The sequence below is a fragment of the Podarcis pityusensis genome (genome assembly GCF_964106645.2).
Source record: "Podarcis pityusensis genome assembly, chromosome: 1".
Classification (NCBI taxonomy): domain Eukaryota; kingdom Metazoa; phylum Chordata; class Lepidosauria; order Squamata; family Lacertidae; genus Podarcis; species Podarcis pityusensis.
Window position 1 is genome coordinate 105,841,213 of NC_138028.1, and position 121,896 is coordinate 105,963,108.

General features: G+C 40.9%; 1 protein-coding gene and 1 long non-coding RNA gene across 5 annotated transcripts; one reads left to right on the forward strand and one right to left on the reverse strand.

Annotated features, from left to right (window-relative positions):
* Positions 1-6,914: 6,914 nt before the first annotated feature.
* KCNJ3 (potassium inwardly rectifying channel subfamily J member 3) lies at positions 6,915-121,676 on the forward strand. 4 transcript variants are annotated; one of them, XM_081007783.1, is made up of 4 exons: positions 6,915-7,014; positions 9,772-10,464; positions 16,641-16,857; positions 120,894-121,676. In XM_081007783.1, the coding sequence occupies exons 2-4, from the start codon at positions 9,784-9,786 to the stop codon at positions 121,484-121,486; spliced, it is 1,491 nt and encodes a 496-aa protein (XP_080863909.1). In that variant the 5' UTR covers positions 6,915-7,014; positions 9,772-9,783; the 3' UTR covers positions 121,487-121,676. The 4 variants fall into 4 exon arrangements, with proteins under 4 accessions (XP_080863909.1, XP_080863908.1, XP_080863910.1 ...); XM_081007782.1 differs by lacking the exon at positions 6,915-7,014 and adding an exon at positions 7,420-9,418; XM_081007784.1 differs by lacking the exons at positions 6,915-7,014; positions 120,894-121,676 and adding an exon at positions 13,485-13,580 and having other exon boundaries at positions 9,425-10,464; positions 16,641-16,752.
* On the reverse strand, positions 88,240-92,500 carry LOC308479564. Its single transcript, XR_013987727.1, has 3 exons — positions 92,374-92,500; positions 89,065-89,109; positions 88,240-88,935 (listed from the first exon to the last, which is right to left on the reverse strand). It is a non-coding gene; the product is annotated as an uncharacterized lncRNA (long non-coding RNA).
* Positions 121,677-121,896: the final 220 nt, after the last annotated feature.

Here is a 121,896-nt window from a genome sequence, read left to right on the forward strand (position 1 = left end):
CTAGTAAGTGATAATGATGAAAACTATAAATAGTAAAGGCTGCATGTTGTTGGTTTTCATTTTCCACTTCAGTTCTGCAGTATTAGTTTGGAAAACGTTGCTCCTTAAAAATCCGGGGCCTGTGTAAAGTAAAAATCCTATTTTTATTACTTATTAATTTTCTATACTGCCCTTCATCTGAGGATCTCAGGGAAGTTGGTAAAAAAGACTTAACATAGTAACTAACAAAAACAATTATGCACGCGTGCACCCAGTTTAAAGGGTCATAGTTTTTTTAATAAGCCAAAGGTGTGGGAGAAGATGGAAGTTTTTGCCTTGTGCATAAAGATACGCAACGAAGGCTCCAGGTGAGCCTCCCTGGGGAGAGCATTTCCAAAGCAGGGAGCCACTGCAGAAAAGGCCCGTTTTTGTGTTGCCACCCTTCAGACCTCTCATTCCAAATTCATTTGGATCCCCCCCCCCCATTACAAATATTTTATATCAACAATGTTTCTCTATATTCTGGCCTTGCACTTTAGCATTAACTTACTGTTATTCAGGCTATAAAATCAAAGCCTTCCCTCAGCGCTCCTACTCCTAGATTGTCTGACAGTAGAATGACTCATCCGTAGTCATAGAATCATAGAATTGTAGAGTTAGAAGGGACCATGAGGGTCATCTAATCTGACTGCCTGCAATGCAGGGATCTTTTGTCCAATATGGGGCTTGAACCCATGACTGAGATTAAGGGTCTCATGCTCCTGGACTGCTCCCCTGCCCTAAAGATTTTTGATATTTCTGCAAACCAAGGGTTGCCCTGAGGTTGTTAAGACCGCTCCCTTTTCATGTGGATGGTGATTAACTCATGATGAGGAATAACTTGTGCTCTTTCAAGGTTCAAGTCTTGACACTAATTCTATGCCTTTTCTGCTAAGTCCTTCCAAAATTCTGTCTTACCTAGATCTTTCTTATTGGCTGTTTCGGGGTCTTAGATGAAAGAGGCAACCTAGTTTCCAAGTATACTGAATTCTCTTCAGGATGGTGGAACCTAAGCCTGGTAGAACACCTAGAAGGTCACATGGGTGGCATCTAGGAGGTCACATGGGAGACGCCTTGGTCTCCATCCTCCTCCTATTGATTTCTGTTCGATGTTATTATGCTCATATCTTTCATAAGCTGAAGTGGATTCACTGGTCTTGTGTTTCCAAACACATTTTAGCATCTTAAACCGTAACGGTTTACCACCCACTTGCCCATTAGGGCAAATTAAAAACTCATTTTCACAAAGAGGGAGGCAGGTCAGCTAAGTATGACAAATGCTATATATCTTTTTTCTGTTTTGGCACAGTATTCCAGAATACCTTTTAAAATGACCAATACCAGAATCTACTACTGCTCAAAATACTTCTGGTAGCGAGAAATGCTGGAAAAACAGAGGGCCTATCTTTAGATGTTTGGTGACATACTAGAGGCTACAAAGCATGCTTCCTGCTGAGAATCAAGGCAATTACTGCTGCCTGGATGGTTTGTACCAAATTATGGATCACATTGACCCCAATGGCCATAGCAGAAGCCCTTGGACATGCTCAGAGGCTTCCATTATGTCACCAAGAATGTGGAAATTTAAGATGGGTCTTCTTCTGCCATTGATCTTTCCTCCCACCTGTTCTTCTCACAACTGCAAGGTAAATTTGGAAAAGGAAGGAAACTTTAAGCAAGAAAGACCAGGCAGGGGTGGTTGTAACCAAGGTAAGCTGATAACAAGTTACCCTGATATTGAGACTTGAACTTGGCATTTGCTTGTTGTTGATGTAGTTCTTCTAAACTGTGAACCCATCAGTTTCAAGGTTTGGTATCTATGCTACTTCAGAACATATATTGCATTATTATATATTTTGTAGAATCCTTCCCCTTTGGGATATGTGCATGTGTTTAGGAGGGCGGCAAACTGGTATTCATACTGGAAATGCAGAATTGTGTCCTGAAGCCATTGGCCAAATTTTATTCCAATATCTCAATGTTTAAGAGAGATTATGTGCTGTAAACAAACTTACCAACCAGAGAATACTAACTGGATGAATTAATAGCTCTTCTCTCAATGAACACTCTAAGCATGCAATAACCCTATGATTCATACTGAATGCTAACTCTATGCACAGCTTACGTTCTTTGAAAGGCAATTTTAATTTTGTATTCCTGGCTTTGAGCTTTTATATTGATAACTGTTGCCTTTGCTAGCAAATATCCATGGTGTGGCATTTTTCTTTATCTCTGTTTAGGTGGATTTGACTTATGTGACCTCATAGAAATAGAAAATGGATATTGATTATTAGAACAGTGGTTCTCAAAAGTCAGATCTACATGCATCCATGGAAATGAAATCAATTCTTATGGGCCAGAGCAGTCTAGCTCTCACTAACCAAGTGATTTCTGGTAGTTCAGTACAGGGTTACTATAGCAGAATTGAAATGAGAAACAGCAGCAGTAAAATTAGATGTGCTCATGGCTGTTATATTAGCAAACTTGATGAGTTGCATCCAATCCCTCTCTTTTTCTCTGGATTGTATTTGATTTGTACTCGCTTTTCTACTTACACTGGGGTTTCTAATATGTCTCTCTGCTGATCTTTGTTCTAGCAATTCATTTATGTTGCTTTGCCATTGGCTCCTCCGTTCCAAGCATGCCAATGTTGGAATACATTGAGGAAAGTTACAGATCCTCATTACTTCATTTAATCCTATAGGGGCAGGGAATAGAGCACATATATTTACCGTGAGAAGAAAAAAAATGAAGTGTGGGCATTTATCAGATTTTGTAAGGCTATATCTTTTACCAACACTTTTATTTCTTCATACCCTGCTATAGTTGTTTTGTCTGCAATGATGTCTTCTTTGCAAGAATCTGAGCCTTAGGGCAGATTTCCCATGTGAAGATGTCTTCAAAATTTAATCTACGTAAGAACCTGCCTCACAGGGATAATTCCCAGCTGCCTGCAGATCTGATTATTTCCAAAGATGCATATAATGTTGCTAAGTCACTAGGTGCAGGGATGTAATTAAACTATATGTAATGGAAAATTAAAGTGATGAACAATTAATGGATTGAAACCCAAAAGAATTCAGCTGACATACATTTGCATAAAAGGTCAATATTTCACCATGTAATGAGGATCAGAATCTTAAAATGATGATGATGATGATGATGATGATTTTATTCATTAAATTCTATACCACCCTTCATCTGAGGATCACAGGGTGGTTTAAAACATAAAAACACAAAAATACAGGAAAACACATTTCAGCAAGTTCCATCAAGAATATGCAGTCCCTTCATGAATAATAGGAAGCAATGTTATACAGCAGTTTTACAATGTTATACAGCAGTTTAGTTTGTTTCCAAGCACAATGCAAAGTGCTGGTTATAAAGTCCTAGCTTTGGAAGAGGTTACCTGTGAGTCTGCCCAAGTCCAGATTTTCCAGAGAGGCCTTCTATTGACCCCAATAACATCTGAGCCTAAATAGAACAGGCACCCTAAGGGACTTTGCTCATGGATTCCATATAACCTTTTCTGAACTAAGGAAAATGTTCTATGTTGATAATGCATTGTAAACAAGTCCTCTTTCATAAGCGCTGCATCACTTTTGCTCTGGTGCGTAGCTATGCTTACCTTTTGACAGTATAGCTTATTACTTTCATATTGGCATTTGGATCTCTTAGGAGTCACTCTTAGATACAATTGGAAATACTGACATCTTCAAGCCAATAAGGCGTTTGTTTGTTTTTTCTGTTGTGAAAAATTATCCTCTCTTCCAAGTTTAATTTCACTGAAATGAGTTTATACTACGATAATGTCATTGTTATTGGTGATTATGAGCTTGTTAATTTGCTCAAAGCATATCAACAAAAGAAACTCAGAAACAGAGCTGAAAATTGGAGCAAGCCAGAGTCTTAGCAAGGTCTGCTCAAAAGATCTTTCCAAAACAGCAGTGCTGCTGCAGTCATTACGACAACAATGCAGGGTTACTGATGCATTTCTCAGAATCCTTCTTACAAAAACCAGTTTACCAGCTTTGATCAAGAACAAAACCATCTTGAATAACAATGTGATTTATTGGGCCCTTTTCCATTTTCTGAAGTAAACCTTTATCTCTCCACAAATCATTCTAATCACAAAGCTATTTTACCACTTTTGTAATCCCTAGCCACTGCCTGAACACAAAGGGAATTATCATTTCATGTAATTTAGGAAAAGAAATATACATGTTCACGATCCATGGGCTAAATACTACATCATATTTTGGATATGTGAAGCCCTCACAGGTGCAATTCCATCTTGAAATCCATCTTTTCTGGTTCAGCTATATGTCAAGAAAAATATTTCTGCCTTAAAAGATTTTGTCCTGTCTTCTGGCAGTACAATGCTGTAGAATAAAGTTATTGCTGATAATTCACTTCAGTTGCACATGCTAGAAGTGATTCCATATGTACGCCCTGCTTGTAGGGACACTGCAACACAGATTTAGTCTTAAGGCTATAGAAGCAGTTCGCCGTTCTTAAGCATGCATATTGCAGCCCAAGCTGCATTATACTAGGTGAGATATTGGCTGTTCTCAGGAATGCATGTAAATAGAATATTTGTTGCCTGGCCCTACTTAAGTTAAAGTACATTTCCTCAATGAAACATTGAGAGTAATGTAGATTCCAGTAAGTCTGCTTGCAGATTCATAAATCCAGTGCTTTTTTTCTGGGGGGAAGCAGGGGTACGCATACCCCTAAACATTTTGTGAATCTTTGTACTTTTCTCCATTTACTGTATTTATTTTCCTCAATTTGAACTATAAAATGGTGGTTTTATTGAGTCAAAATGAGAGAACCCTAAACAGTTTTTTTGGGGGGGAGAAGCCCTGCATAAACTTTAAAAAACCCAAATTTCAAATAAAAATATTCTCCAATATTATATAACATATGAAAATAGGTACAGTTGTCTTATAAGTGAGAGTGCTTCATCATAGTGTGGTGGTGGCCCAAAGGGCCACAATAAATGTGATAATGTGTACCCCTGGAAATCCTTGAGTGCGCTTCTGTTAGAGAAGTTATGGTAACCTGTAGCTTTAAGAAACTGATGATTTTGCAAGTTGCTGCCCCCCCACCCCATTGGAGCAGAAATACAGCTAATATGTGCATCACAAATATACAGCTGAAAGCTAGAACATCAATTGCTACATGGTGCAAATGGCTACACGTAACACAAGTTCCCAACATGCATATTAATACAATGTAACAGATCACGGTGAGAATCAACGCTGAATCAGCAAAATTGCCAATGCTTATTGTGCATACGTGACTGGTGAAAATTGAAATGCTTTGTTTGAAACTTTATAAATACCACTGCCTGAACCATTGGGCGGGGTTGCAGTTTTGCAGAACGATCCGACTGTAACCTATTGCTTTGCAATAAACGTTGGACTCCTAACCCCTCAAGCTTCTGCGTTTTATTGGCGTAAGCTCAGGAGATAAGGGCTGCTGCAACAAACAGCTGTGCAAGCCTTGGGGAGGCAGAGACCCAAGTGTTGCTCACTGCACCCCTGACCAGCATTCAAGATGCCCCAGGGTGCCACAGCACACTGGTTGAAAACCATTGCCCCAAACCCCTATTGGGGTTTTGGCAGGGAGCATGGGGAGAGGAAGGGGGAGGAGAGTCCTGTTGCACAAGCCGAAATCTTTGCGCTGACAGAATGAGTTGGATGGATACAATGGGTCTGCTCCGAGTAGGATTAACATTGGACACTACCAATTGACTGCAGTGGCTGACACAACCCAAGAAAAATGTTTGGAGGGTAACTTTAAGCCTACTATTAAAAAACAAACAAACAAAACAAAACAAAACCCCTACCATTTTACAGTTTGATAGTACAACCCTATGCATTATTTCCATGTGTGAAAATACAGCAAATCCACAAAAAAGCAATAAGTTTTTTGACTGGTAGAAGTTGCACACAAATTACTGATGAAACCAAGTGCCAAGCTCACACAGAATGGACACAGATCTGTCTTCATGCAGTGACCTGGGATTTAAACACGGCAGTCATGCCCTCTATTGGTAGAGCCTAATTGTCTGAATTGTGTTGTTAAAGCACCATTAGCTATGCTCTTTGTTTTTGTAGACACTGCATATAAACATTTTATCAGTGAAACATCTGCTTGTTTCATTTTTAGGTGCTAAATGAGCATTCAGCTCTTGTTCTGCACAACATGTAAGAACTGAATTTAAATCAGTGATTTGGATACTAAAGCTCTTTATCATGACTTTCCATTTTTAATCTCAAAGAAATGTTATGCAGAACAGTGTGCTGGATGTTGCTTTTTGAAAGAGTACTGTACAGTAGCGATGGGACTTGTTGCTGGTGGTTGCACATGTACATTACTTATTTCTACGCTTCATTTGGTATATTCCACAAATACTCTTCCAAGAAATCTTCCGTTATTATCTCTTCTTACATATAAGTTGTGTCACATGTTTAACAATGGAAGGCAGGGCTTTTAGATTGTATGTGGGCAGAAATATGAGAAATGTAATAAGCGCAAGGAATAGATGACAAAGACTGCACAACTTGAGTACACTTATTTGGGAGGAAATTCCCTTGAGTTTCCAGGTAAGCACGCGTAAATAACATTGCAACAAAAAAGACTCCCATTTGGCAGATATCAGAATCATGTAAAGAACCCTCAAAAAGCAGAAGAATTAATAACTGTATGGGATATAAAGACATACATTTAGGTAAAATATGAAATGTGAACTGAGTTTAGTGATCAATAATTTGTTTTATAATACCATATATGAATATTTTGGCAATGGACTCATTGAATGATCAGAGATTGTCGAATGTGACCAATGGCTGTTGTTTCATACCTATACTGTGTTGTATGTTTGTTTAAAACAGACATGTAACCCAAAGGCAAACTGAAGATAAAAAGGGAGAGGCAAAAGTCATCATCTGTTCACTTTTGGGACATTTGAACAGCTTGTGAATTAAGGTAAGTGGAATGAAACAAGCTGGCCTTCTCCTCCTGCTGTGGTATAGTGTTAATTTGAAGTGTAGCAGCTTTATCATGGCAGCCTCCATAGTCACACCCCCATGTTCATGGTCCTGCTCTCAAGGAGTGTCCAGGAAGGCAGAAAACAGTGTTGATCTATTCATTTTCTCTCTCTCTCTCTCAACAGCATGTAATAGGGTCAGTATGTCTACAGCAGGCATGGCCAAACTTGGCCCTCCAGCTGTTTTGGGACTTCAACTCCCATCATCCCTAGCTAACAGGACCAGTGGTCAGGGATGATGGGAATTTTAGTCCCAAAACATCTGGAGGGCCGAGTTTAGCCATGCCTGGTCTACAGCCTCATGCAAAGGAACTCCACCTGTTGAAACCCAACCTTTATTTAGAAAGGCAAACTATCTTGCAAAAAAAAAGTGTAATTATACAAAGTACTAGTGTGAAGTAGAATTCAGCCTCTGCTTGGTATTTTCCTCATACAAATCTGTACCAAACAAACTTGAAAGGCTCATTATTCCTTCATTCAGTTGCCAGAGCAAGGAAAGTCCATTCATTATCCTAGTGCCGCACCAGATGATGTTGTCACTCCTGCTCTGGGGAGAAAAAACACACATGCAGTGACACCCTTGAGTCTCATGTGCTCTTTCTACCCACAGAGGTTTCCCTGTACTAAATAGTTTGTGCCTCACAGGGGAAAAAGGGTCTCATCTGTGCTGGCCCCTATTTTCTACCCAAAATTCCCCTTTCTCTGCCTTTCTGGCTGCTGCTTTCACTCTGCCTTCTCTGTTTGGGCCCACAGCAGTCTTTAGGGCTAGCATCACCCTTCCTCCATTTGTGCCTTGGTCCCACAGCGTGATAATTATAACCCACATTACTATGCGCTTTGTGTCAAGAAAGTCTATTCTAGTTGAGAAGGCGACCATATACGGAACCACTTATCCATGCCCGGGTCTGATGGAGCAGTGCTGCTGCTGCTGCAGTGCTGGAATTTTGCAGCATTTCTTTCTTTCTTTGATGAAATTAAGGAAGTGGGTAGCTTCTGCTGCAATGTTTGCAACAGGCAGAGTGACCAAAAAATAATATGGGGGGGGGGGGGAGAGCAGCTACCCAGAAACTGGCAAGATCTCTCAATATTATTAGGCAGGATTGGACTTCCACCGGCGGCACCCCCTCAGATCCCTCCATTGGGTGACTCTGCTCTGCATTGGCGAGCGTCTAAATCCTTTTCCACTTCAAGCTTTCCCTGTGCACACATTTCGATCTAAGCTATTTTTTCCCCTGTAAGTGCCACTGCTCCGCCGTACAAGCTGGCACACACCGGCCTCCTGGGCGAGCGCCGTGGCTTCTCTCTCTCTTTCCCCGGGAGCGAGGTCTGTCCCGGGGGGCGAAGTGGGCGTGTGTCCGCGGGGCAGCGGAGACGGCGCCTCGGGGCCAAAGCCAGGTGGTGGGCGAGGCGAGGGCGCCCAGGGTAGGCTAGGGAGGGGTAGCCTTTGGCACTCTCGACGCCGCCGCCGCCTCCTTCGGCCCCTCGGCGCGAAATGAAGGGTCGGAGCGGTGCGGGCGGCGGGAAAAGAAGGCAAGGGGCAGGCGGGGCTAAAGCAGAAGGTCTGCAGATGACCGCAGGCAGTAACTCACGCGCGCAGCCAGAGACGTCTTCTGCCGCCGCCGCCGCCGCGCCAATTCCCGCCTCCCACCTCCCACGAGCATGGGGAGGGGGAAGAAACCCACGCGAGTCGCAGCCTGAAGGGCGGCTGAGCAAGAGAGCAACGTGGATTGATCCATTCGCTTAGTACTGAGCGGGTGGAAGGGAGGGGGAAGGCGAAAAAGCAGTCTCGAGAGGGGAAGGACTCCTCTCTCTCTCTCTCTCTCTCTCTCCGCCCCCCCCTCTTTTTTAATGTTATTTTTACACGCAGCTCCTTCGGCGGCGAAGAAGCCGTAGGAATGGGTGGTAGCAGAGCCGCGGCTGCTGCGCCCCAGTTGGTGGCAAGGCGCCGCTGAGGGACTCTTCTTCTTCTCCTTCTCTCTCCCTCGGGGACGCACGCCATACGCGGCGCGCACCCACAGAGCAACTCCTCAGGCGCGACGAGGCAGCTCGCTCTCGGGGTGTTTTTTGTCCGCCCCCCCCCGCCGCTTCTGAGGTAAGGAAGGACGGCAAGAGGAGGAGGAGGAGGCTGGTGGGGAAGAAGAGGACCTGCCCAGCGATGCCTTTGTGCCCGCGAGAGGCGAGGAAAGGGCGCCAAAAAGCGGCCGCCCGCCTGGCGGACTGCGGCTAGTTTGCGCCGAATCCGCCGCCTCTCTTCGCGCCTCCCCCCCCCCCCACCCGCGCAACTTCCAGGAGCGGATTAGGAAGAGGAGGACGATGCCCGATTGAGCTGCCTGCTGCTGGAAGGTAAAAAGATAAGGTGATGGTGATACCCCTGCTCCTCCTGTACGTGGCGGGGTCCTGCTGGGTTTGAGTTGGGGAAGAAAGAGTTGATTTCTCCCCCCCCCCAAAAAAAAGGGAGACGGGGTGGCTGGGGTGGGGAGGGGGAAGAAAGAAGGTGGTCCAAAAGAGCAAATGTGTTTGTGTGTATTGGAAACAAGGGGAGGGAAACAAAAGTAAGAGCGGAGAGGAGAAGAGGAAGGCTGGAGAAGAGAATAGAGGGAAGGGTGCAGCAGTCCTACCAAGTCCTTCCACCTTCTTTCTTTCTCTCCTCCCTTCCCTCCCAACCCTACAAACTGTGGATTGGCGACACTGGCCAGCCTGGGTGTATTATGTCTGCACTGCGAAGGAAATTTGGGGACGACTACCAGGTAGTGACCACCTCGTCCAGTGGCTCCGGCTTCCACCAGCAGCAGGCGCCGGCGCACAAGAAGAAGCGCCAGCGGTTTGTGGACAAGAATGGCCGGTGCAACGTTCAGCATGGCAACCTGGGCAGCGAGACGAGCCGCTACCTGTCGGACCTGTTCACCACCTTGGTGGACCTCAAGTGGCGCTGGAACCTCTTCATCTTCATCCTCACCTACACGGTGGCCTGGCTTTTCATGGCCTCCATGTGGTGGGTCATTGCCTACATGCGAGGTGACTTGAACAAAGCCCATGACGAGAAGTACACTCCTTGCGTGGCCAACGTCTACAACTTCCCCTCCGCCTTCCTCTTCTTCATAGAGACAGAGGCCACCATTGGTTATGGCTACCGATACATTACGGACAAATGTCCGGAGGGCATCATCCTTTTCCTGTTCCAGTCCATCCTGGGTTCCATTGTGGATGCATTTCTCATTGGCTGCATGTTCATCAAGATGTCCCAACCTAAGAAAAGGGCAGAGACGCTGATGTTCAGCGAACATGCTGCCATCTCCATGAGAGATGGCAAGCTCACCCTCATGTTCAGGGTGGGCAACCTCCGCAACAGTCACATGGTCTCTGCACAGATCCGCTGCAAACTCCTCAAAGTAAGTTTAAGGCTCTCTTTCTTGCCATCTGTTCTAACCACACATGCATGTTCCTCTCTATGTTTCACCTTTTTTCCAAGTTTGCACTCTACACCTTTCTTCATTAAACAAGATTTCATTGAAGCATTCATGCCTCCACTTTTGCCTTTTGCTCACCCCTTATGGTGTCTCCTTTGCCTCCATGCAGTCTTCTGTACTTTTAAGTTTGCTGGATCTGCTTTGCTTTTTCATCAGAACCTCAAGGTCTACCAGCCAGGTGCTGAGACATATAGTTTAAAGGAAAGAACAGGGTGCCTCTGCTCATATCGCTTTGAGCCTTGGAATTTGTTTTCAGTACTAGAGCTCCTAGTCATTTCAGACAGAAGCCCACTCCTCAATAGCTTTCTTCATTTAAGCTGCTTAATTTTGGTGGGGAAAGTCATTTTGTTGCTGCTGTTAAGCAATGAGAGTAAGAAACTTTTGCAATCAGATTTCAAATCTACTAGCAGATCCCGATCAATCTACTTTCTGCCCACCCTATGGAGATCTCTCGGCACTTCCCTTCCTTGGTTTTCCAGCTCTAGTGCAGTTGCATTGTCACTTCTCATCAGTTCTCTTCCGCGAATATCCCCTGCCTGTCTGTGGTTCCTTCCACCATGTAGTCCCTATAGCACTGTCTCTCATTCCCCTTTAAAAAAGCATGAATTCCTTCATATCTTCCCCATATCTTCTCAGGGTGTACCCCCTTTCCACAGTCAAATTCCAAAAAACTGGAATTAACAATAAACTCTCTGAGACATCCAGCCTTTAAATCAATACTTTCTCCTACCCTCTTCTTTTTGTAGTACTGTGTGAAACAGTCCACTAGCATGTTACATTTTTAAAATCCTTTAAATTCATTAAACCACCTGTTCTTACAAGTAAAATGGAAAGATGGTTGCTCTCTGGAGCTTAATAGAACAATATGTTTTTCAGAGTTCAGTCCTTCAATTGAAAATATTGATCACCCCCACGTCATAAAGGTCAACTGAGTTCAGTGGAGGTTTCACTTTAGGAGTATGAGTGACAGATAGTGATGTCATATATACCTTCGAAGGACTCGGGTTTTTTACATCCAGAATATTGCTTTTCCTCTGTCTTAAGATTGATCAGATAAACAGAATCCACAATCTAGAGTCGCTCCAATAGCCTCAGGTCAAAATAATATTCTCCACCGGCCACATCTATGTACACAGTTAGTTTGCTTAAATGTATATCATGTGATTTGAATATTCTAAAGCACCATATAGATGCATTATCATCACTGTCCTTGGGGGCCTGTGTACAGGAGTATAGCTACAGCCTTTTAAATACCCAGTTAAAATACTGTCTGTACTGTAGATGGTTATATAATATCAAATAAGGGCAGTTCATGCCACCGAGGCTTTGTGAGATGCAGTGCTGCCTATCTCCTAATTGATGGGACTGCTCTATAAGCTCTCATGCTCCTCCCTTCCCTTTGTGCATGGGGGATAATAGTTCTTCCTTTCCATTTTGGGAATTAACTACAGTTGGTGTTACACCTGTTGTGGCATTTTTACTATCCTGAATTAGTGCCAAACCGCATTTTGCAGTCGTGATTAGAGGCAGGTTTGCAAACTGTTTGGGCTAACTATGGCTAGAGTGAATACTGGTGGAGAAATGAATGCAAAGCTTAGTGTGAAGGAGATAAAAAATAGATTAATGATGAAAGACTATTGTGACAATAAAACAGAGAGCTCTTTGCTGAGAGGGACATGCTCTTCTCTGGGTTTTGTAATTTTTGAAGGCTGCTGTAACAACAAAAAAATATTCCCGTTCTGCTAGGTTTTTTCCCAAACACTCTTTCAAGACTTTGTGGTAGAGGCTTAATGGGTCTGACAGTCTTATTGCATTTTAAGTTTATGGAGATAACACTGACTTCACTGGGACTCTCATTGTGGGTACTAGTGTCACTCATGAATGGAGATTGTGAAGAGAAAGTCCCATATAGGTTTGAGTAGGTTGCCCACATTGCTTTTTAGCACTGTAGGCTAGATGGGACTTTTATTAATAGTAATTAAATCCAGACCCCTGGACATCAATACAACATCTCAAGAGTGAAGAAATTCAAAACATTAAGAAAGAGGTCAACAATAGTTAAACATTTGTGCGCTCAAGGACTCACTGGTTCGATGAAACTTTTAGTGACACGCCTAGTTCTTAATTGATTGAATAATGAAAAGTAAATTATAATAAATTTAGGAAATTGGACCATGACATAGCATACCCCAAGCTATTATTTATTAAAAGATGACGCGAAGCTACCCTTAGCTGCATTAGGATAAAATTCATAACTGATAAAAAAATGCATGAAGAACTATTGCAGCTTTTCCTACCAAGACATACTTAAAAAAACCAAAAAACCAGTCTGGAAATTTCCACTAATAAGCATTGTAGTCACAACTTTCCAGCTTCCATGTAGAGAAGTAGCTTTTTATCAGTAATGTAAATCAGTAAACTAAATTACAGGTTCAGTATCCTCATTAGTATTTGTCTAGAGGGCACCGACATATACCACAGAATGGACTTTCATTATTAGGCTGTAATAACCAATTATGAAGTACAGATGATGGAATTTAGCACAACCCTAAATTTAAATTAATTATTTCCCCGAGTTCTGATTTGCGCCGCACACCAATTACCATGCTGATTGATACATTATGAAGTTGCTCCTTTCTATAACATTGAGATGTCTCTGCATATGATTTACTAGACAGCTGAAGCAGCTTTTTAGAGTTAGACAGTTGCTCAGAAAATGCCATCAACTTTATAGGAGGGAATCATACTTCGCAGCTACATAGCTGTGTAGTGTACGCTTGTCCAGTGAGTAGATTTGTTTTAGAATATCTTTAAGAATATAGTCATTTTAACTCTTCTGCTATCGTGTGTGGGTGGGGGAAAAAGGGATTTAGACCAAAAGCATTAAGAATTTAATGTTGTATTTTAAATGTGTACAATATCTATCTATCTATCTTTCATAGTATATGCTGTGCCCGTTAACACAGAACGATAGTTGCACAGATGTCATGCTTGTGTGTGAAAGCTGAATTGCTGAACAGCCCCAAGAAAAGAAAATGGTAAATTGTGGATGACATGCTTTAGGGTGGAATAAAGAATTTGCTTAAGAAGCATCACAGTAAATTCAATAAAGTGAAATCTAGATCCAGTGTCAAAGTGGCAGATATCTTTCTCCCCATCTCTTGACTACAGAGAGCAAAGTGATATATGTTTGTTGAAAATAATTTGATGTTGAACAAATTAGGATTTGAAGGACATCATATTTGGAAAAGTTAGCATAGAATATACATCTATTTTACAAGTATGAGATCTCAAAGGAACCCAGTCAATCATCTTAATGTTCAGTTCATACTCTTTCTCTCTCTTTTAATAAAGAAAACACTGCCATGTTGGTGAAGCAAGGTTCAGAAAACACGAATCACAGTGAATGGCACCTTAATTTGGGTGGTATAGTTTGTGAAGCTAGGTATTAACAGTAGATGAAGAGAGAGATTCACCTTAAAGGGCCTGAGTTAGAAAGTAAATTGCATCATAGCTGTCAACTTTTCCCTTTTCTTGCAAGGAATCCTATTCGGAATAAGGGAATGTCCCTTAAAAAAAGGAAAACATTGACAGCTATGAATTGCATACAGGGAGATGGAGCATTGCAGTGGGGTTAGTTCTATTTTATTCTAAAACATATTTATGTGTTCTAAAATTTATACCCAATCAGCAATTCAGGAATGGCTTTAATTGGTGGGTTCTCTTATTCACACCCTTGTGAAATAAATAGGGCCAGGCAAGGATACGGCAATGTTCACACCCTGTTGTCGTTCAGTTTGGTGGGGTTTCCCTTGAAGTTAAGGAAACAATGTGGAAAGAAAGAAACTAAGTTCCCCAGGAATGATATTAATGAAAATAGTTGGGTTGTATCCAAATATGTCATATTCAGAGCATGACAGAGCAGTCCTAAGTTCCCCATTTCTGCTTCCTCGTAGATAGGTTGCTGGGAGCAGGTGGATTGGGCCAGATCCCTGTGCCAGCTCTAGTCTGGCATAATGATCAGGCTCACATTGGCTGTGAGAGCCATTCAGGATCCAGTGGTAGGGACTTCTGCGCTCCATCTAAACCCCTTTGCAGCCTGGCATATGGATGGTGGTGGTTCAATTGCAGCCTTTTCCATGCACCATTGATTTTAGTGGAACAACTCTGAGTGTGACTTAGCCCAATACAACCCCATGATCAGCTGATATGAACTACAGGCAACTCCTCATTTATGCAGAGGTTGTGTTCCAAGGCACTGTACACATTACTCGGATGTGCTAAAGCCCCCGCCCTGCCGCCTTGCAGTTTCGAAAATGGTGCATGCCCCAGTGGTCATGCGTGTTCCAATTCACACATGGGGAGTTGTCTGTAGTTTTAGAGCTGCTGTTTTAAAATATTTCAAGCATAGCAGTATGTTTGGCCAAAAGCATGGGTCAGCAAACTTTTTCAGTCCACTGTCCCTCAGACCTTGTGGGGGGCCAGACTATATTTTTTTGGGGGGGGGGGAATGAACGAATTCCTATGCCCCACAAATAACCCAGAGGTGCATTTTAAATAAAAGGACACATTCTACTCATGTAAAAACACGCTGATTCCCAGACTGTCCGTGGGCCGCATTTAGAAGGCGATTGGGCTGCATCTGGCCCCCGGGCCTTAGTTTGCCTACCCATGGCCAAAAGCATCTGCCTAATTAACAATGTCTGCTTATACTGCTGCATGTTAAGTGTAGTTTACGTCCAAGAAAGGGTAGCAAATGTTTCTGAATACAGTTGCTGCCTGATAGCACTAGATGCCGGAAGAAATAGAAGCAATATTGGAATGAATAGAAACATTCACCAAGGATAGAAAGTGTGGCATGTGGTGGATAGAGTATTTCCTCAGGGTTCAACTTCTCACTGTATCATAGTCACTGAATATTCTTAGGCATTTCAACAACTTTCAGCCTAACTTATTCACAACATTATAGTGAGAATAACATGGTGTAGCACCATGTAAAGCGTGTCATGTCCCTTTTTAAAAAAGACAAATTAATATACCGGTAATAATTGAATATAAATAGAACTGAAAGAAAACGGACAACAAATTCTTAGTCTGAATAACTTCAGAAATTGGTCAAGGATCATAAGAAGTCCTTCAGCACACACCTCAAGTAATAATAGTAAAAATAAACAAAGGTAGATGCATCCAGCTATACCCATTCTAGACTGTTAGTGTTCACCTTCCAAGTCTCTCTTGTGGTCTTCTCTTGGCTCTTTCCTGCCCAGCACTACTATCTAACCCTTTTTAAGGGTTTCAGGCCTTTCTCTCTCTTGCAGCTCTTCAATTTTCTGATTCCATGACTAATTTTCCCTATTTCCTTATCTTCTAGTTTGACAGTATTTTTATTTTTCCTGCCAACATTTTAGGGATGTTGCCAATCAGAAAGGGAATAGTTTCTATTTCCCATTAACTGCAAGGTTCCTATGTTGTGAAGCCTTGTCCCTTCTTTGCAAAGCATCCACCAGGAAACTTTTGACCTTCCTGTGCTCTACTTCCCCTCTGAACTTTTAACTCTCCTGTGGTAGAGAGCACCTGAAGCAAGAAGGAACCATTTCATAGCAACCAAATAGAACACGAAATGGTGGAACAGTTTCATTCAGTCACACACTGACACAAATGTTCAAGATCCAGAACCATTCAAGGAATCCTCCCCAATAATGCAGATACTGGGCTGCTTCATACAGAAATGCAGAAAAAATTGCTATTGACTCTTGTCCTACAGTGACACAACTAAAAAGGATGTACACACTTTTCTTTCGCTTGTTTTAGCAACCACATTATGACACCCAACAATTCTCCAAAGCTCATGAGCTGCTGAACGTTTAATTATAGTAAGATGTATTTATAAATAATTCATGCATGTTCTGTAATGTTTGGCTCCTTCCCTCCTCCCTTTAAAAACAGCATTTCTGCATGATCTTTTTGTTTGGATTTTCTCTCGGATGATTGATAGCGGGAATTGTTGGCAAGGATGTGACTTGCTGTCACTCTCTTTAAACTCACTGTATTAGCTTGTGATTTCTCTCTCTCTCTTTCTTTCTTCTTGTTTTATATAGTCTCGGCAAACACCTGAGGGTGAATTTCTCCCCCTCGATCAACTTGAACTGGATGTAGGTTTTAGCACAGGGGCAGACCAACTTTTTCTTGTTTCGCCACTTACAATCTGCCATGTGATAGATTCCAAAAGCCCCTTCTATGACCTTTCTCAACGAAGCATGCAGACGGAACAATTTGAGATTGTTGTCATCCTAGAGGGCATCGTGGAAACAACTGGTGAGTACAGTGATCTCAAAGTCGCTCAAACCACATGTTTGTGTTTAGTTTCAAATATTATTCCTCCCTACCTTGGCACTAAAGACAAATAAAACAAAAGGTTATTTCTTAATGTTCATATTGCATTAACACACAGTAGGTTGTACATGAGTAACTGAGTTGATGCTTTGGATTTGCTTTGCCTGCCTCCCCAAATCCTAGACATAGTATGATAATAGGTTCCTGATAGATCTGCCCTGGGCAGGTGGGGGGAATTCATAGGAATTCTAATTCCAGTATTTTCGTGTGCAGTCCTCCATATTCCAGAAACACTCCTATGGAGACTTCAGATCAGAATACAGATTACAAAACCACAAATATAGATCAGAGCTGATTTGTAGTTGTGCAGAGGTTGTAGAATCGAGCCCCACCTCTTTATTAATTAGGGATTTTGTTGCTGCTACAAGTGAGGAGTCCCAGGTTGTGGTCCTCTGAGTGTTTAAAATGTTGTATTGTATTTTAAATCTGTTTTTAAAAACTTGTGTTCAGATGGTTTTATTGTACTGTAACCTGCTCTGGTGTCATATGATGAAAGGTGGACTAGGATTTTTCTTGCAAGTAATTAGCCTCACTTTGTGAAATTTGGCTGGAGGATGTAAGAAATACATCCTCTGCATTCACTGTAGCAGATATGGATTAATTTTGGGTACGCGTACAACCTTCAAATTATCTGCAGTGGTTAGCTCTGGATCTCCTTACACCAACCTTGCAGGGAGCAAAGGAGTGGGTTCCAGTGCTAGAGAAAGTTGCCTGCCTGGTTTACGCAAAGCATATTACTACAGATACGTGCTTATCCCTCCAAGCTATATCCTGCTCTGATAAAGGGGAACAGTTTAGAGCCTGTTAGTGCTTCTTACCCTCTGTTTGGTCTATTCCCACTTGCTTCCTAGTGTGTCAAGTATGTTTATGCTAGTACAGCGAATGAGCTCCTCCAGTTATTCTGTGTGTTTTGTTTCAGTCGAAATCCAGAGTTGTGAGGGCCGCACCAGTTCCGCTTACTTTGGTGGGTTAGGATGTTGCTTGTTTTGTATCCCTGTTCACCTTTTGATAGTAGGATAAAACAATTCAGACCGTAGTGGAAATGAAAGGTGAAACTGCTGGGGCTCAGAAAACTCATTGGTATGGTTATTAGCAATTGTAGCTGGAGAATTGAAGTTGTGTAGAATCAAAGGCAGCTAATAATAAATCTAATGGAGAAAGGGATGGCACTGTAAGTTGACAGAGATGAAAACGGAAACTGATTGCATGCAGAAGATGTATACATCGGGTTTCTGTGCTACAGATTGATTTTATTGAATATGTTTCAGAGAAGAGAAATGGCAAGTGATATATACGTAAGGAATCTAAATCCAAATTACAATGTGGGTTCATTCAGTGTACATTCATTAAACCAAGAAGGTTTGGAAAGTTAATTTTAGCAGTAAATATAGTAGGCATTCTGATACCTTGATGAACTGCTTGCCCCAGAATAGTCGTGAGCTTTGCCATTTCCTTCCTTTGAGCGTGGAGACCAAGCATCCTTTAAATGTCTTCACAATGATAGCGTTTAACAGTTGCAGTTGTCACCAAGGAAATCCTGATTTATAGTCATGAATATTGTTGGGCAGTTCCAAGGTGGAAGTGGCTGTCATCCCATTGAGCCATTTCTCAGAGTGGACCTGGTATGGATATGAAAACATCATAAAACAGTGTCTGTAAGCCTATACAGGTACATACTTTCCTGGTAATAAGCCCCTATGAAATGTGGGCTTTTTCTGATTGTACACATATAGGATTTCACTCTTTAGTTTGCATAGCAAAGCAACCTAAACCAGATTGTAAAAAACAAGTTAGCAGAAGACAATGTTGGAGAAGAGTAGTAAATTTCAGTCTCCCAGTAGTTCTGTTTTCTAGCAAATGCTGTAAGTAGCAGAAATGAGTCAGTTTGAATAGTTTATTCACATTTGTACATATGACTTAAAACTGTAAGTCAGTTTGAAGTGCATCACAGTCCTAACATTAATTACAGTATATTAAATAAATCTGATTTTTAGGTTCTAAAAGGCTTTGTAACAAATGCATCATTGGGTGGCTGTTTCCAAAATAGGGGTTATAGAGAGTTGATAATTAATTTAAAACTTAAGGAATCTGTATTTAAGCAACCTTTAAATCAGCCGTGGGAATCCTTTCCTATGAGGCTGTTTTCCCCAAACCATGACCACCTGCTCAACACCTGATGTCATATGTGACCTCAGGCAGGTAAGGACATGATTGGGATCAGCTGCACTAAATAGCTGCTTCTTAGGGAATGACCAGTGGTCTGAGATTATGGGACTCCTATTCCAGCAACATTTAGAAGGCCAGGGGTTGTCCACCACTGTATTAAAAGGTATGAAGCAGTTTTCATTATTTCAGATTTGTGATTCTAGTTTTGTTTTGTTTTATTGAGTTTTATAAACAAGAATAATGCTATACAAATAAGTAAACCAAGTTTTCTCATGTCATTTGTATATCACAAAGTTAGCGTAATAAATGTGGAAAAATATCTACAACATATGTTTCATTATTAGTGGTCAATGTAGAAGTTCTTGGTTCATGAATTGGTTTAAACAATTAGGAAGAAGAAAAAAGAAGAGGGGGAGGGGGAATGGTGAGTGGGGTGGGGTGGGGTTGGGTGGTTATGCTTCTATCATTCTACTTGGGGTGGGGGTTGTGTCAGCGTAACTTGTATGGCTTCTCTTGCTATTCACTTGTTGTATTTCCTTGGTGGTGAGAGAGGTTGTCGGTGGCTTAGGGTGTGGTTGGTTGGCTGTAGGGAGAATTGTTTTTGTGTGTGAGCAGGGTATGAGTGTGTATTTTTGAATCAGGCTAGCCAGATTGATTCGTATTCTAGTTTTGATGTGCTATGTGTATTTCAATAGCATGTCTACTCAGTAATAAGTCAATGGGGCTTACTCCAAGCTTTAGGTTGTAGCCTAACGAAGCGTAAGTCACCATGCCAGTGTGGTGTAGTGGTTAGAGTGTTGGACTAGGATCTGGGAGTCTCAGGTTCAGAAACCCACTCAGCCATGAAATTCACTGAGTAAAGGTAAAGGGTAAAGGACAGTGTTCGAAATATTGATGTAATATAGATGTATTCTTACATTGACCAGGTCAGTGCCTTTAAACCCTGATCCAGATATTTGGGGTTGCAATTGCACCTCCTGAGCACTTTTTGTTGCAGAATTTGCACAGAAGTAGATGTACATTGTAGTCATTGTAGGACATCGTCACCTGCATAGTAATAAACAATACTTCCAGATTTCAGGCACTTAACATTTACAGTTATCTTTCTGTACATAAAAAAACAGCCTTGGCAGAGACCTATCCCAAGAAAGGAAACTAATTTTTACATGTAGGGTGGTTTTTTTGCACCCATTTCTCTGGTGCTAAAATTAAGAGCTAGGCCTGAACCATGTGATGAACAATGGATTATCACACAAAGGTATTTGGAGCAAAGTGGGCAGGACTTCCATCGCCCCTTATGTCACATCCTAAATTTGCAAATTAATCCTAAAATAGCCTGACTTATTTAGTATGTCAGTATTGGGAACATAGCATTGAATTCAAAGCACTACTACCTCAATACTGCAGAGCATAGGAATGGACTATGGCGTGTAATTCCAAGACTTCCTGAAACATACAAAAAATAATAATTCAGTGTAGTTACTGGTTAGCATTATTGGTTATTTAGCTGATAGTAAAGCATAGTACCTTAAAGCAAAATATAAAATGCATGGAACAATGATCTACAAAGTAGCTCTTAAGGTTTTTGGGAATGGGATAATTTTCTTTCTCATTCATTCCTAAAATATCACTGGATTATAATTCAGAAGTCTTTTAAAACCTTAGCAAGTTTATGTTACATTTCAATTGTTTGCTCTGAGCATGGGATTATTCAGTGAACAAAATAAGTTTTCAAATTAAGTCCATAAGAGTTACTCATTCACAAACATTTTTACTAGCCAGGCTGCCCACTTATTCAATGCATGCAACACTGATAATTGAAAAGGGGGGATAGAAAAAGAGAAGCAACTGTTGCAAAAAAATAAAAATAAAATCTCTGCTTCGTCACTGGTCACCTGGAGGCAATTCATAATCACCAGAGGTAAAGATTTAAGTTGCTGGGTTTCAACTATAATAATAATGCACAGTAACTGAGAAAAATCTTACCCCAGATCCAATCCACATTTGTTGCCATGCATTGTCTGCATCTCATTCTGTTTGTCCACCCTTCCCTTCATGTTCCTGTACTGAATGTACAATTAGCATACAGGTCACGATAAAACGTTATGGCAAAAATGATAAAACATTAATAGCTGAAACCTAGGGTTCTGGCAGGTCTCCCAGCAGCCGTAGGATTTTGAGGACAGAGGGGCCGGAATCCATGGGCACAGCAGTAGGTCAGTACTGTATCTAGGGACTGCCTCATTGCAGCTGTAAAAACCCTCAACAACTGTTGGTGCTTCAATGGAAGAGGGGTCGAAAAGGCAGCATTCTGGGGTGTGTCATGGGATCTGCTGGGTCCAAAGGCACCCTGATTCCCTGACACATCCCTAGAATACATCTTGGGACTATTGGGAGGGAAAATAAGAAAACGGTGACAAGCTGCACCCTCTCATTTAGCTTCTTTCCTACCAGCGACCAGTGCCATATTTATGTATAAGCTAAACAAGCTATAGCTGAGGGCCCTGCTCTCTTGGGGCCCCAAAATTTTTTTTAAAGGAAAAAAACAAACACCTGGATGTACATTTCCAAAGTATAAGATAAAAAACAAATAAAATAAAACCTACATACAGCAGCAGTGTTTTGTGTTGTGTAGGCTCCTATCTGTTATGTGGAAATGGCTTTAGGTCCATAAATTACCATATAGCATATATTCAACACAAAAAACAGTGACAATTTGTTGTTGGTAAAGGACAGCTGGACATATAAAGGGCCCCATTACCTTCAGTAGCTTAGGGCCTCATCAGACCTAAATCTGGCCCTGCCAGCGACCCAGCTCAGTAGGATTGCTTTGTAAGGTAGTCATGATGCAATGTTATTTTAAGTACAGTGCTGTGAAGTTGCCCTCTGTTTATATAAAATTGACTTGCACATAGAGTCAGCCTCAGGAGCGATTGATCAATACAGAGGTAATAAAAGTGCCACATCCAAGAGTTGTGTTTTTCTTCCTTTCATTTGTGAAGAGCTCCCCAAAGGTACCACTTGATCCATGCTGCCCCTTCCTGGTTCTCATTAAGATCTTAATCCTGAGCATTCACTAGGGCTAATGTGTCAAAATAAACAGAAGAGGTCTTCATGCTTTACCATTTATAAAGCTTATTGAATTTAAATGGAAATCCAATACCTGCCTGCTTGTACTAAGCTTTTAGGATAAAATTTGCTTGGGTAAGCTACTTGCAAAATTGTATAATGAGCATGAGGCTTAAATATTCCGTTTTCCCCACTTCAGAAGTACACACACACAGATTCTTTTATGATCAAGTCAACAGGCAAGGCTTCTCTTGTTAAACACTCCCTGTTTTTCCCAAGACATCGGAGCATTGCAGAGAAAAACAAAATCCCTAAAATAGAAATTGTGTGTGGTGCTCAGGAATGAGAACTAAGAGCTTTGGGTGGCATCCTAGCTCTGATTTTTCCCCCCATCCCCTATTCACTTTCTAAGCCCACTTCTACCATGTTTTGTTTGTATATGTGTTTAGTAGGATGTGCATGTCTATACTATCTTGAATGTGTTGCAAATGCATACAGTTCCAATAAACACCTATTGCATATGCAGCTTAGATGCAAAAAGCTCAGTTCAGGGACAGTCCTGGCTTTCTGCCACAAGTAACTTTGTGTTGTATGGATTTCCCTAACCATGGATAGTGAAAGCCAGCTTTCCCTCAAACATGGTTTCAATCTCTGGTTGTGAGGGAGACACAGTTTGCACTAACCATGGTTTTTGTCAGTATACATATACTGAGAAATTATGATTTGATGAGGGTAAGGAAGAGGAAAAAATGCTCCAGAAAGGATAGGTGGGCAGGGGAAAAGATAGTTCGTGGTTTGCAAACTATGATTTGCAGAGAGCCATGTGCACAGGCCAAAGTGTTTAGTTTTGTTCATTAATTCTGGTGATTCCTTAGTACTAGGAAAGCTTTTTATTGTAGGCAAAATAATGTTCTGTTTCTCTGACCCTTTTCCCCATTGTGCTTTCTGGAAAGGCAAATATATTGTCATTAATATAGCATGTTGTTGATGGTGATATTTAGTCCAGTAAAAAAAAAAAGTTGATTAAAACTCTTGAAAACGCAGAAGTTGTCTCTTTTAAATTTGTTTCTTAATTTTATGAGTTTTTCAGCTGTTCTGAAAACATTGTTAATATATATGCTAATATTTGACAAAAGTTTATATCTACAAAGGGCACTAAAAATACAAAGCAGCAGTATTTCGGGATTATTTAAAGAAAGCTGCAAGTAAATTTCATGTTGTGTTGTAAATTTCCTCAGCTGCCTCAGAAGGGAATCATGTAAGTACTTTGTGCTTATTTTATTAATTCTTTCCATGGAGAGGGAGTATGCAGATGTTATTCATCTATTATTGGTATGCTTTTAAAATTGCAATACCTATCCTAAAACAAAAAGTAATAAGTTTCAGGAAAGCATTTTAAATAACAACAATCTTGTTGCCTAAGCTTTGAAGCAGAGGCAAAAAAAAATAAAAAATCCTTAGCTTTTTAAAAATAATACATTTAATCTGGGTGCGACAAAATGATCAAATGCTATTATAGGCAGAAGTGATACGTTGGAAGCCCTTTGCCTGCTTATCTGTTGTTGGTAGCCTAATAAAACTGCAGCGTTACCCTGCAACACAGTGATAAGCTACAGAATGTATTACATGTTCCTAGCTAATGAGAATTTGAAATATAGAGAAACCTCAAAGGAAACTGGTTCATGGATTCATTCTTAATGCTCTCTGAAAGTGTTCTTAATGTTATTTCAATAACACCTTTAGCCTTGTTTTCTGCAAACAGAACTTAGACCATACTAGTCACATCGGAAAAAGAATAGTTCATCACAGATCTGTATTAAAATGGTTTCACTAGGGTGAGTGGGAGAGACTGAGAGTGCCATAGGCAATATACTGGCAAGCCTGGTAGCTTGCCTCTGCATTTGCCATGTCACATTTGTGTGTTCAAGGACAGTTACCAGGCTCTGCTGGAAAGGTCAGGGAGTGAGCAGGGATTGGCATATTTCATGCCGGGGGCACTAGGGGCAATGTAAACCTCCAGAAAAAGACTGTAGCATACACTGGCCCCATAAGACTCCTGCTTTTATAGTTCACCAACTTCCGAGACTGTTGAATTGCTGATATCATTAAACTTTTTTTTAAATTAAAAAGAATCACCTGCACCTGTCCTTGTTTGCTAAATAAGTACTTGCTCAAACTGAAAAGCCTTACTATGCATTTGATAGAGGATGATCATGTCCTTTTTTTTTTTTTTTTTACCACAACTCAATCAGTTAAACAGAATAGTCACTAACTCGTAGGGAATAAGCAATGAAATAAAGGTGTTATGACAATTACTCATCCAAAAGACCCACGTCCTCTTTTCCATTAGAATACATTGGCTCAAAATAGTACAGAATCTCTAGATTTAAAATGGTTGGGTAGCCTTCAAAGCTCCAACAAGGGACCCATTTTCACTCTTCACTCTTGAGGACAAGGCTATATGCTTTTGCTGGTACACAAAGCACAGAATGGGTGGGATAGACGCTGTAGACTTGCTGGTACAGACAACTGTTCGGCTTTCTAATTCCTGGCTTTCTGTTCCATTAGGCTTCAAGATCAAGGGTACCCTCTCCCTCCCTTTCTCACTTTACTTTCACTGTGGGCACTGTGGAAAAGATGCCATATACATTGTGTCTCTGGGGTTTTTTTCAGGGTGGGGGGATAGATAGGGATCCTATTTATTCTTTTAGATCAAGTGTGTAAGCTGTAAGATTTGCTGCCTCTGTTCATTATAATTACGCTCTCTGAAGCAGCATCCGTATACTCTGTCACTATTTTTTTAATTGATATAATTTTAATTTAATGTTTAATAAACCAATCTTTCTTTATTCCTCTTGTGTGATAGCTTCCTTTTTAACCAGGCCTTTGGTTGATCCGATTTACATCCTATTCCCTTTAAAAATGGGGGGGGGGGCTATAGGGTGGCTGTTTTTGTTTTTATTAGGCATTTTTTGTTTTTATATCTTGATTTTATTCTGTGAACAGCCCTGAGACTTCTGGGTAAAGGGGGTGTATATATTTATTTAATTAATAATAATAATAATAATAATAATAAAGGTAAAGGTACCCTTGACCGTAAGGTCCAGTCGTGGACGACTCTGGGGTTGCAGCGCTCATCTCGCTCTATAGGCCGAGGGAGCAGGCATTTGTCTGCAGACAGCTTCCGGGTCATGTGGCCAGCATGACTAAGCCACTTCTGGCGAACCAGAGCAGCTCATGGAAACGCCATTTACCTTCCCGACGGAGCGGTACCTATTTAACTACTTGTCCTTGACGTGCTTTCTAACTGCTAGGTTGGCAGGAGCTGGGACCAAACAACGGGAGCTCACCCCATCGGTCACGGGGATTCAAACCACCAAGCTTCTGATCAGCAAGTCCTAAGCTCTGTGGTTTAGACCACAGCGCCACCCGTGTCCCAATAATAATAATAGTTAGGGCATAAATTTAAGAGTAAATACATATTCACAATGGATGCATATTATAACTTCAGCAAAAACCTCTTGGGAGTGCATGCAGGAATACATGTGAGGGCTGAACCATTCATGTAAGTCCCAATGTGCACTTTGTAACACTTATAACCTTTTCCTTCAAATTCAGACCTAGAATTACCACTCACACCCCGATAACTTTAAGATTAGACTACCCTTATATATACACCGATATAAAATGTACTTCTGAAAGAGATGATCCATCACAGGAACACATTGTATGGGTTATTCTGGCATATTCTCTAGTCCCTCTTGTATTTCCAGAATATTCTCCGCATCTCTTAGTGGTGTTCCTGCCTGCTTTAGTATACCTGGTGGCAACCTGAGAGAGGGCATTCTCAAGGGTAGTACTTCTATTATAGAACAGGCTTCCTCCAGAGTTCTGGTGAGCATTCTTGGCAGTATACTGTCCCTGGCAATTCAAAATATTTTTGTCTGCCCAAACATTAACTTGATCCTGATTTGCTTTTCTGCTCAGTGATTCCCTGTGTGCTGTGTTTTCTTCTGTTTCTTAAATAATTTGACATCTTACATTGTACACTACTTTGATACCTGTGTGAAAAGTGGTGTATATGTTTTTAAATAAATAAATTCTGCTTTTGCAGAATTGGCTTAGCTTCTGTATCCCTTAGGGAATGTAGAAACCTGTGGCCTCCAAATACTTCAGATGACAACTGTCGTTATCCTTGACCATTGAGCATGTCAGCTGGGGCTATCATTAAGCAACATCTAGAGGGCTACATGTTCCCCACCCCACCCCTGCCTTAGAGATTACCTTCTTTATGTTCTCACCATGGCCACTATCTTAGATACAGTAAGCAGGGAGAAGTTTAATAAGCATACTATTCATCTGCATGCAGAGTAGTTTCTCCTGATCTCTAATGCCTCTTTCCTCTAGTTACCTCTTCTGTGGCACAAATTTTCGCTTGCTTTTGTGGGTTGTTGTGAGGTTGCTGTTTTTTGTAATCTTCCAAAGTGCTAAAGGATTTAGTTTATTTTTCATTGAATTATGCATCAGCATTCAGTGAAGGAATTTGAATTGGTCTCTTTTCCTAAATTAAAAAGTTATGAATTCAATTGGCAATTGTCTTTTTGACAGATAATTAAGAGCTGCCTTAGTATATACAGTAAGCCAACAAGTTACATACATTTAACTTGTGTGCATTCAGCTTTATGCATGTAGCAAATTTTTCTTTCTTTTTATTAAAAAGTATTGGAAAAGTGCAAGATTCTAGGGAAAATGGCAATCCCACTTGCCATTGAACCCAATGGGTTTTGACTGCGTAAATTGCAGGCTTACTGAATTGCCATATTGGTTATGTTCTAAAAAAGCTAAGAAGCATGCAAATATAAATAATAAAACATCATTCAAAACAGAAAAAAAGATGTTTAAAGAATGAAAGAAGTATTGGTTTCTGCTTACATAAGAAGGGAGAAGAGAACAAACTACAAATTATTCAGGGTCGAATTCACCCTTGAATTAAGTTGTGCTGAAGTGGAAAGCTGGACATTAACGACTTTGGTCATGAAAGCAGGCTAGTAGTCATGAAATTCTTATGAGCTAAGCTTGCTTTGATGATGCTTTAAATTGCTGTTCTGGCCACTCTTCATAATTAACTTGCAGTTTGGGGATATCCAGCACCTAAACTTCTGGCAAGACCAACTCATGATTATTAAAATGCACACACCAGACACGTGTACAAATCCTAAGAGGTCAAGCCATGAAGAGTGTTGTTTGAAGTGCAGTCCAGACCTTTTGACACCAGTAGGTGATTTGCCATTAATTTGACTAGAGTATGGATTGCACCTCCTCAAGTAAATCCACATACTGGTAACTGCTACACAGTGTGCAAGTTGATTTGTTTTTGTTTTTATAAGATTTTACTAAGGCTTTTCATAATACATTACAATAAAAAACCACTAATCCAAACAAAAGCAACAACAAAAAGAAAGAATGAAAGAGAAGAATACAAAGTTCTCTTTAGCAGTCTTAACTCCTGTCTCACACAAAGAGACTTCCTTTTCCTCTCCCAGCCTCCCACCCTAAGGGAGATCTTCCCTTCCATACCTCTCACACAGGGTCCTTAATCTGTGTGTAATCCCCTCCTTAACCCAGAGGACAATAATAACAACAAAAACAAAGTGGAGCAAAATAAAAAATAAATAAGAAGAAAAAATAACAAAAAGATAAAAAGAATGAAAGAATGAGAAAGAAAGAAAGAAAGAAAGAAAGAAAGGGGACTTCCAATTCTCCATCTCAGTTGTATATATAAAAGTTATTCAAAGTATTCAAAATGTTTACTCCAGGGTTGTATCCAACTGTTCTTGCTCCTACTAGGCAATGGTTACTCAGGCTTCAAGTCCAAGCATCCAGAATTCATTCCCCCGCCCTCCACACAAAAAGTCTAAAAGAGGTTGAATTACTATTACTTTCTCCTTTTTTAAGATGGTGTGTGTTTGTCTGCTAGTGGCATTCCACTTAATGTTGCAAGAGATGTGCAGCCCCAAACAGCAATTTCCCAGGATTCTAATGTTGGTCTTCGTATGAAGTGTTTTAATTTAATACCTGGTTAGTAAGAGGTGATGATGCTTAAAAGGTGTTTAAGCAGCCATGTGGTGTGATTGGAGCACCTAGCAGTCCCATGATAGACAATGCTAATGTTAATTGAAAACAGTGTTTTGAGAGTTTAAGTGAATGATCATTGTTGACAATTATACAAAAGTGAGTAGGTAGTCATTAAGTACATAAGCTAGAAGATGAGTTTGAATCAGGAATAGACTGCTTTTGTAGATGACCAGTGTCTTCCTATTGGTCCAAGCAGTTGAGCATGCTGTTTCCAACATTTCGGACTGACGCATTAGTTCAGGGCAATGGAACTTCTTTGGCACAAGGCACTTCAGTTAATATGGAATCTTGGAAAAGGCTTAAAGAGGAATGAGGAATATTATTAGTTGTAATAACGTTCTGAAATAGTTTTATTATCAGTAATCAGCTGTGGAGCTTTTGAGTCAAAGGCAGACAGAAAGAGGGGGCAACTGGTGCTGCTAAAAAACGGGAAAAATGCAAAAACGAACCTTTTTATTTCCAGGCTGTGCTGCTTTTAGAATTCCAGTAAGCCAGTTTGTGCTTTCCATTACTTAAGTGAGTATGTTGCACTGGTGCTCAACCAACCAGAGCAATGGGGGAAGGACAGGCAGAGTGAGTTACCAAATTTATGTATGTACATTTACACTATACCTTCATCTGTTGATTGTGAGGGATGCATGAAATTGGCTGTGCATGCTGTAGCTTCACTTCTCTTTCAGTGTTTTCATGAGCAAGTGCTAGAGCAATAAGCAAGAGGGACTGGCTTGTGCTGTGATCCAGAAAACTGTGGTCTCAGTGGAATCCATAAATCTGAGAAGTGCTTGAAGCAAGATGTTAATTCCCAGTTTACTAAGCACTTGTGATCTATATTCCCTATGCAACAAGGATATTTGTATTTTCTTTAGGAACGGTTGTATAGTAAATGATGCCCAGGATGCAAGTTAACCTTTAGGTAATGGTAATAAAATGAGAGTGCAAGCACGGATGCATTGCATTGAATCATAGATGATCCTTGAACACTGGCTAGGTATGATGGTGATGAAGGGAAGGGAAATGAAGATCAGGCTTCAGTAGTTCCCAGAAAGGAGCCTAGCAATTCTTGTTATGTGTCTTGCGTTACAGCATTTGGTTTAGGACTCATTCTATTAGAAAAAACCCAAAACAATCTTCCTACCTTGAATATTTTCAAATGCATGAATGGGAGAACTATACACGAGAAACCTGGGACTTCCCCCTGGGAAATAAATAGCACCCCAAAGATAGTTCTCTCCCCTGTCTGAGAAGTGTAATAAAAGTTGCATACCTTCTGTCTTGATACCACCATGTTGTGTGCTTTCTTGACAACAGTACCCGGCTATGTTGCACGTTCCCCTGTTCACACATGGAGTGTGGGCAGAGAAGAGACACAGCGCAATAGCGCCAGAGGATGAGTAAGTTGTACCACACACATAATGTGCCATTTCATTCTTGCCCTAAATCACTTGTCCCACAATGAAGTTTGTGATGAAAAAGAAAATATCTTCAGTCCATATTTCAGCAGTCTTCTTATTTCTTTGATTGTGAATAGGTGTTTACTTTTCAGGTTGTATACAGTTTCTTGGTGGGTGAGCTCTTGACAGAAATTTTGGGTCATATAGCTAGCATCATCCCACCTGCCTTTTATACTGCATTCAGATCTTTACATTTTGCTTCCCTAAAATGCTAGGTATCAAACTTATATTTTATGTGCCCAATGCTACTGAATCCTTAACTGATTTCAAGTGCAAATTAGAATCTGTAGGTGGTTCTGTGTGGATTTTTTTTTTTAAATGGAGCAATATTATTTCAGAAAAGAATATGAACAGATGTACCTACTAAACTAACAAAGACAAGCAACATAAGACATTAAATTTGCTTTTATTAATAAAATGTTGTTGTGTCCCCAGTCAGGATCACCCCACCCCCTGCTCCAGCATTTTAGTCCAAATCCCCTCAAGACGATTGGTCTGCAACCCTGTACAAACTTTGAATACTTAAATCCAGCTGAAGCTAATAAAATCTATGCAACTTAATTGTGTATAGAATTGCAACCTTCATATGAAGAAACATGTAGGCTTCCCTGATTGCCAAGCCAGTATCACCCCAATAAGTTTTACTGTCCTTTCCTACCCCAATTTTTCTTATGTGTCAATCCCACCCTTGCTTTCAGTTTGGGAGATAACGATGACTAGCACTACGTTTGCACAAATCAGCATTAGCACAGATTAGGTACAATTCCACATCTGTTCATGGTTTTAACTGTGCTTTGATGAACAACAGCATCATAATTTGTATACTGCATGGTTGCAGACAAGTGCCTAGCAGTTATCCAAAGACTTTCATAGCAATCAAAAGAATCGTGTATACATTCTGTACATATAACCTCTGTCAGTATTTTTCTTTCATTTTGCTGAGTTAACTAAAAGCTTGCTTTAAAAAGTACATATTAAATAAGCCACAGAATGTATACGCAATGTGCTACATTATTTTCTCAGTGCCGCAATGATAGAGACGTGTGACTGTCCATATTTAAATTCTGACCTCTACATTATTGCTTAAAGCCAATCACGTACAAAACATGTTGCAATTCAAAATTGCTATTAGAATGTCAACAGTGTAATGTATGTCTCCAAATAAAACCACTAGCACAACAACAACACTTTTACAATATTGAGATGGAGAACTTGCAGACAGGAGGAAAGAATGCTACAATCCCTGACACAAAACCGAATTGGTTATTTTCCCTCTCTTTCTAACGTGGATGACAAATAGTATCTACAGTATGCAATACGCTATTCTACCCTATAGTTTGAATTGCTGTTCTTATTGTGCATGTTGTTATACTTGACAGTTACATCATTAATAAACCTGAGTTATGTGACAGCAAGCAACAGGAAATCAAATGCTATACCACTATTCTTATTCTTCCCAAGAAGCTGGCAATGTTATGCTCATCCATCAGACTTTTTCAAACAGAGACTTCGAAACCAAACTCTGAGGGCCACCAGTAAAATGGTAGTTTTATTTTAAAGCTACAGGATATGATGGCAGGAAAGCATGTATTTGTGGTTCTTTATACTCTTTCTTATCTACTTTGATAAAACATTGCGACCAAACAGCCAAAGAATAGTCTGATTGTCTTGAATGAGTTTTGCACTCACATATTCTCCCTGTCATCTTGGTTTGGGCAAACCAAGGTTTGCTTTGATGTCCAAGATGAACAAATTATGGTTTATGCAAATCATAGGTTGTCACCAGATTGTAGTTTGAACTAGGTTTTAACTTCTGATGTGTAGATAATGTCTGACTCATAAACTATGGGAAATTTTGGCTTGCTGAAATCAGGAAGAGGAAGGAAGTGAAGCAACACATGTAAGGGACTGGTAAGGAGAGAGCATTCATGATTGCCTAAACCATAATTTGGTTGTTATTGCTATTGGACCAATATGTTAACAATATGTAGCTGGTGAATTGGCTTGCCTTGTCGTGTTTTGATGTGTTCTAGACTAGATCTGGGGAATATCTGGTTTTCAATATCATAATATATTGCCAGCTAAACATTGTGATATATCACAATGTCTGGAATAAGGCTGGAGCTGAAATAAGGCTGGGACAATATTGAAAAATAAATATCTAAATTTGATGTGTGTAATTAAATGAAAATTTACTCAGTAATAGTATGCTTAACTAAACCATTTCTGGAGAATGTACAGTGGTACCTCGGGTTAAGTACTTAATTCGTTCCGGAGGTCCGTTCTTAACCTGAAGCACCACTTTAGCTAATGGGGACCTCCCGCTGCTGCCGTGCCGCTGGAGCATGATTTCTGTTCTCATCCTGAAGCAAAGTTCTTAACCTGAGGCACTATTTCTGGGTTAGCGGAGTCTGTAACCCGAAGCTTATGTAACCTGAAGCGTATGTAACCCGAGGTACCACTGTATTACTGTTCTGTTAAGGGCTTTGGCCCTGTAACAAATTAATTAATTTAGTATTGCAGGCTGCAATAGGTAATAAGATGGGAATATTAGTTGTTAATTTCATAGAAATTTCATAGAAATTGTAGAGTTGGAATGCACCACAAGGGTCTTCTAGTCCACCCCCCTGCAATGCAGGAATCTTTTGCCCAACATGGGGCTGGAACCCACAACCCTGAGAGTCTGGTGTTCTACTGACTGAGCTAGAAGTCATAACTACAGAGATCTAGACTCAGAGTTTCCTTGATTTGAAAGTCACATCAGAAACTTTCCCTGGCCAATTCTGTTAACTAACCAAATGCATATTAAATAGATTTCCTTCCTGCTACTAATGTAAATGCCTGAGGCTATCTTATGTGGTGCCGAGAAGCAGCTTTAGGAATATTATCCAGCATAATTATTACCCTCGCTGACTCTTTATTTCCGCCTTATCTAAATTGATTCACGAACTGTGCAGCTCAAGTCAATATATACAATTAGTTCTATGGCCTGATTAATACTTTTCATTGGGACTAAATATTGCTAAATGCAATTACTCTGACTTAAATCTTGCGTAACTCTTCACCTTTACTCAGGCATACTGTGTTCATGTGCATTAAAACGGGACCCACACACTGCGCAAAAGGCACCCCCCTTGTTGTCATTGTCTTGCACTGAGGATGGTGCTCAAGGAAATCAGTTTTGGTAGTTTGATATGAATGTAAGGAAGAGAAAGGGGGGAGTAATAGAAAGTGTATCATCACATTAGTGATTTTATACTAGTTGCTGTTCTGCTACAATAGATTATTGTGATATTATACTTAATATGGTATTGTCCCTTTCTCAGTCACACATAGTTCCCAACATCCTATATTTTTCATGCTCAGACAGTGTCAAAGCAATTAGCAGCAGACCAAAGATGACACCTGCTCTTGAAGCCTGGTCCTGTGGTAGGATGAAAAGTCTTGGAAACAATTTCCACTTCCCAGGGATGGGAAAGGTCATGCCTTTAAGTGGGAGAACGGGGTAGGGTTGAAACGAAGGAACAAGACAGAAATTTTTGTGAGGACTCCAGTTCATGCCCTGTGACTCCCCAAGGCATTTAACAAATAATGGCGATTATTGTTGCAGCCTTTCCAAATCCGGAAGTCTATACTGTACAGTTATGCACAGAATTTGACTGTGACTTGTAGCTGTTTTGTGAACACACACACACACACACACCACACTCTTTCTTTTATGTTTATTTAGACTGCTGTGAAGCGACAGTGCTGACTGTTCAAAGCATAAGGGGCCACTTTCTGTAAGATACTTTGTGAAATTCAAGTTTCTGAACTTAAAGAAGTCTTTGCTTACCTGAGTTGTTCTGGCATTTTTCAAGGCATTTGCTCAATTGCTGTTGACAGACACAATAATGGCAATTTGATTTGAACATTACAAAGGGAAACGGTGAAACCCTCAAGGAATTCCAAATCTGTTATTAGTGTGGTGGCTTTTTCTTTCCTTACCAGGAGTGGGGAAACCCATACACATAGGGTTCTGGAATTAAATATTCACAAATATATCATTTTAATAAATCTTCTAAATATTTGGCATTCTGGACGTTGCTGTCCTGTAACCATTGTTGTTATATCATTCTTATTATATATCCTGTTACGTTTATACAGTGGTACCTTGGTTTACGAACTTAATCCATTCCAGAAGTCCGTTCTTAAACCAAAGCGTTCTTAAACCAAGGTGTGCTTTCCCATAGCAGCAGGGCACTCAATTTACAAATGGAACACACTCAACATGTTCTGCTTCCAAGGCAAAGTTCACAAACCAAAACACCTACTTCCGGCTTTGCAGTGTTCTTAATCCAAGTTGTTCATAAACTAAGCTGTTCTTAAACCAAGGGAACACTGTAATTTGAAACATCCAAGATCATTTCCTCTGTTCTGAGTATGGGACAGTGCAAGACATAAATGGTTAAGCAAGCAAGTAAAGTCATGAGGACAGGCTTCTGTAGAGCAGTGCTTGCAGTCCATGTGTGGACATTATCAATACATTGTGTGTTCCAAGCTTGGCAGGATTAGGTATTATAACTTGAAATCTGCTGTTGGATGCTCAGCTTTAGAGTTGTTTCCAATACAGAAAGACAGACAGACAGAATAAAAATAGGTAAAAAGCATTTTAATGAACAGACTTGAGATTTTCAAACGCTTTCTTACTGCATCCACTTGTATCCCTTGGAAACTAAAAACACTTCTGAAGGTTGATTAATGTACTGCAAAGCCGTTTGCAAATTGGCACAGAGGGGTGTGTGTGTGTGTACGTGTGTACGTACATATATACTACTTAGAATATGGGTATGGAAGTATCTGGAAATGGCTAAAGATATTGGTATTGTTGGGCTCTGTTCTGATACTGTTGTTGTTGTTTATTAATCTAGTGACTTTCTTCACAAAAGTGACCCAAAGTAACTGACAAACACAACCTCTGCAAGTGACTTACAATTACGTTTTTAGTGACATCTAGACTATCTCTATCTATATCAGAAATAATTTGAGGAATCTGGATTATGTTGCTGAATATCCTTCATCCCCATCTGGCCTCCAACGTGAGTCCAAAATGGATGGGACCTTCTCATGGCTCCTTTTGTAAGCCTTGTTCATAATTCCCTTTCCAAACTTGAGGGCATCAGAACTTCTCCAGCCTACACAGAAGCATTAAGTAATGATAGCAACCATGAGAAATGCATGTCCTGTGGTTTTGCTATAATCGTCCAAGTCCCAGTGAAGGTCCTGGAATATAGCACAGGGATGGTGACCTTTCGGCCTTCCAGATGTTGCTGGACTACAGCACCCACCATCCCTGCCCTCCCCATCTCTTATGGGGTACAAATGGCCTGCAAATGTTGAGGTGGGGAATATTTGTCCTTGGTGCCGGGGAACCAGAATTCAGAATCAACAAGTCCTGCTGTCTCCAGTAAACATGAATTTAAATTCAGCCTGGCTACCTCTTGTAGAGATGCTAACTGATGAAACCAGGCTCAGAGTACAACTGGCAGTTTCCCACTGCTTCAAATGAAAAGATTGCTTCCTATTCCAGACAGGTTGCAGCCTTCAGCGGCAATAGGGAGGTGGTTGCTGTTTGAAAGAAAGCTTGCTGAAGAAGGTTTACTATTACAAGTAAAAGGAAACATGATTGTTATAGAAGAAAAATAAGGAAGAAAAGGTCTGGATGAGACAGAGTAGCAGTTTGAGAACATCACTATCTCATTCTCTCCATTTTCCTTTGTTGATAACCAGACTGACTGAACAGCTTATAATTCAGGTTTATAGATGGACCACATATAATTCAGTAGATAGAAGATACATTGCCAGTCTATTTGTGTTTTGAATAACCTTAGTTTCTGTTTCCCTTTCTTCACAGTTCAGAGGAGCAAATGCTCATAACATTTAGACTATTGATAAAGCATGTTCTCCTTAATAGAGAGCACGTGTTGTGGTGAGGTCTAGCAGGCCACCCCACTGTTGCTGGGCAGATCTGTTTGGATGGCCACAGGCTGTGATTGGGTACTTGTGTTTCTGGGGGGATTTTGATGTTACCAATTTGTGGGTTGGACTCAAAGGTTTTAAATATTGGGCACGCAGCTTTGGGCTTTCTCTTTTGCTGCGTGCACTGGATCATCCACCCACCCTCCCTGAACTGGGGATTTTGCGCTTGACCTTGCTATGCCTGTCATGGGGTTGCCTGCTTTTGGGGCAGGGCCTGGTAGGAATTTTGTCCATTTGGCTGATTGGCTGGAGCCATTTGGTTTTTGCCTAAAGGTAAAGGGACCCCTGACCATTAGGTCCAGTCATGACCGACTCTGGGGTTGCGGCGCTCATCTCGCTTTATTGGCCGAGGGAGCCGGCGTACAGCTTCCGGGTCATGTGGCCAGCATGACTAAGCCGCTTCTGGCGAACCAGAGCAGCGACGGAAACACTGTTTATCTTCCTGCCGGAGCAGTACCTATTTATCTACTTGCACGTTGACGTGCTTTCGAACTGCTAGGTTGGTAGGAGCAGGGACCGAGCAATGGGAGCTCACCCCATCGCAGGGATTCGAACTGCCAACCTTCTAATCAGCAAGTCCTAGGCTCAGTGGTTTAACCCACCGTGCCACCCGCGTCCCTTGGTTTTTGCCTACTCTGTAGCAAATCGTCACAACTTGTAAGGTTTGTGGTTAGGCATTGGTTAAAAAATTGGTTGGTGGAGGGGTAAGTGCCTACCCTTCCAATGCTGGTGTTGCAAGGGAATTCCGTTAAAGGAATCCAGGGGCTTGCCATGCTTTCGTCCAAGTCCCTGGCATCGGGCTTGGGCTACGCAAGCCTCTGGGAGCGGGGAGAGGTGAGGGTCTGGTGCCCAGCTTCATTTCTCCCCAATATTGTTTTCCCTGTTTTCCCTGACTGGCTTCCGCTGGAATCCGGAAGTCAGTTCTGTCCCTGGACGGGGGGGACAGATAGTCAGAACCAATGCCTAAGCAACCACTCACAGTTATGTATTTAAATAAAGTTGTGGCCAAAATTAAACCTTAAACAAAAATTATGTGTGATGTGTGAGTTATTGGGGTGGCTTGGGGACCTCAACATGCAATACTGGTGAGGTGTAATGACTGGGCAGGGATTGAAAAAATGTGGGTTCAAAATCCATTCCCCCGTGAAGCTTTCTAGATAACCTTAGACCACTCACTTTATTTTAGTGTAACTTAACTCTCAGGGTTGTAGTGAGGATAGCATGAAGGCAGGAGAATGCAATGAATGCTGCCTTGAGCTTCTTGCAGTAATGGCAATATATATAAATGTAATAAAGGAATATATATTGAAGCATGGCCAGCGAAGAAGGCAAGTGCCTTCCCTGAGGATCATGCCATCATGATTCCTGAGGAAATGGAGAAACGCCATGGCCTCTATGAACTATCAACTATCAAATCCCACTGTGGCCAAATCATGGGTTTAAATTCCAATATGTCCTTTCTGATGGTGGGTTAGTACTGTGTCTTTCAGCCCTATGCTTATTTCTGCTACCTGAACATAATAATGGCATTCCTGTTGTAAGGCTGAAAACAATAAGAACATGAGATAAGTGTAAGAGTATCACTTTAAATTTCCTAACTAACACATACTCACACTGGGGCAAACCACATGCCACTTGGTTGTATTAAGTGAGAATCGAGTGTTGCTGGGCAAGCCCCAAAGCTGGTTAGGTAGTTGACTCTGTAATTGATCCATCAGCTTCAGTGCATTCCTGTAGCAACTTGCTTCAAGGAAAAGGGAGCATAGACAATGGGGGGGTGGGAAGGGAGGACAGGGACTTTTTTATTAAATCAGCTTCAGTACCAACAACATCTTGATGATCACAGGTCTTGCCCCCCATCCCCCAATTTTAGAGAACCTATTCTGTGTGTGAGAGGATAATGTGTGCATGCACCATTTATGTGCATCTTAGCAGATAATTTAAAGCTTATAACAGAGCCCACAAATCCCAAAAGGTTCTCCCTCTCCATCAACAAAGGGAGTTAGCTATTTTGTTTTCTGTGACCTCACTTCCCAAGAAGGATTATTGGTTTTGTAAATTCATTCCTGAATATTTTTAGATGATTAGCTTTAAGTTGTACAACTTATTCTATGGCAGTGCCACATTGCTGAAGAGAACTGCCTTAACAGAAGAAGAAAAAGACAAACACTCTGCACAAATCTCTAAGTGACATAAATTGGTTTTCAGCGAACAGGTAGTTTTAGACGGCAAGGACACCTTACATACTGAAGTACTGTAGTTCCATTAGGGCAAGGACTTTTGACTGCTTGTTGGAACTTCCCTTCCTTCTTCTTCCCTCTGGGGGGAGACGCCGGAATCTGTTCTAGGGGTTCCTCCAAGCCTCTGGAGCAGAACTGGAGAGGGTGAAGGGCACATGAAATCCTTGTGCTAATGGATACCTCTTTAAATACAGTGGTACCTTGGTTCTCAAACTTAATCCATTCTGGAAGTCCGTTCCAAAACCAAAGCGTTCCAAAACCAAGATGTGCTTTTCTAGAGAAAGTAATGTAAAACAGATGAATCCAGACTTAAACAACCCCTAAAACAGCAATTTAACATGAATTTTATTATGAATTAAAAAAAAATCTTACCTGCACTGATGATAGCCATTGTTTGGATGGGTTCTTTTTATCCATTTCCGCAGTTGCACAATCAATCAATCAATCAGTAGCTGAACTGGGTTCCACATAGTTACAAAAACAAATTAACCAAATAAGCCTCAAAAACAAAAACGCAAAATAAATAGCAAAAACAAAAACACCAGACTTAATCTGTTCCAGAAGTCCGTTTGACTTCTGAAATGTTCAAAAACCAAGGTGCAGCTTCTGATTGGTGCAGGCGCCCTGGAAACAATAGCCGACATCTGCATCGGACATTCGGCTTCCGAAAAACGTTCGAAAACTGGAACACTTACTTCCAGGTTTTTGGTGTTTGAGAACCAAGGCATTTGAGAACCAAGGTACCACTTTATGATGTAGTGATTCTTGTTGATCTTAGTGATGGAGTTGTTGTTGTGAGGTTTACGAATGAGAGATTTGTTATTTAGGGTTTTGGCATAATTATTGATGTATTTGTTCCAGATAAGTAAGATTTATGGTTTATGGCTGTTTCTTGAGATGTTTGTGAACAAAGGAGAGGCTTCCCCCCATCCGTGCATATCTGCATGTGGGGTTCTTCTCTGCCTCAAAATTTTGTAGTGCTTGGAATAGCACCTTTATTGATACGGTATCCTGTCTATTACACAGACTTCCTAAAAAATATTTCTAAGCCACATGATGTTTTCTGCTGGATGATCAAACTTTGCTCAATGGAAAAGGCATCTATGTTCGCTTTGAGGCTGCTTGTCTTAACATAATTTATAATTGCTATTATTTTACTTGGCTTGCATTTAAGCTGTCATGATTTAACAGTTTTTGTGTATTTCTTTGAGCGATCTTGGATGAGCAACTGATATACTTTATAAATATATAGGAAGGAAGTTAAAGTGTTAGTTCTGAGATTTCACACTTGGCAGTTGTCGTACCCTTCAGCATATGTTAGAAATATTGTTATTTTTATTTATGAATGTATCAAAATAACTAGATCCTTGCACTGTCTTAAACTTTTTTAATTAATGGAAGACTTTCCCCTAATTCAAAAGAAACAAGGGCATATTACATAATGCAGAATTAGATATTTCATGATCATTCAGGAATTGCGAAAAAACAAATTTCATGGCTTTGGGCTCAACATGCATATATCTTCTCTCTAATTTACAACCACACGCTTTGAAAAACATCCACATTAATGTTTATCATCGGAGGCTGATCAGCTTTTGTGGTTATTCAGTAAGCTAATACTTTTTTCTTTTATTATTGTATGGCTCATCCCATAGGAACAAATTGTATAGCAAAGTACCTTTTTAAACTATGCATGCCTTCAGGTGATAGTATGATGCTGTGAAAGCATTTTGTTCAGCTTCATGTTTAGCTTAAAAAAAAAGAAATCATCTGCCTTCACAGTGAATACTGTTTTCGGTAGTAAATACTAGTTAGAGCTTTTTGTATGTTTGAGAGTAGTCCATTATATAGATACTTGAATGAAGCATGCATGCAGAAACATGCATTATAATGTTCAGAGTTGTTGTTATGTAAAATATTCAGTTTCATGACTCAGTGTACAGCCACTTTAATGCAGTGGGAGGCCTTTGTTTCTCTACCTACCCATGTGTATCATGGGACATACTTGTATGCACCAGCAAGATATTGCTTTCAAAGTTGCCTCTGTAACCATGACTAATATACAAGTCCCATGTTGATACAAAGTATAAAAATGGCTGAAAATTTGATTTTTTAAAAATATATGAAACTGTAGGAAACAACAGCACCATTCACAATCTTGAATTCAAGATAGAGAGATTTAAATACACTTTAGATCATGGGTAGGCAAACTGAGGCCCAGGGGCCGGATCCGGCCCAGTCGCTTTCTAAATCGGGCCTGCGGACCGTCTGGGAATCAGCATGTTTTTACATGAGTAGAATGTGTGCTTTTATTTAAAATGCATCTCTGGGTTATTTGTGGGGCATAGGAATTCATTCATTTCTCCCCCCCCCCCAAAAAATAGTCTGGTCCCCCACAAGGTCTGAGGGACAGTGGACCAGCCCCCTGCTGAAAAAGTTTGCTGATCCCTGCTTTATACCCTTAACATACTCCTTTGTCCCTTAATGCTAGTAGTAGTAGTAGTAGTTGTAGTAGTAGTAATAATAATAATAATAATAATAAATTATTATTTCTACCCCACCCATCTGGCTGGTTTCCCCAGCCACTCTGGGCGGCTTCCAACAGAAGATTAAAAATGCATTAAAACACCAGTCATTAAAAACCTCTCTAAACAGGGCTGCCTTCAGATGTCTTCTAAATGTCATATAGTTGTTTATTTCTTTGACATCTGATGGGAGGGTGTGTTGGAATTCTGCCTGGGTCAGAGGAATGTGCCACAACGTAGGCACCGGCAGATATTCCTGTCGACCTCCCGTCGTCTCCACTCTGCTGATAAGCAGGCGAGGTCCGGCGATTCTTCTCAGATGTATGAGAGGAACACACCGTTCTTCCTCTCTCCCCTTTGGTGTCCCCAGGGAGGGGAAAGAAGCAGACAGAAAACTATTTACATCATTTATTTCTGCCTCTTACATCAGTACAGAGAATCATGTCTGCACTCAACAACAGCAAGAAAGAAACTCCTCCCAAGTACATCCAGTACGGGTCATATGACACACACACACTGAGCTAACATCCGGTGCTCAGTACAGAATGGACTGCCCCTTTGTTCCCATGGCAACAGTCACAAACATCCTGTCTGGCTTTCCAGCCACAAGCAGCTGGCTGAGCTGCTAGAGCCTTTGCTTGCTGCAGCATTGGTGCTTTATGGTAACATACTCCCCCTAAAGTATCAATGTGTGCTGCGAGCAAAGCGTCATCCAGAGAAGAAAACAAACAGTTGTTATATTTACAACATTCCCCTGTTGTTTCAGTTCCACCCTTGGAACTACCCGCCACTGGTTTAACCAATGTACCTCTCTGGTTGTGTGACTTCGTATTACCTCGGTTAACAACTCTCTGTTGTGCCTTTGTCTCTGACTCAGACACAGCTTCAATCTGTCCTTGGTCGTTTACAATAGCAACATATGCAAGGTTAGCAAACTCTTTTGAGTACCTCTTTGGTGGTACACCCTTTGTAACTCTCTCAGACCTACGTAAGAGGTTCTGAGCCTCTGTGCTCACTGGTTCAACCTTTGGACTCTGTTGAGAACCAGTAGCAATCAGTGGTTCTTCCTTCACCTGTGAAGGTCTATCCATTGTGTGAGATTTCCTCTCAATGACTGTTACAACTGAGCTGTCTGAGCTATCAGTGTCATCATCAGTACTACTGAACTCAATAAGATCAAACTCATCATCATCATTATCATCAGAATCCTCTGTGGGAAATGTTTGTACTACAACCCGCTCTTGCTCTGGAGCACTCTCTAGGAACTTTGTGAGAATCACCTGACCAGATTCAGACAAAATTACTCTGTAGAGACCCTTTTCATAACCCACAAAAATGCCTCTGGCATTCTTTACTCCACCTGGAGCTTCTGTTCTCACATGAGACCCGAAAACCTTAAAATAGGCAACAGAAGGTTTTCTATTGAACAGCTTCTCAAAAGGAGAAATTCCCAACTCTGTTGAGACCTTTCTCAACCACACATGAAGATAGGACGCTAGCGATTCGGCCCAATATTCATGTGGCAAATGTGAACTCAGCAATTGCGCATTCATCCCCTTTTGCAATTCTTTGTTCACTTTCACACAGACCCCCCTGTTCCACGCTTCTTGTGAAACTGCAACTTTATGGTCTATCCCTTTTCCATCCAGGAACTTCTGAAACTTCTGTAACAGAAAAACTTGTTTGTCATCTGTGAAAAGACAATCAATGTTAGCATCATGCATAATTTTAACCTTGTTGCAAAACTCCTGAAACTTTTCTAAAGTTTCTTGCGGTTTCTCCATCATATAAACCCAAGAATAATTAGTGAAACAATCCACACACACAAGGTAAAATCGTGCACCGCCTCTAGATGGTTCTAGAGGACCAATCACATCAGCATACACCCGCTGAAATGCTCTGTCGACCTTCTTGGTCTTAGTCACCTTCCTGGTGCTCACACTGGTCATACCTGCGAGAGAGATTTCGTTAGAAACATCAGAATTACATTTCATGTAATCACTTTGATCAAAAGTCAACAAATACAGTCCATCTTTCTCTTTGGCAGTAAGAAACAGTTCTCCATCTTTGTAGATCTTGCAGCTTTTAGCATCATAGGACAGTTTCAGTCCTTTCTTTGCAATCTGCGACACGCTCAGCAGATTAAATCTCAGTTCTGGAACCAGGTAAACATCGCTTATAGTCAAGTTCAGACTTTCAAGATACACAGTCCCAATTCCAGTTGCTTCCAGCTCTTGACCGTTGGCCTGTTTCACAGTGAAGCTTTGCTTCTTCAACGTCGAAAACAGTCCTCTGTGCGGGCACATATGAACCGTGGCGCCCGTGTCAATTATGAACGAGTTCCCAACATCTGGCGTGGTTCCTTTCGCCATCATAGCCTTTGCAGGTTTCACCTGGCACTTGGTACGGCTTTTGCCTGACGCCTGAGGCTTCGTAGAGCTGCTCTTTGCTCCTCTTGACTGGCGCGGCTTCTTACAGTTTCGCTGTAGATGCCCAGTCTGTCCACAATTGTAGCATCGGACAGCACTCAATGCTACACCATGCTCCCCAGTAGCATCAGCAGTGGGGGAATTAGAACTCTGTTCTTCCCTCCCCCTGTCTTTTTCTTCCAGTGCAGCAAGTCTGTCGTGTTCATTCAGGACCACAGCACAAACTCTCTCCGCGGTCAGCTGCGCGGCCGGTAGGGAACCAAGCTGACTGGCAACAACCTTGTAGGTGCGGCTAAGGCTGTTTATCATCATGAAGCAAAACACTTCCTCCTGAAGACGGAAATTGCGTTCCACCATCTGTTGACGCAGAAACTTCATTTCTGTCAGGTGCGCTTGAACATCTCCATCAGGCGCAAGTCTCAGATTGGTCAATTTCTCAAAATACAGCAACGCTGAAGAACCAGCATCTCTCTGATGCGTTGTACGCAGCGTGTCCCATACCTCTTTCGCATTTTCTAAATGCTGAACATGCACCAACTGATCATCTGAGACACACAGAATTATAGCAGTCCTGGCCCTTACATTCTGTGACTCCCAACCTCTGGTTGGTGCTGCAGGGATGGGGTTTTCAATTACATCAAAAAGCCTCTGATTCTGCAGCAGGGCCTTCATCTTTACAGACCAAGATGAATAATTGTCATTGGTCAAGGGAGGTGGGCAAGGCAAACCTCCCCCTTTCTTGGCATCCATCTTGAAGCCAAGCCTCTCTCACCTCCAAACAAGCTGCAAAATCCAACAGCTGTTTTTTTCTTTCTCACGCAGCAAACTGCAAATTGTTTACGCTCTTTGCACCTGGCAGCTAAACTCAGGCTGCTATTGAAAAGTCCCTTCCAAGAGCTCGTAAACCTTGTAGCCAAAACATTCTCTGGTTTTGTTTCGCTTTCCCAGGCTTACACTCAGAGTCCAGCCCCTTTGCCAGTAACTTTCCAGGACCGTTACCTAGCAACAATGCATTTCAATAAGACATCTTATCTACCACAAAAATTTGTGGAATGCAGGCTTCAGCCTTCAAGCTGCAGGCCTCTTCTCCCGGAGCTCTTGTTTTCTTTGAAACGCAGCTCCGTGAACCAGGGAATTAATCTTCCTGCGTTCACACTTTTAGCCCGAAATGCAGCATACCTTGAACTTTGTTGCTCTGGAAAACACCTCTTCTTTCCATCAGCTGTCTGTGGAGCCTCTAGCTTTTTTCAGACGCTTCTCTTCCTCCTTGGAGCAGAGGAGGACAATCCACCAGCCTCTCATGCAGATGTCCGATGAATCGCAACCATCCGAAGGCTGCCACTGTTGGAATTCTGCCTGGGTCAGAGGAATGTGCCACAACGTAGGCACCGGCAGATATTCCTGTCGACCTCCCGTCGTCTCCACTCTGCTGATAAGCAGGCGAGGTCCGGCGATTCTTCTCAGATGTATGAGAGGAACACACCGTTCTTCCTCTCTCCCCTTTGGTGTCCCCAGGGAGGGGAAAGAAGCAGACAGAAAACTATTTACATCATTTATTTCTGCCTCTTACATCAGTACAGAGAATCATGTCTGCACTCAACAACAGCAAGAAAGAAACTCCTCCCAAGTACATCCAGTACGGGTCATATGACACACACACACTGAGCTAACATCCGGTGCTCAGTACAGAATGGACTGCCCCTTTGTTCCCATGGCAACAGTCACAAACATCCTGTCTGGCTTTCCAGCCACAAGCAGCTGGCTGAGCTGCTAGAGCCTTTGCTTGCTGCAGCATTGGTGCTTTATGGTAACAGGGTGTTCCACAGGGCTAGTTAGATTTATTTGTGTTGATTAAGGTTTTTTTCGCGTGATGTTTGTGCGAATTTGTGTTTGGGTGGCTTGTGGCCCTTTCTACCCAGAGGAGGAACCCCCAAATGCACCAGCAGGAAGGGGAATTATATCAACAGCCAGTGGACCAATCACTCTAATCTTCCATCTCACCAATTGCATCTTTGGGTATTGTGACATCAGCATCCAATTCACCAATCTGCCTACCTGCCCCCCCCCCCATGGGTTGAAACCTAGAGATCATAATGGCAAGCTGGGCCATTCTGCAATTTTCTAATGTTCCCATCACTTGGTAGGCATATTTCTAATGATAAGGAAAACTCCAGGATAATTGTTCAGAATGTGCAGAATTTTAATGCAACAGTGCATATTTTGTAAAGACCAGGTTAAAACTGTCTGTAAGCACTCAGCCAGATCAGCCTATTGAATTTTGGTGTTGACACTTTACATTAGCCAGCTCTGTTGCTTTAACAGCAAGAACTGAAGAAGGCTGGAAAGCCAGAGTTCCCCCCAAAGCAATCTATTTTAATAACATTTTGTTCCAGTGTTTAGAATGATTGCATAATTGTCTTGTCCTCTGCTTGCTTGTCTGATCTGGGAAATGTCGGTGTGAAGGGAGTTCTTCCAACATTTAATGAAACTTATTGTTACTGAATATCAATGACAGAATGATGACCCAGCATGATTCTAATAAAATATTAATGCAAGTCTGCTGTCAGGATGACATGATGAAGGAATGGCCTATTAACATTTAGAGTGGCTTCTTATTTACAATAGAGAATATCGGTATCTTGAAAAGGATAGTCTTTTTTTCTTTTTCTTTTGAAAAACTGGGATTGCAAACGGTAACAAAACAATGAATAGTCTAGACAAGAATCCCTTGCACTGCAGTAATAATGACTTGCTGTGGTGTAGGGAGACGTACAATACATGATTATTGTGCTTTGGATCCCTAGAAATTGTAATCATTATATTCATTTTTGTTGCAATCCTAGGATGCCTAGGAGTAAGTCCCATTGAACTTAATGGATTTACTTCAAAGTAGATATAGGATTGTGAAATAAGCAGTGTAAAGCTAATGGACAGCAGAGCAGTCCATACAAATGTGCAATATGTCAAAGCATACAAAGCATTTATATAATTAACAATGCAACCCCGTGCATACTTACTTGTAAGAAAGTACCTTAGAGTTCAGTGGAGCTTACTCCTAGATAAATGGAGTTTGGATTGCAGTCTAGGTCTGAAATGGACCAAAGGGTATTGTTTATTTTGTGGTAAACTGATACAGGGAAAAATGGAAGGCAGGGGTTACAGAGGTCTCCCCTTCCCCCCGGTTTTACCTTTTAGTAAACATATTTGGCTAGCAAATTCACTACAAGTAGTTGTCTTGAGAAGAGAGTGGAGACTGAACCAGAACCGCAGGATAAGAAATCTAGCACATGCAGACCTTCAGGAGTATACTTTGGAATGCTCTAATGCACAGACTCATTTTATATTGTTCTTTGCACTCAGGCCTGCAATAATTTTGTTGTTGTTGTTGTTGTTGTTTTATTAAGTCAGATGTTTTATTTTTCCCAGGGCAACCCGAAGCGACTTACAAACAAATGAGCAGACAACAAACCCCACATAGATACATTAAAACTAAAAGAGAAACGCATTAAAAACACCCCACCCACTTCTAAAAGGCTACAAAGGCCTGGTCACAGTCGTACCTTGGATCCTGAATGCCCTGGAACTCGGACGTTTCGGCTCCCGAACGCTGCAAACCCAGAAGCGATTGTTCTGGTTTGCAAACGTTCCTTTGGAACCCCAACGTCCGAAGGGGCTTCTGATTGGCTGCAGGACCTTCCTGCAGCAAATCAGAATCCACGATTTGGTTTTCGAACGTTTTGAAAGTCGAACGGACTTCCGGAACGGATTCCATTCGACTTCCAAAGTACGACTGTCGAGGGAAGTTTTTGCCTGGCCACTAAATATATATAATGATGGCACCAAATGAGCCTCCTAGGGGAGAGCAATTCAGTAAACAGGGAGCCACCACAGAAAAGGCTTATTTTTGTGTTGCCACCCTCCAGACCTCTTGTGGAAGGGTCATGTGAAGAATTCTGCTAACTCGTCCCCCTTCTCCCTCTCTGCTCCTGCTGAGCAGAAATAATCTGCATGTGAACAGCAGCCTGGGAGCAGGTACCTGGATTCCTTACCTGAAGGCATGAAAGAGTTTTCTGTTTCTGTGTCATAGCCTGTGGCAGGCAGAGGAATCGACATGGTACCACTATGGTGCAGTAGGGGGAAAGGGAGATTATTGCTGATACCCCTGGGATAACTACAGCTGCTGTGATACCATGATCATCTCCAAATCGCCCTTAGATGGGGGGAGATTTCTGCACCTTTGCTTCCCATTTTCTAAAACGAAGTGAGGTTTATTACCGTTGGCTGGGGGGGGGGGGGGAGAAGCGTTTTAAAATGTTAAAAATGCATTTTCAAAAGCAAACAGCTCAAACAGTTATTAGTTACCAATAATGACTAATAATGCTAGTTTCAGGGAAGTAAAATAGACACTAATTAAATAACGTCAACAATCTAGAGGGTTTTTTTATCAACATGTATTGGCCCTTTTAAGAGAAATCTTAGTAATACCCTGTTATTTTCTAGCAGAAAGATACATTAAGTTATGTAAATCCTTATAGAACACATTTAGACAGCTAATTCAAGCTGTTCTTCTCAGAAAGATGCCCCAAACCCACTATTATAAAGAAAGAGAGAAAAATCTATTGCAGTTTCTTAGCGTTTTCCTGTTAAGTTTTCATTTCTCCATTAGTTTGTCAAATTATTATAGAGCATAATAAGTGAACAAATCCATCACTTGAGTGCATTTTTGAAGCTTAGTTTCAATCCCTGCAACTCTGATTAGATCAGTGTAAGATGTCATGCACAACGCTACAGAAGTGTTATGCTCCACATACTCATTAATGCAGCTCAAGTCTGAAAATAATCTGTGGTTTTCTTATTTCAAAGAGGTAAGCAGGAAAATTCTCAGCATGGAGGAGTTATTTCACCCCATAGTACAAGCAGAAGGCCAAGTGCTGTTAAGTACTGCGGCATTCAATATGTCTATGTTTTCTCATTTTTATGACAAGGAATGGCTTCGGCATTAAAAATGGATTTATTGGTTTGCATTTTAAGTTCCCACGAACGTATAAAAGCTGGCAGCTCATTTTCTGCCCATGTAATATTTCAGCGTTGCTGTCATTCTGGTTCGTATTACAGATACACGAGACATGGGAGTCTGCCACTTGTTTCCGTGCTTAATCATGATATGACTGCTTGGTGGAAAAGGAAATGCTTCTTTGTCTCCACTGTGGCTTCTGCAATATATTATGAAGCTGACCTATTCCAAGCACTCTGCAGTCCCATGGATCTCAGCTGCCTTCAGTTTGTTGCTGATGTTGAAAATGGTCATTTTTCTCAATAAGGTCACTGAGTATGGGAGGAAATTTGTTTTCTAGGGGAGAAGCAAGAGCTTGAGGGTATGAAACTTAGTTCTCTTTTTTAAGTTAAAGCCTGTGTTGTTCAGACATCGGGAGTTCTTGTCTTGGCTCTCAGTAAGTTTCCAAACACAATTCAAAGTGTTGGTGCTGATCTTTAAAGCCCTAAACAACCTCGGCCCAGGATACCTGAAGGAGCGTCTCCACCCCCATCATTCAGCCCGGACACTGAGGTCCAGCTCTGAGAGCCTTCTGGCGGTTCCTTCATTGGAAGAAGTGAGGTTACAGGGAACCAGGCAGAGGGCCTTCTTGGTAGTGGAGCCCACCCTGTGGAATGCCCTCCCATCAAGGAAATAACTACCTGACTTTTAGAAGACATCTGAAGGCAGCCCCGTTTAGGGAAGTTTTTAATGTTTGATGTTTTATCGTGTTTTTAATATTCTGTTGGGAGCCACCCTAGAGTGGCTGGGGAAACCCTGCCAGATGGGCGCGGTATAAATAATAAATTATTATTATTATTATTATTATTATTATTATTATTACAGTGGTACCTCTGGATGCGAATGGGATCCGTTCCGGAGCCCTGTTCGCATCATGAACAGAACGCAACTCACGTCTGTGCGTGTCACGATTAGCCGCTTATGCGCATGACGTTCTGAGCGTCTGCGCATGTGCGAGCGGCGAAACCCAGAAGTAACCTGTTCCGTTACTTCCGGGTCGCCACAGGATGCAACCTGAAAAGATTCAACCTGAAGCAAACTTAACGAGGTATGACTGTATTGTTATTGTTATTATTATTGTCTGTTGTGACTGGTGGATGGGAATATGAGGTGTAGTGTAGAACTATTCAAGGGTTTCTCTACCTCTCCCTATTAGTACTCAAATCACAGGGATAGATGGCTTTCTAAATATATTGAACAATACATAAAATATTTTTCCATGGCTGGAGGAAGAAGAAAACCCTCATTCTTTGTATTCCTCCCTTCGCACCTATTGCAGATACCCAAAGCTATTAATGACCTTGCCAGTGAACAACCTGACCTGCCTCTTCCTTTGTCATCCCAGATGAGGATTGATCTTTTGCACACACATAGCAGTTTCAAGGGCTTGAGACCCAGCTGCCACCTTCCCTGTCTCCTGCTTCTCCTTCCCCTCCTTTCTCTCCTCACCAAGGACCCAAAACTTGCAAGGAAAGGGCAAGAGAACAAAATCAGAAGATGAATTTTGAGCAGTGACAAAGCTGGCAGTGAAGAGCTCCTGCTGCTTGGTGGATTGTCATGTTCCTGCCAAAGGAGGGCATGGGTACTACACGTTTCAGCATGTCTTTCAGGAAATAAGTTGGTTAATTTCTGACCAATCAGAATTCACTAAAGCTCTGCAGATGCAGCACTTCAGAGCCATCCATATGCAAACACATATAAATAACTGCTGTTAAGTGGTTCCTGGTTTGGGGAGCTTTTGCCCCAAGCCTCAGTTTTCTCAGAGTCAGCTCTTCAAAGCAGTACTACCCCTGGGAAAGCTTGGGATTGAGGCAAAATCCCTTGGAGCAGAAAGGAGATGATGATGACGATGATTTGTCTACAATCCCAGTTTTCTTGGGGGGTAACTCTTCAAAGCAGCTGAAAGCTGGGAATTCTTCTCCAGCTGAGTTTTTGACCTGAACCCAAGCAGAATTCAGGTGGTTATAATGCCTGCTTTTCCAAACTCCCAGTGTTTGCTCTGGATTTAAGCTTTGTAAGCTAATACGAGCATCTTCACACAGAAGAACTGTGGCTATTCCGCAGTGAGAATTAACACCATCCCATTTTATTCTGCTCTCTGTTTGAACTTTCTTTATATCAAGCAGAGGGCCTCGAGTGTTTATTAATACAGTGGTACCTCGGGATGCGAACAGGATCCGTTCCGGAGCACCATTCGCATCCTGAATAGAATGTAAGACGTGACTGTGCATCTGCACGGGTCACATTTTGTCGCTTCCGTGCATGCGCGTGACGTCATTTTGAGTGTCTGCACGCGCGCGAGGGGCGAAACCCGGAAGTAACGCGCTCCTTTACTTCTGGGTTGCCACGGAGCGTAACTTGAAAATGCTCAACCTGAAGCACATTCAACCCGAGGTATGACTGCCCCACAACCCATCTTTCAGAGCCTTAAACTACACTTGCATAGACTTTTGTTTTTTATGTGCATTTTTAACCTTCCGGGGTTACTATTCTGACTTTGTTCATCTGTTTGTTAGAAACAGCTGTGGCGTGTTGGGAGAGAGTGGGTAGAGACACTGTGGCACTCTCTTGGCAATGGTGCCGACACTTACCTCTTGTAACCCAGCCAGATGGGCAAGGTATAAATAAATAAATAAATAAATAATATTATTATTATTATTAATAATAATTTTTATTACTACCAGGAAGGAGATGAGGCAGGGTGACAGCTGGAGGCCCTGGTTTGGTGATGACAGTGTCACAAATCCATATGTATTTGCTGAGCTGCATTCCTATGTTGGCAACTGGCTGAGCTGGGAATGGTGGCACTCTACCCTTCTCGCACACAGCTGCTGCTGTTCAATTTTTGTGGTTAGTTTTAGTACTTTTTTTATTATTATTATGAAAACTGCCCTGAGCATTTTTAATGGAAAAGCAGACCAAAAATATTTGAAATATATACATAATATGGTGTATTGAAGTGTCAGATAATCTGCTAAGGTGAGCCCTAGAAAGGCCTGCGATCAGCACCCTGTACCCAAATAAGCCAATTAAAGCCTTGCATTTTGGTCTCCCAATTCCTTATTTTTTTTAGTTGGATTTTTTTTTAAGCATAGCCATCACCACAAAGCAATCCCAGAGCAGGGCAACTAGAAACTCAACAGAGGCCAATAAGACCTCAGGGGCAGCAATTAACAAAATAAACACCCAGTGCAATGACTGCAGGGTGATGAAAACCAACAAGAGTCAATGCTAGCCGCAACCCATTCCAAGAAGGGAGGGCATTCCTTAGCTGTGTTGTCAGCACAGAGAAGAACTTTCCCCAGGTTGCTGCACAACTGACCTTAGCTGGCTGCAGCACAGCCAGTGCATTACCTTAACATACTGGCAAGTTGGTATGGTCCATGACACCCATTCTCGGTCCCCCCCCCCCCCCCAGTCCAAGGAATACAACAAAAACCAGAAGCTCCCAGGACTGCCACATATGGCTAGCTGGCGGCCCTTGGGTTGGTGCAGAACAGAATTAAGTTTCATAGCTTTGTCTGTTATGGAACCTTTCCTGATGAGGCTGGTTGTGAGCTATCTTATTAATGCTGCCCCTTTCTGACATGTTTTGTATAACATTCAGGAGACGAGTTTCCTTCTTTATTAAAACAGGTTGTAGAGTCAAACTGTGTCTGAGGTATTCCGTGCAGTTAATTCCTAAGCTGTTTAGCTGCTCATTAATTGTCCTTTTATCTAAGTCATGGTACTTTATATAAAACTTGAGGCATGGTGGTTGCATTAGAATGTAACAATAAAGTATTGTTTATTATTTTATGAATGAGCATAGGTGAGCCTTGGGCTTATGTGGCCACAAGCAGCAAATTTGAAGCACTCACTTCTGTTTTTGATTAATCACAGTTTAGCATTATGTTTGAACCCAATGATTAGGGTTAAGTGGTTAATCTTAACTATGACTTGTTGAAACAAGCAGCTTCATGAGTCACAGTTTGAAAGTGGCTTGTTTTGGTAAACCATAGTTTGTCAAAGTTTGGACATAATGCTAAAGCAGGGGGCCACCAAACCATTTGAAAACAATGGTTTGGATTTTAGATGAAGTACCATGAACATCATTCTCTGTGATCACTCCTCTCCCCTTGTAATTTGCATGGGGAAAACTCTTTCCTTGAAGCCTCCCTCAACATAAATGGTCCCACTGAAGCCTCCATGGACAGGGAATTCCAGAGATGAAGTATCATAGCTGAAAGCAATCTTTCTCCCTTTCCTACCTACCTCACCTCAGATGGCTGAGCCACTTGGAGAAAATGAATGATTGTAGTATATAGGCAGCACAATTATATAATCACTAAACAGTGGTACCTTGGGTTAAGAACTTAATTCGTTCTGGAGATCTGTTCTTAACCTGAAACTGTTCTTAACCTGAAGCACCACTTTAGCTAATGGGGCCTCCCGCCGCCACACGATTTCTGTTCTCATCCTGAAGCAAAGTTCTTAACCCAAGGTACTATTTCTGGGTTAGCGGAGTCTGTAACCTGAAGCGTCTGTAACCTGAAACATCTGTAACCTGAGGTACCACTGTATTAGCACCAGAACTGATCCAGTATATGTAGCAAAAACAAGAAAACTCTCTCTCCATAAGGTGGATAGTCATGTTGCAGGCACAATATCCATGCTAGGATGGGAAACGCTGAATTATTTTTTTCCAGGAACAGGATTTACTCTTTGGCACAGAAGACCAGAACTATGCAAACAGGGACTACATTTTAAGTAGATTGTGGGGCGGGGAGCGGGGGGAGAATAAGGGATCAAGAAAGGGTGCTGAAGAAGATAGTGCAATTTTCATGTGCTTGTGAAGGTCATATTTTCTATTCTAAATGCTTGTGGTAGTGCTACAGCAAAGAGTCCTCAGCTAATGCGATTATAAAGATAAAGAAAGCCTGCCTCTTGTTTCTAATTAAAAACTGTTTTGAAGTGCTTCTTATCTTGGATGTAAGACAAAGGGTGCTATTTGATTAATCGTGTTGTTGCTTATGAAACACATCAACTTGCGTTTAACGCTACATATGTATCAACACTTACGTTTTTATTTGGATGTTGTAGTTAAAGTAACAGATCACAGGGTTTTTACAGATATTATAGATCAGGTATCTTCAACCTTTTTCAGGCCCAGAACCTACTTTTAACCCAAACATGTATTTGGTGACCTGCTTCTTAACCTTTTGCCATATAACTGTGTGGTGGTTGTGCTCCTGTCCTGTCGTGACCTACCTTGAGTCAGGCTGTGACCCACTAGTAGTACCCAACCCACCAGTTGAAGACCAGTGCTCTAGATTATGTGAATATAATGTGCTATACAGTGACATCTCTTCAGTTAGGCCTTTTTTGCTACCTTTTTTTTTTTTTTTTGCATAGTGCTTGTTTCGTACATTGTTTTAGTGCTATACAGTCAGGATTGATGTTTTTTTCTCCCGTTTTTAAGAGGCTTAGATTTAACACCTGGGATTTCTGCTATGCCAATAGGTAAAGGTAAAGAGACCCCGACCATTAGGTCCAGTCGTGGCCGACTCTGGGGTTGTGGCGCTCATCTCACTTTATTGGCCAAGGGAGCCGGTGTACAGCTTCTGGGTCATGTGGCCAGCATGACTAAGCCGCTTCTGGTGAACCAGAGCAGCGCATGGAAACACTGTTTAGCTTCCCGCCGGAGCGATACCTATTTATCTACTTGCACTTTGACATGCTTTCGAACTGCTAGGTTGGCAGGAGCAAGGACCAAGCAATGGGAGCTCACCCCGTCACGGGGATTCGAACCGCTGACCTTCTGATCGACAAGTCCTAGGCTCTGTGGTTTAACCCACAGCGCCACCTGTAGTTACCATTTATTAATGAACTAACATATACCTTTCAAAGTGTCATGAGCAAATCAGCTGTATGCAAGAAACTAACCTAGGCACCAACGCCATGACTGGGCTTGAGCAACAGCACAAGCCTGTTGTATAAGGCCTTGGAGCCTGCACTGACTCTTTCAACACAAGCAACATGCATAGGAGGCATTGTCAGAAAGATGGAGGAGCACGTGACTCCAAGTCAGAGTACTATTCCTTTGCAGGTAGACAGTACACAGCAAGGTGGGACATCACCTTGTAGCAAGGAGAAAACTGCTTGAACCCGTGCCCAGAAAGTGTGCCCTGGAAAAGACTTAATATTTGATTTCTTAAATAAAGGGTCAGAATCCATTTCTTTATTCTTTAGTATTCTTTTATTTCTCTCTGAAACATTTTATTGTTTTCTTTTACTGTGCCGGTATTTCAGTTTTTTATATGTTCTTAGATTTAGATCTTTCTGAAATAAAAAAGCACTCACATATATTTAAATGTCTAAAAGTAAGAGTGAGTAAAAATATGCAATGTGAATTGCCAGATTCACTGCTTAAGGCATGTTCAGTCCTTGATGTAGAATTGGCATTTGGCTAAGATTTTTGTATACGGAGTATCAAGATTTCCTAAATTTCACTATCGCCACAATTGTGAAACACAAACACACGCATCCTTTTCACCTCCCCTTTGTGGTTTAGCATTTTATGTGAATTGTCTTGCTAGAGCAGCATTAAACAAATATATTCACTTTTCTACTCAGTGTTCTTTAATTTTTTTTTAATCATAGCTGTCATTCACGTTGCCATAAACCATATGTCCACTGTATTAGGGCCAAATTCTGTGCATAGATGCCAACAGAAAGTTCCAGTTAGCATCAGTTGAGTACAAAAAGATTTGTTTATATCCAAAGGAATTATTTATTTATTTTTCTGTTACTCTTTTTAAATACATTTTTTAAAAATTATCTGTAGTGAATGCTTTCTGTTACGAAATTACTTATTTAGAATGGAAAGCAGTGAGGGTGATACGTTGGTACAGCATTTAATATATACTATTTTTTCGTGCATATTATAATTCTAGTGTGTGAGTGCACATAATGATTTTATGTATTATTATTATTATTATTAAAAAGAAACATTTTATATGGTTTATCTCTTTTATGTTGTAGTTACAAATTACCCCATGCCATTCTAAAGCAATTCCCTGAAAGAAAAAAGGACCAGGACTTTCAGCTTTGCATAATTCTGCCCTTTCAAAGTCATTGTTATTTATTATTATTATTTTAAGTATCAGGTTCTGAAACTCTTTGCTGATGTTCTTAGCTTAGTTACTCGCTTCTGTCATGAGTCTGCTTGGTGGTTTCATCACTGTTGTAGTCTTCCTTTTCTCTTCTGTAGCATGAGACAGCCTTATATAATAATAATATAATTTATTATTTATACCCCGCCCATCTGGCTGGGCTTCACCAGCCACTCTGGGCGGCTTCCAAAAAAATATTAAAATACTGTAATACATCAAACATTAAAAGCTTCCCTAAACAGGGCTGCCTTCAGATGTCTTCTAAAAGTCTGGTAGTTGTTGTTCTCTTTGACATCTGGTGGGAGGGCGTTCCACAGGGAGGGCGCCACTACCGAGAAGGCCCTTTGCCTGGTTCCCTGTAACGTGGCTTCTTGCAGTGAGGGAACTGCCAGAAGGCCCTCGGTGCTGGACCTCAGTGTCCAGGTAGAACGATGGGGGTGGAGATGCTCCTTCAGATATACTGGACCAAGGCCGTTTAGGGCTTTAAAGGTCAGCACCAACACTTTGAATTGTGCTTGGAAACGTACTGGGAGCCAATGTAGGTCTTTCAAGACCGGAGTTATATGGTCTCGGCGGCCGCTCCCAGTCACCAGTCTGGCTGCCGTGTTCTGGATTAGTTGTAGTTTCCAGGTCACCTTCAAAGGTAGCCCCACGTAGAGCGCATTGCAGTAGTCCAAGTCCTTGGACAGATTAGTATGTGATGGGTTTTGTTTTGTTGTAAAAAAAAACCTCTTAAGGCACAATATTCAAATGTTCTTTATCCTTGTTATACTAAAACTCACATCTCATTTATGGTGTCTTCCAGTTTCTTGCTGATGAATTATGTTACGTGTCTGAAACAGCAGAGACTTTAATTAGGTTTTAATCTTAAATTACTAGTGCTCATAGATTTTATGACTTCTCCTAGACTACTAAATGTATGTGTATCGATTTGGTAGTTTGCAAGAAGGAGGGAGCAGAGGAGAAAATGAGAACATGTTTCATCAGTAGGTGTTTGAACACCCACAGCTGCTTCTTAATTTTCCTCTGGTGATAATTCTGTTTACATTCTTCTTCTGATTTGTCTTTTCCCATTTAACAGTGCAGCATTAAAACAAGCCTTTCCCCCCGTGTTAACCTTTTCTGATTATATAAGTTTTCTAGATTTAGAGAACTATTTTGCTTATGTGAGCCTTCTCGCTTTTTTCTTTCCTCTTTTAACTGCGAGCTGTACTAATTAAGTGACCTCTAATTTCACCCTTCATTTGATCTTGTTTGAGGTTGACATGAATGCTTCAAGTTCAAAAGTACTTTAGGATATGCACTTCATGGTCTGAAAGCCGAAACAAGTCATTAGGACAGGGGAGTTGTGAATCAAATATGTTTATGAAGGTATATTAAAAATGACTGGATGTGTAAAAAAAATATATCTATATAGTCTTGTTCTCCCGTTGCCTTCCTTCCTTCCTTCCTTCCTTCCTTCCTTCCTTCCTTCCTTTCCCCAAACTTGGTAGCAAACTGAGGGTCTGAAAATATGAAACATAAGTCTCCCTCTAACCTCTACCATATGGGACGCGGGTGGCGCTGTGGGTTAAACCACAGAGCCTAGGACTTGCCCATCAGAAGGTCGGCAGTTCGAATCCCCGCGACGGGGTGAGCTCCTGTTGCTCAGTCCCTGCTCCTGCCAACCTAGCAGTTCGAAAGCACGTCAAAGTGCAAGTAGATAAATAGGTACCGCTCCGGCGGGAAGGTAAACGGCGTTTCCGTGCACTGCCCTGGTTCACCAGAAGCGGCTTAGTCATGCTGGCCACATGACCCGGAAGCTGTACGCCGGCTCCCTCGGCCCATAAAGCGAGATGAGCGCCGCGACCCCAGAGTCGGTCACGACTGGACCTAATGGCCAGGGGTCCCTTTACCTTTACCTTTAACCTCTACCATGGATTCTTTTTTAAAAAAACAGTTAAAATTAGCTTCTTTTTGCTCCTATTTTGCACACTTAATATGTGCTTAATTCATACACACACCCATTGAAAGCATCTGTGTCAGTCTAAGTCTGCAAATCAAGTGGTAACATGTGGCTAATGCACTTTGTTCTTCAAATAATTGCACACATTTTGGTAAAAGATCCATTCTCCTTGACGTGTGACAAATGTGGAGAGCTTTGGGGAGAGGCAAACTTGGTGATGAAATTTGTGGGTATAAACACTGGAAACACAGCAAAATATTTTAAATCATTAGTAAGGTGAATTGAAGAGCCTTAAACTGGAGTTAAGCAAAATAATTTTTAATTTTGTAGTTTTTAATGTGTTTGGGGGACTACTTTGGAGATTGTGGTCCACAGCAGATCAAATAATCCATGGCAAGAGCCAGTGGAAAATGTCTCTCTTTTGAAGAACAGAGTTAGCTGAAAAGGGGTCTACTGTTACTCTACAAATATATATATATATATGAGGGAGTAACACAGGACTAATACTATTTTGTTGAAAGATAATTGTGGGAATGAGAACTGGTACTTACAACAAGTTTAATGTGTAAGGCAGAAATAAATATTTTAAACCAATAAGATGTACAGTTTTGAAATAAAATCTGCATAGAAAAGCCTTCCTGGAGCAGTTGTAGAATATAAAACACAGAAATATACTTGCAATAGATATCTTACAAAATTTGTTCTAGTGCATCAGAGGCTACCACACTGTGGCATGAAGAGCTTTCATCCCACTTATAAAATAGTGGGTGTATTTATGGAATCTCACTTTATGTATGCCCTAGCCAAAGAGAAACATTGAAGCGTTTTCTTCCATATTGTCCCACAAGATAGATGGGGTAGAAGTCCTGTTTTTGCATCATTTTGTTTTGTGCTGGAGAACAGTACAACTCACTTGTTTCTCTTATTTGAAGTGAATTTCTGTTCAAGAACCATAATGCTGCTTTCTTCTTGTCTTTAATGAGCTGGTTTGTGGCTGGTATGTGGAACCATAACATGAATGTTCTTGTTCTCTTGAACTCTTGCCCATCTATATGTTACTAAATGTAACTTAGTTACTACTCAGTGAACTTCAACCAAACAACCAGGGTGCAATAAGAATAACATTAATTCCCTCCCATTCTGTTAAAGTGGAGATTCTAATTTGTTTGTCATCATCATACTGAACCACAATTATATACTGTATACAAAGTGCATAGATGTACTTCGTGGCATGTACATCTACATGCCTACACATGTAGGATGTGGCAAATGAATCTAACAAGGTTGCATTCTTATACTGTGAACTTGTACCATTAGTTTGTACATTTTATGCATATTAAACTCTACTACAAAATAAGACTCCCAAGTGTTGGAATTATTTATGAAACAGAGTCTGGTGCTGAAGTTGCTTTGTTCATCTATAGGAGATGAAGCCTCTTCATACCTGCAAAAGAAAGGAAAAGTGTAGACAGGTCTACAGTCGTACCTTGGAAGTTGAACGGAATCCATTCCGGAAGTCTGTTTGGCTTCCAAAACGTTCGGGAACAAAGGTGTGGCTTCCGATTGGCTGCAGGAAGCTCCTGCGGCCAATTGGAAGCTGCGGCAGAGGTTTGGGTTCCAAAAAACGTTCGCAAACCGGAACAATCAGTTCCAGGTTTGCAGCATTCGGGAGCCAAAACATTTGTCTTGCAAGGTGTTCGACTTCCGAGGTACGACTGTACAGTACTAAATCTTTACCATGGTTTTACTTTATTGAAAATGATACAACCATGTGACTTATCCTTTCAGGATTTCAGTACTGCAAGTTCTCATCAATCCCTTCAAAGGGAAATAAATTATTAAGGTTGAAAATACTGAATGGAATAACTTTATTATAAATGCTTAGACTTTTCATCACATATTATCTTTGCACAGCAATGCTGCATTTCCCCCTCCCCTTTTAAACTGTCTTCTAATATTGAAAATCCTTACTTGTTCAAAGACTTTTTTAAAAGGTGCAAGAGTTGTTTATTTATCTGTTGTTCCAATCCAATTCTATGGTACTGATCTTCTAAATAATTTAAAAACATTCATTTTTATATAGTATGTTTATAATTTTTATGCAAGCTGCAATAAACCTCTGGATACTATGCAAAATTTCTTTACTAATAATTATATATGATGATTATGTAATATATTATACTCTCTGATTCCTGATCTAGACAAGACTTAAATTTACATAAGCGGCAAAGGGGCTTGTTCATGTTAGCACGTTTTGAGTGCCCCCCCCCATAGTATCTAGCATTTACAGTGGTACCTTGTGTTACATACGCTTCAGGTTACATACGCTTCAGGTTACACACTCCGCTAACTCAGAAATAGTACCTCGGGTTAAGAACTTTGCTTCAGGATGAGAACAGAAATCGTGCTCTGGCGGCGCGGCAGCAACAGGAGGCTCCATTAGCTAAAGTGGTACCTCATGTTAAGAACAGTTTCAGGTTAAGAACGGACCTCCGGAACGAATTAAGTACTTAACCCGAGGTACCACTGTACTTTTTATTTCAGTATTCAAGGGGGAGGGGAAATGGTGCAGTCTGTAATGCACTCTGTTATTCCATTCTTAAGGTAAAGTCAAATCTTTCTCAGCAGGTGATTCAATGCTTGCAAAGTAAAGAATGCATTAACAAATTTGTTGTTTTTTTTAAAAAAAGTTACTGCTTGAAGGGTTGAGCTTTTTACATAGGGAGCTTCATACTGTGAACACTCTCTGTGTTGATTATATCTATCTTTAATGTTTGTCTGAACTGTCACACAGTATTAGCTATATCAGCCACATCCCCTAGAGTGAACAAGCATCTGTGCTTCACTAGAAGTTAAGGCACATATAGCTGTTCCATGTGCCTTGTGTGTTCCTTTCCAGTATGCCTAGTTTCTGGGCCGGCCAACCTATGAGGGAAAGTGAGGCAATCGCCTTGGGCAGCAATATCCACAGGGGCAGCAGATCCTGATGTAGATCTTTATTCCAACCCTTGTTCTTGATGTAGATCTTCACTTCCTCCTTCTTCCATGACAGGGTGGGGGCACCATTTTGTGGTTTGCTTCAGTTGCCGGCATCCTGCCTAGTTTTGTGCAGCATATGACTTTAAATCATTGCACTATGCACATCCCTTCCTCTCTTGTTTTCTTCCCTTGCCTTCCAGTGATCTGGGTGAGAGGTAGATCAATGCCCAGTGCAAATGGTATATTATGCATTGGACAGTATTGAACTAAATCACTGCATGGGCAGAAAGACTTTTTTCTTGTGCAGCAGAACTCCCCCTACCTACCCCTGCATGTGCTTCACAGCACCTCCAAATCTGTTCTTGATGGGGGGGGGGATTTGGAAGGCGGAAGCTAGAATACATATAGAGGGCAAATGGGAGAGGAGAGGAAGAAAGTCCCATTGTGCAAATATCAAGTTACGCTTTCTGTTTCTTTGCCCAGTACAAAGTCATAAGCGACTGTGTTGCTCTAACACCTGGATCTAATCAAGGAACTAATGCTTGTACAGTAGGATTTGGTGATTCTGCTTTACTAGTGGTTTTCCCGTATACCGGGACAGTTTACAGTAAGTGTGGGGCTGTGGTAATGGTGGCCATGTTAAATGAATGTCACCTGCTGCCATTACTGACTACTTTGGTTGGACTTTTGTGACTTCAACAGCTCCGTATGTTTTAGCCCCACCTTATTTGTTGACCGGTGAGAGCCTGATTGGCTGCTGGGATGCCTTGCGAACCTTCAGGGAATTAAACGCAGAATTTGCACAAGAAGTTCAAACATTTTGATACTGAGGCTGCTGGTTTAATTCTTCAAGTGTCATCTCTTATTAGTCTAGCTCTCCAATGCTTACCAGCATTTTTGTTTTAGTGTCTATTTAGTCTAATCTGTTTCTCGGATTGCTGCCCTTGGACTTTTGTATCTGGTGTCAACAGACTGCTTGCCTAACATTCTTGCCGATTTGCCTGAAATTCCAAGTTGGCTTTGTTTGCCGAGGGTTGTGGCTGCAGACTGGGGCACTCTGCAAAGACTGTCAAAATTTTTTGAGAATTCCAGTTTATTTTAGTTTGCCTGGAGCTGTGTCCCTGGGTGTAACCTGGACCTAAGGTTTTGGGGTTGACACCTACAGGTTTTTCCTGTAGGCTTACCTTGGCACAAGCATGCACTAACCTCAAGTGAATGAAAATGATTAGAGCTAATATTTGTTTGGCAATGGAAAGAGGCAGATGGCTCTACTTCCCTTCTCAAAGTTGGGACGCTATAGCAGGAACGACCCAAGTCACTTTTTCTGCAGATACCACTTGTGCTGCTCTGTGAGATGAGGGTATAAGGTTAAAACTGCACTTGTGTGGTAGTTCATAAATTAAATACCACACCATAATTTTCTTGTATGAAAAGGCTATCTCTAAAAGGACCTTTTTTCAGTCAAATAGTTGAGCAAGCTCGAAACCTGAACTTTTAAAAAAATCCATTTTATTGCAGATTGGATTTTAAAGTGTAGTGAGTGCCTGAAATGTCATCGTCTATCAAAGCTGTTTAAAAGCTAAAGCTCTGTTCCCAGAAGCATTTGACCTGTATCATATCTAATATGGTAATTTAAAAATTACTATATAGCAATGCATAAGTATCTGCATAGCTAAGAATTAATGCACTTATTTGATCTCTCTTCTGAGGAGAATTATTTTTAGCAAGTTTATTTTTACATGAATGAAATAGAAATTTCACGGTTCTCCTCAATGTTTTATTTATATGATACATATTTATCTGAGCCATTCAACAAAGTCAAGTACAGTCTTACTGGATGGAGATATAATTCACAATTCAAAACTTCCCGGAAAAATGTTATCAGAGGTAGCAGTGGGATAAAATTAGCAATAAAACTATGCACTTAAAAGTATGTATATACTTTATACTGATATGACAGAGCTGGCATTGAAACAAGGATCCAGTATCAGGCTAAAGTTTAAGCCCAAGATTTGAACAGCTACTAAGACTCCTAGATCCTTTTCACATGTACTACTAGCAGTGAGAGCCAGTGTGGTGTAGTGGTTAAGAGCAGTGGACTCGTAATCTGGTGAACCGGGTTCGCGTCTCCGCTCCTCCACATGCAGCTGCTGGGTGACCTTGGGCCAGTCACACTTCTCTGAAGTCTCTCAACCCCACTCACCTCACAGAGTGTTTGTTGTGGGGGAGGAAGGGAAAGGAGAATGTTAGCCTCTTTGAGACTCCTTAGGGTAGTGATAAAGCGGGATATCAAATCCAAACTCTTCAGTGCAGGTGTCCCCCATCTTAGATTTCTTCTGCTGGTTCTTCCCGCCTAAGTGCAGAACCTTACATTTGTTCAACAACAGAACCCAGGACAGAACCCTATGGCATTCCACTTGTCATTCTTTTATATAACATTTATATACCGGTAACTCTCTTATATGGCTTGGGTCTAGGCTACCTGAAAGATTTCATCTCCCTATGTGAACCTGCCTGAGTACTGAGATCCTTGAGTGAGCACCTCCTCTCAGTTCCATTACCACCAGAAGTATGGTTGGTTGTTACCCAATAGAGCTTTTTCTGCGGCTGCTCCCATGTTATGGAATTGCCTCCCAAGAGATGTAAGATTGGCATTACCTTTTCGCCAACCAACTAAAACCTTCCTGTTCAGACAGGCCTTTGAAAACTAAGCTTCAGACCCAATCACTGGGTTGCTGTCAGGGCAAACTGTATTTTACTTGCTGGCTTTGGCTAGGTTATAAGGTTTTTTAATAATTATTTTTAACTGGCTTGTTTTTATTATTCTGTATTCCATAACTGATTGTTTTTTAATGTCGTAAGCCACCTTGAATTCCAATTTAGGAGAAAGGCAGGATATAAATATGTTGGATAATAAGTTAAGGAACCAACATTATATTTTTATGGGAACAGTAGCATTTCACAATAAACGTTTGCTCCATTCCAAAAGACCAACCTTTTGTAATTCCTTAGCAACAATAAATTTTGCAGGAGCAGCTAGAGTTAGATCTTGTTAGCAAATAGCATCTTTACTTGCTTGGAACACATATCACATTTCTTTCTGTCCCTATTGAGCAGACCATTTCACTATGAAAACCAAGAATGTTTAGTTTTTGGTCAGGCTCAGGTTATTCATGTCAGTTTGGATCACAGGCATTTAATATCAAGTATGAATTTGGCAAATTGTTATTAATCCAGATCCACATACTGAAGTAAATACCAGCTGTCACAGTGCGTGGGCATATGCACAAGAATTATTCACCAAGTAAAACTGACAAGGTACAATAATCTCATGTTGACTTTTCCATATCAAAAAAGTAACATGAATCGGTCCTTGGCGGCCAGTCGAGAGCAAACTGTGTGTGATCAGTCAGGAACATGGCTTCTGTTCCATGAGTGGGTGAGGTAACTGAACACAGTGGGAGCCATATGCAGTATCTGGATTATCAAATAGTATTGGGTACTCTGGGGACATAGCTTAAAATTCCACTTTGCCTGTACGTTATTGCATTTTTACAGTCAGGCTGCTCACAATCACTTGGTCTGAATTAGTGCTATTTCAAAACCTTATCCTCTGTTGTTTTTTTGTTGGTAAGTTTTTTACCATTCTCCATTAATTAGTGAGAAAAGAAATAGCATTTGAAAATGACCAAAGGGGGGGTAAATTTGTGGTGAAATGCTTACCTTACTTTTTAGGCGGCTGAGGGGTGCCTTTTTCATTCATCCTACAAATTGTCTTGCTGGTGTTCTGCTCTCTGCAGCCTTCCCAGGTGCCTGCACATCTATTAAATCCTAAGGGAAGACACCACAAGGCAACGCCTTCCATGGACTTTTTCAGATCAGGAAGTCAGGGAGGTTGTTGAGTGCCAGAGAAATGTTTACTGGAAATAAAATAGATATACTACCTTTGACTATTAGTTAGAATAACAACTGTCTTGGAACCAAAATGAGCAATCACACAACAATGCAACATTAAGCAAAGCAGATTTAAACATTTCTACAAAGGACTGTAGAAGCTACTGACTTCAGCTACACAAACTGTACTTTAGACTGGATAGTCACCTAAAATCAGTTTAGAAGATGAATTGTAGGAGAACTAAGAAAACTAAACCAAGAGAAAGTGTGATTAAGTTAAATTCAAATTTCAGTGGTTCTGGGAACCAAATAATTATTTATATTGATTTTATCTTATACAAATGGAATTTAAAGAAAAAATAACAATTTCAAAGCATTACAAGGGAATCTATCCAATAGTGTGGAAGTAACAGCATTTTTTGTCCTCTATTGTGTCCTGTGTTATACTATAGTAAGCATTACAGGGGCCTAACACTACTGCTGACATTTTGTAGACTAGTCATTTGCCCCACAGTTCTCTATCTGGTGAGGAAAAGGGCTAAGAGTTCATGGTGGTTTATGGCTGTCCATTATGGGCCTCCTTGCCATGATTCTTCATCCATGTTGACATGAAATCACACACAAAACAATTTGTGGGCCATTGCATAGACTTGTTGGCAAGATGGACATGATGTATCGACTGTAAAATGTGTTGGCTGAGCTGCCAAAGATGATCAATTATTTATCCAATGGCCAATGTAAAATAATGAAATCCTAAAGTCAGTTCACACGCTCAATCCTGTGGGCCACAGCTGTTAAAAATAGCTGCAGAAAATCCTCCTGCACTATTGTTGAAGAAACTGTAGAAAAATCCTCTTGCAGTACTGTGAAGTTGTCCCACGAAGTATTTGTAGAATCCGTGTGGGAGAGAGACATATCTAACAAATCTTTAAAAATAAAGCACTCTCAGTTGATGCAAGGAGAGATTATCAGAGATTTGCAATTTATCCAGATTGCACAGAAATTAGCCTCAGGCAAAGGAATCATTACCATTAAAGATTTATACACTAATGCTTGCAACTTTGGCAAACTTGTAAACAAAGTGCTGTATAGAAAAGTTTTTGGGGAACACAGAGCTCACCCTGTCAAAATGTGCTAATAGGATTCGCTTGGTGTACTGGATCCTTTTATTTAACTTCAAGAGGTTTAGATCTTAATTCTATTAGATATGCTGTGTGATCCTCTATGTTTATGCTGAAGGAATATAAATAACTGAGATACTTGGGGCTTGAAGAAATCGAGCTGAACAGCAATATCCTCTAGTCCATTTCATTAACTGACCAAATGAAAGTCACTATGTTGATTTTGAGACAGGAGCATACCACTCTCTGAATCTGTAAAAAAAGGTTTACTATTTGTGAACACTTACTTAGCTGAATGTACTTCATGGGGTGGGGGCGGGATACTGGTTCGATATGACATCCATTAATTATAATAGGTATTTTATCTGTTGTGTTGCATCTTGAATAGATAATTCAAACATTCAAAATGCTTCTTGGTGTTGCTGTTGTCAAGTGATAAACATACATGTGTGAACTAGCTGGAAAGTATGGCAAATTTAATCATTATTCAGGATTTCACAACATAATATCCATGCTTCCCTGAGATATTCATGTTGAAAGGTTGGTAAAAAGCACATTGGCTCTCAAAAACTCTCACAGAATTGGTTAAGAAATAATTTGTGATCCTTAGGCAAAATTTAGCCCCTTATTACTTTTTAAAATATGAAAGTCAATTCAGGCTAACAGTGCTATTACATAAGAAACACAATGGAGGTTCCACAAGAAAATTGCCTCAGACTGAATTATTCTAAAATGAAAAAGCATGCTTCTCCATTCTGAAAAGCCTTAGGGCTTCTCAAATGGGCCATGATGAGTTTTTACAGGCTCTTCCTTGTAGCTAAGATTTTCTCAGCCACTTTACAGGTAACAGGAACAATAAAAGGGCTTAAGAGACCCAATATTTTGTGGGTCTCTCCTCCTTTCTAGTTTCTCTTGAGAGAGAATGAAACTGTTAATGTTACCTTGTAAACCTAGGCTAATCTGTGTTTTGAGATAATTACATTCTACAAAGGAAATTCTAGCCACACACCTTATTGAATAACAGTAGAACTTTGCCATTCTTCATTCAAGCTGTAGTAGTGCTCTCTCTCCCTGCCCCCTCCTGAAAACCTAATAGTTTAAGATATAAATGTGTAGTGGTGATGAAAGGCAGCAGGGTCTGTGATTCCCCACCCCCCACCCCACGCTTTATTGGATCATAGGGTAGGGGATAGGTTGGACTGGTAGGATGGTTCTGTTTTAAGACAGAATATATTTCTCTTTGTTAGAGCCCAAAAAGTTTGGCTTTTTCCTCATTTAGGCTGGGGGCCTGTCGCTAAAGTTAGATGTCATGTGGTAGACATATAATCAGGTTTCCTATACAGTGGTACCTCGGGTTACATACGCTTCAGGTTACATACACTTCAGGTTACAGACTCCGCTAACCCAGAAATAGTGCTTCAGGTTAAGAACTTTGCTTCAGGATGAGAACAGAAATCGTGCTCTGGCAGCGCGGCAGCAGCAGGAGGCCCCATTAGCTAAAGTGGTGCTTCAGATTAAGAACAGTTTCAGGTTAAGTACGGACCTCCGGAATGAATTAAGTACTTAACCCGAGGTACCACTGTATGGTGGTTCTTCACTTCAAAGCAACTGCATTGGGCTCATATTTTGATCAAGGAGATTACCAGCTGTGCCTGGTCAAAAGGCACTTTGTGCCAGGGAGGATACTACAGAGATAATGTACTCCAGTCAGGAATTGGTAGAGCATCTTGGTCGAGCTGAGAAATTACCTAACAGTTTCTCTGCCTTATCTGAGTTGGGTTTCAGATTTTTGGCTCTTAAGTAGTTTGTTACAGCACTGTAAAAAAGCACATGCAAGAATTGCCTCTTTAAAAATCCAAATAAAAAGAAAGGGGGGGGGGAGAAAAAATGGTTTAAAGACATTGTTAGCTGACAATAATAAGACTATTCCATCAATTCTAACTTAAATGTATGGATTAATATAAGCAGTCTATGGGTAGAATTCAACATAGCACAAGGGAGGTCTTTCTGTCAGCATGAACATTTCTGTTAGCCCAAAGGAATAATTTTTATTTATTTATTTATACCCCATCCATCTGTTTGGGTTCTCCCAGTTATCTCCCCTCCCCTTCCCCATCCACTGTTCAGGGGGTGGTTCTCCCTGTTGGTTTGCAAGCCCCCTCCATAGAGGCTGGCCCCTCTCACTGTCCTCGGAGCTTGCTTACCGGTAACCTCCTCTGGCTGATATCCAGACAGACCAGGGAGATTTTGATAGGCGACATTTTCCCAAGCGTGGGTAAAATGCACAACCCCTCCCTCCTGCTTCCGCAGGGGAAAAAAAATAAGTCAGAAATCTATTTACATGATGTTTATTTCTGACATTACAGCACTAGAGAAAAACATGTCCTTTCAGTTCAGTTCTTCTAGCAAGTCAGACAAACTTCCTGAACATGCGCACACAGAAGGTTTCAAGTTACACTCTTCACAAAGACTTATCCAGTCTGTGAAAGTCCTGGGAAACTCTTCTTTCCCACAGATAGCCGCATCATGTGATGTCAACAATCTGGCTGTCTGCAGCAGTGATGTTTCCATATACTGACATCCTCCCCCATATGAATCATCGTTAGCTGCGGACAAAGCTTGATCCAGAGAAGAAAACAAACAGTTGTTATACATGTAACAATCCCCTGTTGTTTCAGTTCCACCCTTGGAACTACCCGCCACTGGTTTCACCAATGTAACTCTCTGGTTGTCTGTTTTCCAAGGAACGAGTGCATCTGTGTTACCTTGGTTAGGGAACGTAGTGTTACGTTTAGCAACTCCCTGTTCTGTCTTTGTCTCCGACTCAGACATACCCTTAACCTGGCTTGAGTTGTCAACAATAGTAATACATGCAACAGCTGAACTAGCAAACTCTTGAGAATACCTCTTGGGTGGTACGCCCTTTGTTATTCTCTCAGACCTGCGTATGAGGTGCTGATCCTCTTTGCTGACTGGTTCAGTCTCAGGACTTTTCAGAGAACCAGTTCCAATAGTAAACAGTGGTTCATCCTTAACCTGTGAAGATCTAGCTTTTGTGTGTGAACCTTTCTCAATAACTGTGTCAACAGAACTCTCTGAGCTTTCTGTGTCACTTTCAGTATCACTATAATCAGAATAATCAAATTCATCATCTGAATCATCAGCAGTGGGAAATGTGTGAAAAATTACTCTCTCCTGTCCAGGAGCACTCTCTAGAGATTTTGTGAGAATCACCTGACCAGATTCAGACAAAATTACTCTGTAGAGACCCTTTTCATAACCCACAAAAATGCCTCTGGCATTCTTCACCCCATCTGGAGTTTCAGTCCTGATCTGAGACCCAAAAACCTTAAAATGCGAGACAGAAGGTTTTCTTTGGAATAGCCTCTCAAAAGGAGAACATTCCATACCTTTTGAAACCTTTCTCACCCAAGTGTAACAAAAACAAGATAAAGATTCAGCCCAATACTTATGTGGCAAGTGTGAACTCAGCAATTGTGCCTTCATGCCATTTTGCAAATCTTTGTTCACTTTTACACAGACAGTTTTTTTCCATGCAGCCTCTGAAACAGCAACCTTGTGGTCTATCCCTTGCTTCTCCAGGAAATCCTGAAAATCCTGTGAAAGAAAAATTGGCTTCTCATCTGTGAAAAGAAAATCAGTATTAGCATCATGAATATTGTTAACCTTATCGCAAAACTCCTTAAACCTTTCTAAGGTTTCTCTGGGACTCTGCAACATGTAAATCCATACATATTGAGAAAAATGATCAACAAATACAAGATAGTATTTTGCATTGCCTCTAGATGATGCTAAAGGACCAATTACATCAGCATACACTCGCTGAAAAACACTGTTAATCTTTGTTGCCTTTCCTCTCGTGTCTTCTTTCGAGATACCTGCAAGAGAAAGCATTTTAGATTCACATGCTGTGCACATGTTATAGTCCGATCCCTCAAATGTCAACAGATACAGTCCATCTTTCTCTCTGGCAGAAAGATACAGCTCTCCATCTTTGTAGATTTTGCAGCTTTCCTCATCATATGATAATACCAGTTTCTTCTTAGTGATTTGAGATACACTCAACAGATTGTACTTTAAACCTGGAACAAAATGAACATTGTTTATAGTCAAGTTCAGGCTTTCTAGATACACAGTTCCGATCCCGGTTGCTTCCGTTTCCTGACCATTGGCCAGTTTCACAGTGAAGCGTTGCTTCTCAAACGTAGAAAACAGTTCCCGGCGTGATGCCATGTGTTGCGTCGCTCCTGTGTCTACAATAAATGAGTTCTCCACGGATGATGTGGCCTTTAGTGACATCAAAGCCATATCTGGTTTTGCCTGGGACTGGGTACGACCTTTGTTTGAAGCCTCAGGCTTTACAGAGCTCCCTCTAGCTCCTTTCTCCTGATGTGGTGTCTCCTGACGAACAGCGTTCTGAGCTACAGCTTTCTCCTCTGTAGCAATAGTAGTGGGGGTGCTTGATTTCCGAGCTTCACTCCCCCCATCAGCAACAGCCATTGCAGCAGTGCTAGGATCCTCAACAGCAACAGCAGCAACAGTCTCTCCACTTCCCTGTTGTGGCTCAAAGCTCCTCCCAGCTTTCGATGAGCTCTCAAGAATTTGGCTAGCTTCATCTTGGCTCTCCCCCTTTGGCGCAACCAACTCTCAGTCCTTGCTTCCCACCCTAGCTTCACAAGCTTTGCGGAGTGACTCCCAAGCGACCCTTGGTTCATGTGATGTCAACAATCTGGCTGTCTGCAGCGGTGTTGTTTCCATATACTGACACTCCCAACCCCCCAGAGAAGGTTTGGAGGAGGTGCTACAAGGAGTTATTGTGCTTGCTTCCACTAGTGGAATGGCCTGGTTGAATCAGGCCCCATATGTCCAAATAGGTATAGATACTGTAGCATGAGCTTCAGGAGTCGACCTCCATCTCATAAAGCAAGCTCTTGTTTATCAGAGCTCATGCCGCAATACATTTCTTACTCTTTAATGAGAAATTTTGCTGCAGCAAAATCAACATGGAATCTCTGGGCACCTTGGAGGAATAACAAATTTATTGTGGGATAAGCTTTTGTGGACCAAAGTTCTCTTGGGTCACCTAAGGGCATGCAGATATGATGGGAAGTTGTTTGTTTGTTTACAAAGTGAGGCCAGAAGGCCAAGCAATGGGAAAGTATTAGTACTTGGGTCATAGTACATTTCAGAGCACAAATGAGTACAGAATACAAATTTCTGACTAGCAGCCATTGGTGACAAATAGACATAGCGAAATTAATGAAACCAGTTCTTCAGCAACCTAACAGCTCTCAGGATTTGTTAAGACCAGCCTCCACCAAGTCAAATTTGCTAGTAGAAACCCAAACTGAACTCATGAGAGTCTCCTCCTGAGAATTTTGTTGCTGCTGTTGTTTTTAGTTGTTTTCAATGTTTAAGGCCTATTACGAAATGTCCTGGGAGACTGACATTTTTGCCCACTGGTTTCTGAGAAGTTCCCTTTTTTATGTCTATCCATAAAAAAAATGGTAATACTCAGAAATTAGTGAGTGAACATTTCAGTCTCCCAAGACATTCTATAACAGACCTTAAGGTCGCTATACTGTAAAAAAGTGTGAAAGGCTGTTTCCAGTGTGAAGCTGCCAAACGGAAATTAATCAGCAGAATGCAGACAATTAAAAATTGCAATTCTCAAAAAGTTGGGGAGCAGATTATTGGATTTGGCTAGTTTGCCTTATCCATATATTCCTCATCATGCCTAGGCCATTGAAGTTGTCCAAAGAGTGTCTCTTGTGGGTGACCTAGCCATCTGAAGAGCCGAAGGTCACTAAAAGACCAAGAGCCTGTTTAGTGGTGGCACCATAGCTGGGTGATGTATGATGTAATTGTAGGAGTATTGGAGTTGCTCTAAATATGTACTAATTTTTAAAATGTTGAATGCAGCTTCACAGAAGGCGTTGGTTCATACTATGTGTAGGCATGATATAACAGCTGTCAAATAGGTTTTTCAGGGTTTGTAAGCCACACAGAAATATTTCAAAGTGTGTTAATCGGATATGAAAGACAGGAAAAGTGTAAGCACCACGAGCACCTTTTTCTCGGTCTCTAGCCAAGATTAGTGCCCGAAGACAAAGGTATCTGCTCACAGAAGAAAACTTCTGTCTTGTCATCCTTTTTGGGATTGGGAACTAGACGTGATTATCTTTCCTTTTGGTCCATCCCTTCCAGCATTACCAAGGTAAACCTTACTGCTTTGGGATAAAATCCACAATGACGAACAGGTGGTCAGTAGTGTCATTTCTGACAGAGGAGAATACTGAGATTGAGTCTGGTCTTTCTTCCTCTTGTCCCTCAGCTAGTGATTGGCACTGATAAAGTTGCTTCCCCTGTCTATTCCATCTCATTGCCTCTCATTATTTTAATACTATCTTTAAAGGGGGGAGGGAGAGAGAGAGATCTACATTCAAAATGTAAAAAAGCTATCCCCCTTTGCTTGGCATCACTATTAGGACAGGAAGAATTCAATAAGCATTACTAAATTTTGTTTATTTCAGGACTATCTGTATATATTATTCACGGTTGTACAACTTGTTTGCTTTTATGGGGATTTGCATTTGATTTCGAAAAAATAAACAAGAAATTAAATGAAGTATGATACAACAACAGCTTGTCTCCTAGCAACACCATAGATACATCTACATTGTGTTAATATAAGTGAACAGTCTCTCCCGGCATGGCACCATTTGCCCAAACTTTAATTGCGTTTTTAACAGGATGATCATGACTGGTCTTCTCAGCTGTATTTCTGTAATTAGCTGCTAAAATATTGTTACAGTTAGCTAGCCAGTTGCTGTCCTGCTTGAAATGTTGTTGTACACTGTATAATGAACACTGTAGGAGGGAGTTGAAAAGGGAAAAAATGAAATGGTTATTTGCAGACATCTCTGCAAGTAAGTAAACAAGTCTCCCATTTTAAGGTTCCTAACTTAAATAGCATCAGTTAATGTGCCCCATAAAATACAGTAATGAATTTCAACCTGAGTACATTGTACAGTGCTCAGACATGGAGGCCATGAAGTCTCGAGCTGACCCGACAGCAACCTCTGTGCGGATATTGAAGTGACCCAGGGTTATCATTTATGGTCCTACAACAGGCTTCCTCAGCCCTGGCCCTCCAGATGTTTTGAGACTACAATTCCCATCATCCCTGACCACTGGTCTTGCTAGTAAAGGATCCTGGGAGTTGTAGGCCAAAAAACATATTGAGGGTCGAGGTTGAGGAAGCCTGTCCTACAACAATACCCTACAGACTGACAGGCGGATACAAAAGGCTGATGTGAGCAGGTGTTTAGGGCCTCATAGATCAACACCAGGACCTTGAGAACAGAATGAAAACCAGTGGAGCTCTCTGCACTGGTGAGATGTATTCCTGACAAGTAGTTGAAGATCTGTAGGGTTCAGGAAGGGTGAGCATTGGGACATGGATGTATATCGAGGTGCATCTGCATTTGCAATATGTTTGGAATGCTGCTTGCGTGTGTGGCTCTTTCTTTCTGATGCAGAACATCCTGCGTTCATTTAAAATATGCCAATAGTTCTGTGTTCTGTCAAATTTCAGTCTGGAACGGTGCGTTTTGAATATGCATGTCGCAGAATGGAAAATCTAGTGTATCAAGAAACCTAGAATTTTTGCAGCAGTGCCTGCAAAAATGAACCAACTGTGGCATTTGTTTCAGTGATAGTCATCCTATGAAGATGTTAAGACTACGGTAATAAAATGTGTTTGAGTGCACTTGGGATATTATCATGAGTAGGAAATTGTATTATAAATGTATTTAATAATTAATACTGCTTTCATAAAGGTGTACAATATGACAGAAGGACATTCAATCTGCAGTGCAGCAGTCCTTGTAGAATAGCTTCTAAAAATATCCCTTGGCTCTCAGGAGAGCAGTATCGTTATTTCATTACCCATGAGAGCATGCACAGATGCTACCATATAAAACTTTCAGCATAAAAGCATATATCTTCCATAATGGTGAAATATTGTGGCTTCTGCTTTTTTTCATTTATACATCAAATATTGAAATTAAGAAGTGCTTGTATTTGCATGATGAGACAATTCTGGGCAGTCTTGATAACATTTCTCACATGGGGACTGCTGGTTCCCCCTCCCCCTTTTATTAAGGGTGGTATTCAGCTAACCTTTACTCAAGAGTAGACCCATTGAAATTAATGGCCCTAAGTCAGGTTTATCAGTGGGTCTGCTCTGAGTAAAATATAGCTGGATACCAACCTTAATGCTTTTTCTCATGCAGTTACTGTATTGACTTGGAAAAGATCCAGAAGATATTGTAATCCTCATGCCCTGAATGACAAATCTACTCCCACCATTCTCTCAGAGTGTGTGGCATATGTCGTCAGGCTGAAGGTGGCACTGCCAATTTATTTTTGGCCCCTTCTCTCCCTCCCACCCCCACCCCTTCCCCCACAATATGAAAGTGCTTATTGAATTAATGGCTGATGCCAAGGGCCAATGATTATTATTATGTTTTTATATAGGTTGGAAGGTGCCCAGAGTGGCTGGGGCAACCCAGTCAGATGGGGGGGGGGGTAGAGTACAAATAATAAATTATTGTTAATTATTCATGAAACAACCACTTACACTGGCTTTCCTCAACACCCCTCTAGAATTTAGAGAATGCCTTCTCCTCTTTAATCTACTTTGCCTGGACAACAAGTAGTGCTTTTCTACCAGCCAAAGTGGTTCTAGTTATTTTTGTGAAGACCTGAACTTTTTTTACATCAGCTCATTTTGGACTAATTTGAAAGTTGCTCTAGTATATACCAAGCCCCCTTAAAGGATTGGGTCATATTATCCAGTTTATAACACAAGCAGAGCACAGAAGTGGGTCAACTGCTGTGACCCAGAAGAGCCTGTGAAATAAGGGATCTGCTTTAACAGGGGGCATAGGAGCCCCCTTTAGGGGCCAAGGTCCCTACGCCTTCCCATAAAATATTTTTTTGGGAGGCCCACCCACCCACCCACCCATTTTTTGGGCAGTGCTATTCAAATGGTGTGTGTGCACTGCATCTTGTGATCGATTATGTGGGGCACATTTTATTCAGGTATGCACCCCTGCTGGGGGACTGTTGTTGTTTAGTGACATAATTTTTAAGCCTCACACATGATGTTTAACAGACCAAGTATGAGTAATGGTTGAAACTGTTTTCAGCATATCCACATCCTGAAGATGCTTTTTGTAGATCTACTGAGGAACATGGAGCCAACAACAGTGACTGTAAAACTTGCTGCAGCACCGGAAAGAACAGTGCATTAAAAATCTTGTCTATATTTCTGGAAGAGATTCTGCATATTTCTGATAATATCCCTCTCTGCACTGCCCATATACAGTTGTATAATTGCGACTTGATCCAATACTGTTACGAGTGAACTTGTAATTGATTGCACAGATGTCTCCCAAACCAGGCCCACCAACCACTTCACATAGAAACCAACGACAATGCTTGTACACATGCCACACAAATGAAAATATTGAGGATCCATTCTGGATCTTCCTCAAAGGTCACTTTTTTGCAGTAAAAGAAAAACTGGGGTTGTTGTTGTTGTTAGAATATTGTTCAAGATTAATAGCTAAATAATGATGGTGTCGTGTAGCACTGTAACAAAAAATAAAAATTTAAAAAGCCAACAACTATACCACTATAAATGGTAAGTACGGAAAGGCTCTAAGTGTTGATAATTATATAGACTAGGCTATTGCTGAGTAGTATAGCTTGTACTTTGCAAGCACAAGGTCCCACATTCAGTCCCCAGCACCTCCAATTAAAGGATCTCAGACTGCAGTTATGGAAAAGAAAAAAAAGACTGCTTGTGATTTTGGAGAACCATTGTCAAGCTTGGAGCAAACAACAATGGAGTAACTAGTCCAACGGTCTGATTATGTACAAGCCCAAACTAAATGAGATACCATTCATGCAGTTGGTGGTTGCACTTTTTAAAAGGAAAGGGCATGTGTGGAGCCTCCTGATCCATATTGGAACCCGGGTGCAGATAGTATGGGGGCTTCCGTTCTTTGCCACCTACCTAAGTTCGAATCCACCTGCATTGAGGGAAGGGAGCTCCCATTTGTGAATAGTTGTGCATCTTCTCTGGCCCTATGGCAGCTTCATATGCTCATATGGTCCATGTGGTGGTGTTTGCATTAACTCTGCTTGCAGGGAGTTGTACAGGTAATGGCTCCCTGTTGCTGATACAAAGCCTACTTCGAATTGCTACACACCACATAACTCCTCAAAGTGAATGTGTACTCCCATTATCATGGATGATAGCGATGCATATATATTGCAAAGAGACAATTGAAAAGAAATCAGTAGATATCTTGCTTGCCTCTGTTTCTTCTATCAAAGGCAATAGCTTCTTGATTAGAAGGCCACTGTATTCCTTAGCTCTGCACATTTTCTCATACATTAAAAGCTTTTAAAAATAATGTATTAATGAAGTTGTCAGTGTGGTTTTCCTCTGGTGTTTTGTTTAGGAGAAGTTGATTCAGTGTGATAGTTTTATGTACATTTGGGGGGGGGGAGAGAATAGTACTGTCTACAGCTAGTATTTCATTCCACTTCCAACGCATAAATTATTCTTTTCATCACTCAAATTTACTTTTTGTTGTTACCTTGTTAATTGTTTGAAATGGTCCTCCTCTGTTGGCAATATCAATTCATAGAGTCGTAGGATTGTAGAGTTGGAGGGGACACCAAGAGTTGGACCCCTTGCAATGCAGCGCTCAAACCCATGACCCTGAGATTAAGACTCTCGTGGTCTACCCAACTGAGCTGTTTGAGAACTAAAGAAATACTGGTGTGCTATTTTTAAATGTGAACATAGTTACCACTCTAAAACAGTCTTGTGCACTAAAGTCAGCTGCTTTCAAAAAAAGTGACTGGTAGGTTACCTGTCCATAGTAATGTCAGCGTTTCTACATATATGAACTTCTTACACCAGATGATTTTGAACAAATGTATTAGGCATTGTTTAAAAACAGTACCCACTACTCAAACATGTTGGCAGAGAAGATGGGGTGTTGTCAAGTCTGGGTAAGAAATGCTCTTTTATTTTCAACCAACATGTCTATCAATCAAGAGAATGTGGAGGGAGATTTGCAGAGGAGGGAGATAGTCCCTTAATTCTGTTTAGCTCACTTGCTGTGCAGACTTTACTGTCCCATCTTCTCCACCGATACCTCTTGTCAGGGAAGACGGCAAGAGAAGCTCTTGCAATGTAAAGCTCCTTTATCCCTGGTAAATGATGTGCCGCCACCCAAAAAATTGAATTATTGAATTTGACAAACAAGAACTGCAGGCGTCCAGTCTTGATTCATTGGTAAAAGGGTGTCCCAATAAGGCTCACTGGACTTGAATGTGTGATACAATGGTTACAAGATCTTAAACCTCTTCATTTAGTACAGTTCAGAAGACAAAATGTCCTGAAATCCTGTATCAAAGCAGACCTCCCAGTTATCCCTTTGCACAGCCATTCAGATATGCTATTCCAGGTGAGGTGTGGTAGCTTCTGAGTGACTGTATTTGGTACTTCTTTGCTTAATAGGCTTGGAAGTAACAAAAAAGAAGAAGAATTTGGGGGCTTGGAGGTGACAGAAAAGATGAGGAATTGGGGGCCCAGACTGCAGGGCACTGCATGCTCCAAAACAGCTTCTGTTTGAGAATTGAATTTGATATAATATAAATTCACTTTATGTAGCATTGTTATATAAGCATAATAATCTTTAAAATGCCCTGTCGCTGTACCAGAGCCAAGTACCAACTGGGTAAATTGGCAGCCCAGTTATCCTGCAGTCCTGTGCAAGGATAGGTATTTTTAGATACAGAATATAACATCTTTGCATTTGTAAGTGCATCTCTCATGCATTCTTAAAGCCTTGAAGTACAGCTTAGCACTCTAACAACGTGCAAGAGAGAGAAACAAGGCATTAAGAGTGCTCCTCGTGGAGCTAATCATCATGTTCTTCCTCATTCTCCTGTTCATATTGTTTTTTGGCCTTAGCTATTTTACAAAGAAACTATCAAAACGTTTTGGCTTTTTGCATCCATTGCAGAGTATTGGAGATGCCCCACCCCCGGCCAATGCACACACATACTTGCTTCCATTCTTCTCTTAACCCTACATGCATATTTTCAGTTTTCTTGGCTAGATAGGTCATTGCCACTGCATTCTTTTCAGTGTCGTATGAGGGAGCAATCACTCAGCCAGGGACTATTCCAAAATGAACATAATATTTCTCCATCTGTTATTATCTAAGGCCAGTTTCAGACTATGATGATGAACAATCTCCTGTTTGCTTCATTTTGCTGTTCTTTAATGCTTATATAACAGCTTCATAGCCCTGAATGAAATTCTGTCCCTTACTAATAGGTGGGGGGGGGATGTTTTTTCTCTCTCAGCAACTGTCTGGGCTGTCAGTCATCACTTGACAAATGCAGACAACTCTGTTGTGAATGAGTTCAAAATGTGCTCCAATGAATGACTTCTCATGCATCAAGCACCCCTTATTATTGTTTTTTAGGTTTGCGGGGTTTATGAGGATATTGCAATGGTTTGTCTTATAGGTCTATTCTTAAGTGCAATAAAGGGGCTGCACACAATCTCTGCTACTAAATAAGTGGCCCAGAAACCTTGTGGTCACAAATTTGTTGTGAGAATTGGCCCTCAGTTCTATAACTATAGGATTCAATCTGCCACAAGTGAGCATTGGATTTGTATGCACATAAGCACTGAAATCCTCAAGGAAAGCTAATTCATCCTGAAACATTTAGTGCAATAGGTTTACATTTAGTGCAATAGGTTAGTGTCAGTAAATGGATTTGCGGCTCAGTAGATCCCAATATATATATCATTTAGGGTTGTATATAGTCTTGATAGCATATGGATTTTTTAAATTACAATTTGGGGTGATTATAGTAAGGTTATGTCACGCCTCACTATATGTTGTTTAAGAGCCAAACTTGGAGTGGATTTAGACCAAGATAGTTGGAGACTGGACAACCATCTCTTGCTTCTCTTGCAGATGTTCTCCCTCTGGAGTTTGAGCAAGGGGTTAAACCAAATGGCTTACAGGGTTTCCTCCAATTCTATGCCTGTATGGAATATTCCTCATTACATTGCATAGAACAGATACAGTGACTTACTGCTCATGGTCTTTCAGAAGAGACAGCTCTCACTATAAATGATTGTTTATTTCCACTTGGCACATTCAAAATAGGCTTTAGTGGGTTTGTCAACTGAATACAATTTAGAGCATTCTAAAGTCTGTGTTTCACTGATGACGCTGTCCGGGAAGAGCACTAAAGGATCAAAGTGGTGCATCATTAGGTGTATAAAATCTCTTGTGCATCATTAGCTGTATAAAACAATTTTATGTTTTGGGTTCTGTCATAATAGCATGACCTGTTAAAATTTAAAGCAAAACATCCTTAATCCTCCCTGCTGCTTGTTCCTCTTTAAAGAAAAGCAATTGCATTTTTTGTGTTAAACTGTGTAAAAAGGGCTCCTTAATATTTAAAACATTCATTTTTAGCTGTTCCGTGAGCATGTGGCATCCTCTTGCTTGAGAGTTCTAAGATGCATCCCAAACCTGTGCACTGACTTCAGTGAAATTATTTATGGGAAATAGACAGCAATTCAGGACATCCATCTCCTGACAGTTTTTAATTTCAGAATAAAATATTTGAGGGAATATGTAAGGCTACAAGTATGGAATGTTGTGTAGCAAGTAATCCAATATAGCTTTTGCTCCTTGTTTTAGTTTTATGCCTACCCTGTGTGCCAAGATAAGACCTGAGCTGTGCACTTTATGCTGAGCATCTAAAAACAGTGTGCTTTACTTGTTTTGATACGCTGAAAGCACAATGGCAGCTCTGTGTGGTTCCCCAGCAAAAAGGCAGCCGTTGCTTATTGCTGAGCAAAGGGAAATGGAAGATGCTGTCTTCCTGAGCAGAGAGAGCATCGCAAGGTACCTGCAGAGGGCGCTGTAGAAGTGTGTGGCTACTAATTAGCTAGCACGACCTCACACAGGCATGGGCCTGTACATCAACAGTCTGTGCCAGGCACCGCTATCTGCTCAGCGGCAAAGTGTTTCTATATCTCTGTAAAGGTTGCTGAAACCATCCAGAGCAGATTTTGGGGGCACATGGGGGTGGGCGCTGGAGGGGGAAAGGAGAGGTCGGGTAAATCCCATTGTGCAAGTAGAATGCCACAATTCAATATGGTAGACTTTTTAGTGCAAGGTGCTTTTACTAAAGTATCTCTGAAATAGGAACATTTCTAAAATACCTAAGTCCATTTCAGAAAATCATTTGCTCCATTGCCCAAACGAAGGAGGCACTTCTTCGTAGCAGAGACAGTTCTGAATACCACACATTCCCCCTTGATTCGTACTGGTTTAGATACCACCACAGTAAATGTGGAAATGAATGGTTTGATTAAGATTGTAGGAAGCTGAATAGATGGATGGGAAAAACGCTTAGGTCCTGTTGTAATAGGTTGCAAATGGGATTTCCATACTTTTTGAAGTACAGTTTATTTAATCTGCAATTACACTGCTTGCTGCTGGTTTATTAGGTTTGCCTTAGAATGCTTTGCAGTTCTTTGCTTTATATAACATAAATGCAAGTTGAATATGCCCTGGAAATCCAGTGCTTCATGGTCTGTTGAATCATTACATAAGCTTTTCCTTACCTTGTTAATTATTTTTAAAACACAGCTTTCTATTGCACTTACCAAAAATGTGTTCCAGGAGATGTGATTTATTGCTTAAGCCACAAAATTTGTTCTTCATCCAAGATAAAACAAAAGCATTGATATGGAGCGCAATAAGGGTTGTGGTTATCAGTGTGAGGTCTGTGCTCAGAAACATTGTCAACACATTCCAAGAAAAGTGCCTGAATGTAGGCACTAATTAATTCATCTGTGAAACTCTCTGGAATTAAAGCTACATTCTGAAGGAGCTTTCTAATTGAGAGTAAATGCCTCATTAGTGCTGAGCATTTCAACCTGAGAACATCAGAAAAGTCAAACAGAATAATTAATAGCATTTGGGTAATGGAATAAACTAGTTACAGATGTGCATCCAGCAGTTGAGGCGATTAGATTTTAGAGTTAACCGGTCCTAAAGCAGTGGGGGTAAGTAGTCATGAATTTTTACAAAAATATATATGAAAATATGCTATACTGAGAAAGGACAGCAGTAATTAATCAGTTACAGCTGCAGTTGTCTGTCTGCTTACTTTAGATTAAATCTGTGATTTTTGTTTTATTTTCTTTGAGTAGACATGTATAGGATTGTATTGTAAATGTGATAAAAGGAATTGCAAAGGCTTTTTGATGTGGCATCTCTAAAATACATGGGTTGGGGGGAAAATATAGGCCCAAACAATCACCCTGTTCTCTTTGTTGTAACAGTAACACTTGGTCATTATGATGTTGCCAATATTACAAAACAATTACAAAATGGTGGCTAAAATTCTGATCAGTAGGTGAATTACTTTTCACTTAGCAAACGTGGGAAAAATTAAATATAATGTTGAATGGAAATGTCCAAGCCCTTATTAAATATATCTATTTGTGTATATCTCTGTGCCAGAATCTAGGAGGGCTATGCAGATGAGAAGATAAAAACAGACTTGTTTTTAAATCACTACTATTTGATGATATGAGGCAAAGTAAACAGGGAACAGTCTGTGATACAACTGGGACAGAGGGAAACCTGATATTTAGCTCCGAGTTCAGTGGTGTCCCTGAGTGTAACAAGTCAAAATTAGGAGTTCCCAACAGTAAGCTGATGTGTAGCAAAAAACAAAGCGGGTACACTCAGAAGTCCTATTGAGTTCAATGGTAAATACATCTCAGTAGCTGGGTTTAGGATTGTACACTTAGTCTCACTGTCAAAGTTTGGCCCATGATTTTTTAAAAAAATTGCACTACAACAATTATCTGATGATGAAATACTAAAAATACAGGACAACCCTTATGGGTATCATTTGCAGAGGGCCATAGCTTAGTGATAGAGCATCTACTCACATACAGAAGCTCCCAGGTTCAATCGATGACATCTTCAGGTAGGGCCAGGTGTGTCCCCTACCTGAAACCCTGAAAAGCCACCATCAGTCATCTAGACAGTGCTGAACTAGATGGGCAAATGGTCCAGGATTACACAGCTTCCTGTGCTCCTAACCCTAGTGGTTATACGTGTGTCATACATGTGAAGAGGGCTCCAAATGGAAGAAAAACAGGGCCATGTTACTGGCATCCATAGGCCTAATGCATCTGAGAGTGGAAGTACAACATAGCCATCATGGCAAAGAGCCATTGATGGCCTTATCCTCCCTGAACCTGTCTAACCATCTTTTAAAGTCAACCAAACCGGTGACCAAATTCAGCAGCTGAACTGTGTGGCGTATGCAGAAGTCCTTCCTTTTGTCTGTCTTCCACCACTCGGTTTCATTGCATGACCTTGAGTACTGGTAGTCACTGAAGACTGATTAATGTGCTTCCTTTGGGGGGGGGGTGATAAAAGCCAATTTGGCATAGTAGATTGCGAAATTTCTCTTCATCCAAGTTATTTTGATGCTATAGTTACTTAACTAATAGCTATTTAAAACCCAGCCATATTAACACCCACATTACTGTTTTGTTCTTTGTTCACAGTACTGGCAATGTGACTGTTACATAAAATCTCTGTGGAGGCTTTGCAGTTGTAGCATGTTAATGAATTAATTCAACATGGAACAGATAAGAATTTATTGTGTGCCATATCAAGTGGTGTTTCCAGCTGTCAGAGTTTTTAAGTTCATTTGGGATTTCATTTGATATTTTTAATTTGTCATGTTGCCAGTCTCAAGGTGTTTTTTTTGTAAAGTAAGAAATTATTGTTAATTGTCAGTGGTTCAAGAGTCTGAGAGATCATAGTGCCTTAATTTGCACTTTTACTGTAAATATTCTGACTTCTTGCACATACTTGTTTAAAAATTGTTGCATTGTGTGATTCATTTCTGACTTCATAAGTTGTGTCATGTTACATCACCTATATCAGGGGTAGCAAACGTTGTCACCTCCAGATCTTAATGGATTATCAACCCCAAGCTTTTTGAAAGTACAGTGGTACCTCGGGTTAAGCACTTAATTTGTTCCGGAGTTCCGTACTTAACCTGAAACTGTCCTTAACCTGAAGCACCACTTTAGCTAATGGGGCCTCCTGCTGCCGCCACGCCGCCGGAGCACGATTTCTGTTCTCATCCTGAAGCAAAGTTCTTAACCTGAAGCACTATTTCTGGGCTAGCGGAGTCTGTAACCTGAAGCATAGGTAACCTGAAGCGTATGTAACCCGAGGTACCACTGTACACAGTGTCAACTGAATCACTGCTATCTATATGCTTGTTGACACTCTCAAAGAATAAGATAGTGAGATAGGACTTATTCTTAAAAAAGCCATGTTGGGTCAGCCTCAGCAAGACTTGTTCCTCTATATGTTTGCTAATTTGTCAATGCATTCCACCAGCTTTCCCAGAACAAGCATCAAGCTAACAAGGCTGTAGTTTCCAGGATCCCCCCAGAATCCCTTTGTAAAAATTGATGCTGTCTTGGCCACTTTCCAGTTCTCAGGTACCAAGGCTGATCTTAGGAAGAAGTTGTATATTTTTGTTAGCAGAGACGAACTCTTAGCTAAATGCCATCTGGACCTGTTACTCCTACCACAGCAGTAGGAAGTTATGATACATTCTTATCTAAATGTGTTAATTCAGCTGAGGAAATAAGGTATCATTAAAGAGCTAAGAGCCATTCAAACCAGGGGTCAGCAAACTTTTTCAGCAGGGGCTGGTCCACTGTCCCTCACACCTTGTGGGGGGCCAGACTATATTTTTTGGGGAAAATGAACAAATTCCTATGCCCCACAAATAACCCAGAGATGCATTTTAAATAAAAGCACACATTCTGCTCATGTAAAAACACCAGGCAGTCCCCTCAAATAACCCAGAGATGCATTTTAAATAAAAGGACATATTCTACTCATGTAAAAACATGCTGGTTCCTGGACCAACCACGGGCCAGATTTAGAAGGTGATTGGGCCGCATCCGGCCCCCGGGCCTTAGTTTGCCTACCCATGATTCAAACCATCGCCGGGATGGTTTTCATTTTGTGTATGTGCATGTAAGAGAGAAATGCTTAAGTCATTTGGAATGGGAGACTCAATTAAGAGTATTTATTTTTAGATATACCCCTTTCATTATCAAATTCCAAGGTTGTTTACAATATACAGTCGTACCTTGGAAGTCGAACGGAATCCGTTCCGGAAGTCCTTTCGACATCCAAAACATTTGAAAATCAAAGTGTGGCTTCTGGTTGGCTGCAAGAAGCTTCTGCAGCCAATCAGAAGCCCCGTCAGATGTTCGGCTTCCAAAAATAGTTCGCAAACCAGAACTGTCACTTCTGGGGTTGCGACGTTTGGGAGTCCAACCGTTCAAGAACTAAGCTGTTCAAAAACCAAGGTACGACTGTAAATTAAAACAAAATATATTTAAAGGTAGATGTGTTAAACAGTATATATTAAAACACAGTAATGTGAAAATATCAGTACAGTAAAACACAACAGAATACACACACACTCCCTAAAGGTTAGATTTTAAAGTCTGTGCATACTTGACAAAAAAGGTATTCAACTGACCCCAAAACTCAATTAAGATTGGTGCCTTATAACATTGAAACTTATAACAAGAAGTCTGCTAATGTTGGCATGCATGTTAAATATGTGCAACATCTACATCTCCTTGTAAAAATAATGCAGCCTGTGAAAATACAAGGAGTATTTTCAATGTAGGAATTCAGTGTTCAGAATGCATGTGATACCATTGCTTATTTTTAAAGAAAACAGTAGGCTTTTGTTTGAATTAAACCATTGAAATAAATTATGTCCTTAGGGAACTAAAGTGTTCCTTTGTTTTATCTGTATCATATGATTAGGTGTGTATGATAGTATGCTCTTTAATATTAAGCAGATGCTTGGTTTACAAAATAACTAAAGGAATATATATATATATATACTCCTTTCATTTTTCTTCTTGTCTCCTGCTTGAATTTCCTTTTCTGTCACTTGATTTAATCATGGTGATAGTTATGCCCGCCTCACCACTGACTAAAGAAAACCCTGGCTTTCCTCATAACTAATGTTTGATTATCCATTTAAACACTGGTTTCAAAATCTAGTTACAGAGCATTCTTACTTAGCACTTAGCATAGCTTGGGCCATGAAGATTTAACTTGTCTGAGAAGTTAGGGAGCATGCAAATTCATGTCATATTGCCGGTCTAATCAAGGTTAGCACGTTGGGAACATTACACCTACGCGAACCTACTGATGATGTTTTCCATAAAATCTTACATTTCACAAAGTAAAAGTTTGTTGGGAAAGCTCATAGTCTCATTAACACTATAGAATTCATACCATAGAAGTGAAACGGTACATAGGTAGATACTTTGCTGGCCACTGGAATTTCTTGGTGTCACCTCTCCATTCTATCATAAAGACCTTCTGCCACCCTTCATTGTCTGTTAATATACAATGGTACCTCTGTTTAAGAACAGCCCTGTTTACGAACGATTCAGTTTACGAACTTCTCAAAACCGGAAGTAGCGTCCCAGTTTGTGAACTTACCTCGGTCTACGAACAGAAGCCGAATGGTGGAAGGGCACCGGTGGCGGGAGGCCTCATTAGGGAAAGCACGCCTCGGTTTAAGAACGGTTTCGGTTTAAGAACAGACTTCCGGAACGGATTAAGTTCGTAAACCGAGGTACCACTGTAAAAGTAGAAGGCTGATGGGTACTAGGGTACCCATGTAAGCTACACCTGATGAAATTCTCTCTTCTGTACAGCTCTTAAAGATGCAAGAGCTTAGTCCTCTTTGTATCTATCCATCTTAATAAATACCTTGCGCATGTATGTGCATATATGTATGTGTGCATATGTGTATATATCTGTATCTATCTATCTATCATCTATCTATCTATATCTATATCTATATACATACAGCACTTTTTCTGAGGGGACGCAGGGGTACGCATACCCCTAAATATTTTGTGAATCTTTGTACTTTTGTCCATTTACTGTATTTCCGCTGATTTGAACTATAAAATGGTGATTTTCTTGAGTCAAAATGAGAGTACCCCTAAACATATTTTTTTAGAAAAAAGCTTTCTGTGTGTGTGTGTGTGTGTGTGTGTGTGTGTGTGTGTGTGAATTCCTAGCTTTTCTTGAAAATGGTACCTTTCCATTCACTTTATTTCCTTGCATTCTCCTGCTGCCTTCCCTTAAAGCCCACTGCAGTGTACAGTAATAAGCAATAACCCTATAATGACTTTGGAAATATTTTCTTAGGGCACCGTTGAACACTTAATTCTGATTCATCTTCTTGTTGTTTCAAACTGACAACATAAGAGTAATGGTAAATATTACTCTGCTTTGTATGGTTATAGTCCACTAAAGGTAGCAAAAATTGTACTAATTACATCCCGAAAGGTTTCTCTGCCTTGTTTTATGGCTCTTACAAACATTAAAGCTATTGATGTTTGCTTAATTAATACTGAAGGGTGCCCTTAAATCCTTTGTCATTTTGCTTTTACATTTCAGTTCGATTTATCCCAAGGCTTCTCAGTAAGGTTGATATTAAGCTTAAAATGTGTCCTTATATTGCATATTCACACAACAATTTATAATAAATAGGAAAGAGCTTTATTATGTATATGCACCACATTTTTGCCCTATTTAACGGAGGCCTTCAAAGCAACTAAAATAATTTAACAATAAAACAAAATAAAAATCAAAGTGCAACGATCAGTATGAAAAGCAATACACAAAACAGTAAATTTGTCTATACCAGTGGTATCTCAAGTTACAAATGCCTCAGGTTACAAATGCTTCAGGTTACAAACTCCGCTAACCTGGAAGAGTTACCTCGAGTTGAGAACTTTGCCCCAGGATGAGAACGGAAATCGTGAGAGGCCCCATTAGTGAAAGCATGCCTCTAGTTAAGAACAATTTCAGGTTAAGAACGGACCTCCGGAACAAATTAAGCTCATAACTAGAGGTACCACTGTATAAGACAGGCTTAAAAAGCACAATTCTTAGCTAATGCTGTAAAACAAGGTTTCCTGGGCTGAATTTCACAATCTAGGTGCCACCTCGAAGAAGTCCACCAGGAACAAATGAGATCTTAGGTGGGCTTTTTTTTTTTTTTTTTAAAGTACCATTTTTAGGAGACTTGAAGAAGAGGGAAACTGAAGGTAAAGAAATTCAAGGCTGCAAAGGCCACCAGTATGCTTGGTGGAAACATGACATTAATTGTGTCCAGTTACACCTACGAGAGTTCTCAGTGTACACAAAAATACTGCTTATTTGTGAATTTCAGCCAGTGTAGTTTACAGAGTGAAGAGAATATTGCATTTGGGTTGGAGACTGAGGTTCAAATGCTTACTTGGCTATTAATGATTCTGGGCATCTTGGGCAAAAAAAATATATCAGAAACCTTGCATGATTTCCTCCTAGGAGGACCAACTCTTGTAAAGACATATGGTAATCTTTAATCAATGAAGCCCCGGTATAAGGCAGGAACGTAATCGAAACAAATACGTTTTGAGCCAGTGATTTCTGTTGTGTGCTTCATTTACAACTAAATGCATCTACCATATGCTCAGATGCTCTTTTTTTTTGCATTCCAGCTGCATTTTAATTGCTAGTTCAATCACAAAACAGATCTCACACTGGGAATTATTTGAGGTGAATGTTGACTTTGCACACCAGTTTTCAGTATTCTTATTTTTCAGCAGGAAAAAAAAACCAAAAAGATATTGACAGGCACATCATTCTGCCTTCAAAATCACAGCTTGCAATGTAGACTAAGAATAATATCCAGTGTCACACCAACGTAGACAGTGGGACTTCTTCCTCTGCTCCCTCTTGCAGCCTTTCATGCCCCCAATCTACTCTGAAAGGACCCCCAACAGCAGGGGTGCCAACTTGAATGAAATATTGTGGGGGCCCAGGTAAGCCTCACCCCACATGATGCAGTGCACACACACCATTTGAATAGGAATTCCAATCAACTTTGTGGAAGCCCAGCCTCCTCAAATATTTTATTGTGAGGACTGAAGCCCCCATGATCCCTATGTAGAGTAGTTTTGGGGCTGTGGAAGGGACTGCATAGAGGAGGAGATGAGAGGAAAGTCCCATTGCATGAGGGAAAAGTTACTGTGCAAATGGGCTTTTTTGCAGACTTCTCAGAAGCTGTAGTAGTTATAATTTATTAATAAATGATTAGGAGCTAGTGAAGATTTAGGCGCATTGAGCCAGCACTTCAACCAATATAACTTAAAAAAATCAATAAATGGAAAAATCCATTGGAAGAATGAAGAAAGTTGACATTAAAATTGGGGTCATTGTGAGCATACTTATCTTTTAACTTTTAGTGCTATGATCTCTGCAATAATAGCCAAGTAAGTTCACTCTTAGTGTATACTTGCATGCATAAATGGCCTTCAATCGTGGTTGAATTTGGTTCAGTGAATTACCAAAGGGGAATGTTCAGTCACCCATATAATCCCATGAAGAAGTATCTATAGGGTAAGCAACTGAAGAAAGAAATTTGTCAACATACTATCAGGTATAGAATCAGAGTTGGAAGGAACCTTGAGATCATCTAGTCCAACCCCTTGCAGGGCAGGAACATTTTCCCTTTCTCCAAATTAAAATATGTGGGTAGGTAGGTGAATTTTGTTTATAACCAACTGGTTTTATTCGATTCTTCATTCAACATATATCCAGATTCAAGTTCTACCACAGAAAATACCAAAAAAGTATTTTTATCCTTTGAATAATAAGCAGGGCTTGGTTCAAAAAGCAATACTCATAATTGTAGGTTTCATTTCCTAATAGTTCTGTCATAGTGTTACTGATTCATCAAATTATTCATCTAATTATTTACTCCATTATGTGAATTCAACTTATTTCCTTGTAAACTTGACTCACTTGAAGGCAAATCATATTCAAATATTATGTCAGTCACAACAGTAATTACAGTAATAAGAACCTGCTGTATGTAAAGGAGAAGATTCTCATATTTAAGGTGGTATACTTTATTAAATATCAGTAATATATTAAGACATACTTGTATTCTTTCGAACAATTCATGCAAGAAGACATATTCATGGGGGGAAACTCTAAGTTTCTGCCCAATTAGCAATTGTTTAAAAAATAGCAGTTTGGGGCCCTTTTATATCTTCTTTATGTATACAGGATACCTCTTAGTTGTGTTTCCGTTTATATTCTCTAGGCTAGTAAAGTACAAGCACCAGTGACTATGTGGAACAATTACAGCATCATTCTACCCATGACAGTTTACAACAGGGATAGTCAATGTGGTGTCCTCCCCCCCAGGTATTGTGGACTCCAGTCAGCCTCAGAGGTGTGGCCAGTTGCCAGGAATGATGGAAGTTCTAGGTCACAACACCTGGCATGCACCACATTGATTCCTGCAGGTTTGCAGAACACAAATGTGCTTAACAGAAAAGTATTAGATCTATCTGATGCATAGCTTTTTCAGTCACCTCAAAAGCACATTTGTAGCCTCATATTAAGACTAATGTGAATCATGAGCAAATGGTTGATGTGCTTGGAGAGAGGGGATTTCTTCTAAATGTCAGGATCCAGTGCGCTGTCAATAGTTGCCAAGTTAATATCTATAGAAGAAGACAAAAAGAGTCATTGTTCTAGCTATTATAGTTTTCATTAAGAAGTAGTTTAAAGCTAACTGAAAACTGAAACCGTGGGAAGATTGATCAGGTATTCAGCCGTGGCAGATTGCTCACCTTATGAAGGGTCTGGCAGGATTTTATCAGGCTGCAAATCAGTAGCTGGGGAAGGTAAACAGTAATGTCATAATCTTCTCAGGCAGTGGAAGGTGTTTGCAGTCTCTGCTATTGCCAGGCAAACTTTAAAGTACATTTTCTTAAAGATGGTAACTACAGTAACTATCATTGGTCTCTGCTTATCAAGTATGTAAGTGAACACACATGGAAGCCTGATACTGAAATCTGAGTGTAGGAAGAATCCTCACTATTACAAGTTCTCCTGGTAACACAGAAAAAACAGGTTCCATTTTACTCTTAAGACATCTATTTTTGTTCATTTTAATGTTGCCAAAATGCAAATACAAACTTCTCAGATGTCCAAACATTCGGAGGGGACTGTTTTGCAAAAATACAAAAATATATTTATGTAGAGGGTTATCCATGTAACTTTGACAGGACACAGTCAAAGTATCAGTGGAAAAGTTACATTTCCATACAACACAGGTTTACTTCTAAAAGAGACTCACTGGATTACTTCAAAACTGCCAAGAACTTTATTTGTTGGTGTTGATGAGGATTGTTATCACTAGAATTAAAATGTTCTGTTTTCAGTGCACGGTATTTTTAACTTCTAATTTCTCCCTTCTGACAGAGTGATTGCTAGTTTCCACTATGCCTGGACATAATGTTCCACTAAGTATTGTGTGGACTGAAACAGTATTTTTTTGTTAAACCAAAAACTCTTCAAGTTGTAAAATCCAGTTGTTTTGCACCAAAAGTTAGTGCAAATTTGGCTTTTGTGTAGTAGAAGGTGACTGGACACTATTCCAAGCTAAATCAGCAAAGTGTTCCCAATCTGCAATAGACCTTGATCTGAAAAGTATGCTTAATGCAATGATAGCCACAAAGGCTATTTGTTTTTTAATGCTTTGTAAACTTCCTTGCATGATGGAGAGCTAAGTTTGAAATTGTCTGTTTATACATTTGCTGTGAATTTGGAGCGGATCAAATACATAGTTGTGCAAGCACACAACATATAAGGCTTCTGAGCAAATGTTATTTTGAATTGTCCATGGGATTTGCAGCCTTATATATTCAGAGAGGCACTGGAAGACAGAAGTGCCTGGCGTGGTCTGGTCCATGGGGTCATGAGGAGTTGGACATGACTAAACGACTAAACAACAAAAATATTCAGAGAGCAAGGGCTTTGGTGCCCTCTTCCCTCATATGCTACCTTTCCTTTGCAATCTCCAATCTGATTTACTCTGAGAAATGGTAGTTGCCAGATTTTTAATTCAGCCCTAAGTAACACAGCTGACCAAAGCAATAACAGGCTTATGAGGGCTGCGCATTGTGGCTCACAAGGAGACCCTCCCCAGAACCCAAAGAGGATGTCAGTGAGGGTGGAGGAGCAGCAGGGCTTTGTTTAAGCAGTTCTGCCTCCCCGCCTAACAGCTGATACGTGGAGTAGCGCAGCAGCAGTAGCCACTTTCCCACGAGTCCTCCAGGTGGCCCCAGAGCTGAGATCTTCAACTAGAGAGAGTTGTGTGGCGATAGAGTAGGAGAGCTAGAGAGCGGGGGGGGGGGATGGGCATTGTGCCCATGTGTTCTTCTTTGCCCTTCTAGGGAAATCCACTGTGAAAAGTAGCTTTTAAGCTCTCTGCCTCTGAGCAAGGCCATTTCCTAGTGTGGGCTTTTATTTAACTTGTGGGATTTCAACCAGCCAGCCTTCAACCATGTATATAGGCATCACCCCACTTATGTGGGGGTTACGTTCCCTCCACGTGCATGAGTGAAATCACATGGAGAGCACCTTCTGAGAAGCATCTAAATGTCCATTTGCCTACCTATCACTGCCCAACAGAAACCCGATGCGATTGGAGGCAAGCATATCATATTAGTACCCTAGCTTTTAGATCTGAGAGTCCCTCTTCCCACCCCTTCAGTAGTATGGTACCCACTAGGCAAAATCTGCCTCTGAAAACTTTTGTTCCTGCTTTTAGCATTGTCTGATAGAAGCGACTGAACTCTGGTGGAAATAAGCTGATGTTGAACTATTAATGGTGGGCTTAACCTTCAGTTTTATGACAAATAAAACTGGCAGTCAAATTGAGGTGCAGTTCAGTACTGACTTCAAACTTTTTGTACAAATCATCAGACTGCCCCTCATTTCAAAACACTATTTTATTTCATTTTTAAAAAGAAAACTTTTTATTTCATTTTTTAAAAAGAAGACATTTTCCTTGAATAGCATCTTTCCATTTCAGAAAAAAAATTATTTGAAGATGTACACTCGTTTTCAGAAATAGCATGCTAGGTTAAAAAAAGAAAAGAAAATACTGCTGAGGCTGTGATTCAGTGGAATCTACAGAGAAATCCTTTCTTACAAGAACCCAAAGCCTAAAGCTTTCACAGTTCTGACAATGACGCAAGACTGGAAATAGAATAGCATTTCTTTTAATTTCCCCCCTCTCTTTTTAACAGAACAACCGCTAAAAACCAAAATCTCTTAGCTAGGGGGAAATGTGGGACTAACGTATTTAAAAGGCAGAAGTTGGTTGCATCATAAAGGTTTTGGATGACAGAGGCAAAAGGATTGTGCTATCCTTATGAAGTCCTATTTCTATTGTGACCAATGTGCACTTCATTTGATAATACATTCCATATATATTTCAGCATCTTAACTTCTCCCCATTTGAGTAGTAAGCTTATGCATCAGTAAAAGCAAGCTGTATCATGTGCAGATCTTAACAAAATAAACTCTAGGTTGTATCCAAGTAAGTCAAATTCGCTTTCGACATAGATACACTCTCTGCATTAAATCACTCCACCATTGCTTCATATATGACCCTCTGTTAGCCACCAAAATGACCATCGCAGACTGGAAGGAAGGGTGCACACTAGCACATTGTACATATGTGCTCTCTCTCTCTCTCTCTCTCTCTCTGTGTGTGTGTGTGTGTGTGTGTGAGAGAGAGAGAGAGAGAGAGAGAGAGAGAGAGAGAATAGGAGCTCGCTTTGTGGATTTCTGCAGGTGTTGGATTTATGGTCATTTCAAGGGATAATTGGCTTTGCATTATGCCTTTAGAAAGAAGCTGTGGGTTGCTGGACGTCTGCAGTTCTTCTCTTGCATTTTAATATTAACTTGCCACTGCACATGTTCTAAACACCCTTTTCCAGTGACTATCATTTGTCCACTCAAGTGTTCTTGGGAAAGCAGGAGACTTTGTATTTTCCCCAGCTTGACATTTTAATTGTTCTCGTACTCATATTTATTTCAGTTATTTCTATCATAATAAACACACAGTTCTCCAGATCATGTTATACCTTAAAATTCCTTACTCCCTGGTTGTAGTATATGGGTGTGTGTGTTTTTACAATATCTGTTACTAGGTAACAAAGCTGCTTAATAGAATGTTCTGTTCAGTTGTTCTATTCAAAGCTACACAAAATGGAATCTTGGGTTTTCTTAAGTGTGTCACATTCTTTTGTTTGAGCCTTTATTTCATGAATTGTAGGATTGACACCTAGTGCAACTAGTCAAGATTTTTCTGGCACTGGAAGATCGAGACTTGTTGTGTGTTCATTCTGATGAAAAAACTAAATTCATTTCACCGTGTTTATACCGTGGCTTATTTTATACAGTTCATGAGGCTGCCCGTGTTCTGTGCTATTCTTAGCATTCTCCTCACTTACCTATATCAACACACAAGCACATACAATGCCAATAATAAAAATTGACAGCCACATCAGTCAGCTTCAAATACAAGTTTCTGGCTCTAGTTGCAATTCAGGTTTTTACTCTGCAAATTTGTAAACGTGATGGATTTCGTTTTGATATTAACTCCAGCCCTTCTCCCATCATAACCGGAGGAATTTTCAAAATGCTGCTCACCAGGACTTATTATAAATTCTAAGTAACTTCAATTTCAAAGCTGAGTACAAGTACATGAAAGCAACGCCAACTGATTTCAAATATATTTTATAGGGAAATGTGCTTGAAAGTGCATCCTTACACTGCAGTGATATATCTATTGGTGCTGCTTGGAATGAAGTAGCTACAGTGAATATATGAGCAGCTCTTCCTTACTTCTCCGGTCAAATCTCATACTCCTTACTCAATATACTTACAAGGCAGCTTCTTAGAAGAGTCAGAATAATTTCTATGGCAAATCTGGATGTGATATATAAAGCACATATCATTGTCATAAAGGTAAAGGGTAAAGGGACCCCTGACTGTTAGGTCCAGTCGTGGAAGACTCTGGGGTTGCGGCGCTCATCTTGCTTTACTGGCTGAGGGAGCCAGTGTACAGCTTCCGGGTCATGTGGCCAGCATGACTAAGCCGCTTTTGGTGAACTAGAGCAGCGCACAGAAACACTGTTTACCTTCCCACCGGAGCGGTACCTATTTATCTACTTGCACTTGATGTGTTTTTGAACTGCTAGGTTGGCAGGAGCAGGGACCGAGCAACGGGAGCTCACCCCATCGCGGGGATTCGAACCGCTGACCTTCTGATCGGCAAGCCCTAGGCTCTGTGGTTTAGACAACAGCACCACCCGCATCCCATCATTGTCATACTACAGCATATATAATAATTTCCACTTTCGGTGTACAGAATACATACTGTATTTTATTAGTGTGCCTTCAGGGCTAGAAACATACTACCCTTGTAGGCATTGCTGGCATAGATAGAGGGATAATGATGGACCGTTATTGAAGTTTCTTCCCAGTAAACCACCAGTATGGCTCTGCATTGCTTGGGATCTCTGCTTTGTCCCCACTGACCTCATTCATTCATTCATTCATTTAAAGGCAGATATTTCCAAAATACAAAACACCAAACAATTGTAATTCATTTCATATATCCCCCCCCCCCTTGTTGAGTGAGCATAAATGTAAAGATCCTGCTTACCATTTATGTGGCATTTCACAGATCTCCATTTTGGCATTGCTGCATACAATAAAAAGTCTTACTAACTATAGTATCCCAGATTAGGATAATGAGTCAAAGTTAATGACTGAAGAAAATACACCCCCCCCCCCAAAAAAGGAGGGACTATATTTTCACAAAATGAAATGGTTCCAGGAAGAACAACACAATCTAAATGCGCAGTAAAAGTATTTATAGTAATGGTGCAGAAACAAAGCATCTAAACTGAGGAACAAAACAAAAGCTCCAGTTTTCTCTGCAGCATTCAAAAACAGCCAAGTAAAGAATGAGAACTCTGCATGGTTAGATTTTAAATGTGCTTATTGTGGATGCATGCATTTTTTTGGCATCTAGATATATTTAAGGAAAGCAAAGGAATCCCGATCTTTTGTCTGTTTTTGTGTTGAGGATATATTCAATTTGTTACATTTGTTTATTATTAGTATATATTCCAGTAAGGTTGGAGATACTGCTAAATAGGCTCCTCTGTAGGAATTCAAATTAGGACTGGACTGAACAGAAATAGAGACCATATTTTTGCAAGCAACTTTTGCAAGCAAGTTTGCAATTCAGAGAGCTTCAGCTCAGCTACCTGTGTGGTTTTGTAGCGTGCGTGTCAGACTAGAACAGTGGCAGCCCAGGTTCAAATCCCTACCCAACAATGAAACTCATTCAGGTGATCTGGGTCCAGTCACTATCTTTCAGTTTTAGTCTTTAGGTTTGTTGGGCAGATAAACTGGATGAGCTTCTTGGAAGAAAGAATGTTCAAATTCAGCTTTTTAAGTCTTGTCACTTATGTAGCCAAAATGGCAACAGTCACATGAACAGGGGGAGGTAATCCGTGTGACGGGGTGAGCTCCCATTTCTTTGTCCTGGCTCCTGCCAACCTAGCCGTTCGAAAGCACACTAGTGTAAATAGATAAATAGGTACCACTTCGGTGAGAAGGTAAACCGCATTTCCGTGTGTTCTGTTTTCTGTCACGGTGTTCCCTTGTGCCAGAAGCAGTTTAGTCATGCTGGTCATGACCCGGAAAGCTGTCTGTGGACAAATACTGGCTCCCTCGACCTGAAAGCGAGATGAGCGCTGCACCTCATAACCACCTTTGACTGGACTTAACCGTCCAGGGGTCCTTTACCTTTTTTATAGGACATAGTAGCTTGATTTTCAGTGGCTTCCATTGAGTTCTGTGTGACAAAGGAAACAACCCAAAATCTGGGACACTGTTGAGGGAGAACTCATCTGGTACACTCCATCCCTCTCACTTCCATTCAAACTTTTTAAAAGCTCACCTCGGCCATCTTAAGCCATTTGCTAAATTCTTGTTGGCTCCTATTCAGAATGAAGTATGTGGTGTGGGGGCCCAGGAAAGGGACTTCTTTTGGTGGCTCCTTGCATGCAGAACTCCTCCCCTACTGAGGTGCATTTGGCCCCATCTTTTCATAGTTTCGAATGGCTTGTTTAAGATATACCTGTTGGGAGCAGGAGAGACTTGAATAGATAAATTGATTTAGCCGCTGTTGCTATAAATTGCTACTTATGAGTTGTTCTGATCCATTGCTTTGTGTATTTATATATTGTTTCTATCTTGTTTTTGTTGTAAACCACCATGTGGTGTGCAACGGGTGGCATATAAATCTATAAAATAAATAAATAATAAAATTCAGATGTTTTCATGTGTTTGTACTGCAAAGAGCCAAGGAAACAGAAGAACATTCATTTTTTTTAGCAGGCATCCCACACTTTGCCACATAACAACAATGATGTGTGCTGCCATGCCCTAAACATTTAAATATAAAAATAATAGAACAAAGCCTTTTGTGTTTCCTCTCAGTGTGATGCACTATTTCCGTAAAGAAAGAAAGGAAGCAAAATATGCCTGACATTTTCTGTGCTTGTTGCCATAATATTTAGGGAAAGTTCACACATTCAGGCAGCTAAATCATCACATTCTGGGGTCATCAGGGATCTCTGTCCCTTATTACCTCCTCTCTTTGCTCCAATTCTGGTGCCTTGGCTTCAGGTGATAAGAAGCAATGATCCATAGTGATTTGTTTCATAATGATTTATGCTATAGCCGTTCCACGCCTCCAAGTTATGAAGTGACAAGTGCAAATCACCCTTCATAGCCCCTTTCCTTTCTCCATATTTCTCAAAGCCATTAGAAGACCCTCTGATGCATTTTCACATTTTCAGGATACTCTTACAGAAGCAATAAGAACTCTTCTGTCTCTTGCCTTATGAAATTCATACAAGGTTCGCAGCTGCATCTAAACAGAATAAACCCATTTATCTATATTCCACAGTCAGTCATCCACTGTACCCAGAAAAGATGCATGTGGAATGGGTGATTTTCACTCAACCTATGCGAAAATTATATTGGTTCTAATCCATTAAGGCCATGCATTCTCCCTTTGCTCATCACTCTGATGTCATGGGAAGCAGTAGGAACTGTTACACTATCTCTGACACAGTGGAGACAAGGTGGTGTAGACAACTCGCAGAAGATGTCGCTCCAAAAGACATGGCAGATTTCAGAAGTGTGCATATGTCTTCGAATAATTTAGTTTCCCACCCAGATCTTTTGAAGTAGTCTATATACATAGCCTGTGTACAGTTGGCCTACAGACTGTACATGTAGGCAAACTCCCTCCCTGGCCTTCCTTTCTGTTTTTTGGCCGACTAATCAGACCACATTCCATGCCCCCTGAGGATGCCCATTCCTTATTGGGCTGTTCTGGGGAAGGTTTTTGTGGGGGTTAGGAGTTGAGTGGACACACTAGTGCCCAGTTTCAACTCCCTTCAAATCTTGGGATTTCTCTATTGATTTCTATAGACAGCTCTAATTCCTGTCACTGGGGAAATAGCTTGTAAATATGAACCAAGAAATAGCCCATGGAAATAATCATATATGGTTCTCTCCAGACTTTTCACATGTGTCTCTTCTTCCATCCCTCTTTTCCAGCCACTCTATTCCATTCCCACTTCTATCAAGTTTTCAGGTACCCCTTTTCCCCCCCATTCAACAGCCAGCATCTTGTGGGCACTGAGCACACTTCTAATAGAATCATAGAATTGTAAAGTTGGAAGGGATCATAAGGATCATCTAGTCCAACTCTCTGTAATGCTGGAATCTTTTGCTTAACTCTCAACAACCATGAGCTTAAAAGTGTCATGCTCTGAGTTGGACTGCTTCCCCCATATATATATTTTTATACCTCTGCAAACCAGAGGTTGCCCTGCTGGGCTTTGTGTCATGGTGGTTTCGGAGCGCACAGAATGTTGGGAGTGGAACACAAATACACCAATCTTGATTAAGTTAGTTGTGCTCATTGCATTGTTTCACCGAGAGTGGAGGAGTGTAGGTTGGCTGAAGAGGAACTTTGGAAGGCTCCATGTCAGCAGTGTGAAGGATCTGAAGCCTGGACCTGGGGTGGTTTACTAATCTAGGGCAGGCTTAGAGACAGCCAAGAGGCAAGCAAGAATGATCCTGGGAAAGCCTGCTGGGTGAGACACAGCAGTTGGCTCATCTGAGCTTGCTTCCAGATAACAACACTTTCTCTCCAGTTTTGTTGGTATATTAGTGATTAGATCAGGTGTGGGAACTTTGTCAACCAAAGGCCCAGTGGTATATTTATAGCATCTGCCACCCCAGGGCAAAAAAGTTTTGCCCTCCCCAAATAATAATAATAATAATAATAATAATTATAATTATAATAATAGTAGTAGTACATATGAGTACAGGGCACTGCAATCATATAACTTACATACCTGGAAGCAGTAAGCCCCTTTTAGCTTTGTGGGGTTTTACTCCTGAGTAAATGCATATAGGATTATGCAGGATGCTCTGCGCCAAATGTATGAATTATAATCCCACCATGCCAGCTAATGGGGAAAGGGTGAAACACACACGCAATGGTGCAGTGGACAAAAAAGCTCTTTTTAGCAAGCAGTACTCTTGCGGCAGGGATGCGGGTGGCACTGTGGGTTAAACCACAGAGCCTAGGACTTGCTGATCAGAAGTTCGGCGGTTCGAATCCTCATGATGGGGTGAGCTCCTGTTGCTCGGTCCCTGCTCCTGCCAACCTAGTGTTAGGATATTTCCACCTTAAAAGGGAGCAGGCTTTGTGAGTCACAGAGTCTGCGTATTTCCTGTTCACAGGAAGTTTATGTTTTCTATTGCTTTCGTTTTCTCTCTGTGTGTCAGAGACACTGAAGCAGGCAGTCATGTTTTCTTTGTTCTGACCAACGCTGAATAAACTTGTAAATAATGCTCTCCTGAGTGCATCTTTCGCTGTGCATTATCTGCTGATAGAGCGTGCACCAGTTCTGGAATGTGGCAGGCTATTTCTGGAGCTCGTGTCGCTAATTGCTGATACTGTATCTACGGGAGATCGATGGACGTCCGGAGGCGGCTTGGGGGCCATGATGGACTTTGTCTCCCTGGCAGTATCCCAACAACAGGTTATGGGCCCAGCACGCTTCCTCTGGACGTCCATCGATCTCCCGTAGATACAGCATCAGCAATATACTGTCTGCAATCCTACTGTTCAGGATTGGAAAGCTCTGAAGCGCATAGCCCGCTATTTGAAAGGGACTTTGCACTACAGGCTGAGGTTCACCAGTCAGAAGACTGGAGGTCTTGAAATCTTTGCAGATGCTAGTTTTGGAAGTGCCACCACGGATGGTACAAGCACTTCTGGAGTATGCTACATGTACAACCACTGTCTGTTTGACTGGCTGTGCAAGAAGCAGACGACAGTAAGCCTAAGTGCCTGTGAAGCAGAACTCAATGCTCTGTCATTTTCTTCTTCTTTTTTTAAATAATTTTTATTAACTGGCCAATCACATCAAATTAAATCATATCACATAAATTCCGAATTACAAAGCCGAATTTTAAATTTTGTTGGGGGGACCCATATTTCAAGATCCGAAGGGGAATTCTGATCATCTTCTTGCTGCTGCATTAATGTCCCAATCAGTCCAAATCAGTCCAAACAGAGTTCATAATTCTATCCCATCTTATCTTGCTGTTTCCACATCACATCTTGTTCATATATTTTCTCTTTTTTCTTTATGATCTCTTCTGATAGTCTCCTTAAGCCGATAAACACCAATAGTAATAATAGTCCTGTGTGAATTTTCCGTTCTTCCAATCCTCAAATCGAGATGGTTTCCATATATCATCTCCTTCATAGATAACATCACTCTTTCCATCATAGTCTCGTAAAACTGTCGCTCTTAAGTCCCACTGAGGAGTTTAACCCACAATATATAAACAGCTCTATTTCTCTCTTTCTCCTCCCAGACTCAAGACCTCCGACAGTACTTCCCAATATGGCGACGGCATTTTTAACTGCGTCATTTCAAAGCTCTTACACGTTCCACGCTCTTCTTAAAACGTGCTTTGGTTCGAAAGTTTATCTCCACACAGCCTTAAATCCACAGCTTAAGTCCTTAAAACGACATTTCTGACTCGTGAGGGGAGGGGATTCTTGTTTAATCACATAAGGAAAGAAGGGAGAGTTTTTTTTTCCCTCCCCCCTCAGTCATTTGCCGTACCTTGTCTTGGCGTATCTTCTCATGTTTTATTCTTATCTTGTTTTGTCAGAAATCTCTTCTGTTAGCAGTCTTTACTCCCCCTTCTTTCTTGAAATATGTGCATTCCTTTCATCCAAATTGTTTCTTTTGAAGTTCTTGCATCTAGTGGCGCGAATCAGGGACGGCGTCCAGGAGTGCCGAAATCCCACAGGAGGGCTTTGTGCCTAGTGCCCCCACCCCCACAAATTCGGGGGTGGTATAGGGCACAGCAGGCAAGGGCCGTCCCCCCCACAATCCTGGGGGGGTTAAGGAGGCTAATTACCCCCATCATAGCCTCCAAATTACCTCGTGTGGGTCGGAGAGATGTTATTGTCAGCCATCTTCCAATGCGCCCCCTAGTGGCCCCAATGCTCTGTCATTTTCACTCATGGATTGTGAATGGTTGATGCAACTGTTTAAGGACATCGGAGTTTCTGTGAAATGTCCTATACAAGTGTATCAAGACAATAGATCCTGTTTGGCTTTGCTGAACTCAGAGAGTTGCAAGCAAAGAACCAAGTACTTGCAGATTAAGCTACATCGTGCAAGAGAGTGTATTCAGAAAGGACTCATTCAGGTGTCCTACATGGCAGGAAATGAAATTCCTGCTGATCTGTTGTCTAAGGTTGTTAACAGAGAACAACTTAAGGTTTATGTACAAAGGTTGCAATTGGGTTGAACCACAAGTACTACAGGTTACACGGAAAGGGGGAGGATGTTAGGATATTTCCGTTCCACCTTAAAAGGGAGCAGGCTTTGTGAGTCACAGAGTCTGCGTATTTCCTGTTCACAGGAAGTTTATGTTTTCTATTGCTTTCGTTTTCTCTCTGTGTCAGAGACACTGAAGCAGGCAGTCATGTTTTCTTTGTTCTAACCAACGCTTAATAAACTTGTAAATAATGCTCTCCTGAGTGCATCTTTCACTGTGCATTATCTGCTGATAGAGCGTACACCAGTTCTGGAATGTGGCAGGCTATTTCTGGAGCTCGTGTCGCTAATTGCTGATACTGTATCTACGGGAGATCGATGGACGTCCGGAGGCGGCTTGGGGGCCATGATGGACTTTGTCTCCCTGGCAGTATCCCAACACCTAGCAGTTTGAAAGCACCTCAAAGTGCAAGTAGATAAATAGGTATCGCTCCGGCGGGAAAGTAAACGACGTTTCCATGCGCTGCTTTGGTTCGCCAGAAGCGGCTTAGTCATGCTGGCCACATGACCTGGAAGCTGTACGCCGGCTCCCTCGGACAGTAAAGCAAGATGAGCGCCATAAGCCCAGAGTCGGTCACGACTGGACCTAATGGTCAGGGGTCCCTTTACCTTTACCTTTACCTTACCTTACTCTTGCAGCAAGGTTTTGCAGCAAGGGGGAGTGATAGACAAGTGGCAAGGAGAGCAGCAGAGGGGTGCAAGCAAAAGAAGGGAGTTTGCTTGTTGGATGCAGAATGTACTGAAAGCAATCAATGTTCTGAGTGCAACCCCCTCCCACCTCTTCCTGCCTTCTCACTTTCTCTGTGAGAGAGGCTGTTCTGGAGTTGGCCTCCCAGGCTTATTACCGTATTTTTCGCTCTATAACACGCATCTGACCATTGTCATAGGACAATGAAAACACGAACCACACGCCTTCTGAATAGTTTCTATCCAAGAGCTCTGATTGCACTAAATAATGATCTCAGGGCCAGTTGCAAGAAATAGCAAGCAGGGAGTAGGAAGGAATGAGACAGGTTTTTAGGTTATGTTATGCCTTTAATAGGTTATGTTACATTCTGGAGTATAATATGTTTTTTATAGATTATGTCTGAATAGGATGAGAGTGTTGGAGATACGTGCAAATGTGTATGTGAACCCGGTCTTTGGGTGGGTGTTTGATTTTCGTTGTTGTGTATACTGTGTATATACGGACAATGACAATAAATTTATCTTATCTTATCTTATCTTAACTTATCATAACACACACGTAGTTTTTAGAGGAGGAAAACAAGAAAAAAATATTCTAAACGAAACAGTGGATGTATGATTTTTATGGTTCATGCTGTGGCCACAGACATGTGATCTGATGGTGAGTTTGGGGTAGCCCAATGCAAAAATCCTGAGGATCCATGTGGATCCGTGCTTTGTAACCACGTTTTAAGTGGGGAGGGAAGGAAAAGCACTCAAGGGACAAGGAGCACGCGTGGAAAAGGAGCTTAGCGGGGAGGAGGGAGGGAAAGAGCACTGTTGCTTTAAAGGTATACGTAAGGTATTTGCCCTGTGCCTGGGATTTTTTCCATTTAACAGTTTGCAGCCTTTTCCTTCCGCTCCTTGTTTTGAGGCAGAATAGATTTGAGCAAGTGAGGAGGACTTGGATTGCAGGGGATTCGCCATTAGCTGTGTAAAAGCGCTCCTCCTTGCAGCCTGAGTGATAAGCAGCCACCAGCAGCAATAGAATGGAGCACAAAAAAGCGGTAGGGGCACTAGGACCCGGACAATGCTCGAATCTATCCTGCCTGAAAACAAGCTGCTCCATCCCAGCGGATCAGCTGAGACACGGGGATTTGCGAAGTTTTCCCCTCTCCCTCATCCCCAGCCTTTTTTTTTACTTCCTGGTTTTCACTGCGTGGCTCAGAGCTCGAGGTTGGTTTTATTTTGCTGCTGGTTGCTTAAATTTTATCTTTCTTGCCGTCCCTCTGCAGCCTCATTGCTCTGTTTAGCGAGCGCACGGACCTTTGCTAGCGTCTGTCCCTCCTCCCGTGTAAGCGGCTGCTGCCCGCTTTGCTGCCATGGCTCTCCTTCCCTCCCTCCTCCCCGGCTCCAGGTTGCTTTAAAGCAAGCAAAGCGAGAGCCTCGTAGAGCGTGTAAGCGGCTCCCGCTTTGCTTGACTGACGGCAGCCATGGCTCCGATCCGTGCATTCGCTCCGTAACACGCACAGGCATTTTCCCTTACTTTCTAGGAGCAAAAAAGTGCGTGTTTTGGAGCGAAAACTACGGTACCTTTGTGTGTCCTTATGATTGCTGTGGCTCTGATGATTACAAAGACTTTGCAAGTCTTCAAGTGTTCTTTCCTCCAAACGGAAGCTGGTCCTGTAGGCTCCTCTATATTTTCTGCGTCTTATAGAGCAAACCAAAACTGGAGCAAAATGATTTGTTTATAGGAATGAAGAAACGCATCAAGTTACTGAGAAATGGTTTTTTAACATTTAACTTCCATCTGCGGTTGTGTAATAAACTATAGATGCACAGATAATGGCAGAGTGCTGAAAGCACCTGTCTTCCAAGTAAAGATAGCATTACTGTCTGAAAATGGCAAGCAGTTGTTCCCTAAAGGCAGCAGTTAATTTAATATTTGAATTGCATTCAGTGTTAATACAATTCGGTGAGCATCCTAAGTATGAGATCATGACAGGAGACATTTTCATCTCCTATCTTGTGAGAGGTCTCAACTACAACTCGCTGAAGTAATATTTTGCTGAGCACTAGCGTAGCATAACACTGTTGTCGCAACTCAAGAACTGTTATTTTTCCAATCTCGGTGTACAAAAACAATATATTACAAGGCAGTTAGAAGTAGGACTGAGCTCAAAGGGGCCATTTTTTACAAAACATATTCAGCAGCATCAAAAAACAGCACCCTCCCTCGGGCAGCTTTTCAGGAATTGCATTGGAAAGTGAGCAAAAGCGTTCACCCGTGCATAATGAGAGCAATTGGATTGGCTGAGCTCATCCATGTAATCGATGTAGGAAGAACTGCCCTCACTCTTAATTCACTTCACTTGTCCACAGTGAAATAGCACCATGACATCATCCCATTCATTCATTTGGCTGGGATGACAGTGGGGGAGGGAGAAGATGAAGTCATTTGAAGGGGGAAATTTTGCCTTTGGAACTGCAGAGAGGGGAGACAATGACAGTGGATACCAGCAAATAAGTGGTTAAAAAACCTGGCAAACCTTCAGCAAAGCCCTAGTTTGAACATTGCATTACAGATTATACTATTTAGCATATAAAAAACGCTGTAGTAAGTCACTGTTTGAATTTATTACCTAAGAGAAGCTTTAACTGAACTTTTTCAATCCGTAAAGATATATTGGTAATAGGTTTATCTAACACTAATATCTTGCTTTGGCCTTTTAAGCTTTCACAAAGTTCCTTTTGGATATTTGGAGTTAAGTTTGAAAACAGTGATAAGCTTGAGCAGAGCAAAATCAAATAATAATAATAATAATAATTTATTTATACCATGCCCATCTGGCTGGGTTTCCATAGCCACCTCTGGGCAGCTCCTAACAGAATTTTAAAAACACGATAAAACATCAAACATGGAAAACTTCCCTAAACAAGGCTCCCTTCAGATGTCTTCTAAAAGTCAGATACTTGTTTATTTCCTTGACATCTGATGGGAGAGTGTTCCACAGGGCGGGTGCCACCACCGAGAAGGCCCTCTGCCTGGTTCCCTGCAACCTCACTTCTCGCAGTGAGGGAACCGCCAGAAGGCTTTGCTTTTTCCTTTTGCCTGGTATGCAGAGCACATTCACCAAACTATGGCGTACCAGGACGTATTCACAAATAGTTGCAAATGAGGAGCTTACAGCCACTTTGCTCTTCCCCAGTATTTTTTTACTCCAGCACTCCACTGAGCTAAACCAAGGTTTGACTTAACATGTCATTTGAACCCAGACTCGTGGTTATGCACCATGGGTTGTAGCCAAGGTTTATTCTTAGCTACCATGGGCCCATGCTTGGATATTACACTATAACCAAACCTTGGCTTAGCACAGGTGAACACAGAAGTAAAAAGTATTGGAGTGGAGCAAGAGGAGCCCACATATTTGCATGGTCCTGATAAACCATAGTTTGACTTGCCATGTTGTGCAACCAGACCATTAGTGTTGATTATTTATGCTATTGGGCCATGGTTCCCGAGATTTGAACTCAGTATTTGTTTCTTTGTTTCATTTAACTTCTTTAAAGGCAAAAGCCTCTCTGACAGGCTAGGAAGCACCACTCCTGCTACATACTTTAAAAACGAGGCTGAAAGTGTCTCTGTAAAATGGCATTATGTAATCACCCCTCTCTTTTTTTGTAATTATTTATGTATATTTTTGGCTTTGTAACATAGTGATCATTACTAACAAACCAAAAGGTACAGTAGCATAACAAAGCAAATAAATAATAAGGAAAGGAAATGGTGGCACACAAATGTAAACGAAGACATCCATATTTCCTGAGCTGGCATTGGTGGTGAATGTCGGGCATCCAGTTCTGAAGCATAGGAAATAAAATCCCACCAGGTTACATAAAAACATTCTGGATCCTTCACCCCACCCCCACCCCTGAAAACACACAGTTTATATGTGATTTTTTCCCACAACCACCAAAGTCCACAAGTTCTTATACTATAAAAATGTAGTTTTTTCAAGGTTTTCCATTGGTGGACTATTGAAATCCTATTTGCAACCAGCATCTGTGTCTAAAAGTTTCCATGGCAATAAGCTTTCTTGTTGTCAATCCACATACTCAATAATGATAGCTGTGGGGGGTGGCCTGAACAAGTAATTTAATCATTTTAGATATTTATTTATATACTGGGGACCGAAATAATGTAACATTAGTTCCAGAGATAGCACGAGGGGGGAAATGGCTACCCCCATGTGATAATGTGAAGGAAGTCATATTGTTATCCACACTACCCTGAGCTTCTGGATGCTTTTGGTACATTTGGCTATGAAAATAAAAATGATTAACACCCTCAAAAGGAAGTGCTTATCAGCTAGTGGTGCAATGGCTCAGTACTAAAGGGTACTTAAAGGTGAAAAGAGACTTCTCTGTAAGAAGCCATAGCTAGTTTAGACAGCCTGTGGAAATCTGCATTTTCACAGCTCTTGCAACACTGGTTACAGACAGATAAGTAAAGCCAACAGGAGGATTAGCTGTCCAGAATGGAGCCAAGATGCTTTTTACTATATCTAACAGGAATAAAGAATTAATACCACAATAAATGAAGCACATATTCATTACAGTTATATCTCTCCTAGGGCACCCAACCCAGTGCTTTTGCCCAATGAAAAACCCAAGATATTGTCACTGTCCATTTGTCTACAGGATGTGTAATAATTTGAGAAACGGAAAGATTTTCTCCTGCTTTTGTGCTCCTGTTTCTTTTGAGTTAAAAAGCAAAGGCATTTGCCTCATAGCAAATACTAAATCATTCTCGAAAGTGCAGAAGCAGCGCAAGCCTAATTCCTGATTATTAAGTGTTGTAAATAAAAATATGCCCTTTTCCCTTATGGGGTATCCAAGAGCCCATATAGAGTCCTTACATAGGTTCCCTATTGGTAGGAGAAAATAACAGAGGCCAACCAGAGAATATTGAGAAGCAAAGCAGCTAGTAAGCTTGATCTTTATTAATCTGTTGCAACAGGGTGCTCCCCTCACACGCAGGAGAGGAAGAGGACCCACAAAAATGCTGTGCAATGGCTTATAAAGACTTTTGAAATTCCCATCCTCTAGATCAAGACCACCCCCAGAAACATTATGCATACATCACAGAAGGGGTGTAACCTAAGACCACCCCTCAGATAAGGCGGTCTAAAACAGAACATTTGCATGTTGTTTTTCTCCTGTCACAGTTTATCTCCTGTCTGGCAAGTTACTTGATTGGATTGCCTGGGGAGCCTGGCCATTCTTTTGTAGTGGTAAAATACTTATTTCCTGGGCCAGGTCACAGGCTCACACCTTATTCAAACAGACATATCCTTGAGACAGGATTTGTGAGGAAAGAGACAATGGGGAGGCTTTTCCATTTTTACCATGCAGAGAAACATTTGCTCAGTTTAGGAATCAAAATGGTTCCAGGTTGGCTTTCCTGTGCTGATCTATGTACGTGTGGTTATGAACGTTGCCATATATCTAAAACCATAAAATTCCTATCACATAAGCATTCTCTCTCTTTGTCGACTTTTCATTATCATATCGCAGAAAGGGTTTGTAAATTCCAACAGGAGTTCATCTTATTACTTATCTACTTTATATTAGCAACCACCACCATGCCAACATTCATGTTTTTGTTTTTAATCCCGAAAGGATACACTGGAGCCTTGAAAATCATAAGATTGAATTTTTTTTAAAGTTTTGCATAAGCCTTCACAAACTGAGAATTCTGGTTTAACCATGGGTGATATCCAGTGTTAGATACTCAGAACACACCCATTGAAATAATGAACTTACAGAACCTTGCTCAATTGAGTTCAAACTGAGTCTGACATAGTTTGGAAAACATCCTATGTGCATTTCAGTATTCGGTTATGAAAAAGAAATACAGTGGTACTTTGGGTTACAGACACTTCAGGTTACATACGCTTCAAGTTACAGACTCTGCTAACCCAGAAATAGTACCTCGGGTTAAGAACTTTGCTTCAGGATCAGAACAGAAATCGTGCTCTGGCAGCGGGAGGCCCCATTAGCTAGAGTGGTGCTTCAGGTTAAGAACAGTTTCAGGTTAAGAATGGACCTCCAGAACAAATTAAGTTCCTAACCCGAGGTACCACTGTATTCAAATATATTTCTCCCACTTCTTATTAGTAAGAAAATACATTTCCATTGCATCTCTTAACTGTTTAGGGATGTTTTTAATGCTTGAAGTTTTAATTCTGTTTTTAGTCCTCTGTTGGTAGCCTCCTAGAGTGGCTTGGAAAACCCGGCCAGATGGGCAGGGTATAAATAATAAAATTATTATATTTATTTGTTTATAACAACATACATACATACATACACTGCTGTTTTCTCATAGAACTGTGTAAATGGATTCCGTGTTTGACATACTATGTCAATTATATATGTTCAAAATACTCGAGACACTTTTACTTATGGGAGCAACCGAAATACATTTTAGAGCTGTAGCATAAAAGTCAGTATCCAACAATGACCATAATCTTTGCTTCTAAATATAACATCAGTCAGAAAATATTGTAAACCTGGTGCCAGGAATTTCCCTCCAGTGTCATATTGGTACCTCAAGATTTTCAAGATTTTATTTCCTTATAATGGTTTACAAGTGGGTTCTACAGAAAAGCATGACAAAATGGAATGTTTCAGTTCAAGATTCCAGCCTGTCAGCCACAGACTCTTCCTACGATTTTATTTTATTTAACAAAATTTTTAAACCATTTAACTGTGTATAACATTTTGAAACAGAGTATAAAATATACCAGTACATTAAGATTGTCAGTAAAAAATAATAATAATTCTATGTTAAAAACAAGGCAATAAAAAGTACATTCTCCCTTGCTTTCCAATCCAGCCTTCTACCAGTCAGCCAACATTCAGTGGTCATATTGAACATGCTCAGACATAACTGGAAACAGAACGTAATATACTTTGGCATCCCAATGTACAAAGTTATATATAACTGTCATTTTGCACAGGATGACAAGTGCTGACATAACAGAAACAGCATGTGGTATAAGGCAACTGTGGCATCTGCCTGTCCTTTTGGGCTATGCACCAGTTTTACTACAAGTAGAAAGGGAAGTTGTTGCATGTGTGCTCTGTAAACGTTCCTTAAAATAACATTTTCTGAAAGGGTTTTTCATGATTTTCAAACAATACTGTCTGGAATTTGAAAGTTGGCCCCAGCTAGTCATGGGTAAACTGCTCAGTTCTCCTTGAAATTTGCTCTTTTTTACAGTTCAATAAATTGAAGCAGGGGGGCATTGAAAACTGAAACTCCCTTCTTTTGTAGCAGCGAAGGACACTTGAAGCATGCATTCAGGATGCAGTCTGTAAGGACTGCCCAGCCATCTCCACTGCCATTTCCCCATCACCGTCAAGAGTAAACTTGGTTGGGAGCAGGAGACAACGGGTTGGCTGAATGAACCCAGTATGAGTCAGAGCCAAACACCACAATTTCAAACTGCCCTAATTATATACTGCTGACCTTAGTAGTTCAAACCACCAGTGTATGCTGCAAAGATGGGACTCATTTCTCTTCCTATTCAGGGGTTGGTATGAATGGGAAAGCATCAATTCCTTTAGCTTAAAGTAATAACACAACAGCAACAACGATCTGATACTGCAGTCACCAGCATTTTACTGCCACTAGGCACATTTGGAATTTTTGCGAAAGTGCTGCAAGTGCCACTCTCAAAATGGCTGCCATAGGGACATAACACGTCACAAAATGTTGCTGTGGGAGATGGCATTTCACAGAATGGCTGCCATGGAAGCGTAACGTAACACCAAATGGCAGCTCATTTCTGACAATACACAGGGATCATGTCATGTGTTTCCATGTGAAAAGGAATCATAGTCATGCTTCGTTTTACTAGAAGTGAGAAATAAGCCTGTGGACAATAAGCATTATGAATTTCATTCTAGTCCACTCAGTGTTAGTCAAAAGCAGAATGGCAGAATCTAAACTGTTCCTGCAGACTCAGAGAAACCCAGCATGTTCAAAAAGTGTAGGTATTTGTAATGTGGGGAGTACTTGGGGTAGCAAACCAGCATACACTAATTAGGTAATGTGACATAAAAGCTGGCTTGAAATAGTTGTGCAACTCAGCCTTTCTGAGGCATTCTCGTGCTCCTGGGATTAAAATGCTGCACTTCTTCATTAGCTAAGATGAAAGCTTAAATAGTCTCCTATCTTAGCTGAGGCTAAAGCAATTACATTTGTGTTTTAGCCTTGTGCATAGTCATAGATCTTCTGTTCTGAAGCCAAAAGTTCTACCTCATTGCATGCAATAATTTGTATTTAATCATTTATATGTTGGCAATTTGGATGCCCTTTTCATAGCAGTCAGCTTTTCCCTTTTCTTGCAAGGAATCCTATTCGGAATAAGGGAATTTCCCTTAAAAAAGGGGAAATGTTGACAGCTTTGCCTTTTCAGTAGGAAAAATGCTTGTCAACAATAAAACAAAAGACAGAAAAAGAATAACTTCTAGGGTCCTCATGTAAAAAATGGTAATCTAGAAACAAAAAGTGAAACCTAAAATGCCATTACTTCTATTTATGAATGTAACAAAGAATTTGTCAGTATTCTAGGTCATATTTTCGTTTCAGTTGTGATCAGTGTGGTGTAGTGGTTAGAGTGTTGGACTATGATCTGGGAGACTCCTGTTCAAATCCTGGCTGAGCCATGAAGCTCACAGGCTGCAAAGAGGATCCTTAACAAAATATTCCAACTTTGGTTTCATATGGAAGAGTGACATAGATATAAATACATTTTTTAAAAAACTAAAATAAAATTTTACTGTGTTTCTCCAGACTCTTAACAGGCATGTTCCTGTTCATGCCTCCAGCAAGTCTGAAAAAGGCAGCAGGGGTAGCCAACATGGTGCTCTCCAGCTGCTCTTCAGTTATAGTTCCCACCCACATCAGAAGGGCCCCATGTTGGTTATCTCTGACATAAAGAGTAGAAGAAGTATGGAAAATAGGAAAAGGAATAGCTGTTGCTTTCCCTTTTTCTTCTTCTGAAACATCCCTATTAAGGACCCCTGCTCTTCGGCTTGTCAATCGGAAACATCCCTATATATTGCAGGGAAAAGAGAGAGGTGGGTTTTTTTTTTAACCTTATAGTGTGCATCCCTCCAACCCTAATCTCCTTTTAAGAGTATTTACTATAAGCCAATTCCTTTCTCTCCCTGCCTCTTTTTTGTTTTTCCTCGACCAACAACCTAACACCTATTTAAACATAGATATCGCTATACAGAAAATGGTTTGTGCAGTTGTCTTCTCATATGCTATTAAAACTCAGTCTGAATTGCTAGCGCATATGTCAACATGGGAAGTAGCACATAAAATTAAGATAACTTTCATAAAGCTGTGCATCGGATGATTGTTAATGTAAACATATAGCTTGCAACAAAACTTGTCTTCCTAAGTGCAATTAGAATGTGTTCGGGGATAGACATTATTAGTATATAGACTCTGTTAAATCTTAATAGGGCCATTAACTTAATGAAAGCAAGAAAAAGTGTCTGTCACCATAACTTCGTAATGAACCAATTCTTTTCTTCCTTGTTAAAAAGAATCTACAGAAAATAAAAGAACATACAAAAAGGAGATGAACATTAATCATCCGGTTTAGTTCCCTAATACAGTAAAGAAAGCCAGTACTTAAGACAATGGCATGGTAAATTAGAGAGAATATATTGTTATTCTGTACAACAGGCCCTTACAAATGTTGAGTAGCATTATGTCATTATAATCACCATAATAGTTATTATTAGCTTTTAAACTGAACATTTTGTCAAAGAAAAAGTCCAATAAAAAGTATAATTCCAAATGAGAAAAGGTGACATCTGGCACACTAGTGAAATCGTTTTGAGAAGTGTATCTGTGTAGCCCAAATCAAGCTGACAGAGAATGACATCACTTGTATGAACAGAAAACATTCAGACAGTGCTAGGTAGCAGAGGTGCAAGTGACCAGCAGTTAAGGCAAAATTGGATTGATGCTAGATGCTAAAGGTCATGTGTGATTACTACCAAAAACGATAACCCTGCAGCTCCTCCTGATAACCACCTCCCATCTTGCCACAGTATTCTGCACCATCTGAAGTTTCTAAGCACTTCTCAAAGGCAGCCCCACACAGAGTGCATTGCAGTAACACAATCGAGATGTGAGTTGGACATGACAACCACTCACTAAATACACCCACAAGAACAGACCTTTCTGTTGTGGTTCCCCATTTGTGGAATGTTCTCACCATAGAGTCTCACCTAGCACCATCACCTTTAGGTGCCAGGCAAAAACTTTCCTCTATAACCAGGCCTTGGGCTTTATGGCCTTTTTGAAGTGGGCCAGGTGTTTTTAATGTACTGGGATAGTTTCCTTCCCTTGGTTTTAATGTATCCGGGTTTGGTTGTAAGTCACTTTAGGTTGCCTTGAGCAAGATAAAGCGACTAACAAGTTTTAGTGTTATAATACATGAATTACTTTCACAGAATTCAGTTTGCAATATCTTACGTCTAAGCAGTTGTCCATTGTGGTGCTGTGCCTCAAAACTCTCCTCCAAATGAACTCTGACTATTCCCCTTTCCCTGCTTTTTCCACTGGTGACTTAAAGCATTTGAATATTATGTTGTATTGTGGTATATGGGGTGGGGAGTATATTTGTTCTATCTGCTGGTTGTGTGGTGCAATTGAAACCATGGTTACTCAGAAGTCAGCAACATGGAGCTCATTAGGCCTTACTTCATTGTGCACTAGTCTTTAAAGCTGACTTGATTTCACTGTTGCTTTTAGCTCAGCGTTTCATTTTGAACACTCCAACATTGGGGCCAGAATAGTAGCTTACCTTAAAAATAATAATAATAATCATAAACAAATGCGCAGGTCTTAAAACAGTTTACTTGAGACCATATACACATGAGACCTTCATACACATATCTATTCCAGAATAACTTGATTGAATAGTGTCACCTTTTCATTTCAGAGACATGAATCATGCTAGAATTTCCTGTATTATTTAAATATGTATGACTTCCTGAATGGTTTAAATAGTTATGAATATCCCATACCATTTTGGGCACCTTCTTTCTGACATCCAGATTGTGAAAAGACCATGTCGGGAGCTCTGTGTGCATTGCAGGGCTTCAGGACAAACTCTGAAAATGTTTTGAAATGAGGCTGTTTACACAGTGATGTTCCTATATACCTTTTATCACAATTTTATGAGAATAGCATGTGCTATTATTATCACTTTGCTTTGTAAAATGTATTTGCAAAACTAAATTTGTCTAGCTTATAAAGCAATAAAGCTGAAGTTAGATGAATAGCGTTAGCTGGTTGCCCAAAGTAGAGTAAACATATTTATTACAGTAAACAGAAAAAGGGATAATTAAAAGCAATAAAACACTGAAGGGGTATGAGAAAAGTTTAAGGCAGCAATATATTTAAAAGCCTACCAGAAAAATTTCTAAAATGTTTTAAAAGGACATTTTCCATATCTTAGATTCACCTATCCGAGACCTGGTCCCCATAAAACAGGCGTTTTCCCCCATATTTTTTTAAAGGAGGTATTTGTGAAATGTTATTTCCTATTTGTTAACACTGCAATTTCAGAAATTAAAGTATGAAGAATGTGGATGCAGTCTACATAGCTAAATTGGTTACAAGTTGATTACAGGTTCTGGTGGATTGAGTGGACAAGACTAATATTGGGTCTTACAGTCAAGAAGGCAGTTTCTGCTTGTGCTGTAGAGGGAAGTGGAGGACACATGGGGCTTGTCAACCTGGGAAGGTAGCCCATCTGGGAGAAGGAATACTCTGCCTTGCTGAGAGAAGGAAAGGCTTTGGAGTCAACCCTACACAAATCCAGAGTGTAGTCTCTAAGACAGTTGGATTGCATCTTGTACGCTCCTTGCAGCAGCAACTGCAACAAATACACCTTTTTGCCACTAATAGGCAATCTTATGTTGATCCTAATAATTATGCATTACTGTCCATAGCTTTCCACAGTAACAGGTATGCAGATGTTTCAGGGAGACTAGCTAAAAGTGTAAATCCATACCAAGTAGGCATTCTTTGCTGCATAGACCCATTGCATAGAATTTACACTGTTACTGAAATTGTATATATTTGTTAAGAGCTCCGTTATCCCAAGGAGAGCATTTTCAGTTATTGTCGTAGAACTTACTCAAAAGAAAGGTTCATGGAAACAAGTGGGATTACTTTCAAATAATTTATTTAGACAGCAATCTGCACTGCTGGGGCTCGTGGTGTTCGGATGCTGGGCTCCACTGGCAAAGGGGCTGTGCTTCGATTGTATAAGCCCCAACATACTCCTTTGGTCCAGGATGACCAAGTACAGTGGTGCCTCGCAAGACGAAATTAATTCGTTCCGCGAGTTTTGTCGTCTTGCGATTTTTTTCGTCTTGCGAAGCATGGTGTCGGGAAAGTTTTGGAAAAGCTTCAAAAATCACCAAAGTCTTTAAAAACCTCACAAAGGCTACCACACCGCGTTCTATGAGTTGCTCCTTGAAGTCAAGTCGCAACTGTATTAACGGTGTTAAGAGAAAGGAAACAAACTTGCAATACGTTTCCGTCTTGCGAAGCAAGCCCATAGCAAAAATCGTCTTGCAAAGCAGCTCAAAAAACAAAAAAACCCTTTCGTCTAGCGAGTTTTTCGTCTTGCGAGGTACCACTGTATAACATTCCTAAAAGCTGAGAAGCTAGAGCATCACTGGGGAACTTTTAAGTCTGAGGGCTGCATTCCCTTGTGACAAAACTTCCAAATGCCGCATACCAATGTTGCTGAGGGGCAAAAGTGGACAGATCAATGGATGTGACTCTTTGTATAGTAGCCATGCAAAGGTCAGAGGCTTCTACACATTTTCACATCACTTCATCCATGCAAGCGAGAAGCATTACCACAGTTCAATGACACATTCCAACCAGGCATTCATGGATAGTGTGGAACATAGCTGTGAGGTGTGTGGTCTCTGGGGAGCAGTTCCCCACCACTGGGCTAGAGTTTGGACCTTGTACTCCTCATATACTCAATTACCCTAACTGGTGCTTCCATATACTTGTACATTTCTAAAACACTTCTAATTACATGACTTTCTTGCAAAGCCAATACTAATATTAAGGTTCACATAATGTTAAGCCAGTCTGTCCAGGGAAGGTCTTCTTAACAACTGCATACAACTCGTAGAATCTCTTTCACCCTTCGTTTATTATGGTCTATTGAACACGAAGCATAGAAGACCCCAGGTTCCACATCTGTGATACGAAGAAGGATGATAAATGGGCATGGTGTCTCTCAACACCCAATTGTCACTAAGACCTCTTGTGAACTTAAGTTTAGTCAAAGGAAAACCACTAGCAAAACTTGTGTAAATGTTTACTGAGCCTTCCCAGGAGCTGGAATCGAATCCAATTGCCCCTAAAAGGCAACACGGTGTACCAAGGAAGACGTCGATTTATTTTGCGGCCTGCTTCAGTTTGCAGGGTTGCAGCAACTATATAGCTCAGCAACAGTGAAGGAAGCTGTCTGCATTAACAGCAACACAGAGATAATTATGCAACTCCTTTCTATGAATGCAGTGCTAGAATTGTGTATCATGCTGCAGATACCATTTAAATTGGAAAGTATTATCAGACAATCCTAATGCACATATAAAAATAATAATGCCGATTCCCTTTCCCAAACAAGTTGAGCCCTGCTGTCACATCACATTTGTCACAAAATCATGTTATATAATAACAACTTGATAGTGCAGGAGAAGCCTTTGTGAAGAGCCATCATTTCCCTTTCACAGCAAAATACAAAAACTGCTCCAAGGACACTCTTTTGTGGTGGGAGGGGAAAGCTTCACCAAGAAATGCAATTATACATAGCCTGCATACAATTGCAACAGCATGCTTCTTTCATACTACCTTCTCTAAGATAACTGAAGCTCCAGATATCATGCAAAATTGCATTAATGAAAGCTTAGACCGTAAAAAGCAGTGCATCCCTTAGTCATGACAGTACACTCAAGTTTGAAGACAAACACTTAATTGTTGCCTAAAGCAGTGTGACATAAATGTCATTCCCCCCCCTCCCAATAAGGTGTAACGAATCAGAATGCCTTGGAATGATTAGTTTAATAGGTTGTTGATTTAAATAGCGCTCTAATTCTAGCCTTAACACATTTCTCTAGTCAGCCCCTTTTACTGGTGAGCAGATCATTTAGTACTTTATGCCACTTCCAGCTGCCTGCTGTGGTTGAGTCTTCTCCCTGAAAATTGTTTTCTCTGAGGCTCTAACATAGCTCTTTTCTCTGTGATATTCTGAAGCAAAAAGATTTCCACCTTCAAGGTTTACTCTAAAAGTGTATCATACACACCTAATTTAAATAATTAAAGGGGTTTTTTGTAAGTGAAAAAAAATGCATACAATTACAGTGTTTTAGAAGACTGGTTTTTTTGCTTGAGATAGAAGGAACTAGCAATGAATAAGCCCCTTTGTGTGTCAAAATTTGATTTCGTTTTTCTCATATTCACTACTTACTTTCTTCTTGGAGTGTTTTGCATTTTGTCATGACTAATTTCTAAGGGAAATCTGAGCAAAGTTTGCTAAGAAATGGTGTGTGTATACACACAGACACACACACACACACACACACACACACACATATGACCTCCTTTCTTTCCTGTAACTTCACTTTCCTTAAATCTCTTCTCTGGAAGTCTTGAAATATACTTTCTCTTTCACAGTTTGTTTGGGCACCTGTTTAATGGTGTTAGGTAAAGGTAAAGGGACCCTGACAGTTAAGTCCAGCTGCGAACAACTCTGGGGTTGCGGCGCTCATCTCGCTTTACAGGACAAGGGAGCCGGCGTTTGTCCGCTCCGCAGATAGTTTTTCTGGGTCATGTGGCCAGCATGACTAAGCCGCTTCTGGTGCAACAGAACAGCGACACCAGAGCAGCGCACGGAAACACCGTTTACCTTCCCGCCGGAGCGGTACTTATTAAACTACTTGCACTTTTGGGTGTGCTTTCGAACTGCTAGGTTGGCAGGAGCTGGGACCGAGCAACAGTAGCTCACCCTGTTGCAGGGATTAGAATCGCCAACCACAACGACACCTGCGTCCCTTTAAGGGTGTTATCCATCCTTAATAAGTAGCTCTACATAGATTTGGGAATTACTTTAGGATTATTTGGGGGAATGCTGTAGAATCAGCATGAATCATTCAGTACCTAGTTTTTTTGCACTAAAATGCCTTTTTTGCAGCTATATATTTTTACTTGCTGATCGTTATTTCTCATTTTCCTTCTGTGCTGCTTTTAGCCCATCTGTAGCATGCATGCATGAAGAGCAGCACAGGAACAATGGGGATACAATACAGTGGTACCTCGGGTTACATACGCTTCAGGTTACATACGCTTCAGGTTACAGACTCCGCTAACCCAGAAATATTACCTCGGGTTAAGAACTTTGCTTCAAGATGAGAACAGAAATCGTGCTCCGGCGGCAGCAGGAGGCCCCATTAGCTAAAGTGGTGCTTCAGGTTAAGAACAGTTTCAGGTTAAGAACGGACCTCTGGAACAGATTAAGTACTTAACCCGAGGTACCACTGTACGTGGTGGTACAGCTCACATGTAACTAAGGTGAATGGTTGTGCATTTACTCATAGCAGAAATTGTAGCGGCTTCAATCCTTTCCCAGCCCTGCGGCTTTCGTGCTCCCTAGGGCTAAGGTGTTATAGCCAAACCTGGAGTTGTGGTTTGTCTTCTTGTGGTTTATTTGGAGCGAGATAAATCACAAGCCCAGCTTCAAATCTAATGCTAAGCCAATCTATGGCTTCGCTCTGGATATCAGGACCAAGGGCGGAGCTAAGTGGCTACAATTTCTGCGTTGAGTAACCTCATACTCATTTAAGCCATGGTTTGGCTTAGCATTACATGCAAACTGGATCACAGTCAATAGCTTTTGCTTCTTGGCATACTAAAGTGAAAAACTCACATTGATGGTAGTACATCTTAAAGCATTTGGGGGGGGGGGGAAGTGTAATGCAACAGAAAGGGAAATGATCTAATAATTGGAGATACAATCTGGAATCAGTTTTTCCCCTATTCTCTTTTCTCTCTTTTTCTTTTAGTTCAAGGAGGGGAGGGTAATTATGTTCAAGTTCTTCTCAGATTTTACTCGATCAATGACCAGTCATACAGAATAACCAGCAAACTAAACACTGAGACATGGGACGCGGGTGGCGCTGTGGGTTAAACCACAGAGCCTAGGACTTGCTGATCAGAAGGTTGGCAGTTCAAATCCCCGTGACGGGGTGAGCTCCCGTTGCTCAGTCCCTGCTCCTGCCCGCCTAGCAGTTCGAAAGCACTCTTAAGTGCAAGTAGATAAATAGGGACCGCTTTATAGTAGGAAGGTAAACGGCATTTCCGTGTGCTGCGCTGGTGCTGGCTCACCAGCTGCAGCTTCGTCATGCTGGCCACGTGACCTGGAAGTGTCTTCGGACGGCGCCGGCTCACGGCCTCTAGAGCGAGATGAGCACGCAACCCTAGAGTCGGACACGACTGGCCCGTACGGGCAGGGGTGCCTTTACCTTTACCTTAAACACTGAGACATCTCAGTTCTACCCTTGTTTGGCATTAGCCAAAAAACAGAAGTAAGGTGAATTTATACTTGGCCTCACAGGAATATTGTGGCCTTGGTTGGTTTTATTTCTAATAACTGCTTGTATTTTGCTTGTGGTGATGAAACCCATGGAATGTTTGTGAGCTGAACTGTTCAACTTAGTCCAGGCATTCAGTGTTAAACTTTCCAGGAAGCAAACGTATCAGAAACTTCACAGAGGAGACATGGAAATAGGAGATAGGTAGGTGCTTTGAGAATAGCTGAAATCACTTAAGGTATGGGCGAGCAATCTTGTGACTGGCCTGGGTGTGGGATGAATTGTGATAATGCCTCTTGGTTTCCTGGATTAGAGAGGTATATGCATATGCACCTCTGACTTTTGCAGGGCTGGAAATATAGAAAGGTAAGAGTCACAACCATTTTGCCACCCAGTTTTTGCCTCTGGCCTGCCCACCACTACCTTGTGGCCCCTGGAATACTACAGATGCACTAAGATAATGCTCAGGCCAAAAAATTTTCCCTGGCCCTAACATCAGAAAGAGCTTGGTGCTATGAGGGGACTGAAATAGGTGTCTGATGAAATGACAGGCAAGCTATATTTAAAAAAAGTGAGGCAAAGAGGGCTGAAAGCAGAGCCTAGGAACAAGCAGGACTGTGCACTGTTGGCATGAAGGAAGTGGACAGGCAAAAGGGAGGATTGGCAAGCTGGGGACTCTGGGCCATAGAGCATCAGGTTGTTAGCTTTACTCATCTGAACAGGGTTTTGTCAGTAGTTGCTTTCAAAGTCACAGCAGCATTGTGGCTGGATAACCTGAAGGGGAGACAACAGCAACCTGTTGGGGGGAGAGCTCACAGTTCTACTTTTACATACAGTGGTACCTCGGGTTACAGACGCTTCAGGTTACAGATGCTTCAGGTTACAGACTCTGCTAGCCCAGAAATAGTACCACGGGTTAAGAACTTTGCTTCAGGCTGAGAACAGAAATCATGTGGCGACAGCAGCAGGAGGCCCCATTAGTTAAAGTGGTACCTCAGGTTAAGAACAGTTTCAGGTTAAGAACGGACCTCCAGAATGAATTAAGTTCTTAACCTGAGGTACCACTGTACTCATGAAATGAACTAGCTAGTTCCTTGGCTGCAGGCGCCAAATCATTATGCAGCCAGAGCCTCAGGATTTTGACAATTGCAGAGGGTTGCACATGCCCTAACACTCTGCCACAAACAAATCCATTACTAAAACGATTACCGTAAATAGGATCACTAACTACTTGAATGACTTAGGAATTATTTGTTACTCCTTAGAGACAGATAGTATGTGGTTTCCTTCTTTTATGAACAGCATCAATGAAAGTGCCTTCTCACTTTTAATCCACTCCAGCTTTATCTCACTGTTTTCTTACATCTAAACTGCAAGCTTGTACCTAATATCTAACGATGTGGTGGTCATTTTCCACTCATTCATTTTATAGCAAACCTTTAGTAATGAGATTTCTAGCTGAATGCAGATCTAGAGAGGCTGGAGCTGATGGTCCTCTTGTTGGCATAATAGCCCAAATCCAATGTAGCTATAACTAATGAACAGCAGCAAATAAAGGACCTGGCTTGGCAAGACTAAAAGGTAAAGGTAAAGGGACCCCTGACCGTTAGGACCAGTCGCGAACGACTCTGGGGTTGCGGTGCTCATCTCACTTTATTGGCCAAGGGAGCCGGTGTACAGCTTCCGGGTCATGTGGCCAGCATGACTAAGCCGCTTCTGGCAAACCAGATTTACCTTCCCGCAGGATTTATTTACTTGCACCTATTTATTTACTTGCACTTTGACATGCTTTCAAATTGCTTGGTTGGCAGGAGCAGGGACTGAGCAACAGGAGCTCAGCCTGTCGCGGGGATTCGAACCACTGACCTTCCGATCGGCAAGCCCTAGGTTCAGAGTAATTACTACTCAGAGTAATTGCTCTGTGTCTAAAATTAATTTCTACCCAACCTGTTGTGCTATGTTGTTCTTTTATGTGATAATTTCATAAACAAAATTTAAGAGTGGGCGAAAAACTGGGCTTTGATATAATTTATATTCATTTGGAAAATAATTACAAAAAATCCCACTTGCATATAATTGCATGCATGTATCTTTCCTCCCCAAGTGATGGGTTTTCTTAGGTGAACAGTAGGTCTTCCCCAGCAGTCATTTTGTAACATTTTCTTTACCAAGCTTGTATACAAAGTGATTTGAGCAGCTCTTGTGCCAGCCTAGTTGTGTTCCCAAAATGTCCCATGGTTGGGACTACAGTAGCCATGTTTGGCTACTGTCAGGGAGGATGCTGCCCGTTAAGTCCAGTCATGGGCAACTCTAGAGTTGGGGCGCTCATCTCGCTTTACTAGCCGAGGGAGCCGGCGTTTGTCTGCAGACAGTTTTTCCAGGTCATGTGGCCAGCATGACTGAGCTGCTTCTGGCGAAACCAGAGCAGCACATGGAAATACTGTTAACCTTTCCGCCGGAGTGGTACATATTTATCTACTTGCACTTTTTTGGCGTGCTTTCGAACTGCTAGGTTGGCAGAAGCAGGGACCGAGCAACGGGAGCTCACCCCATTGCGGGGATTTGAACCGCCAACCTTCGGCAAGCTCTAAGCTCTGTGGTTTAGACCACAGCGCCACCCGCGGGGGAAGGATCAGATCATGTGGAAAATGAACATAATATTTTAGCCGCAGTTGATTCATTTTCAGCTTTGAATTCTTGTAAAAAAGTGCCCCTAGAAATTCTGTTGTTGCATCCATAATCTAGGTTCAAGGTGCCATTTTGCTCCTGGCTTTCATATCTCTCTTTCTACCGCTGATTGGAATTCTAACCAAAGTATGACTCTCCTCTCCTTTCATATAATAAGTATGTGACTCTCCTCTTCTTTCAATAAGTATGTGACTTCTTTGTTTTTGATCAATTTTCAATTCTAGGTAATTCAGTAATTCTGATTTCAGCACATTACTGCATGAACTGAGTCTCCAAGAAGTACAGTGCCATATGCCAGCTGTGCATTAATAATATATTCTTATTGTGATTAATATTTATGCATTTATGGGGCAGCAATTGATGAAGTCTGCACCATGCCTTGAATCCTCATGACAAGCTGCTCTGTTATATGTGGAAGCTAGTTTCATGTGGTGTTTCTATCATGTGAATCATTGCCATGTTCCACTGTCGTAAATAGACCTAGTGGATTAAATATGAACCAAATCATTTTATTTTCAAGTTTCTGACCAAGCTCTTGTTTGCCTTTGAACTTGTAGGGATGACTTGTCAAGCCAGAACATCCTACACAGAAGATGAAGTTCTTTGGGGCCATCGTTTCTTCCCTGTTATTTCCTTAGAGGAAGGATTCTTCAAAGTAGACTATTCCCAGTTCCATGCAACGTTTGAAGTCCCTACAGCACCTTACAGTGTGAAAGAACAGGAAGAAATGCTCCTTATGTCCTCCCCATTAATAGCACCAGCTGTAAGTAACAGTAAAGAAAGAAATAATTCTGTAGAATGTCTAGATGGCATAGATGACATTGGTACAAAGCTACCGTCAAAACTGCAGAAAATGACTGGAAGGGATGACTTTCCTAAAAAACTGCTGAGGATGAGTTCTACCACTTCGGAAAAAGCCTACAGCATGGGGGACCTACCTTTGAAACTCCAGCGAATAAGTTCTGTCCCTGGCAACTCAGAAGAGAAACTGGTATCTAAAACCACAAAAATGTTGTCAGATCCTATGAGCCAGTCTATGGCAGACTTGCCACCGAAACTTCAAAGATTATCCGGAGGAGGAGGAGGAGGTAGAATGGAAGGAAACCTCCCCCCAAAACTGAGGAAAATGAATTCTGATCGGTTTACATAACATGAACAGACATATTAGGTATTATTTCAAGTTTGAATTGCCATTCAATCCAATTGAGCAGGAAAGCAAACACGTTGAAATTTGCATTTGATGACTGGTTTTCCTTAAGAGTTACATGCACTCTAGGACAACTGTATTCCCCCAAATTAAGGACTCTTGTTGAATTATACAATAAAATACATGAACTTCAGTATAGGACCATATGAAAGCTAACAAGCTAATATTAATCGGCATGTAATATCACCACAAGCATGCAATAATAGTGTGCAAATTTTGCATATAGTTTTATGGCATGGTTCTTACTATATTTATACTGTATATTATGGGCGGGGAGTGTAAATGGGGTGTTATTCTCCTATATTTCTTAAGCGTTAAGTAGTAGATAAAACATCCAAGTGGGTTACTAACAG

Bases quoted from the DNA above. Each gene is read 5' to 3' on its own strand.
- KCNJ3 (XM_081007783.1), top strand. From the start codon at position 9,784: ATGTCTGCACTGCGAAGGAAATTTGGGGACGACTACCAGGTAGTGACC. The intron at 10,465-16,640 runs GTAAGTTTAAGG...TGTTTTATATAG, and splicing joins TCCGCTGCAAACTCCTCAAA to TCTCGGCAAACACCTGAGGG. The intron at 16,858-120,893 runs GTGAGTACAGTG...TTGAACTTGTAG, and splicing joins GGGCATCGTGGAAACAACTG to GGATGACTTGTCAAGCCAGA.